This window comes from Phyllostomus hastatus, unplaced genomic scaffold (genome assembly GCF_019186645.2).
Source record: "Phyllostomus hastatus isolate PE091 unplaced genomic scaffold, TTU_PhHast_1.1 phas_contig_17, whole genome shotgun sequence".
Taxonomy (NCBI): domain Eukaryota; kingdom Metazoa; phylum Chordata; class Mammalia; order Chiroptera; family Phyllostomidae; genus Phyllostomus; species Phyllostomus hastatus.
Window position 1 is genome coordinate 22037690 of NW_025333664.1, and position 129085 is coordinate 22166774.

At 52.0% G+C, this 129085-nt stretch overlaps 2 protein-coding genes across 10 annotated transcripts; one reads left to right on the top strand and one right to left on the bottom strand.

Annotated features, from left to right (window-relative positions):
* Nucleotides 1-41194: 41194 nt before the first annotated feature.
* On the bottom strand, nt 41195-66293 carry SLC52A3 (solute carrier family 52 member 3). 4 transcript variants are annotated; one of them, XM_045833250.1, is made up of 6 exons: nt 66226-66293; nt 54875-55499; nt 48442-48944; nt 46626-46749; nt 45948-46192; nt 41195-44684 (listed from the first exon to the last, which is right to left on the bottom strand). In XM_045833250.1, the coding sequence occupies exons 2-5, from the start codon at nt 55439-55441 to the stop codon at nt 45980-45982; spliced, it is 1407 nt and encodes a 468-aa protein (XP_045689206.1). In that variant the 5' UTR covers nt 55442-55499; nt 66226-66293; the 3' UTR covers nt 41195-44684; nt 45948-45979. The 4 variants fall into 4 exon arrangements, with proteins under 4 accessions (XP_045689206.1, XP_045689203.1, XP_045689205.1 ...); XM_045833247.1 differs by lacking the exon at nt 41195-44684 and having other exon boundaries at nt 44837-46192; XM_045833249.1 differs by lacking the exons at nt 41195-44684; nt 66226-66293 and adding an exon at nt 56825-56951 and having other exon boundaries at nt 44837-46192.
* FAM110A (family with sequence similarity 110 member A) lies at nt 62948-98556 on the top strand. Of its 6 annotated transcripts, XM_045833254.1 has the most exons (3): nt 62948-63026; nt 63498-63624; nt 96993-98556. In XM_045833254.1, the coding sequence occupies exon 3, from the start codon at nt 97090-97092 to the stop codon at nt 97972-97974; it is 885 nt and encodes a 294-aa protein (XP_045689210.1). In that variant the 5' UTR covers nt 62948-63026; nt 63498-63624; nt 96993-97089; the 3' UTR covers nt 97975-98556. The 6 variants fall into 6 exon arrangements, with proteins under 6 accessions (XP_045689210.1, XP_045689209.1, XP_045689207.1 ...); XM_045833253.1 differs by lacking the exons at nt 62948-63026; nt 63498-63624 and adding an exon at nt 84726-84855; XM_045833251.1 differs by lacking the exons at nt 62948-63026; nt 63498-63624 and adding an exon at nt 86720-86956.
* Nucleotides 98557-129085: the final 30529 nt, after the last annotated feature.

Consider the following 129085-nt stretch of genomic DNA (forward strand, 5'->3'; position numbering starts at 1 on the left):
TGTGGAATACACTGTTTACTGGATCCCCTGTGGATGAACGTTTAGGTGTTCGACTTCTCACTATTATCAGCAATGCTGCCCAGAACACCCTGCAGCTGTTGTGGTCCACATCCGTGACGATTTCCTTTCGGTCAAGTCTTAAGACAGAAACTGCCTGTCCAATGAAAAGGTTCTGATACATTTTACCAAATTTGCAGGGGTCTAGTTTTTGATACCTTTCTGGGAAACCATAGCCTATTGTGTGAACTTGCCCTTCCCAAGCGTCTGGGATCAGCAAAGCAGACGGATGGCGTTGGGATGGGGTCCTGGAGACTGAGTTCCACGCAGGAGCAGCGGGCACCCGTGTGCGGTGACGGCCACCCTGCTGGATGAAAACTGTCCTCACTCTCTTCCCACCCATGCCCCCGCAGGTAAGATGCCTTTATTGGGTGGTGTTGAGAGGAAAGAGCCAGGAAATGCCCGTTGAGGCCAGTATGGGTGATGGTTCTCAGCTCATGCACTGTATTTTGAAGGGCGTAAGTGGCTGCCTCAGCCAGGCCCTCTGCGTTGCGGGCTGGAACTGGGACTACTGCTGGCCCTCGGGCTGGGTGCATAAGGTTCTCATGAAACGTTTGTCCAACGAACAAAAGAATTTTGAAAAGTCCCCCAGAGAGCTGTCAGGCTGAGAACTTGAAAAACTTGCTAGGGGTATCAGACTTTTAATCCTTAGGCATTTAGTTTAGCGAATATCAACATATATCCTTTTAAAAATAGTAATTGATAGTAATTTTAATTTATGGCAGTGGTACAAAGTTTCCCATTAGCATGAATTGGCTTTATTTTTTTTAATGAGGCAATTTAAAGAAAATATTAATTTTAATGAAATACCGACAGAATGCAAATGGGAATGGGAGGGGAGGCGGTAGGATTATGTAGAAACTTCGAGAAACCTTGCCTCTTGGAGACCTCCTCCTGGGAAGAAGCCTGAGACCAGCTGGGCTGGGTCAGGGCAAAGCGGGGCCTGGGGATCCTCGGTGGGGGCTCTGGGAGGCTCCTGAGGGTGGGCAGCCAGGAGAGGTGTACACAGCCCTCTGTGGTACTGAAATCATATTTAGGGACTAAAAAGTGTGTTTCCCTCTTTATGTTACTTGACACAGCAACTTTGAGAAGTTTCAGGCAATGAGGAGCACACCCCATCACTTTACAGAGGGAAACTGAGGCATAAAGAGAAGCAGCAATTTGCCGGTGGTCATGGGGTTAGTGAAGGGGTGCGGGGGTGGGGGGGAGGATGTAGTCCCGTGGTGGGTGTGGCATTTGTGGAGGGGTGTGTCCCAACTGGGACTCCTGGCACCAGGACACCCACAGCCCTTTCAGGGTGACAACAACAGCCGGACCCATTAGCGTTTACTGAGGGCTGACTGAGGCTGGCTGCCTGCTGGGCAAAGGTGGCTCCCGATCAGGGCTTCGCACTAACCCTATAGCGGGGCATCCGTTGTTACCTCCCGGAAGGTGTCCGGGGAGGGGTTATTGATTCATGGCCCCTGCCCTTGTAGAAACTGGAATTCCAATAAGGGAGAGGGGAGATGGAAAAGAACCACGGGAAGACATAAGTAAATGGGATAATTTCATATGGCAATAAATGCCATGAAGAGAACCAACAGGGTAACACGACAAGGTCTCTGGCAGTAGGGAAGGCACTGCCCCATGTGAGCGGGGGGAGCTTCTCTGAGGAGGTGCCATCAGGGCTGGAGCCAGGAATGTATTGGGCTCATACCTGCACCATTTGAGAGCTCTGCTCATGACCCCGAACCTGCCCCATCTCTGTCTTGTGTGGGTCCCAGAGTGCTCCTGCCAGAGATGCCTTGCTCCCTCGTTAAGAATCCTGGAGTCAAGACTGAAGGGTGGCCATGTCTGGGACTGAGGAGTGGAAGGATGAGTGAGACGTGTGAGTCAGAAGGATCTTACCCTCGGGGCTGCCCTGCCCACCTCCGGGGGCTCTGTGTTCTCGGCCTAAGCAGAAGACTGTGTGGCACTTGGAGGTCTCTCTAGGTGGTTCCCCTGGCCTGGAGAGGAGGCTGACCCTGCCAAGAGCTGTGGCTGACTGCTGTGCAAGTTGTGCTGGGTTCGGGGGTACCGGGCCGGGGGGTAAGAGGCTGCCTTGCATCCTCCTGGGGGGCCGCTTTGCTCCAGGAGGAAGGGGTGCTTATTTCTAATTCACACAAAGGAGTTCTCTGGTCCAGTGGCGGCCCTGAACCTGTTGGAGGACCGTAGTGGTAGAGATTAGCCCCCAGGTCACCTGCCCTTTCTCTAGCCTGCCTCCTGGCTTTGTCCCTGCCAGCCCGGGAAGGTAGGAGGGTGGAGTATCATCATTATATGAGGATTTTGGCCCTCTGTGATTGCAGCACGGGGGACTTTGCAGGCTGATGACAGGCCTTGTGGGGCAGCAGAGAGGAAGGGCTGGGACTCCCTGGGGCCTTTGTGGAGCTGACAGGCTGAGGGGTGGGCGGGGCCAAGGGTGGGGGTGGCTCAGAAACGCCTTATCTCCTCTGGGCCAGTGTCAGCTCAAGTCCCCAGCCTGCAGCACAGGCTGGAGCTGCCAGCCTGAGACTGGGGACTGCAGTGAATTTGCATTTATATTGGAGACTTCTGTTTCCAGGGCCTGCGGGGAGGAGGGCGGCCACCGTGGTCAGCTGAGCGCGGTGCAGGAGAGGAGGGGCCTGCAGCCCTGTCCTGCCAGGGGCACGGGAAGTGGCCGGTGGGCTGGGCCTGCCTGGCCGAGGAACAGTGGCACAGAAGGTTCTCTGGGCACCAGGCCGGCCCTGACAGCCTGCCTGTCCACCCTCCCAGCCGCTTGCCAACATCAGCTGAGAGTTGGCTCTGCCCCACTGGCCTAGGAGAAAGGTCAGAGGCCTGTGCCAGCAAAGGACTGGGCAAGGCAGAGGCCCTCCTGCGACTGAGTGCAACTGCGTGTCGTCGGTCTTAACCTTCCGCTCAATCCGGAAAGGTGTTTCAGCCAAGAAACCCAGGGCTCAGGGAGGCTTAGCCGTGAGTCCAAGGTGATCCGGCTCGTAATCCAGTGCCCCATGGAGCTGCCTCCCAGCCACACTGAGGAGATGCGTGTGCTCCGGGAAACACCTCGTCACTCTGGGCACGGAGGAGTTGACACCCCTGTGAGGTCTAAGAGTCAAAGGAACTCATCACAGACCCATGACATGGTTGGGCCTGGTTTCATGACGGCTTAGAGAGCATGTTTCATTTTATGAAGTCCATGGCCATGACCAGGTTTCTTCTGTGCTTGGGGAATGCAGCTTCTCTCTGTGAGACTTCATAATGGGGAAAGAATGGATGGAAGGCAGAAGGAAGGAGGGAAGGGATGGCAGGAAGGAGGAAAGGAAGGGAAAGGGAGTGGTGGAGAGTAACAGAAGAAAGATCAAGGGCAGAGGGTGCCAGGGAGAAATGCCATCCCAGCTCCTGCGAGTGAGCTTGCTGGTTCCCCTTTCGGACCTGGCGCTGTTGGGAGTTCCCTCCACGACCCTTCCTGGCTGTTCTACTGGATTGCTTCTCCTCGCTCTGTCCTGCTGCTCCTCCCCCTACAGCTGAGGCCTCCAGCTCGCTGGTAACAGGCTGCCAGCCCTGCTCCCAGTGGGGGAGCAGGGACCGCCTGGTGGGGGCTCCAAGGAGCAGAGGTCAGTCCCCTCTGTGATCCTGCAGCTCAGTTCAAGGTGACTGGTGACCAGACTTTGTCTCCATCCCTCAGTGCTTAGCTGCCTCTGGTGGGGGGCAGGGGGCTCAGCCTTGCTCTGTGGGTTCTCTCACTCCCTCCCTCCCCCATCCCACCAGACGGAGGGCTTGGCCCCATTCCCCCAGCCTGTGACTGTGGGCTTGCAGCTGACACACCTCCTGGTCCTGGCTCTCCATCCGGCACAAGCCCTCCCTGTCTGTCACCAAACAGTCAGGACGTCCTGTTCCACCTGGCAGCCTGGCTATTGCCCAGCTGAGTCTTAGGAAGCGAGGACCAGCTCTGAAACCCACAGCTTAGGTTCTAATCCTGGCTGTGCCTCTTCCTAGCTGTGTGGCCTAGGGCAAGATCCTTTGCCTCTCTGAGCCTCTGGCTCCTCGTCAATCAGTGGGAACAATGATAGGGCCTGCCTCTCGGATTACTATGTGGATTATATAAGATCCTGCATAGAAAGTGCTTGGCTTGGTGCCTGGCATCTAGTAAGCACTCAAGACATATTAGCTTTTGTTATCCAAACTCTACCTTTCAGTGCCTCTTAGAGGGCAGTGGGGACATCAGGTCGCAGAGACCAGCCCTCGTGCCTCCTCCATTAACCCCTTTATGGCCAGCGTCGCCTCACGTGTCTGTTTCAGCGGCTACAGGATTGAACCCGGTCACTATTACACTGTTGCTTCTTCTCCCAGCTACCGCTCCATGAGTGTTTGTGATGAACCAGGCAATGTTCAAGCTGTTTGCAAGTATGGCTCCCAATTCCTTGCCACTCCTCCCGTCACGAGGTGGTGTATGTCGCCTCCGGCGATTGCTTCCAGGAGTAAAATGGGGCAGAAGTGACATGGTGTGACTTCTGAGAATAGGTTAGAAGTGGCCAAGCCACCTGTGCTTGGGTCTCCGGGGCCACTCACTCTCGGAATCCGGCTGCCATGCTGTGAGGAAGCCCAGGCTCCAAGGGGAGGCCACAGATATGTGTTTTGGCTGGCAGGCTCAGCCAGATGCGTCTTGCCTGCCAGACGTGCAAGGGAAGACATCTCCAGATGACTCCACCCCCAGCGTTAACTTTTCAACTGAGGCCCCGGACAGTGTAGAATGGAAGGAAGCCATGGCCAACGTGTTCTGTCTGGATTCCTGGCCTGTAGGAATCTGCAAGCGTACAAGGCTCGTTAGTAGCGCTGTGTGTGGGGGTGGATTGTTATGTAGCAGTAAATAAGTGGAACCTCCACATGGGCTCCTTGAAGCTTCATGACAACAGTGAGCAGTTGTTACAGTCCTCTCCATTTCACAGATGGAGAAATGAAGGCCCCAAATGCTCCAGCGAGTTGCCCGAAGTCATGGAGCTCATAAGAGCTGGAATCGGCGCTCGTGGGTGTGCTCACAGCTGGGTACCAAAGAACCAGCCCGGCCCCACAGGACCTGGTGGGCCGGGGAGGGGACTGGGTGTCCGTTCAAGGGCCCTGGGGGGCTGCAGAAGGGCACTGGCATGGGATCTGTGAGATCAGCAGCTCTCTTGGGTGCCACATGCAGGGTGGGTGAGGAGGGACTGAGGCGGCCCACGAGAATGGACAGTGCCACCCTACCATTGTCCACCACCCTCTCTGCTCTGCCTCTCCGAGCTGCAAAGGCAGCAGCAGGAGCCCTGGTCTCAGGCCCCCGTGTGCTTTGCACCTGTCACAGCTTGGCCCAGCCAGGGATGCCAGCCAATTGGACCAACCTGGGCTGTGCCCTCATTGGGCAGAGCTGGGTGGTGGAAGCCAGCAGCTTCAGAGCCAGTGTGAGCAGGAGGAAGTCCCAGGAGAGTCCTCTGCCCACACACCTCAAGGTGGGCCACAGAGCCCCAGGATCATCTATGCCAACTGCATCTCTTTGTTCTGGAGTTGGCTGTGAGTGGCAGTGAGCCCAAAAGAAGAACGACTTAAATGAGACAAATACTGATTTTTCTTTGTTATAATCAGTCTGGAGGCAGGCAGTCCTAGGCCAGTAAGGCAGCTCCTTGATCCCCAGGGTCCCAGCCTGCTTCTGTCTTGAGGTTCCATCCTCTTCAATACCTCATGGTCCAGAATGGCTGCTCACCCTCCAGCCATCATGTCCACATTCCAACCAGAGGGAAAGGGGAAGTGGCAAAAAATGTCCCCTCTCTTTAAGGGCTTCTCCTAGAAACTGCACTCTACTTAACCTCTTGGCCAGAATGGAGACACGTGGCCACACAACTTGGAGAGGCCAGAGAACATGGTTTCTGTTCTGAGTGTCCATGTGCTCAGCTGCATCTGGGTCTTCTGATACTGAGGGGTAGGGAGATAATGGACATGGGGAACTTCCAGCAATGCCAGCCATACCTGGCAACTTGGCAGCCAGATTATTTTGAAACTCAGATTGGATCATTTTACTTCCCTGCTTAAAACCATTTTGTAGCTCCCATTGCTCTCCCCATAAAAGGCTGCATCCTCATCCTGCCCTGGGGGCTGCCTGACCTCACCAGGCCCGCCTCTTGAGCCACACCCTCCCCAGCCCACCTTGACATTGAACTCAAACCATGCCCACCCTCACCCTGGGTCTCGGCTGTGCTCTGATTATTTGGAAAACCCATCATTAGTTAGGATCAGCCACAGAAGCAGTTAACGACTATTTACTCCTGTGGTCATAAAGCCTCTACTATGTGTCAGGTACATATACACAACAGTCCCTCAAGGCCCATGTGGTCGGGAGCCCCTTTCGCAGAAACACAGAATGTGCTGCACTGTGACTGCCTTGCTGCACTGCTTTGCTGACGAGAACGACACCTAATGGATCTGGTGTGTCACATCTGTACAACATTGTCCCTTCGAGTGTCTCCTGTAGTCCTCACAGCTTCTGTGGCCCTTTTGCAAATGAAGAAAGGGAGAGTCAGAGAGGAACAGAGTAGTAGCTACCTCCTGACTGGAGCCCAGGCTTGCCTGCTCTTTGCCCCCTGGCGGCTGCCCCATTTGCCTCCCCCGGGGAATGAGTGAGGATGGGCCACCCTGGGACTCCATGGTCCACGTGAAGGTGCCAGCAATCCCGAACTCCGGTTTTCATATGCGGAAGCTGAAGTTCCTTCCCTCCGGGAACTTGCCCAGGGTCCTATCTATACACCAGCAGGGACACTGCTGGGAAGCGACCCCTGTCTCCTGACTCCCAGTGCAGAGATCTTGCACACTTGGCTCCTTTATGCAACAAATATTTATTGAGTACCTACTGTGTGCCAGGCCCTGTGCTAGCCTCTGGGATCACAGTGGTGAATGTGGAGCTGCTGTTTCAGGGCTGAGGAGGGGAGGGGAGAGACAGACATTAGGCAAAGAAATCATCCATAGGTGTTGTCTTCCTTTGTTTCTTCCCTCCAGGAAGTATTTATTGAGAACCTTATTTCTGTAAGACAGACACGGTCCTGACTCCAGTGTGGGAGACAGGCACTGAATGAGGAGACACATAAATAAACAAGATACATTCAGAGGGAGAGGGAAGGGGGGTTACCTTTAGACAGGGTGGTCAGGGAGGGCCTCTCGGAGGAGGTGACTCGAACTGAGGCCTGAAGAGTGTGAAGGGGCCAAGCAGGATGTTCCCAGTGGAGGGAACAGCAAATGCAAAGGCACGGAGGCAGGCCTGAGTCTGGGACGTGGAAGGAGCTGAGAGAAGGCCACAGTGGCTGGAGCGGGGTGAGAGGGAGCAGTTCAGTGGGGAAGGTTGGCAGGAGGGAGGGGCCTTGGGAAAGGCTGGGGTGCCATTGAGGGGCACTGAATAGAGAGGAGAGATGACAAGCTGCTCCCCCCGCCACCATTGGGCACCCCTCTGGGAGGCCAGTCATCCCTGCATCTGGGGGTTTCCCAGCCAGACCCCCGAGGGGCTGGGGCCGAGCACCTGCTGGCCTGGCACTGCCTGCCTCGGTGGAGATAAAGGCCCCCAGCCCCCCTGCAGCGGAGCCCCCTCGGCAGTGCCTCCACCTGCACAGCGGCGCAGGGCTTTGTGTGCTGGCTCTGACCCGCACACCTGGTGTTCACGCCAGCCTGCTGGCTGTCCTGATTTAGGAGGTTGTTCTGGCTGGTTCTGGGGCCTGTTTCCTGAAGTCCACCAGCTGGGACTAGGCCGGCTGAGAAGGAGGAAGCAGGCCGTGGTGGTGGCCAGGGAAGAAGGCATCCTTCGCCCTGGCAAGCCCAGACCTCCCTTCTGTAGCCCTCCTTCCCCAGGTGACAAGGAGCATGGTGCTTGGGTAGAGAGCAAAGTTCAAGTGCCAGATTAGTTGCTGTGCTTAGCATCTCTCCCTCTGGGGGGTCTCAGTTTCCTTATGTGTAGCAGGGGTTTGACCTGACTAAACTCACGGTATGGACTCAAGAGCCAGACCATCTGAACCTTCATTCTGCCGTGTAGTGGCTGTTTGAGCCCAGCTGAGTTGCTTCCAGTGCCTCTGTTTACCATTTATAATATGGGAAGTGTAATAATAGCACCTATTTCAAGGGTTGTGTGAAGACTGAGTACATGTATCTGGTGCTTAGAACAGTGCCCGTCCCATTGTAACTGCGGTGATTTAACTCTGATTGTTACTATCTTTAGAGAACTGTACTACAAAGACAGTGGGGGTAACTGGGTCCATTTGTTTGCAGACTTTTTGGCCTTTGTTTTTAACAGAGAAGCTTTGCATTGCTCAAGAGAAATTTTACTCAGAATCCCAGCTGTTAGGAGGGGATGGAAGGGGGGCGCCTGCCCCACCTGCTCTCCTGTCTCCATGTCAGTAGCCCCAAGGGGCCTACTGGGGCATAATATGAAAACTCCTGTTCAGTTTGTCTCTTTTGGCTCACAGTCAGGGAAACTGAGACTCAGAGAAGGGCAGGGAACAGGCCCCATAAGGAGTGAGTAGCTCAGCCTAGCCTAGAACCTAGATCTCCTGGTTTTCTCAACCCAAGACAGTGGGCAGGGCTGGGAGAAAAGCAAGGACCAGAAGCCGCTTAGGGGACTGGGTGCATTGTGGTGTCAAGTCATTAGCATGCAAATGAAATGCAAACGAATGCAAAACAGCATGTTTTATGCTAATTTGCAGAGTCGAGAGCGACGACATTTTTGGTAATAGGGCAGCAGTCCTGGTCCCTGGGCATTGCCGAACACGCGTCCCTTTTTTCTCTCTTTCTTTCATTATTATGATTGGGCCCATAAATCTTGGTTTGGCTGTGATCCCACCCCTTCTCGCAAGCCTGGCTCTTGTCACCTTCAAGTTCCTGGTCTTCTCTGGGCCCTGGGACAGACCTGGGCAGTCGGTTAGAGAACCAGGACTCAGGAGCCACTAGTCAGTGCCAGGGGGTGAGCCTGTCCTGGAAGCTGCTTCTTGGGAAATGGGCCTTGGCCCGAGTCCGATGGGGCTGGGGACCAGGGCAGGTGCTACTCTGTGTCAGCAGGCCCGTGGGCATCTGGGACATGACTGCAGGCCTCCCAAAAGCCGTCCCTCACCCCAGGCTTGTCTTCCTCTGAGCTCCCAGGGCCACTGACGGTTCTGTGCCATTGTCTTTTTGGGGCTGCCTTGCTTCTCGGGATGAGCTGCTCAGGGAGGGCAGACCCATGCCTTTCCCTGTCAGGACACCCAGTGCCTGGGACGCCGGTTTGGGATGTGTTTGGTGTTGGAAGACTGAATGAGCACGTGGAGATCCGGCAATGTACCTGCAGGTGGGTGCACAGTCTCTGAAGCCATGCGGCTTGAATTCAGATCCTGACCAAGTTACTTTCCAGGGTCCGAAATTCTCATAGCGGACGTGAACTGAGCACCCACCGCGCTCCACATGCCTTCTCTCACCAACAACAGTGCCCTGTAAGGCATTGTGATGGCTTCCACTTCAGGGATGGGAAATGACTTGCCCAAGGTAACACCCTCAGGGGGATGACTGAGCAGCATTTACATTTACTGAGGGCGAGCGAGCTCCTCACTGGACAGTGACTGTAAGCTACTCAGTAAAGCCGCTGGTTCAGGGTACTCGGGCCTCTACCTGGGCTATCAGCTGACCTGTCCACAATGTTTACCTTGATCTGACCCCAGGGCTCCTGGGAAAACAGCTCCGGTGAAGAAATTCCCCAGCCTTTTGTTTTCTGGAATGTCTTCAGGGAAATGGCTGACCCCAAGCATCCACCTTCCCATGTGACTTAGACACTGTCTGTCTTTCTCATGACTCCCATGTAAGTCTCGGGATGACTCCCTGGTTTGCCTGTGACCTTTCTCCTTCTGCCTGAACCTGCTGATGAGACCAGACAAACCCTCCCTCTTCCTATACTTGGTCACGTGGTTGATGGGCTGAGATTAGAACTGTGTGTCCCACCTGAAACAAGGCGCTGAGGATAAACATTTCCTGTTCCCCTGACTGATGAGACCTTCCCTGATTGCAAGACGATGAATTCCCCCACTTTAACCTTGACCTGTCTGCACCTCCCTGTGAAAGTCTAAGGCAGATCTGCTCCCCCCCCCCACACACACATCTGGGGATCCAGGGCACTGCCCATATTGCAAAAGTTTGAATAAAATCATCTTGCCCATTGTCCGAGGTGTTCTGTCTTTGATACCGTTTTCCACTTGAGGCCCCGCGGCCGCGTGAGGTCCTGTGTGTGACCTTGGAGCACTTCCTGAGCACCTCTATTCCTCCGGTATCTCCTTTGCAAAGCGAGATGCTCACTGGCCCTACCTCCTTAGGTTGCGACCAAAGGAGATCACGCCAGAAAACGCTTGGCTCAGAGCCCGACCCAGAGTGAGCGCTCCAGAAATGTCAACCATTGTGCGTGCAGGAGAGGAGTGGAGAGGAACCTGGATGGGACCCGCGGGGGAACTCCGCGGCGGGGAGTTGGGGGGTGCATGTACGTCTGGAGACCTCCGCCCCCTCCGGTGTTTGGGGGTGCCCCGTGTCCCCACATCCCCAACCTGGGATCGCTAGCTGGGGCAGGGGACACACTCCCTACTCTTCCCCTCCCCGCCGCCTGCCTTTGATTGTGGCGAGCAGCGAGTCGCGGAGTAAATTAACTTTTTGCACACTTCATTATGCGCCGCCCCGCGTCCCCCGGGGCCGCGGCCCCGCCCCCGCCCCGCGCCGACAACTTGATTGGGCAATTAATCTTCGCGCCCCCCACACCCCCCGCCCGGCCCGGGGCTTTTGTGCGCCCGATCGCGGGCCGCGGGCGCTCGCCGGGCCGAGCGGTCTGCTAACGCTGATAAGGCGCCCAGCGCCGCCCGGCCCCCGCCTTTGTCAGGGCGCCGCGAGGCCGGGCCGCCGCGCTGCCGTCTCGCACCCATCAGCGCGCCCCCGCCCCTCCGGCTCGGTCCATCTGTTTGAGCTCACAATCCTCCAGCGGCTGGGCTGGGGGAGGGGGCTCTCTGTTGGGCAGGGAGCCAGCACCCCCTCCAACCCCGCGCCCCATGTGTGAGGAGTGCACCCCCCTCCGACACACACGTGTGCGCGCGCCGGTTGCCCAATTAAACAGCGCGGTAGTAATTAAGAAGGGTGGGAGCGCGAAGCACTGCAGCAGCAGTCTGAGGAATGGGGAGGGGGGTGCCCCGCAGTGTCCAAAAATGGGGGGACCCGGCCACCCATCCTGTGCCCCAGGTGTGTAGTGCCTGGTTCCTGGGTTGGGGGCCTACGGGTTCCAATGGCTGCGGTGCTGTGATGGAGAGTGGGGCGGGCAGGACGGAGGGAGAATCCCTGGGAATTGGCCTGATAATTCGAGCCTCTTTGTGCATGTTTCTGGGGTTTTTACCAGCAGTTGACCCAGCCTCAAAAAGGCAGCCTGTGATTCCAGTGAGGTTGAGGATCTGGGTCCTAGATGGAGGGTCAGTCTGGGGCTATGGCAGAGACCGATGGCAGGGTGTTGGAAAGAGGCTCAGAAAGTGCCCCCCACTCGCCGTGCGAGGGGGTGTGTCAGCTGACAGGCCTGTGCCTGGCGCGGTGGAGGGGTGGGCTGAGACCATTCTGCTGCTGCACTGGGATGTGCACATGAGTGTTGGTTTCGGTGTTTTCTGTGGTTTCCCCAGCACGGGGCCGGGGATAAAAGCTGATGGGTTAACGATGGTGCTGGGAACAGGCCAGGGGCAGAGTGGTGCCTGGGCAAGAGCTGAAAACTTGTGGTCGCTGCAGAGCTTGGGGCTGGTAGTGTGTGTGTGTGTGTGTGTGTGTGTGTGTGTGTTTGTGTGTGTCTGTGTGTGGTCCTTGGGACCTGTCTGCACCAGTGTTGAGGGGTGTGAGTTTTGGATAGAAAACTGACAGTCTGCACTCGTTCTGGCGGGAGGGTGTGCCCCAGCGCGCACAGCATCTCTGTGCACAGGGCAGCAGAAGCCCCCCCCCCCCCCGCACCGGAGCGGTCCGCCCGCAGCACTGACTGAACGCTGACTGAAGGGGTGTCTCCGCCGAAGTCCGGTTCTCCCGACAGCGTGCGCACAGTGGAAGCCGCTGGCTGCCCTCGCAGACTCGCACTCTGGTTTGGAAAATGGATGAGAAGATCAACATAGAAGACAGGAGGTTCAGTGGGTGATAAGGGTTGTAGATAAAAACAAAGCAGGACAACTGATTAGGTGTGTGTGACCCACTTGCTGGACACCCCGCCCGCACCAGGAGGCCGCATTGCCAGAGTGGTGAAGGTTAGTTACATCCACTCCTGGTCTCACGCAGCGCATCTCCCCACTCCCTGGCACCCAGCCTCCCCAGCCCGCTCTGCGGCCATGGGGTCTCAGGGATGATGGGCAGGCCTCAGGCTGCTGCGGCTTCTCCCCCTTATTTCCGTGGAGGTGGTGGTGGCTCCTTCTGCTAATGACAACTTCCAGTCTTGCATGACGGAAAGGCCTTCTGGGCCCACAGTCCAGAAGGGGCCCTGTCAGCAGGAGCTGAATTAAAATGGAGAAATACAGCTTCCTTTCCCCCTCCCCCTCTCCTCACTTCCCTCATTCCCACAGCCCCTGAGGCCGTGGGTGAGTCGCTCCTCTGTCCCTTTGCCTTGCTGAGCTGAGTTAGCGAGCTGTGCATGCGGTGTGTGCCTCCCTGTGGACACTAAAGTTGGGGACACCCAGGACCAGCAGGTGGGATAGAAAAAAGTGCAGTTTGACCCTGACGCCCCTCCCTGCCAAGTACCCCCCAGGTTCAGATCCCTCATCAGCTCTGGTCCTTGATTCTAATGTTCCGGCTTTAAAGAGCCCAGAATTCAACATTGTAGGCTTCTGACTTTCTGGAATATGAACATCCTATCCATCTTACACAAGCATTCTAGATTGCTCTGATTTCTGCCCTTACGTTCTAGAATTCTGAGTCTCCCATGTCGACCTCACTGGGGTCTAGCTCTTGAAATGACAACAGAGAGAAAGACTCCATACAGAGGCACATAATACGCGTCGTAATAACAGCGATGAACAGTTTTTCAATCATGTTTTTAAGCATTTTTTTAGAGTCTTCTAAGTACCAGACACTGTTCTAGGCATTATACAAATAAATTAATGAAAATAAATGAACATTTTGTTACAAGGTATTGCGTGCCCATGGGAAGGGCAGGGAGTGAGGGGGTGTGGTTAAAAATGAAGGTCAAGGCAGGATGCATTAAGAAGGTGACATTTGATTTCCTGTCCTTTCAATTGCTGAGATTTAAAGTCTCAGTCTATAATTGTAGATTTATTTCTTCTTGCAGATCTATCAGTTTTTGCTTCGTGTATTTAGAATACCTGCCATTAGGGGAATAAGCATTTTAAATTGTTACGGGCTCTGTTATTTGACTCCATGATTCTTTGTTCTGAGATGAACTTTGTCTGATATTAAACTAGCCACTCCCATGTTCTTTTGATTAGTGTTAGTGTGATCTCTTTTTCTATCCTTATATTTTTTTTAGATTTTATTTATTAGAGAGAGAAGAAGGGAGGGAGAAGACAGGGAGAGAGAGAGAGGCAGAGAAACAGATTGGTTGCCTCTTGCATGCCCCCAGCTGGGGACCTGGCCCACAACCCAGGCATGTGCCCTGACTGGGAATTGAACCGGCGACCTTCCGGTTTGCAGGCTGGTGCTCAATCCACTGAGCCACACCAGTCAGGGCTCTATTCTTGTGCTCTTAACTTGTGTCTTTATATTTAAAGTATGCTTTTTTTGTAGGTGGCACATATTTGGTTCTTTAAAAAAAATCTAGTCTAACAATCTCTGCTTTTTAATTGGGGGTGTTTAGAGCATTTACGTGTAATGTGATCAGTGCTACGGTTAGGATCTAATACATCGCCTTGCTGTTTGCTTTGTCTTTGTCCCACCTGTTCTTTGTTTCCTGTTTCTGCCCATTTTTAATTAATTGAGTATTTTTTATTGTTCCATTTTACTTCCTTTGTTGGTTTGTCAGTTATAATTCTTCATTTTGTTATTTCGTGGTTGCATCAGGATTTGTAGCATGTATCTCTGACTTACCACAGTCTATTGTCAAGTGATATTGAATCACTTCATGTGCAGTGTAAGAACCATATGCTAGTATACTTCTGTTGCTCTCCTGACCGTGATGCTGTTGTGGCCATACTTATGTGAATGTTAATCTCGACAGAATATTATTATTTGTGTTTAAACAGTATCTGTTAATGACATTTAAATGACAAGAAGAAATCTTATGTATTTACTCAGGCAGTTGATAGTTTGGGTGCTCTTTACCCTGTGTGTAGGTCCAGATTTCCATCTGCCGTTGTTTCCCTTCCACCTGGAGGGTTTTACTGATCATTTCTTACAGTGCAGATCTGTTGCCGAGTAATTCTTTCAGTTTTTGTATGTCTAAAAACATCTTTATTTCAACTTCATTTTTTGAAAGACATTTTAACTGGGTATAGAATTCTATGTTGATACATTTTTTTTTATTTCGGTAAGTTAAAAGATGATGCTCAACGATTTTTCTCCAAATATTTTTGTTCCTCTGTACTTAACAAGCCTTTTAAAAATATTTTCCTCTTTGTCACCAGTTTTGAGCAATTTGATCATAATGGGTAATTTTCTTTCTGTGTCTTGTGCTTGGGGTTTGTGAAGCTTCTGGGATCTGTGAGTTTATAGTTTACATCAGTTTTGGAACTTTTCAGCCTTTTCCCCCAAATATTTTATTTCCTTTGGGGACTTCAGTTACATATATATTACTAGGCTGCTTGAAGTTGTTCCACAGCTTCTGATACTCTTCTTGCTTTTTCTAAAATTATTTTTTCCTCTGTGTGTTCCATTTTTGGATAGTTTCTGTTTGCTGTGCCTTCAGATTCATTAATCTTTTTTTTCTGCTATGTTTAGTCAGACATTAATCCCAGCATATTTTTCATTTCAGGCATTGTTGTCTTCATTTCTAGAAGTTCATTTTGATTTACATATGTCTTCCATGTGTCTCTTTGCCTTTTGAACATATAGAATAGTTTTGATAATTGTTTTATTGCTCTCACCCAAGACTTCTGTGTCAGTTCTTGGTCAGTTTCAGTGGATTCCCCCTTTTCTTCATTATGGGCCTCATTTCCTTGCTTCTTCATGTAGCTGGTAATCTTCTTTATAAAATATGTTTTTAATCTCCACCAGAGAATGTATATATATTTTTTTTTATTTGAGAGAGGGAGAGAGAAACATTGATGTGGGAGAGAAACACCACTTAGTTTCCTCCTGTATGCATCCCAACTGGGGGTTGAACTCGCAGCCTAGGTGTGTGCCCTGACCAGGGGCCAACCCACACCCATTTTTGGTGCACAGGATGACACCCCAACCAGCGGGCCTATCTGGTCAGGACAGTGGCTGGTAATCTTTATTGGGATGCCAGACATTGTGAATTTTACCTGTTTTGGATGCTGTATATTTTTATGCTTCTATAAATCTTTTTGAGTTTTGCTCTGAGATTCAGTTGGGTTGCTTGGAAACCATCTGATCCTTTCCTGTCTTGCTTGTGTGATGTGTTGGGTGGGCACAGAGCAGGGTTCTGCCGAGAGCTCGTTCTTTGCCGGTGGTGAGGAAGGAACGCCCTTCCTGGGTACAGCAGTCCGCCCTTATCCATAGTTTTGCTTTCCACAGTGTCCGTTACCAGTGATCAACCCTGGTGTGAAATAGTAAATGGAAAACTCCAGAAAGAAACAATGTATAAGGTTGAAATGGTGTGCTGTTCTGAGCCGTGTGAGGAAATCTCAAGCTGCCCTGCTCTGTTCTTCCTGGGACGTGAGCCACCCCGTTGTCCAGCGTCTCTGTGCGGAACACGCTCCCCTGTCTCACGCTCCCCCATCTGGTAGTCACTCCGCAGCCGTCTGGGGTGTCAGATCGACTGTCACGGATTCACAGAGCTTGTGTTCAAGTCACCTTATTTTACTTAACAATGGCCCCAAAGTGCAAGAGTAGCGATGCTGGCAATTCAGATATGCCGAAGAGAAGCCATGAAGTGCTTTCTTTAAGTGAAAAGGTAGGTACATATATGAAAAAACATGGCGTATATATAGGGTTCAGCTACTAGTCGCAGTTTCAGGCACCCACTGGAGGTCTTGGAATGGATCCTCCATGGATAAGGGGGCGGTGGCTGCTGTACTCTAACCAGCGTGCCATGAATTAATGACACTTTTTTTTCCTATTTGGCACTGTTTTGGTCTTCTCTGAGTGCTGGGCACTGTTTTCTAGTCTTTCCCCTTGGTTTTTCCTAGCACAGAATAATTTTGTCACACAACAGTGCCAGTGAGAGGTTAGTCTGATACTCCAGGGGGATATGCTTTGGATCTCTGGAACTCTCTCTCTGGGCAGCTCTCTTCTTTCCGATGGTCTGTCCCGCAAACTCTGTCCTCCTCGGTTTCCCTGGACCCTCGGCTGCATTTCCTGAGCTCAGGGACTCTGCTGGACTCCACCTGGGCTCCTCTTCCCGCGCTAGGGTCTGGAAGCTCTTTTCAGGTTGTCAACTGGGGCAATCGTAGGGCTCACCTCAAAAATCACTATCCTTCATTGACTGATGCCCAGCATCTCAAAAACTGTCATTTCATATGTATTTTTGCCCGGTTTTTGTTTCTTGGTTGTTTGAAGAGGGAAAGTACATCCAGGACCCATTACTCCATCTTGGGTGGGACCAGACGTCAGAAGGGAAAACTGGAACACAGACTTGAAGGAGGTGATGGAGTGAACCGTGAGGACATGGGGGTGAGGAGGGGAAGAGGACTTCAGGTGACAGGAACGGCAGGTACCGCGGCCCTGTGCCAGCGTGTCTGAGAGTGAGGGGCTGAAGGGAGCCAGTGCGGCTGGAGTAGGGCCACTGCGGAGAGAGGACGGGGAGGGGGGGATGAGGTGCCTGGTTGTGTAGGACTTCGCAAGTCATGGCGAGAACTTTGGCTTTTATGCCAAATGAAACGGGAGCTGTGGGTTTCAGGCAGAGGAGGGACATCCTGTACTTACATTTCAGGGGTCTCTCAGTTGACTGAATTAACTGAAAAGGAGCAAGGGTGAAAGCTCGAGACAGCTGGGAACCCGCTCCCTAAACCAGGTGAGAGACGGTGGTGACTCAGACACATAAGAGGACGTATCGCTAAGGGGGTTCTTCACTAGGAGGGTGTTCGAGGGAGGCTGGGGAGCTGTCGGCGTTCTGCGCCTTGCTCTGGGTGGAGGTTACGTCGTGTGCTCACTGCGTGCAGGCTCACTCAGCTGGGTTTACACATGCAGTTGTGTTCTCACCCACATGAATGCAATGCCTCAAACTAAAAAATAAGATACGAACTGGAGAGCATTATACTAAGTGAAATAAGCCAGGAGGTGAGGGACAAATACCACATGATATCACCTTTAACTGGAACATAACCAACAAAAGAAAAAAGCAAGCAAAATATAACCAGAGACATTGAAATTAAAGACAATCTAACAGTAGCCAGAGGGGAGGGGAGAGGGACTAATGAGGGGAAGAGCTTTCAGAAACTACTCTAAAGGACACATGGACGAAACCAATGGGGGTGGAAGCAAGGGGGGAGGTGGGTTTGGCTGGGGTGTGGTGGGGGGAGTGGTTGGGAAAAAATGCAGATAACTGTAATTGAACAACAATAAAATAATTATTAAAAATAAATAAATAAATAAATAAATAAATAAATAAATAAAAATATGGCCCTGGCTGGTGTGGCTCAGTGGATTGAGCATCAGCCTATGAACCGAAGGGTCGAAGTTCGATTTCTGGTTGGGGCATATGCCTAGGTTGTGGGCGGGGTCCCCAGCTGGGGTGTGCTCTCGTGTTGTTTCTTTTGCTCGCTGATGTTTCTCTCCCTCTCTCCCTCCCTTCCCCTCACTTTAATAATAAACAAAATTAAAAAAATAAAATACAAAGATGAGGATGACTTGGACCAGGCCGCTGTCAGTGGAGGTGAGGAGAAGTGTGCAGATTCCAGATCTCTTTTATAGGTAAATTCCACAAGATTTGAGGATAGAGCTAATGTTTGATGTGAGGGAAAGAAAACAGTCGAGGATAATGGCCTGGGAGGGTTTGAGAATCATTCTTGCCTTCAGGAGTGTGGTTTGTGTGATGGATCCTGGAGCTACTGGTGGCCACTTTTGCCTCTATGAGGTTAAAGAGCCTCCTTGAGAGTGAAATCAATGGCAAAGAAATCAGAGCACCTGGATCCAGCCACACCTGAAGAACCTGGGTCTTCTCAGTGATATAAAACAATAACTCCCCTTTTCCCCTATCTTTCACTTGTAACTGGAAAGTCCCCACTGATACAATTTTCTCGCATGCTTTCCTCTGTCTACACCATCCCTAGGACCCTCTATTGCAGCCGTATCCTCTCCTTATCATTTTCAACACCTGCCCTGAGCTTTCCTCTGGACTTAGTTCTCCTGCAGGTCCCTCTTTCCAGAATGCCCTTCCTTCCCTTGCCTTCTCTCTTACATTAACACTGTCCCCCTGTTCAAATCCATTCTGACTCGACCAGTTGAAAGTTGCCAGGGCCCTGCCCTTAGACACCAACCCTCCACCCCCTCCCATTCTACAGATCGGAGTACTGAGGTCACTCTGTGTGTTGGGGGGAGATTTGTGGCCAGGACTCCAGTGTCCTGACTCCCTCAGGGGCCTTTCATGATCCTCCCTGTTCAGCTTTTTCTGTCTCCACCTCCACTCAGGGCTGAACAGAACTCTTCACAACAATTTACATTCTCTGTCATGCTGCCGGCCTTTACACAAGTTGTTTCCTCCGTTAGGGACACCCTGCTCCACCCTGTTCTCCTGGAAAAGTTCTGACTTGAACTTAGAGACTGGACTCGAGGGTCAGACTGCCAGAGCCTCCCCTCGTTTTCAGGGTGGGGCAGCGGCCGTCCGGGCGGTCCCACAATGCCTCTGGCCACGTTGTCCCTCTGTATCGCAGCCGCCTCCTTCCTGTCTAACTCGCCTTTTGGGCAGGGAAGCTGTGGAGGCGGTTCTGGCGCAGAGGGTTCCCAGTCAGTGTTCGCTAATCACGGAGTGAAGGTGTTGGGGAGGGGAACCAGCACTGGCCTTGGAGGCCACAGGTCTGAGCTGCGTGGCCTTTGCCACCGTCACCACCCTCCCGCCCCCGCACCCTTCAGCCGTGTGGCCTTTGGTAAGTCATGTCCCTGGACTTTTCAACTATAAAAGTTACAAGTTGAAAAGCCTGAGGCTCAGGCTTTGGTTGGAGCAGTTGGTTGGTGCGGTGTCTGGCGCAGTGCCCCTTAACCGAAAGGTTGCAGGTTTGATTTCTGGTCAGGGCACATACCTAGGTTCTGGGTTCAATCCCCGGTCTGGGCTTGTACAGTGGGGTAACCAACTGATGCCTCTCTCTTGCATCAATGTTTCTCTCCCTCACTCCCTCCCTCTCTCTAAAAGCAATGAGAAAAATGTCCTCCAGTGAGGGGGAAAAACAGGGGAGGGGGGAGACCACTATAGTGCTTAAAACCTCAGGCAGCCTGAACTGGAATCCTGGCTGTAAAATCTTGGGCGGGTTACTTAAGCTCTCTGTACCTCAGTTTCCCGAGTGGGGATAATAAATGTATTTGCCTTGTATTTGTGAGCATGAAAAGGGGTAACATTTTTAAAGCCTTTAGGGACATATTGGCACATCAGATAAACACCCCAAACTGATAACTGTTGAAAGAAACCCTTGCCTTCCCGAGAGGAGAGCTTGACAAATGGTAACGTGCTGTGTGAGTGAGCTATGCTTGCGCTCCTCGCTCCTCGTGAGCTGCCTAGGACAGCTGACTCTGACGCTGCCCAGTCGTGTGTCTTTGAGGAAGTCACGCCTCCTCTCTGGGCCTCAACTGTGTAGATAAAGGGGTTGGCCTAGGGCAGTCAGAATGAAGGCACTTGGCCTCTCTGAGTCTCGTGCCCCTCGCTGCGGAGTGGGGCCAATAGCTGTGTGTCTGCCACGGGCTCCTGGAGAGGACGACAGGGGACAGTGTCTGCGGAGCGTGTACCCGCTGTGCCTGTCCCGGAGGGAGTGCTCAGTCCCTGTGCCTGTCGTTACTGTCACCTATTCTGGCCTGACGTCCCAGGGTTCCCTGAGGTGGGGCTGGACTGGGGCGAGCTGGGCACCCCTAAGGAAAGGTGCTGATGTCCACCCCACTGCCAGTTTAGAACAGCAGAGGCGGCCATGTGACCCTGGGCTAGTGTCCGCCTGTGTCCGAGCTCAACCTGACGGGCTGCAGCATCAGCATGAAGGACGAGGATCGCACACACTGGAGGAAGACGGACGCGGCACCACCGTGCCGCAGGGGTGGGCCGTGGCTGCTTTAGTGAGTCCTCGAAGGCCTCGGATCTTCCCAGGCCCACCGTGTCCCTGCCACATGTCACTGCCTCAAAACTGACACCGGCCACCTGCCGGGGCCGGGGACTGGGTGGCTGAGGTGGGAAGAGAGAGCCAGGTCCAAATCCTGGCTGCTCCGTCCTCTTGCTGTGTGACCTCAGGCAAGCCTCTGCACCTCTCTGTCCCCGGTTTCTCACTAGTCGATGGTGAGGCTTTGAGCGCCTTGGGTGGCAGAGTAAGCACTTGATGGGGAGGGGCCATTGTTGGGCCCCAGGCTGGGGCAGGGAGTGGAGCCGGTGGCCTGGCCTGTTCTCCTGGACCTTTCCCTGGAGCGAGAAGCAGTTGGGAGCATACAGGCCTCTCTCCCCATCCTAAAGGTGGAGCACAGACTGGCTGGTGGAGGCAGGGGCTCACCTTGAGATGGAGGCAGATTGGCAGACAAAGGGGAGCCCGGTGGGTGTGGCCAGGGTGCCCCTGCAGAGGGAGGGTGGGGGGAGGACCCGGGAGTGGGAGGGAGGAAGGCCGGGCTGTCTGTGTGCAGCCTCCTAAACCCAGGCCTGTGGAGTCTCCAGTTAGAGGTTGGGAGTGGACCCTTCGCCTTATTGGGTTACCCTCCTGTATTATTGGAATAAATGAAGGAGGGACTCGAGGGGTGGGGAATTGCTGAGACTGTGATAAAACATTCTCCCCTTACTGCAAAACCCACCCCCAGCCACATGGCAGCTCTCTCGTAGGACGGCCATTCTAAAAGTTGAGTGGGATGGCTGGGCCCCTGTCCCAGGTCCGGGCGGGGCCTGTGAATGAGCACGTCTTACAGGTGCCCAGGCGGTGCTGGTGCTGCTGGTTCTGGGGACACTCAGGGGGACCACGGCTCTGCCGAGCTCTCGGTTGGTATGGGTCCCCTTGGTGCAGACACTGAGATGGGGCCAGGAGAGTAAGGGGCATGCGGCCCAGGAAAGGCAGCGGCGGGGAGAGCAGATGGGCCAGTGAGAGATTCAGACCACAGTGCAGGTCTGGCAGCGTCACCCCGACGGCTGGGAACCCTGGACAGGAGTTTGCCCGTCGTCGTAGGAGCCCCAGGTGGGCAGAAGGGCCCTGGTTGCCCTGCTGGCTCTGTCCCCGGTGGATGGGCCAGGAAGAGCGTGGCCTCTGCGTAAAGGTGGAGGTGGCTCCGGAAGGCGCCACAGCTGGAGCCAGTCAGCTCACTGCTCTCCTCTCAGCCGAAGGTCAGGTTCTTTCTCGAAAGGGAGGCCACTGCCCCCTGCCATGGCGTCATCGCTGGCTGCTCTGCGGGCTCTGGGTGGAGCATTTACTCAGCAAAATGCAGTCTCAGACTCAGAGCAACCTGACCACGCCAACATGGTTGTTTCCATTTCACAGACGGGGAAACTGAGGTGCTGAGGGATTTAGTCATCTGCCCGGTGGTGGAGCCGGGATTGGGACCCTTGTACTGTAGCACTCACTCCTCTCAGTGTCCCTGGGAGGTGAGGAACATTAGTCCCTTCTAGAGCTGGGGAGTCTGAGGTGTGGAGAGGCCAATGGCTTGCCTGACCTTGTAAATGGAGCCAGTGGAGGTTCTGAGATTTGAACCCTGCGCTGACCCAACTCTTCTACTTTCCAGGTGTCGTCTCCTGAATGCTTCTGGGGAGTGTAACAGCAGAATCCCAGGGCAGGAAGAGGCCTCCCTGGAATTTGGCTGGTGGGGACACTGAGGCCAGGGAGGTAATCAGCCATGTCCGAGGGCTTCTCTGTGTCCCACAGGGGGTCCCGTTGTGTGGGGTGTTACGCATCCCTCATTCATGCATTCGGCACCCAGTGCCGGGACGCTGTGAGTCAGCCCTCCAACCCAGGACGCTCGAGGTGCACTGGGGAGGCAGACAAGGGTACAGGCAGATGAGTGGGCACGTTCAAGAGGAAGAGGGTGAGAGCCCACTTGGCTGTGTCCAGGCCGACTTCTGCCGCCAGTTCTGCCTGCGGCTGGCGCCCACACTCGCTGAGGGCCTCGCCTCCTCCGGGACAAAGGCTGGGGAGTCTGCAGGCTGAGAAGGAAGCCTCTGAGCCAGACTGCGGCTGGACCCTGCCCCAGCTTACCAGCCACGTGGCCTGGGGGGCTTCCTTCACCTTTCTGACCTGGGCTTCTTCAACTGTGAGCTGGAGAGAAGTGCCCCCAGAGGGGTGGCAGTGGAGCAGGAAGCAGCCCTCCAGGCAGAGCACACGGCAGGTGCTTGGCGCATGGCCAGCCCTCCTGCTCTTTGGCCTCGACCTCCCCTCTCTGGCTCCGGGCAGCTGCTGGCCCACCAGCCCCTCTCCCGGAAGCCAGTGTCCCAAGCACCATCCTCCCCTGGTGTGACATCAGGGCTGTTCCAGGAGCCAGGAGCGGTGCAGGTGGGGGAGGGGAGGAGGCTGGGCAGAGGGCAGCTCTCCTCCCCCGGGCTCCCCGCAGGTGGGCCTCCTGCTTCCCTCCTGAATGTCCACTTCTCCCTCCTCAACTCTCTCCATGGCTCTCTTCGTCCTCCTCCTCTCCTCTTTCCTCTCTTCTTCCACGTTTACCCTTTCTTTCCTTTCTCTTTTTTTTTGGTCCCCTTTTCTCTTCCTCTCCACCTTTCTTTTGTCTGGTCTTTTTTCTCCCTCCCTCCTCCTTTCCCTCCTTCTCACCTCCATGATGATTATGAACATGGACTGTGGCTCCCTTGGGTTTGAATCCCAGCTGTGCTACATCGTGGCTGTGTGACCTTGGGCGAGTTACTTAATCTCTCTGTGCTTTGGTCTCCTAAGCTGTAAAATGGGACATGAACAGTCTCTCTCCTGAAGGTGGTGAGGAGGAGTAACTTAGACAGGAGCTCAGCTGCACAGGTGGCTAGGGGAGTCTTGGCTGCCCACTGTTCATGTTCTTCCCTCCCCTCCTCTTCTCGCTGTGTGGTCTCCCTCCCTCCACCCCAACTCTCTCCAGGCTCAGTGTTCCTGCTCTCACCCCTCTCTGCCAGGCAGCGTGGGCCTCCCTGCTGCCCGCCGTCCCCACTGCCCCCTCCTTCCGCCGCACACAGAGCAGGGCAGCCCAGGCTTGAGGCCAGGCCGCCCCGTGAGCAGTTGCAGAGCCAGGTGGTTGGAGCCCTTCCCTGGGCCCCACCCACGGCGAGCGCCTTTGTGCCACCGGGTGACAGCCTCTCTTGGCGCCTCATTTGGCAGCATGTGCATCTGGCCCGGGTACAGCTGAAATGCTCAGCCCGGGAGGCAGTGGTCTCGGAGAACAGGGTGCTCTGGGTGCCCTTGTCATCCACCTACGTGACCCCTGATACAGGGCATTCCCAGCCCCCAGCTGGACTGCCAGCTCCACGGGGACCCCCATGTCCAGCCTGGTGCCCAGCATGGTGCCCAGCACACAGCAGGAGTTCACTCAGTGGGTGGCTGTGGAGAGTAACATCGGCGAAGCTTCCTGATTCCTTGGTGCGTGCCAGTCACTGCTTCGTGCAAATTCTCTTTATCTTCACAGAAACTCTCCACTGTGGGGACTGTCCTTACCCCCGTCTTAGAGATGAGCTCTCTGAGCCACAGAAAAGGGGAGGGAATTGCCCGAGGTTGGATGAGTGAATGAAATGACAGCCTTAGGGGGAGGGAAACAAGACAAGTGCATGGCCCCTGGCCCCACAGGTAACAGGGAGAGAAAGATCAGGACCTGAATGGGGACTCCAGCACTGCCTCTGCCCTGTCTGTAACCGCTGCCAGGACAGTGTGGGTGGCACTTGGACACCCCCCCTTGATACACTGGGCCTGGGCCGGGAGAGCCGCTGACTGGTGCTGTCTCAGCACTCTCCTCCGTTCTCGGGGGCACTGTTCCTGTTCTCCAGGTGAGGAGCCTGAGGCCCAGAGGAGGCAAGCAACATGCCCAAGGTCACACAGCCAGTAGGTGTGACTCCAAAGTCCCACTTTCTTCCAGAGGGGAGGCCTGGGGTGGGAGGGTAAAGGAAGAGGGTCACAGCCCTCCACTCCATTTCTGCCCTCGAGGCTGGATCCTGGCGCCCCTGTGCCCACCGTCTGCAGAGAGACCTGGGCCTGGCCTCCTCCCTTGTCCCTGGAAGCCAGGCTGGGAGGGGTCCCTGTGGGCCTCTTGCCGCCCTTCCCTCCCTCCCTTCTTTCCTTCCTTCTTATTTTCTTTCCACCTTTTTATTAAGATATAAAATGCACACAATGAAGAACCTAGAGCACACACATCTGAAGTGTGCCATTCAATACAGCTTCACATACACGCCCGTGTCACTTCCATCCGGGTCAGGCTGCAGAGCATTTCCACTCCCAGCAAGCTCCCTCCTGCCCAGTCCCCAGGGAGCCACTGTTCTGATTTTTATCACCATGGTTTTGGCCTGTTCTGAAAGTTTATGTGGGTACACTAATGTCCACTGTGCCACTGGACAGATGAGGGACATGTCGCCAAGGGGCTGGCTCAGTGGCAGCTCAGAGTGCAGCACTCGTGAGCCCAGCTCGGAGTAGACGGACGCGGGTGTGGGCACGCTTGTGCTTTATTTGTCTCGTAAGAGGAAGTGCAACTCCTCGCTCCCTGAGGATAGGACGGACAGACGCCTCCTGGTATTGCCCATCCCGAGTGTCTCACAGGGATCCTGGGGACTTTGCAGTCCTTTGCAGGATGCCGTCTGCACTGGGTTGAATAACATCCCCATCTCTGCCGTCCCAAAATCACGTCCACCGAAACCTCCAAATGCGCCCTTATTTGGAAACGGGGTCTTTGCAGATGTCATCAGCGAAGATGGCTAGTAGCCTCACGGGAAGATGCGGCTTTGGACACTGGCACAAGAACGGGGAACACGCTGTCTTGATGGGGGCGGAGGTTGGAGTGATGTGTCCATGAGCCAAGGAGCACGAAGGGCTGTGGGCGACCTCCAGGACTTGGGAGGGAGGCATGGAAGATTCTCCCTCAGATCCCCAGGGGGAGCGGGGCCCTGCTGGCACCTCCGTTTCAGACTTCTAGCCTCCAGAACTGCGAGACAATATACTTCAGTGGTTTTCAGCCACTCAGTTTGCAGTGCAATACCTGGTTGTCCCAGCCCCAGAAAACGAATACACTGTCCAAGCCCGAGGTTTTGGAAGCTGTCACCTTGACCCCAATTCTGTGCAGGGTCCATCCCAGGTAAGAAAACCACAGACACACAAAGAGGCTGCCAAGGACACGCCAGCAAGAGCCTGGAGCTCAGGGCACGAGCTCGGCTTGCTGGGGATAGAAGGAAGAAAAATGCTTTTTCCTGGTGCCAGGTCTAAAAGCAAAAATCAAAACGGTATCTCTCAACAGCTGCCCCTGACGAGTGACACGTGTACATTCGGGCTTTGACACAACCACAGGACTCACAGTTTGTTGCTGTCACAACAGCTGACCCTCTGCCAGGCAGTCTGCCGTCACCTGCTATTCCCATTTTACAGGTGCAGAAATGGAGGCTCCAAGGCACTAACACACAGGTGGCAAACACAAGGCCTGCGGGCTGAATCCTGCCCTTCACCTTGTTTTATCCGGCCCGGCACCTTGTTTCTACCCGGTGGCAGCGCCGAGCTCTCGCTTAACTGTTAAGGAGTAGTTACATTTACATAGTCCAGAAATTACATTCGGCCCTTTGAAGGCAACCGTGAGGTTGATGTGGCCCCCGGTGAAAATGAGTGTGGCACCCCTGCACTAAGTGATCCAGGCAGCAGGAGTGACAGGCAGCTCAGGCTTTGGGACTCTGGGACTCTGGGCCCGTTACTCCCCCACCCTGAGCGTTCTGCTGCTGAACCCCAGGCAACAAGATGCCCCGCTGATGCAGCTGCCTCCTCAACTGTCATTGCACTACATCCCCGCACACAGGCCTGGGAGAACGCTCTCACCACCCTGACGCTGGGGGCGGGAAGGGAGGCACAGAGGGACATGTGTGAGGGACACGCCCAAACCTGGGAAAATGTAAGCACAAACCTCATCTTACAGCATTGCTGGGCAGTTGGATTTGCGTAGGAGCTTAGAATGTGAATGGGCCTGGTACGCAGTTGGTGCTTAATAAAGCCAGGTGACTCAGGCAGGCTGTCGGGACAGCGCCTTAACAGGGCGTGGAGAGGACACAGACTTCCTTTTGTCTTATTTTCAAGTTTTGCTTATTTTTATCTTTACAGATGCTGCTGCTTTTATAATTACTCGAGGTCTCGCCGCTGGTGAGTGGCAGACGGGAACTCACACCCAGAACTGTCTGGGCCGGAGCCCGCCCCCCGGGCCGCCTCCGCCGCGGGAGGCTGTGTGCGGACCAGGCCTGGCACAGACTGAGCCTTCGAGAAACGTGCGCTGGGCCGAAGTATTTTCAGCAAGCTGAAAACACGAGCCTCGGACAAATATGTAGTGACCACGCGCCAGAGGTGTATTTAACCCCTTCGTGAAGGGACCAGCGGGATGGAAGGAAAGGCTGGTCGGGCGCAGAACAGACGGCCAAGTCCGGGCGGAACTGGCCAGTGCCTGGCAGGACGGCAGACCCGCACGCCTCAGCGGCGTTTCCGCCGCAGGAAAGAAATCGTGGGCAACTGTGCGTCTTCCACGCGTTAGCGCGGAACTTCGCTGCGTTCGGACTCTGGTCAATAGTAAACGGCAAAGGCCAACAAAGGTGCGGGGCTAGGGCGTCAGGTGGCGCCGGCAGGCTGATCAGGCAGAGCCCTCACACGGCATTGAAAGGACACACGGACTTCCTTTTGTCTTATTTCCAAGTTTTGGATATTTTTGTCTTTACAATTGCTGCTGCTGCTGCTGTTATCAATATTATCATCCACTTCCCTCTGCTGAAAGGCCGCTCACCAACCCCAAGGGGTCCCAGGAGCCCAGGCACGCACAGACTCTGCCCTGCCCCCACTCACCGGGACACAAGGGCAGAGCCTTCGCCCCCAGTGACGGGAGTCTGGCCGCGCACAGGCCAGACGGCAGGTCGCACCCAGGCCGGAGGGGGTCGCAGGGGCCCGGGGCCACAGGAGGGGCCCGGGGCCACAGGAGGGGCCCGAGGCAGTGTTTTGTACACACCCCTGCCGTGAACAGATCTCCGCACAGTGCTTGTCAGAGAAAAGAAAGCGACCCATAGACAATAGGTAGCGGTGATTCCATTTAGGCTAACACGTGTGTGCGAGCAGACACACTTGTGAGTGTGCACCCAGAGAAAGCTCTCCGGAGAAAGACCCCCAAACTGAGTCTTGTGTGTGGGGTCGAGGGGTGGTGGTGGGGGGAGCGATCCTGTAAAACCCGGAGCATTGTTTGAACAGGGCACCTCCAACTTGACTCGTATCCTCTTTAAAACATGGCCATATATGTACAGATACATGGTAGATGATTTCTGGAAGGTTTTCTCGGGGAAGTAGGAGTGGGGGTTGGGGTTTTCACCGTTTCCCTTCTGCACTCTTCGGCTTCTCACATTGTTATCATTTCTGGCATGAACGCACCTCCACCCCTCCACCCGCCGTCTCTGGGGACAGGCCCCAGGCTTGCTCGCCGGGATCCTGGCCGCCTGCTTCCGTGGGGTCCCGCGGGGCGGGGGGGAGGAAGAGAGGTGCGGGCTTCGCAGGGAGCTCGGCGGGCTGGGCCGGGTCCGCAGCTGACCGTGCGGGTGGGGATGGGGAGCAGATGGACGAGGCGCCGGACGGCTCGGGGTCCCCCGGTCCCGTCCAGGTGGCTCGAGCCGATTTCGGGCCAGCTGCGGGGGCCGGGAGGGGCGGGCAGCCGGGGTGGGGAGGGGACCCCGTTTTCCATGACAATGCCTAGGCGGCTCGTACAAAGGCGCCGCAATCAGCGTTTTATTGGTTCGAGTTAATTATCTGCGGTGGGGAGGGGGCGGGCGGGGCCGGGCGATTCCCCCGTGGGGCCCTGGGCGGGGCGGGGGGGGGCACCCGCAGAGGAGGGGGCGGCGGGAGCGCGGCTCTGCCCAGTCTCGCCTGTCCCGGGCTCCGTGGCAAAGCGCCGTCGCCCCCTAGTGGGCACCTCATTCATTCACCCATTCATTCGTTCACTCACTCAGCCGTTCAGTATTGCTGTGCGAAGCACTGCGCGAGTTACAGTAGTCAGTGTTAAGAGCTGAGAACAGGACCCAGCAAGTGGTTCACAAGTTTAGAATGCCTCGTCCTGGGCTGGGCGCCTTGGTTCCCATCCTCACCAGCAAAGGCTGTCAGCCTAGTGCCGCAGGACGACTTAGAAACAATTACCGTGCAGCCTGGCAAATCTGGAGTAAGGGCAGCCGCAAGGCTTGGGGGGCCCCCCGAGGGGGACCCTCGGGAGAGGAGGGAGTGCGAGAGGGCTTCCTGGAGGAGGCCCGGTCTGTGAGATAAGACCTGAGAGACAGGTGGAAATTAGCCAGGGGCATGGGAGCTCCAGAAGAGGGCTAAGCATGTGGGAAGGGGTTGCAGTAAGAGCCAGTAAGATGCATTCTGGGAAGAGCCCTACGCCCTCGTTGGTGGGGGAGCCTGAGCCTGGAACTTGCTGTGCAAGGGAACGGAGGTGAGCAATGAGGTGGACAGGTGGGCTGGGGCCAGATGAAAATGAGGGCTGTGGGTGGGGTAGGGCGGGAACACCCCTCAGATCATTTCCAGTGTAACATTCTCTTCTTTAGGTCTGGACAGTATTTGGCCCACCTCTGCTGAAGTTGCTCCCCTGTGGGTCCAGACCTCATCACCTCCCCCCTGACCACTGACCTTTCGTTCCCCTGGCTTCCTTTGTCTTTCACTTCAATCTGCCTGCACTTTATCTGCCCCCCCCATGACCTTTCTACAAGCAAAGCTATGTGGCACTGCTTTTCAAAAGTACAAATGCACACGATCTATAACCCAGTGGCCGTGGCTGCATGTGGCAGAAAGCACATAGCAATAGTGGTTTAAGTAGAGCCACTTCTCTCTCAGGTAAATAAAGGCTGAATGAAGGCAGGCAGGCAGGCTAGGGCTTGCATGGGGCTCCATAGTTCAGGGAACTGGACTCCTACCTTATTACTCCCTCACCCTCAGTGTATGTCTTCCACTTCATGGCCCAAAATAACTGATCAGACACCAGCCATCACACCTACATCCCAATTGGAGAGCCTTTCTGTCATTAGAAAGGAAAAGGGAGTCAAGAAGGAAGGGAAGTCTCTTTAATGACCCTTTCTGGAAGTCACATGTAATTCTATACTTATATTCCATTGGCCAGAACTTGATGACATGGACACATGAAGCTACAAGAAAGGCTGAGAAATACGGTGTGTATTTCAGGTGAAAATTGGAGTTCTGTTTCAAAGGAAGAAGTGGAGCCTGGACATCGGAGGACAACCATCACTCAGGAGTTCCCCCTTTAGGAGTGTGTCTTACAGGTACATTCAACCTGTGACATGTGGCATATCTACAAGGTTATTCATGGCAGCACTGTGACAGCAACAGCCTGGAAACAACTTCAACAGAGGACTGGCTAAACAAATGACTGGACATGCGTATGTGGAGGACCATGTGGCCATCAGCACAAACGAGGAAGCTCACTATGCATTGATACGAAGTGGCGTTTCAGGTACCCCATTCTGGAAAACCCCACTCTGGCATTTCTTATAAAGTTAACCGTATCCCTACCCTACAATCCAGCAACTGCACCCCCAGGATTTTGCCCAAAATAAGTAAAAATATATGTCCCTACAAGGACTTTACACGAATGTTGATGGCAGTTTAATTTGTGATAGACAACAACAGGAAACAGCTCAATGTCCACCAACTGACCAGTGAATGTAGGACAAATGGGTGGGTCCCTATCACGGAACACCACGCTGCAGTGTAAATGAGTGAACCAGTGATACATACAGCACAACACCGTGGAAGAATCTCAAAACATGCTGAGGAAGAGCGAGCTGGACACAGAAACTAACTTTGTATCAATGATGCCATTGATACAAAATTTTAGAGCAGGCGAGATGGATCAATCTATGGTGCTAGAAGTGAGATCAGTGGCTTCCTCTGGGGTGGTGGGGGGGGGGTTGATTGGCGGGGGGCATGAAAAAACTCCTTTGGGTGCTGGAAACGTTTTGTTTCATGACTGGGAGTTGGTTACATAGATGCATTTCACTGTATGCAAATGATACCTCAATCTCCTTAAAAGTCAAGGTGCAGAACAGGGTGTAAATTAATGCTATCCTGTGTGTTTGAAAAGAAAAGAAAAGAAAGATGCTTGTATCTACTAGATTCTCTGGAAGTCTCCCTGGAAGCCGGTGACAGGGGCTGCCTGGGGGGGCGGGGGGAGAGAAGGTCTTTTTGCCCTGTCCTCTCACACCTGCTGACTCTTAAAGACAGAAGTGAATGCATTGCCTAAATAAAAACTTAAAATGAAGGGATCAGTAACACCCAAATTCAAATCAACACACTCCTGCTTTAATTTTTTAAAAATATTTTATTTATTTATTTTTTTAGAGAGGTGAAGGGAGGGAGACAGAGAAGGAGGGAAGCATCAATGTGTGGTTGACTCTCGCGCCCCCTACTGGGGAGCTGGCCTACAACCCAGGCACATGCCCTGACTGGGAAGGAACCCACAGCCCTTTGATTTGCAGGCCGGCAGGGCACTCAGCCACTGAGCCACACCAGCCAGGGCACTGCTGTAAATTTTTTTGGTGGCTCCCCATCACCATCAGGGCAAGTTCAGACTCTGAGCTGTTTCTGCCTTATCTGAGCTGTCCCCTCCAGGCAGCATCCTCTCTGGCTACTTGTCACCTACTTGCAGACAGCTCAGCACCCAGGCTCTCTCCGTAGTGACTATGCTGTTCCCGCAGCCACTGCTTTCCCGTAAGGCTTAGCTGCTGGGTGAAGCCCTCACCAGTCCCGAGTCCAACTTGGTTTCCCATGCCCACCCCCGCTTTCATTGTCCCCCTGCAATGTGCCCTCTCCTCTTCCTCATCTGTCCAGGCCACCATGTTTTCTGATGCTCCTGTGAGCTGGACTCCAGGGACCCTGGAGGCGGATGGGAGCCATCCTCAGGGATGAACTTGCTCCCATTTCTGCTCCTGGCCCTGTGTGATGTGTCCAAGTCCGGACCCCCGGTACCTGGGAATGTGACCTGCTTTGGAAACAGGGTCTTTGCCCATGGAATCCAGTCTGAAGTCATCCCAGGTTAGGGAGGGCCCTGACCCAGTGACTGGCGGCAAGAAGAGGGAAATTTGGACACAGTCCCAGGCACAAGAAGGAAGAACGCCACGCAACGACAGAGCTGGACTGGAGTGATGTGCCTGCAGGCCCAGGAGCCCAAGGACGGCAGGCAACCCCTGGAAGCCAGGAAGAGGCAAGGAAACATCCTCTCCCACAGTCTCTAAAGAGAGTGTGGCCTGTGGACACCTCGGTGTTGGACTTCTGGCCTCCAGATTGTGAGTCCAGTTTCCATTGCCTTAAACCACCCAGTCTGCGGTGCTTTGCTACTTCAGCCCTGGGAAACCAACACACACACTAACCCAGCCAGCCCCCTCGGACAGTTCTAGGTAGTGACAAGTGCTTTGAAAAGTAAAGCAAAGCATGAAAACAGGGCATGTGATAGATGGAGAATGACTGGGAACCTCTTCCCATTAGCCAGGGTGGTCAGGGGAGGCCTCTTGGAGGAGGTGACGTTTCAGTGGAGACCTGCAGAATGAGGAACCTGCTACATGAGCATAAGGCAGAGGTGCTGGGGGGAAGGGGGATGGATGGGCTTGTCAGTTTCAAAAGCTACCGTGTGCAGCTCTGACAATGGGGGACACTAGCTGGCATCTTTGGGGAAGTCGCCAGGAGTGAACCAGGGAGGGACTATTCTCTCTTTGCCTCTGTTAACTCTCAGAACCTGCTGCATGTCTGATGATGCTGGTCGCCCCTCAGTCTGGGCCGGCTGGCAGCCGATGGCGGAGGCCAGCTTCCCAGCTGACACTCTGAGCTGTAATTGTGATTAACTACCTGGTCCTCTTCCTTGCTCGGGCCTGAGGCCGCGGGTGTGACAGCTGCAGAGTGAAGCAACCAGGCCAGGAAGGGGTTAATGGGCTGCCCCTCCATCTGAGCCCTTCAGACAATGAGAGGAGGTGCAGAGGCCTCTGGTGGGGGAGTGTGGCATCAGCTGGGTGAATGAATGGAGGGGACAGAGGCCTGATCCCCAGGGACTGGGCGTGAGTGCTCTACGGGGAGAGGGGTCAGAACCCTCCCCCCTGCCATTATTTTCATCCACCCCCATCAGCTTCTGCCTCCCCACCCCCACCCCCACCCCCCGCCCAGCCAGAACACCCCGGACGACTGCCCTCTTGGCTCTGAAGTGGGCAGCATCTTCAGCCTCACGGAATTCTGAAGCAGAGTCTGAACGGCAAGGAAGTGCGGAATCGTGAAATGTCACAGCTTTGGGGAAGCTCATCTATTCCTGTCAGTTTCAAACTTTTTTGCTTCATTATTAGCAGTGGAAACCAGAAGCCCCTCCCCCACCTCATTTTCTCCTCAAATAATAAATAGTGCATGGATTACCCCGCGAACAGACCGGGAGCCTGTCTGCCTCATTCACCCCCAGTTCTGCCCCTTAAAGCCAGGGCACCTTGGGGGACTCGTGACAAATGCATGAGCTATGTAGCCACCACTACCACTGATATGTAGAATATTCCCAGCCCCCCCACCAACAACTCCTCCGTGCCCCTCCTAGTCAGTATCCAACCTCCTAACCTCTGGGGCAGTGGACTGAATAATGGTCCCCCGAATACATCAAGTTCTAATCTCCGAATTCTGTAAATGCGATTTTATTTGGACAAAGGATTTTTGTAGCTGTGATTAAATTAAAGACCTTGAGATGAAGATTACTGGCTTATCCAGGTGCACCCTAAATGCCATCACAAGTGTCCTTGTAAGTGAGAGGCACATATGCAGAGGAAGAGGCCATGTTGCCCTGGCGGCGGAGATTGGAGTGGTGTGGCCGCAAGCCGAGGAAGGCCCGGGGCCCCCAGGAGCTGGAAGGGGCAAGCAGCAGCTGCTATGCTGGGGCCTTCGGAGGGAGTGTGGTCCTGCAGACAGCTTCCTTCCAGACTTCTGGCTTTGGAACTGTAACAGAGTAAATTTTGGTTGTTTTAAGCTACCCAGCTTGAGGTGCTTGGTTAGAGTAGCTCTAGGAAATGGATACACCTGGCAGCCACGACCCCTTGTCTGTCTGTGTAGTTTTGTCTTTGCACAATGTTGGGTAAATGGAACCCGACACTTCGTAGCCTTTTGAGCCTGGCTTCTTTCACCCAGCATTTGGGGTTCATTTGAGATTCGTCTACGTCGTTCTGTTGATCAGAAGTCTCTTCCTTTTTATTGCTGAGTAGTATTCCAGTGTCTGGAGTATTTATCAGTTGAAAGGTATTTGGGTCATTTCCATTTTCCGGCAATTATATAACTAATGCTGCTGTGAACACGTTTGTTCAGGTCTTGGTGGGGACACAGTTGCATTTTTCTAGGGTAGGTACCTAGGAGTGCATTTACTGGGTCTTGCTGTAGCTGTTTTTATAATTCTGTAAGAAACTGACAACCCATTTTCCAATGTGGCTGTACCATTTTGCATTCCCACCAGCACTGAGTATTGTCAGTTTTTTAAAAATGTAGTCTTTTTACTACGTAAGTAGTGGGGTCATAGGGTCCTGGGGTTTTATTGGGAGGATTAAACAAATACATTGCTGAGAATAATGCCTAGTGCATTAGCATGTGGTCCCTGCCTTGGAAGTGTCAGCTCCCCCTTTCGTTGTCACTAAGGGAGGCCAGGACATAACCAGCGGTGGGAAACACAAATTTCAGGTGGACAGGGTGGGCTGGGCAGGAGCCTGGGGAGCCGGCAAGCACTTGCGTTTCTTGAAGGTCATGGTCCCTGGGAAGCAGACCACAAGGTGGAGATCTGGGTGCAGGTGGTTTTCCGGGGAATGCTCTTGATGTCTGGGGGTTAGGGGGTGGTGGTGAGGAAAGCAGGGTCAGACAGTTGCCACAGAGGCCTCGGGCAGTCCTACCAGCGGCTCTGGAGCTGGGACAGCCTTCGGAGATGTCAGCGTCTGAGGCAGGCAGGCGGGCCTCTGCACTGCTCACTGGTCTGTCTTTGGAATGACTGCCCTGGGAGAGACGCAATCTTGGGTAAAGCAGCCCATCACGTGAGCCGTCAGCAGCCAGTACTGAAGGCACTTGGGTGCTGGGGACTGACCCGGATGACACCCACCAGTGAGAAAGTGGGCCCTAGTGCTGGGAGCTTTCATTGTTTAAGAGCAGCTGGGAAGCTTTGTTTTGATGTCTTCCGCCAATTTTTTTAAATGCTGGGAACAGCCCCGACTGGTGTGGCTCTGTGGGTTGGGTATCACCTTGCAAAGTGAAAGGTTGTCAGTTCGATTCCCGGTCAGGGCACATGCCTCAGTTGTGGGTTGGGTCCCTGTTGGGGTGTGTACAAGAAGCAACTGATCGATGTTTCTCATCTTCTCTTTCTCCCTCCCTTCCCCTCTTTCTAAAAAAAAAAAAGATATTAAAATATAAAATGCTGGGAACTCTTTTAGACTTTTAGACCACGTTGTGAGGGGCTTATATACCAGACCCCAGGGCCGGCTGGGGCCTGGGGCTGCCCGTCGATGTCCCTGGTAGAAAAGCTGCTCTGTCACCACCTGGCACCGCGTTGGTGTCTGACTGTGGAGTAAGCTCTGTGGGGCAGCGGCCTTTGGGTTTTGCCCTCCTAGGGACCCTCAGAACACAGGGCAGGGCTTGGCATGGACTGAGGGTGAGTGAAAGAAGGCAGAACAGCAAAACCCAAACAACCCGTGGATAAAAGGGCAAAGAACTTGAATAGATGTTTCTCTGAGGAAGATGTGCAAATGGCCAGTGAACACATGAAAAGATGCCTGGCACTACTAGTCATCAGGAAAGTGTAAACCAAAATCACAATCCCTAAGATACCACTGCACACCCATTAGGATGGTTATTATTAAAAAAAAAACAAGCAGGAAAGAACGTGTTGGCAAGGGCGTGGAGAGACTGGAACCCTTGTGCGCTGGCGGTGGGAATGCAAAGCGGTGCAGCTGCTGTGGAAGGCAGTGCAGTGGCCCCTCGAAAACGAAACATCAATTCACCATATGACTCAGCAATCACACTTCCGGGTGTGTAACTAAAAGAACTGAAAGCAGGATCTCGAACAGATGGAATCAACCCAAGTGCCCATCAGCAGATGAATGGATAAACAAAATGTGGTGAACACACACAATGGAATGTCATTCAGCCTTAGAAAGGAAAGAATTTCTGAAGCACACTACGACACAGATGAACGTTGAAGACGCTATGCTAAGGGAAATAAATCACACAGAAGGACAAATATTGTGAGATTTTATCGATGTGCGGTTCCTTTAGTAATCAAATTCATAGAGACAGAAAGCAGAACGGTGGTCCCCAGGAGCTGGCGGGGGAGATGGGGGCTACTGTTTGGCAGGTACAGAATCTCCGTTTTGCAGGATGAGGAAGTTCCGGAGGTGGATGGTGGTGGTGGCTGCACAGCAGTATGAGCATACTTACTGCCGCAGAGCTGTACAGTTAAAAATCATTAAAATGGTGACTTTTATGCTATGTGTATTTTACCACAATGAAAAAATAAGAAAAAAAAGGAAGGGGAAAATGTTCCCCTATGTGGCAGAGCTCCATCCAGGACGGCCTCAGTGCCCGTGCCCCTTGCCATCCGCGCCCTGAGGAGTCCCCTCTGTCCCCGAACAGGGCTTCCTCCTGGGACCAGCAAGATAGTGTAGAAATGAGACAATGTGGCTCCCAAGGCTGGGTCATAAAAGGCACTGCAGCTTCAGTCTCGCCCAGTCTCAAGGTCAGGCAGCCACCAGGCCGTGCGGACACTCCAGTGGCCCACAGAGAGGAACTGAGGCCCTTTGATAGTGACCGGCCCGGGAGGTGAGCCCTCCAGCCCCACCCGGGTTGGACATCACAAAACATTCAGGCCAGAGCCACCCAGCCACACCACTCCTGAATTCCTGACCCACAGACATGGTTTGAGACATAAATGCTTATAGTTGTCCTCTTAGGCCACTGTTTTGAGTTCATTTGTTATGCAGCACTTGATAACTAATAATCGTATTACAGAATTATGTAATAATTCACACCTCCCTATCCACAGAGGACTGGTTCCCAAACCCACAGATGCTCAGGTCTCCCGTGTAAAATGACATAGAACGATGCATAGAGCTGGTCTTCTGCGTTCACAGATTCCCAAACGCGGATTGGAAAAACTGCGGATACAGAGGGCCAACTGTATTTCTTGAAAAAAATTCCATGTATAAGTGGACCCACGCAGTTTCAACCTGTGCTGTTCTAGGGTCAACCGTATATTTTATTACATAGAACGATCTCTCTCACACCCACATCAAATTCATCAAATTCTGTTAGCTTCTCTGGCCACGGCAGAGGGGGCACCCAGAGGCTTTCAGGGGGAGGCTCCGTTGGGGAAACGGGGCTGTTTAGCAGGGGACTTCTGAAGGGAGGTCCCCTCACCCCAGAGGAGTGGCTCCTGAGGTGGCCAGACAGACAGGGTGGTGTCAGGGCTGGATGAGGAGTGTGCTGTGACCCTGTTCACTTCATAGCACCCAGGGGACCTCACACCGAATAGTTTGGAGCTGCCCTGGCTGAGCATGTGCGTGTGGTTTAGAGCAGAGACTCAGGAGTTAAAACCCCGGCTCTTGCGCTCTGGCTGTGTGGCCCTGGGCGAGTTGCCCGAACTTGCAGTGCCTCCATTTGCTCTTCTGTAACGTGAGACTGCGATTGTTAATACCTGCCTCCTAGCACTGTCCCGAGGATTTAAAGAGTTAATGTGTGCAGAAGGCCTGGGGACAATATTAGCACACGCAGGAATTACAGAAGGGTTGGCTGTTGACGTTATTATGGACATAGATCAAATCCATGCTCTGCTATGGTGCAGTCACTTTGCCCCTTTGGGCTCAGTTTCCTCACCTGTAAAATGGGATTGGCACAATCCACAGGGCAGTATGAGGATTCAAGGAGGTTGTGTAGGGGAAGGGCTTGTTCTGGTTCAAGGTTAGCCCTTGGTTAGGCGAGCCTCTGGGTGTGTCTACATACGTAGGCATGGGAGGCACTCCTATGGCCTGATTTCCACCTTCCCTCTGATTGCTGCCCCACCTCCCTTGCTGGGTCCCAGCTGAACAACCTTCCAGGCACACCCCTTTCTCGGCCTCCTTTTCCTGCTTCTCGGGCCGCAGCGCCACCTGCTGGCCCAAAGCTATATGGCACCCAAAGCCACCTGCATAACTAGGTTAGAGGGAAGGGAATATACACTTGAGGGCCTGTGGGAGATGATTATATATATATGTGAGTTCAAGTTCTGGGTTGAACCTGCCCTTCCCTCTACTCAGAGAGGAGCCAGGAGCTGAGGTCAGGTGTCCTGGGGAGAATGTCAGGATTGTCCCCTGGGGCCCAGATTGCAGAAGAAAGAGCGCTGGACTGGGAGTCCCCAGACTGGGGTCCCCCTCTGGCCCACCCAACCACCATCTGAACAACTTTTGGAAAATGCTTACCCATTTATTCTAGCATTTATCGCTCGCAAATACAGACACTGTGGGGAGAGCATTTAATGTGGGTATTGGGCTCTACTATGAGGAGAAATTATGAAAAGAAACATTTTTTTAAAAACTCCCCAAATCTTTTCACTTGCCCATAAAGTATGGCACAGGCGGTTTTCCGCACATCACCCCTGGCAGTCGTGAGCGCACTGACATGAAGAGGGCGGGTGTGGCAGTGGTTGCATGGGTTGTCGACCTGTAAGCCTAGGTTCGGCTCTCACTCAGATGTGTGGCGTTGCCAATGTGGGTCCAGGCCCCTACTCCCTGCATCTCGCTCATAGTTGGCTCGCGTCTCAGCACCGCCAACTATACGCCCTTACCGTATATTGTTCCCACCTCTCTCTCTCTCTCTCTCTCTCTCTCTCTCTCTTCCTGGGCATGCGCAGCTGCCTTTCTGAAGTTACGTAATAGAAACAGCTACTATTCCTTGAGCACCCACCGTGCACCAGGCACTGTTCTGAGCCCTCTCAAGTTGCATTAATTTGTATCATCCTCCTAACAGTGCTATGAGGCAGGTACTATTACCGCAGGTGAGGAGACTGAGGCTCTGAGAGGTTAAGCAACTAACCCAAGGTCACACAGCCAGTAAATGGTAGAGTCTGGGCTTGACACTGGAAAGTCTGAAACCAGAACCCACACTTTTACCAAAATGCTATCCACTGGAACGGAGGCCGGGGGGGGGGCGTTTGTGTTTGTCTCTGTACTTGTTGTCAGCCCACAAGCTCCATTAGGCAGGCTGGACCCTGGTCTGGGTCACATTTGCATCCCAAATACTGGTCCTTCCCATCCAGAGCCCACCCAGGGTGTGCGCTCAGTAACCGTGTGCTGAAACACCGTATCAGGCTTTCCGAGCCCCAGCTCCTCCATCTGAAACACAGGAATGATCGTCAGCACTGCAGATCGCCCCAGTCGGCGTTTCGGTGGGAAAGGTCTCGTTAAAGGCCCTTTGTCCGTCCTGGCCCGCCTCCTGTTCACCTTTCCTTGGGCTTTCAGTCCACCCGGTTTAGTGGCTGTGCCAGCCCGGGAGAGCTGACTGTGCACATCTCTTCCCAACTTTGCACTCAGTACCATCGTATTTGTAGCTTGAAATCAGCAACAGTGAGAGTGTTTACACCATGGAAATTGGCAACAGAAACAGGAGCTTTTTTTCCCCCTTGGGGATGTTAAACATTTACCACTGCCAGGAGAAAATGGGTTCTCTAACGATCACCTTCAGGCAGCAGCACAGTGCAGGTATCATGCCAGTTGGCTCTGGAGCCAGACTTCCGGGTTCAAGCTCCACCTTTGTCACTTAGGGGCTGCGTGACCTGGTTCAGTTACTTACCTCTCTGAGCCTCATTAGACTCATTCATGAGATAATTACCTCCTGAAACCTGTATCATTTTGTTAACCAGTGTCACTCTATAAATTCAATAAAAAGGAAAAAAGGGTTGATTACCTATTTCATTAGGGATTCAATGCAATTATTCATATAAATGCTCTCTCAATACTTATTAGTATATATCAGGCTAGAGTATGGGGGAGGGCCTTTCTTGTTTCACATGCTAGGAAAGGGGGTGATGGGAGGCGACTTTCAATGTCAAAGAGGAACCTCAAGAAGAACAGTGTGTAACTCGAGGCCAAGGCCCTACTGAAGGACGTCTAGAGCACTGCAGGCCAGATCTTATGAGTCAGGGCCGGAGTGGCCATGACGGCTGGGAGTAAGGCCCCTGCTGTTAGTTGGCTCTAGAGCCCAGAACAGGGTTTGGAGGAAGCAGGCGATCTAACCGGTGGTGCCTGCTGCCCTCCCCTCCCCTCCCCTCCTTCTCTCAGCGAGCACTCCTGGAGGAGAGTTGTGGGGTTTGTGATGTGAGCTGCGACCCTCATCGCAGGAACCGTACAAATAGAGAGAACAAATAGAACTCTATAGGAGTGGCACTTCTAATCTCACTGTAATTAAGTCAGTATAAATCTGAAGTAGATTCTGATCAGTGAAGATGTATATGGTACATGTAGAGCATTCATTTTAAAAACTGAAAAAAAACTATTAAATAATTAAAATGTTACACTAGAAAATATTCATTTAATGTGAAAGAAATCTGTAAAGGGAAAATAAAGGAACAAAAAAGACACAAGATTTGTAGAAAACATAGAGTACAATGGCAGGCGTAAATCCTGCTCTATCAGTAATAGCATTAAGTGTGAATGGAACCGATAGAAAGGCAGAGCTTTTCTGAACTAATTAAAAATCAAGCTTCCTCTGCTGCCTGCTAGACTCAAAGACACCAATAGGTTGAGAGCTAAAGGATGGGGAGAAATATTTTATACAAACAGTGATCATAAGAAAACAGGATTGGCCACATTAATATCAGAAAAAGTAGACTTTAACACAAAATATCTTACAAGATATAAAGGAGGACACTTTCTAATGTTAAAAGGGTCAGCCCATCGGGATGATATAAAAGTCATAAACATATATGCACCTAACAACAGAGCCCCAAAGCATTTGAAGCAAAAATGGACAGAACTGAAAGGAGACACAGACAATTCAGTAACAGGTGGACACATTAGTGCCCTGCTTTCAGTAACGGGTAGAACCACCAGGCAGAAGATCGTGGAGGAAATAGAAGGCTTGAACAACACTATAATCAACTGAACCTAAAAGGCAAACCCAGAGTACACCCCACCCAACACCAGCAGAATCCGCATTCTTCTCAATGCACATGGAAAATTCTCTACGGCACACCGTGCGTTAGGCCACAGGATGAATCTCAATTAAATTTTAAAAGACTGAAATCGAAGAAGTATCTTCTCCAACCACCACGTCTAAGAAGTCTGTGGAAGGGCTCCATGTGAAGATTTAGCCAGAGGATTTCACGCTGGTAGTCTGATAGCTGGAAGCTTCTAGAAAACCTTCAGGATATCTGCCATCCTGTTGGGAGCATTAACTTAGTTAACTCATGGGCAGCACTTAGAAAAGTACCTGGCATGCAGTAAGCACATGGTGAATTTTATTTGTAGTTATCCTCACAATAACCTCATGGGGCAAATTTCACTATTCTCTCCATTTTATAGGCGAGGAGGCAGAGACTCAGAGATGCACAGTCAAGTCGAGGCCACATGGATTAAAACTCAGTTTTGTTAGACTTCAAAGCCTTGGACAAGTGCAGAGAGGCAGGTCCGAGCACTTTCATTACTGCATTTTTTTTTGGTACTTAAGATCGGAAACAGTATAGATTTTCATCAGTAGGGACCGTTCAGTAAAGCCCATCCAGAAAGTGCTTTGTGCTGGTTACAAGAAACAAGGTCAGCCTATCCACAGGGGCATGGAACCATCCTCAAGACATTTTGTTCAGTAAAAAGAACACCTAAAAAAGTTCTATAACCCACAGAAAACAAAGCCAAATATTCCATGAGATCTAAGTGTATGTGTGTGATCTTTGGAGGCTTGTATGAAGCAAATGAAGGTGATTTAAACAATAGGATCTATTTATAGGAATCTTGCTTTCTTTAGACTTTCTTTTATTGAGTTTTGAAATAACATACATTCAGAGAAAAAAGTCAGAGTACAGCCAAATGTCAAGAAGGAAAAAAACCCCCACAGAAATCCCTTCCTCCAGATTAACTAGGCTAACATTTTGATATATATCTTTCCAGGCCTCCTTCTGTATGATTGTGAATATGTGTGTGAGTTGTGTGTGCATTTATATATACACAGAGAGAGAAATGTATACTTATTAATATGAGAATTCTGCTGTTATGTTAAAAAGTCCCCACACTATAGAAACTTAACCCAGAAGTTTATTGCTCTATCATGTGAAATCTGGGTCCCACTAGGAATGGTAGCTCCACAGTCATTACGATTTCAAGCACCTTCTATATTTTTCCCGCATTATTCTCAGCCTCTGGCTTCCTCCACATGGTCTAAGACAGTGGCTCCAGATCCAGCCATCACGTCTGCATTTCCACCAGCAGGAAGGGGTGAATGGAAAGTGGAGTCCTGCCTCTGCCTTTTGAGTACACGACTCCAAAATTGTACACATTGTTCTTGGTAACGTTTGTCTGAATGTGATCACATGGCCGTGTGTTAGCCTCAAGGAAGCCTGGGAAATGGGTGCTTTTCTCTGGGCTACCGTGAATGTGCCCAGGTAAAAGTCAGGGGTTCCGTGACTATGAAAGAAACAGGAGAATGGACATTGTAGCAACTAGTAGTGCTGTTTGCTGCTTATCTTCATTTTCTCAATAATATCTTTCCTCCCCCAGGGAGATAGTGCTCTATCTTATCTTACACTCTAACCATTGAACCCCATGAGTGGCCATCCACCTAGGCCAAATTACAGGTTGCAATAGAGCAACGTTCTGAAGGCACACCCAGAAGCCAGCTGCTCAACCAGCAATTTCCAAATGGAAGGCAGAGTCTTGGCAACACCAGTATTTGCCGTGGCACTTCCCCCAGATTTGACCTCTATAAATAGCACTGAGGCTCCGAAAAGGCCATCCCATTGCAAAACCAGACTTGCAACATAGGGCGTGTGAAGAACCTTCTCTGGCAAGTTTCGGCCCCTCTGCTAGTCACTCTTAAAGGGATACCATTGGACAACGTGTGGAATCTCATCCCGCCTACAAAAGCGCTCATCTCTCCTTCCTTCTTTTCACTTCCAGAGGAATTTGAGCATGTGTGTGAGCATGTGTGTGAGTGTGTGTGATGGAGTGGAGCCCATGGAACTGGACTGAAGTTGTCTATTTCTATTTGAAACCAGAAGACACTGAGCGGGGGGGCGGGGGCACTTCATCTCCGTCTGAAGCCAAGGTTTTCTTGACGGTTTCACATGCTCTGAGACTCATGTCTCTGACACAGACATAGCATGTAAGATAGAGCCTGGGTGGCCTGGTTCTGCCGCTTGCTGGCTGCGTGATCTCAGCCAAGATGCTTAACCCCTCTGTGCCTCAGCTTGTTCTTTCACAAAATAGAACTGATAATAATAGGAAGTTTCTACAGGGTTTCTGTGAGAAGTAAATCAGTCGAGTCTCAGGAAGACTCCAGGGCATCGGGTGACAGTCTGCAGAGGGCCGCAGGCATCTGGTCGACCGGGAAGGGTGGCAGCGGGAAGGCTCTTTAGAGCTATAAAGCTGATGGTCACCGTGGTGGACATTTGTGAGGATGAACAGGGTAGATGCTCCCTGTTTAAGCATCCCAGTGCTGGCCAACCCCAAGGAAGCATGTGGTGTAACCCCTATCAATTCTCTTCCAGAGGACTTTGTGGGCCTTACGTTAAGTCCTGGCCTGATTTTACACTTCCAGGTTCCTGGGGCCACCTTCCTTCAGAATAAATGTGGAGTGTGGAACCTTGCTTTTTATGCCAACAGCCCATTAGAAAGAACCCTGGATTCAGAGCTAGGGTCTGTGTTCTGACTTTGCGGCCCATTTTTTGGGGTGGGGGTGGCTCTGGCTGAATCATTCCCTGTGCGGACCACCGCCAGCACCACTATAGGGCCCGGGGCACACGCGGAGGCTCCTGCCACACATCTGGAGCGTTGGAGGGTGTTCACTCAAAAAAGAACAGGCCTTGCAAAGTGGGGGAGGTGCTTCTATCATCCCATTGTACAGAGGAGGAGGCTGAGGAGCGCTGACTCACAGGTGCCAACTTAAAGGTTGCCAATGGCATCAAGACCTCCAGGGATGGCGAGCGAGAGCAAAGCCAGGGAGAAGGGCACGGATGAAGGTGCCTTTTCTGAACACCAAGTCACTCTCCCTCTCCCCTCGTCCTTGGCGGGATATACAAGGGTGGCCAGCTCCGTGCTGTACACGCTCTTCTGCGTCTCCTGTCCGTGCGTGTAATTAATCTTGGAGCATCTTCCTGCGTCAGCAAAGATCTTCTTGCTCATTATTGACTCCAGCATTCTTTCTGAGAGGGAATGCCCGGAAGCCACCCACCTGCCCTTGGGGAGGCAGATACAAATAGAAAGAATTTCTCCTTGTGTCAAGAAGGGAGACATCCCCTCTCCTTCTCCTTATAGTGTTTACTTTAGAGAACTTGTAGGCTCCTCTGCTCCTTTCAGATGTTTGTCTTTTAAAAGCTGAACGGGCCTCTGGCCAGCTTTATCACCCAGGAGTGCTTTCCTCAAGGACCCAGAGCCATCTCTTCTTAATGTGAATATCAACAAAACTGGCGCCCATAGGCCAGTCTCGGGGGGGAGGGTAGGCACCGACCGTCAGGGCTATGCTCCAAGCTGCAAAGCAGCCTCCTCTCACAAAGGTAGAAGTTTCTTTTCCCTGTGGATAAGGACAGTTGGCTAACACAGATAGCCACCCCAACGTCAAGGTGAGGGCAGGATGAACCACTTGACAAGTGGTGTGTCTGGTCCTCCCACCAGAGGACCCGCTAACCTTTGAGAGCACAGATGTAATCGGTTGTATCTGCTTGTGCACAGAAGGGCGGGGGTTCTCTCTGCTTCCACATCTCGTCAGTGGATTGCCTGCGATGTGCCCCATGCCCTGGTTTAACGCCTACTCAGTAATACAACTGTTTTCCTTCTTGTCTACTTTTGGGGAGAGGCTTTCTGGCTCTGTGGGAGATTTTGTTTTTGTCTCCAGCACCGTCAAACGTCCTTGTGCAGAGGGCTGGTTAAAGGCATTTGGTACTTCCACTCGGTGGAATACTATGCAGTCTTGACAAAGACCAAGAATGCTCCCTTCATTTGCATTGTTGAGTCAAAATGCAAGGTCCACCGTAGTTCATATCTTTTTCTGTAAAAAGATTATATTTGTATTTTCTTAGACTAGCTCAATCTATGGAAGAATAATAAGGGGCTCATAAAAAATGCTCAAGTGTGTTAAGAGGAACTGGGTAGAAGGGGGAGAGAAGAGGGAGGGAATTTTTTTGCTGAAACCATTTCATATTTTCTGATTTTTGAAACATGGTGACTATATTATCTATTCAAAAGCAATTAAAAAGAAGGGGTAGTAGCAAGTGGAAAAAAAGACCACTAAAGAAAAGAAATCCCAGGTCCAGACATTCTCTAAGCACTTGACTCTGTTTCATTTCTGAGCTCAGTCTTGACCTTGGAGCCAACTGAAAACTAATTATAGTGATACATTTTGGGGGTTCATGATTGATTTTTTTCTTGGAAGGTTGATCAATGTCTTTACGTAAAAAGAAACAACAAAAAGTAAAACAAAAAAATCAGGCAAAACAAAAACAATCGGGTAACTAAGACACTCCTCCCCCATCCTCCCCCCATCCTCCTCCCCCTTCCGGTCCCCCTGCTCCTCAGGGTCATCTGTGTCCAGTTTTCAGCCTTAGTGAGTTTGGCGGCGGGGGGAGGGGGGTGAGTCGTTTTCAGGGGCTCTGTGGAGCCCTTCCTGCATCATCTCTCTCTGCCTCCCAGGAGCTCAGGAGGGGTGGTGGGAAGGGGTGTCCCTCCATACTGAGGATCAGGGATCCAGCATGCCCAAAATCCCCCCCTCAGCCATCTGTCTTCTAGAAGGGCCTCTGTGAGGAGAGTGGGGGAAAGCATACAGGGCAGGGGTCACCTCTCAAGCCCGCTGGCCACTTTCGTCTGTGTTGATTGTTACTCGTTATTACTCTGGGGGAAGTGGCCCAGGCGGTCTTGCCACATGCTGGGTGTGTCTCCCTTGTATCCCTGTGTCAAGTCTATGAGGTAGGTGCTATTTATTATAACCCCCTTTTTATGGATGAGGAGACATAAGCACAGAGAAATCAAGGGACTTCACCAAGGTCACACAGCTTCTAAGAGCCGGCTCGCTCTCACAGCCATTTCCCTTCCGACACCCTCAGCCTGCCTCCAGCTGGATGCTCTGTAGTCAGCTGTCTCTCAAACGTGTATTGCAAGCACTAGGGCTCAGAGTTGGGATAGGGCTGTGCTTGCATTTCCAGGACCCGTGGGTGGCATTACCCACTTTACAGAGGGGAGTTTGTGTTGATGGTTCAAGTCCTCAGGCTGTGCCTCTGAGACCCCCAACACTTGCTCGGTGACCTTGGGCCCTTGCCTTGTCTCTCTGGGTCCCAGTTTTCAGTCTGCTTAGGTGGAACACTGAAGGTTGCAGGAATCCGCGGATTTGAAGACTTGCCACACGTTGACCAGCGGGAATATCAGCAGAGCTCCAAGCAGTGAACCCAGCTGCACTGCCGCCCCGCACCACACGAGGGCGCTGCGGCTATGGTCGCGCAAGATCACGCCCAGCATCACCTTGACATAGCTCAGACAGCCGGTGAAAAGCACCCACGAGGCCACCTGCGGGGATAGGGTGGGAGAGATGCAGAGTGCAGGGGGCTCCGGGGTGGCTCCTAGGAGCTAAGGGAGTGGGATGGCCTCACAGGGCTAAGGGAACCCCATGAGTTGACCCCTCCCCAAGGGCAAAGGAGAGCCTAGTGGCGTTTCCATCCCGCATGATCAAGCCAAGGGCCTTGGGAAGAAGGCCACAGCTGCGGTAGACACAGTGGGAAGAGTGTGGCTTTCCATGGACAGGCTGTACCATCACCTTGGTCCAGCCACCTCACCTTTCTAAGCCTCCATTCCCAAATGGCAAGCAACCCCGCCCTTACCCCCGCCACATGGGGCTTCCTGAGGGAGTCACCACATAGACTTAGTCCACGAAAAGGGCTCTACCCCAGGGCTCCCCAGGCCTCGGCGGGGTGGGGGAGCACCTGTGGGAGCAGATACTCACGATGAGGACTTCTCCACTCCAGTGCCCCTGCAGGAGGGGGCAGGGGCTCATCACCGCCATGGCCAGGTTATAGGTACCAAAGCCGGTCCCAAACACTGTGAGGACCCCCAGGAACAGCAGAGACCTAGGGCAGAGTGGAGGAGATGGATGGGGTTGGGGAGAAGCTGACCCCTGCCTTCCCCACTCTGGGAACCAGGTGGGATGGTCAGCATCTCCAGGGTCAGATGTTAGAACCATGTGGAAACTTCCAGGCCATCAGGCACAAGTGGGTCAGTGAGGCTCCCGAGCAGTAGCGGCAGGGCTCAGCATCCCAGCAGGAGAACCAGAATGACTCTGGGGCTGCACAGACCTGGCTCAAGTCCCTGTTCCAGCATGTAAGCCTCCAGACTGGTCCCCGCACCTCAGTTTCTTCACCTGTGAAATGAGGCTTGCAGGACTGTGGGGGCAGGGGCTGTGGGAGCAAAGTGTGCAGGGTCTGGCCCTGGCCATGGACCCTACCTGGTATCTCACCTGCTGCCATTACCTCTGGCAACATGCCCAGGCTCGATGGGAAGCCAGGCTGGAGAGAAGGTGGCTCTGATTACAGACCGGCACTGTAGTGCGTGGTGTGCGATCTCCGGGGGCCCCTCCCTTCTGGCCTCAGCTACCCCTGTCTACAGCATGAGGTTTGCATGGTCTGGGGGCCCTGGGGGCCAGCTTGGAGGTGCTCTACTGGTGGCCTGCCATGTAGAATCCACGTCTGACGACTGAGGACACTGTCCTTCATTTGAAGTCTCTGCCCCTGGGGTTCTCCTATCCTGTCTTCAGATCACCAAGGCTGGCCTGCGTGCTGGCTGGGCAAGGGCAGAGGGCCTGCCCCTGCCTCTAAGGACTCATTCTGCCCCAAGATTCTTGGAGTCCTTGACTCTCAGATTCTGTATTTCTAACAGGTCCCACAGGTCTGGGGTCTCTGGTCCTGCTTCCCTGGTAATCTCCAGCCTCCATCCACAGTTTTTAAGTCCCAAGGGAGAAAGTTCAGCTTTCTGGCAAATTGACATTTCCTGTCTAACTCTCCAGGACTCATTCTTCCTCCTCCTGGGGATGGGAGAGGTGGGGGGGCGGGGCTGGGGGAGGTGTGTGCAGGTAGGAGAGGCCAGAGGGGGCACGTGGGGCAGGGAGGTAGAAGGGGGGTTGTGGGACTAAAGTTTCAAGACCCCAAGGTGAACTTTCTCCCATGGGGGTCTGAAGCCCTTGAGTCAGAATGACGGAAGTTACTTATTAAGACTTGAAATCCCAGGTCCCAGTCTAGGCTGGCTCAGTCTGCATTTTATCCATTTGCCCAGCCATTGTTTAGAACTGCAGCTGTCAGGGAGCCAGCCTGGGTTGGGGGCAGGAGGGCAGGGCTGGAGTCCTGGAAACTAGATCAGGGCCCTCCCTTTCTCTGAACCTCAGAGTTTCAGGAACCCAGTTCCTGCCTGGGTGCTACTCCTCATGGGCCAACAGCTGTGAAGGCAGACACTTGGGACCTGCCATGCCCCAGGCACTGCTCTGAAAGCTTCCCCAAGTTAGCCCCTCTAATGCTCCCAGCCACCTGACGGGTGGCTGATTGTCCCCAGTTTTCAGATAGGCATCCCTGAGGCACAGAGAGGTGGAGTGACTTGTCCGATGTTATAGAGCTAGCAAGTGGCAGAGCTGGGATTTGAACCCAGGCAGTCCAGCCCCAGAAAACCATCTTTTTAACTATTAAACATACAGCCTGATGGTGGGGTTTGGAATTCTGGCTTTTGAAATGAAGTGCACCCCCACCAGAGGTCCCCAGGGGCAGCTGGAGGCACACCTGTTAGACAGGAACATGGAGAGGAAGCAGGCCAGAGGGTTGGCCATGGAGCTGAGGGTGGCGGACAGGTGGTAGGCCACAGGCCCGTAGGACAGGCAGGAGTAGGTCTGCACGGAGGGCAGCACGCCGTTGGTGAGGGCGTTCACGAAGGCCACCAGGATGTAGATGAAGAGCAGGAGGGCTGGGTGGTAGTGGGGCGTTTCCTCCTCCAGATGCCCTTGGCCCTTACTGCTGTACCCCAGGCTTGGGAGACCGGGGTCCTCTTCCAGTGGCCGGATGGAGTAGAGGGTGACCTGGGAGGCGAGGAGGTCTTTTGTGGAGGTTTTCCAGGGCTCAGGGTAACGCTGGAGGAAAAAGAAGGCAACGAGGCAGCAGGCCATCATGAAGGAGAGCAGCAGGAAGAAGACCAAGGGCGAGAAGTTGGCAGGCAGGGAGTTGCTTTCCAGATGGCCCATAGAGGGCGCTGTCCCAGTGAGGCCAGGCACCAGAGTGCTGTTATTTCCCTGGGGAAAGACAAAACAAGGGTCATCAGATCCCTGGGCGATGTTGGACATGGGCAACAACAGTAATAATGTACAGTTAATATGATGCATTATCATGAGTAAGTGTGTGGTGGATAATACACGCACACCTACTGAGGTAATGATAATAAATGCTCATGTTGGCTGACTGCTCACTGGGCAGCAGCACCGTGTGCGCATTGGCTTGCGCCTCCTGACGCCTCCCGACAGCCCCGCGAAGTAGGGACCGTTCTCGCGGTTTTAGAGGGAACAGAGGTGTCAGAACTGTTTGTCACACTTGAGGATTGTGGGGAGCATGAGGCAAACCCAGTCCACTTGGTTCTTTATTTTTTAAAAGATTATTTATTTATTTTCAGAGAGTAGGGGAGGGAGAAAGAGGGAGAGAAACACTGATGTGTGGTTGCCTCTCAAGTGCCCCCTACTGGGGACCTGGCCCACAACCCAGGCATGTGCCCGGGCGGGGAATCCAACCAGAGACCGTTTGGTTCACAGGCTGGCACTCAATCCACTGAGTCACAGCAGCCAGGGCCCACTTGGTTTTTTTTGAGTCAGCTCTACCTCTTCCCATGCTCCTGCCCTCCAGGGCTGGCAACCACACGTGTTCAGAGGAGGGCCTGCCTGGGGAGCAGCCAGTGGGAGGTCAGCCCCGCCCCAGCTCGCCCTGTGTGTTGGCGTGGCCTGGTGTGGCCAGATCTCTTTTCAAGACATACACTACATCTAGATTTATGAATGTGAAACTGCAAACATTTAAATGCCATCAAATAAGTCAAACACTGAACGCCTGCAGGCTACAGCGGCCTGGGCCACCGGTTTGCGGCTGCACCTGCGGTACTGCTGTGGTTAATACCAGACCTGCGGTAACTGTCCAATACCCAGTGGGAGAAAGTCTGACGCGTGGACCAAAAGGGGGTTCTGCGAAAAGCTACCTCCCAGGTGATCTGATCGCAAATTCTTAACTGGGCTGGTCGTGGCGGGTATGTAACTTCTTTAGGAAAAGGCTTACCTTTGCCTAAGTAAGCCGCCCCCCCGCCATTGTTTCTGTAGATTAAGGTTAATGCACCTTTGAAATGCCCCCTTTCAGACCCTTCAAGAGAGCACAGAATCTTAAGCGTTTTGTAATTCAACTCCTATCTTGCTTTTCACACATTCATGGATTCTTCCTTGTGTCCTCACTTAATTTCAAATGAGTAAAAGAAACTGCAAAAGCACTATTTTCCAAAGCCTTCGAGATCTTGGTTCCCGGCCATTGTTGTCAGTTTTGGCTCCAAGAAACTCTTACTAACATTTTCTATGGGTTTGTGTGTTTCTCATGCTGACATTTACATGGCGCAGGGGGCAGGGCCCTGAAGAAGCCCACGCAGGGCCAGCTGTGCGCCCGGACACCTGCTCACTGTGCTCCTCGGCTCCTTGCTTCCCGTCGGGCAGCTCGAGTGAGTTTTCTCCTGGAACCCTGGGTCTCCCTGCTTTAAGGAGAGCAGGCCATGACTTTATCTGCACTCTTCCTAGAAAGTCCTTCAGGTGGAGAAGGGTTGAGATAACCCAGGGAAAGAAAAAAGTGGGTTGCTGCTTTTTATTTTAACTTCTTAACTGGATTGCCTACTGAGAGTCTGAACCAAATCTTTGCTGGGTAAATGAGATACGGAACACTCTTTGGCTCCAAGAGAAAGGATACTTGCTTCTCCAACCAGGACAGCCAACAGACTGCAGACCCCGAGTCCTGAGTGGCGGAGATCGGACCAGGGGCTGTCCAGGGTGGTGGGGCAGCTGATTCCGGAGAAGCTGGCAGGAGCCCCAGGGAGGAGGGCAGGGCGCCTTAGGATGGGTTCACATGGAGAGAGAGGGGCCTGTAGTTTGGACAGGGTCACAGCTCTGGTGGCGTCTGGTAAGCTTTTGCTGGCCCTTGCTCAAGAGTCTTCGTGGGGTTGTCGGAAGAAAAAAGTTCCCTCCAGGGGTATGGGGATATCCCAGAGGACTGTCCACTACCTTTGGCTTGTGTGGGAATGTGCACATAAAGGCTGGGTTTTCCTAAAAGTTTGTTCAGACTCCACAGGTCTAAAAAAAAAAAAACAACAACGGAAGTTAACGAGGGTGGTCGTGCCTCCAAGGCCAGCACGCCCCACCATGGTCAGCACCCCAGCGCTGCTGAGACGGCTGAGATGAGGGTCCTCTGGTGCTTCTGAATGAAACTTCTGTGCGCTCGACTGGAAAAAGCTGGCTATAAAACTAGGCAGAATGAATGGGAAACATATTTAAATGGTCTCTTGAAGCTTCGAAAAGAGGATTTAGATAAATGGATCCACCTGTGACGCCGGTTAGGCGTCAACCCAATTCTCTGAGGTGCTAAAAGCGGCTGCCTTTATTTTAGAAAGGAGGGAGGTCATTCGGAACTTGACTTCTCAAGGGCAGAAACAAACTGTAAATGCCTCCAGAGCAGAATTTGGATTTAACTGTTCTTTTACAAACGAATGTGTCTGTATATGTATGTTGTAAATGTGAGATAATTTTCCATATACAGATGGTATTATTAAAACCGATTTAAAGGCAAGCACTTGTGAGGATTGGGGATTCTAAAATTCTCAGAAATATGAACACTAATTCAAATGTTTGTGAAGTTTACATGATCTAAGATGAATCTTTAGTTAATAAAAGTTTAAGTTTGTTGGTTTGAGTAGAACACATATCTTTTGAGTTATTGATATTAAATAGAATATTTATATTTCACCTGGGTTCACAAAAATAAGTTTGTGTTAATAATTGACTTCGAAGTCTATGGAATATGTTTCTAGTGGCAATAAAGTGTCTTCATAAATTTGCCAAGCTAAGGACTGCTGATTGCTTACTTCTCAGTTTTCATTAGAAATTGAGGTTTTAAGGGTTAAAATGTTAATATATGTAGGAGTAACTTCGTGGTGTTCCAGAAGGGTCACTGAAACACCTCGAGGGTTTTGTTTTTATGTTAAACTGCATGGGAAGTATTGCAAAATAAATGATGAAAAAAGTTTTACTGTGTGGCAAAGCAATGCGTGTAAATGAAACAAATACGGTTATGGGAAATCCAAGAGAGCTACTTGATTCTTTGCGGCTCCCTGGCAAACCCCACTTTTTAAGTTTTTGCATTCCTCATGCATCGCAGTGAATTTAAGCTGGACCTAAATTAGATCAAGGAATTTACGAGCTGACATTATTAAAAGGATACATCTTACACTATTGCCAAGGTTCGACAGAGTCACTTCAAGGAAATGCCAGATAGGTAACTGCGTGCTTTCACAGTGAGCTCCCAGGAGACACGACTTTAAGATCGTTGACTGTGACCCGGAGATTTTGTTGTTTGGAAAGGACATCAGTTAAAAGACACTCTCCCGCCTTGTTGGAAGGGACCTTATCAGGCGCCTAACTGTGAATGGCTACCTAGCCTCTGTCTGTGGACATCAAAGACGAGAAGCCACCGACCTCAGAGGTAGACAGCTGTCCCAAAACGTGGACAAGGCCTGTGTCCCTGCAAATTGATGTTTAGCTCAGAAACCAATAGTTTGGTTGTTTTTTCCTGTCTGCTAATGGTATCAGTCATAATAATAGTTATACTTGTTCTTCAGGTTTTTCTATGTAGTCCAGCTGCTTATGACTACTGAAGCTATGTGACAACTTTTAATGCCCTTTCTGTGGCTTATGTGAATGTTATACGAGACACCAGACACAGAAAGTGAGACGGAAGGCGAACACGCGGGGCATGATAGTTCACAGGATAGAAGTGACCCGGAGTGTTTTTGTTGCCATCAAGTCTGTAAGATGGGACTGCCTTCCATTTACCTGGTCTTCCTTTCGGGGGAACACTGGGCCTCGACTCACACCCCATGTGTATGGTATTGTCCCATCACCAGTGGCCCACCATGTCTACAACACCACGTAGGTACTGAGACTTCCAGGAACGAGCCTTCCTAGTGCTGCGAGGCCACACTATCCAACCAAAAGGTTGGTCATCAACGCATCCTATGGATTGATTTAGGACAAAAGAGGGAATTGTGGCCCAAAAGGGGGTTTTTATGGAAAGTAACCTCACAGGGTGGTCTGATCACACAGCCCTAACTGGACAGATCACAGTGGGTTGTCACGCTCCAGGCATGTAACCTGTTTAGTAAAACACTTGTCTTTGCCCTGGTTGGAGTGTCGTCCTGTGCATCAAAAGGTTGCAGGTTCGACTCCCAGTCAGGACACTTACCTTGGCTGTGGGTTTGATCCCCAGCCTGAAACATGTTTGTCACTCTCCCTTCCTGTCTCTCTCTAAGATTAGTAAACACATCCTTGGGTGAGGGTTAAACAAAAACAAGGCTTCTCTGCCTTAAGCAAGCCCTGTCCATAGTTTCCGGGTGTCTAGGTTAGCGCACCTTTGACCTGCCAGAACCCCCCTTGAAAGCACAATCGCCATCGGAAGAGCACATGTTCTTAACTATCCTGTAATCTAATACCATCTCGCTTTCTCCCACTTCACACAATCTTCCTTAAATTCCCTCCTTAACTGCAAATGCTTAAAAGGAACTGCAAAATCCGTTATTCTACAAAGCATCTGAGATCTTGCTTTCTGACAACTGTTATACTGTTATGAGTTTTGAGTCAAATAGACTTTTATGACATGTCGCTACCAGGCCCTGACTGATGTGGCTCAGCTGGCTGGGCGTCGTCCCGCACAGCCAGAAGTCACCAGTTTGGTCCCTGGTCAGGGCACAGGCCTGGGTTGTGGGCCACGTCCCACGTCAGGGCTCATATGAGAAGCAGCCAATCGACGTTTCTCTCCCTCTCTTTTTCCCTCCCTTCCCCTCTCTCTAAAAACAAATGAGTAAAATCTTTAAAAGAACAAACAAACAAACAATGCCTCTACTGGGTTGGGTGTTTCTCACGTCGACAGATGTGTCCACACGATGTACCTGTGGACGCAACGACTGGAGTCTGCGGCTCCGGCTCTGGCTGTACATTAGCATCGCGGGGGGACTGCGAGTGAGCACCAGTTCGCGGTCTGCATTTTGGAATTGTGAGATCCAGAGCGCTCAGAATCTGTGACTCAGCTGGCAGCAGCGTCCGAAGGGGTATGAGGCCACTTACAGCCCTCGTCTGCCCCCGGGGCATGAGTGTCTCCAGGCCGTGGGCAGCAGTGTCACCGTGCTGCACTGCTGTGTCACAGGTGGGACGGGTGTGAGAGCGGAAACTCCCGGCCCGGCCCGGTGGCTTAGTGGGTAGGTGTGTCATCCTGTACACCAAAAGCTTGCAGGTTCGATCCCTGGTCAAGGCATGTACTGTATTTTTCCAACTATATGATGCATTTTTTTACCACATTTTTTGTTCAAAAAATTTTTTGCTATTTTCCTCACCTAAAACCTAGGTGCATCTTATGGTGCAGACCTAGGTTTTAGAGGAGGAAAATAGGAAGAAAATTTTTGAACAAAAAATGTGGTTAAAAAAAAAGTGCGTCTTATATTCTGAAAAATACAGTACCTAGGTTGTATGTCCAATTCCTGGTCGGGGCCCATATGAGAGGCAATTGACCCATATTTCTCTCTCACATCAATGTTTGCCTCTCTCTCCCTTCCTCTCTCTCTAAAATCAGTAAAAACATATCCTCTGGTGAGGATTAAAAAATAATAGTAAATAAAAATAAAAGCTGAAAGTCTAGATTTCAGAACACACCCGACTGACTTCAATTGAGGGTTCTGGGGAAGCCCCATGCCCAGAGCCTTATTTGATTGGTCTGGCTGAGGGGGTCCCCACTGGGGTGTTTCCGCAGCTCACCCAGGCGATCTAAAGTACAGCCAGGTCAAGGGCACGCACGGGTCTACCCAACATTTCAGAAACACAAGCCCTCCACATGATCTTGCGGTGACGAGGCATGGAGCGTGGCCCCGGCCCCGGGCGGCGCTGGGTACCTGTGGGGTGTCGGTCTTCCCGGTGGTGTTGGGGCTGGAGGTGATATAAGATGTCCCAGTGACGTTGACGCAGGTGGTAAGACCCGAGCCCTGGGCGAGAGCCACCAGGGCCGGCAGCAGACCGCTGAGCCCTTCGCCCACAAAGAAGGTGGTGAGGTAGTGGGTGGACAGCCGGCTCATGAAAGGCAGGAAAGTGACGGAGGAGGTGCAGTCCACCAGGGCCAGGAAGAAGGTGAGGACCATGAAAGTGATGCTGTGGTGGCTGCCCTGTACCCAGGAGGTGACATTCCAGAGGAAGGCAAAGAGGGTGCAGGCGACGGTGCCCACAACCAGCACGGCGAAGATGACGGGCACCTCGGGAAGGCAGCCGGGCCGGAAGTGATGGAGCAGGGTGATGAGGAGAGGGCTGACGTTGGCCAGCTGGATGATCACTGTCAGGTAGGAGGGCAGGTACCAGCCCTCGGGCAGCTGTGTCACCAACAGCGGCAGCTCCACCCAGAGCCCGTTGATGGCCACCCAGGAGCCCATCCCGAAGGTGCAGACCAGCAGGTGCGTCAGCAGCGCCATGGTGCCGCCTGCAGCGGGCTGGAAACTGCTGCCTCCCCAGATCAGCCGGCAGAAGGGCCTGCGGAGAAAAATACCAGCTGAGCAATGTCAGGTTCACTGTCCAGCAAAAGACCGGGCTTTGGGGCCCAGAGTTTTCTGTTGTCCTTCCTCTCTTCGTGAACAAGTTGGCCTTTTATTAGCAGAAAACACGAACAAATTCCTATAACTAACCTTTCGGTAGGAAAGGCTTTCCACCCATGACTTGTAAAGCCGAGACCCCCGAAGAAAAGTTAGATGCATTCAACTGCAGAAATATCAAAACACAGCAGCAAACAAACAAAAAAAATCAACAAAATACTTTCTGCAAAAAAAGGCGCAAAAAAAAGTGCCAATGATAAGATAAAAAAGGCAGATGATAATCTGGGGGGAAATATTTGCAGCGTAAACCACAGACAAAGGGCTCATCTTCTGAACACATACAGAGTTCTTAGAAATTAAGAACCAAAAGACCCAACAGAGAGGTGGGCAAAGGATATAAACAGTTTGGAGAAAAAAGTACAAAGAAGCCTTAAACATACGAAAGGATTATCACCTTCGTTCCTCGTGGGAAATGTCAATTTCCAAGGTGCCATTTCTCACTACGAGATTATCCCAGAGTTGCCTGCCCTGGACCGAATCATGAGTGTAGGAGGTTATTCTTTCTTGTGGCCTTGTGGGTAATAGCAAAATACAGGAGACCACCCAAGTGCCTGTGAGTAAAGGAAGGGCTAAACAAAGGTGTGTCTGTGAGTTGGGGCGCCACACACCTGTTGAAGGGGATGAGGAATGTGGGAGGGCTCCCCGGCTGACAGGGCCGGGCCTTGTTGATAAGGGAGCAAAATCGAGGGAGACAGACGGGGCACTGCCTTGTAGACACAGGGACGAGGAGGAAGAACATGTTCTCTTTGCTTGTGTTTGCACAGGGCAGTCCTTGAAGCGCACAGGAGCTGCTGGGGGTTTGCTGCATCTCCACCAGACGGTCTGCAGACCTTTTTATATAGTTCTGACTCGTGAACCATGTAAACACACTGCCTATTACAAAAATAAGGTCGCTTGACATAAAATCCCAATGTGGCACTTTTCTCCTGGAATTATAGAGCTCCATAGCTGGATGAGCCCTTGGAGACCACTTAACTCTAGCCCCCACCCCTGGAAGCTTTCTGCCACCTGCGTGCCGCCTCCCCAGTGACCTGTCACACCACCTGTGCCCTTACTCTCTTTGCTCTCCCCTCAGCGCAAGCGAAAATATCGGAGAGGCCAGAAGGAGGCTCTGGAGCCAGCTGCCTGGGCTTGAGCCCCGCTCTGCCACTTTGTAGGGCGGCCTTGGGGAGGTGGCTTTGCCTCCCTGGGCCTCACACCCCTCACCTGTAAATAAAGGACAATGAGGTGCAAAGGTGCTGCCGAGTTTCTGCTGTCTCCGGGTGCACCAGCCACACAGTAAGCACTCACTCAGGGTCAGCTAGCTCTTCTCTTTATGCTGGAATGCCAGGTTTGGTGACATGGTTATTTTTCTTCTAGTTCGTGTGGAAATGAACACACAATTCAAATGGAAAAGGGGAGAAGATTTGCCGTGAGGAGCCACATGCAGCACAATCACCCATGGTCTATGCACCGTGTGGGAGAAGTGTCCTCGAGGGTTGAAGGTCCACTGATGGCCAGTTGCCTCCTTTTACAGATGGGAACCGGGTGCGGCCCTGAAGCGGGGAGGTGGGATCTGGAGCCGGTGTCCTGGGGCTCTCCGCTCCCTGCACCCTCCCATGACCCTGTGGTGACGCCCCATCCCTCAGTTCTACTAAGCTCACGCTGTCTGTATTTAATGCCTTGTTTTTGTTCTTCTAGAACAGCAGGGGTGTGTCTTGTGGCCCTGCCTGACCCAGGAAAGTCTTGACACCACAGCAACTGATTCTCAAGTATCCCACTCCCTCCCTCCTTCCTCCTGGGCTGGGGTGCGGTGGGAGGGCGGGGAGGGGAAGAGCCCAGTCCACCCACTCCCAGCATCACCTCTCTTCCGCTCTGGGAAGCCTGGAGTAGAATGCAGCCTGAGCTGCTTTCCGTCCTGCTCCACCGCCCCTGTCTGGGGCCTTAGCTAAGCCACTGAGGCTCTGTCCTGTCACCGGGGAAGCCGGTCTGACTGACAGCCAAGGACAGCCTGGCTCTGGTGCACCTAGAGGTCCCATTGGAGAAGAGCAGCCCCCCTGGCAATTGTCATTTGTCTGGCTGCTCCCCACTTTGCTTGTGCTCTGTTCTGAGCCTGGAGCACCCACCCCTGACCCCAGCCCCACCACACCTCCAGCCCAGCTTTCTTCAGGACACTGTCTCCAGAAAACCTCCTCTGGCTGGTAACCACTTGGCCCAGGCTCCTTTATATAGAGTGTTCTGGTGGGGACACAGGCAGGCACATTTCTGGGGAGACTGAAGCTCTTACAGGGCAGAGGGCTGCCTCGGATCCTGGCGTGTTGAAGGCAGGAGACAGACAGCCCGGCTTAGGATCTGCAAACTGGTGACTCCTTGGCCCCGGCCGGGCAGCAGAGGGGCCGCTCTGGTCTGCCGTGTGTCACACACAGTCAGTTACTGAAATCCGCACACGGGGGCGGGGGGGTCGGGCACACGACACTAGATGTCTGGTTTCTTGGAATGTTATGTCAAATCTCACAATAAAAATTTGGGGAGATGTGTATTTTATATTTTGAGTTAAATATTTTTCAGCCCTGGCTGGTGTGGCTCAGTGGATTGAGCACTGGCCTGTGAACCAAAGGGTTGTTGGTTCGATTCCCAGTCAGCATGTGCCTGGGTTGCAGGCCTAGTTGCCCATAGAGGGTGCGTGAGAGGCAACCACACAATGATGTTTCTTTCCCTCTCTTTCTCCTTCCCTCCCCCTGTCTAAAAACAAATAAAATCTTTTAAAAAATTAAAACAAAATTTCATTTCTCTAGTAATTCATTTTTACTGTAAAAGTAAAAATGTAAGAGTTTGTAACAGATTGGAAGTAAAGACTGGAGCTAGCCCGTGGGGTGGGAGGCGGGAAGATTTCTGGTCCCTTGAGAATATTCTGGAATACCACACCAGGCCTTCATGCCCACATGGCAACCATCACTCTTGGCCCTCTTTAGCTTAGGGTGCCTGCCTGGGGCCCACCTGGCCCTGTAGGCACTGCAACTCCTTATTTTTTAGTGTGGCCTGACCAGGATCCCTCACTAGCCAGGGGCAAAGTGGGGGCTGCAATCCAGCACTGGGCCTCTCTCAGCCCATGGTGGGCTGCAGGCACGGCCTCCAGCCACCTTACCACTCTCTCCTGTGGTAAAATTTGGAGCCAGACCCCTAGGTTCAAATGCCAGCTTCAATCCTTCCAACCTGAGCAAGTGACCTAAACGTCCTGTACCTGATGCATCTGCTGTACAAGGAGGAGGCTCCCGGTGCCAACACCAGGAACTCGCAAAACGCCAGAACGGTGCCTGATGTGCCTGACGATGGCAAGTGATTGCTCTTCCAGCAAATGCACGCAGTTACCCTGAACACACTTTTGGACATCCCTGATGGTGAAATTTTGGTAATTCCTGATGGTGAAATTTTGTCATCATTTCCTCTTAGTCACCCAGCAGGGATTATTGAGCACCTGCTTTGTGCCCAGAGCTCTGAGGGATGAAAGAAAAGCCACAGGGACTGTCCCTGGAGAAAAGTAGGAGGAAGAGGTGCGTGGGTGGCAGAGCTCAAGCGCAACCATGGGTTAAGGCGGAGGTGAGGCGGAGAGGAGGGGCTGCTGGGACTAGACGGGGAGGCGGAGTTTCTCATCCTGCCTTGGCCAAAGCAGGTAACTCCGTGGCCACAAAATGGGAGCAGGTCTTCCTGGCGGGTCAGTGGAGTGGGGAAGGGAGAGGATCTCTTTCCAAGTCCAGGAGCTCCAGTGCCACTTCCCGGTTCCTACTGTACTGTCCAAGAAGACCCAGAGGCTGGTGGTGGCTGCCCGCCCCACCTGAGACCAGAAGCTGGCGACAAGCAGGCAGAATCCCACTTTTAAAAAGCTGCCCTGGTCAAGGTGGATAAAAGACTTAACTATAAGAGACACCATAAAGTCGCAGAGGAGAACACAGGTGGGAGAATCTCAGATATCCCATGCAGAAATGTTTGCACCTAGATGTCCCCTAGGGCGAGGAACATAAAGGAAAGGATAAACAAATGGGACTACATCAAAATGAAAGGAACCAACTGTATGGGAAAACATATTTGCCAATGATATCTCGGACAAAGGTTTGATCTCCAACATATACAGAGAACTCACATGACTCTGCACCAGGAAGACAAACAATCTAATTAAAAAATGGGCAAAGGACCTGAACAGACACTTCTCCAAGGAGAACATACAGAGGGCCCAGAGACATATGAAAGGATACTCAGCATCACTAGCCATCAGAGATGCAAATTAAAACCACAGTGAGATACCATGTCACACTAGTCAGAATGGCCAACATAAACAAATCAACAAACAAGTGCTGGTGAGGTTGTGGAGAAAGGGGAACCCTAGTGCACTGTTGGTGGGACTGCAGACTGGTACAACCACTGTGGAAAACAGTATGGAATTTCCTCAGAAAACTAAAAATGGAACTGCCTTTTGACCCAGCAATTCCACTTCTGGGACTATATCCTAAGGACCCTGAAACACCAATCCAAAAGAACCTATGCACCCTAACGTTCATAGCAGCACAATTTACAATAGGCAAGTGCTGGAAGCAACCTAAGTGCCCATCAGCAACCTAAGTGCCCATCAGCTAAATGAGTGGATCAAGAAACTGTGGTACATTTACACAATGGAATTCTATGTAGCAGAAACAAAGAGGAAACTCCTGCCCTTCCCAACAGTATGGATGGAACTGCAGAGCATTAAGTGAAATAAACCAGGCGGAGAAAGACAAATACCATATGATCTCACCTATAAGTGGAACCTAATTAAAAAAAAAAAGAAAAACAAAGAAATGAGCAAGATAGAACCAGAGACATTAAATACAGAACAAACTAACAGGGACCAGAGGGGAGGGCCAAGGGGCATAATGGGAGACAGATGGGGAAGGGGCAAGTCAAGGAACATGAGCAGAGGACTTTCGGGCATGGACGGTGGCAGGGATTGACAGTGGGGGGCAGGGCAGGGGAAAGCAACAGGGAAAATGGTGGGACAACTGTAATTGAACAACAATAAAAAAACCCCCAATGTATCCGGGAGAGGGCAACCAGCAGAATGAAGGGTCCATAAAAAATTTTTTTGAAGTATATAAAAAAAATTGCCCTGTGCCAACGCAGGCAGAGTTCTGACAATGGACAGGTTGGTGAAACAATATGGAAGGCGAGAACAGGTGGAGAGCGTGGTGTGGTATTCCAGGGCTGAGGCTGCCCAGTGCTCCCTGGGCAGGGGAGAAGAAGGGAAAGAATTCTTTCCTTCTTCCTTAGGTGTCACAGAGGCCAGATTTTCGGTTGGTAAATGGCCACCAAACTAACAGATTACATTCTGAGTCTTTCTTGTGACTGGGCATGGCCCTTGGATCAAGCCCAGGACAATGGGATTGGAAAGGACTTGAGAAATCTCCTTAGAGATAAGGGGGTGTTCGATTCTTCTCTTCCTCCACCCTGCTGTCTGGAACTCAGGTATGATGGTGAGAGCTCCAGCAGCCATTTTGCACTATGGAGGATGGCGTGGGGTCTAGATGGAGACTAAACTTCCTGTGAACTTCGTGGCACAGAGTTGCCATCCCAGTCCTGTTCTGCATGCAACTGAACCATGATGTTTAAGTTGTATATAAGCTATTTTGTTCAAGACTTTTATACACAGCAAAACACTGCCTAAGTATAAAGACATATATATTCAAGGATATATTTTGACCAATTAGAGTAACCCCAAACTAATGAATAGTGCATTTATCTCCTTTACCATGAATGCTCTGACTCAGAGACGCAGGTCCCACCCCAAGCAAGATTTGATCAAAAACCAAAACCAAACAAAATTATTTGTTGAGAGACATCTTAAAGAGACACCAGCAGGTTAGGAATGAACTTGGGGGCAAAGGTCTGCTCTGGGCCTTGACAGTAGAAGATGGTAGATATAGAGGAGGTGATAAATGACATATCTAATAAATGGGAATAAGTAAATAATTAAAGATTGGAGGCAAATTCAGAGGAGCCGATTACCTTTATCATCTGAAAAGCTAGCCAGCTAATGAGAGGGTTCAGCAAGGAGGCCAGTTACACATTTACAAATACGCAGTTTTCCTGCATAGGACCAGTCAGAAAACGAGACTTGCTATTGACTTGCCATTTGGGGAAAGCAAATGAAGCTGGGTCTCTCTCTTACTTCGAACCCCCTATCCCACCCTCCCTTAAAATCAATTCCAGCTGGATTAAATGTTTTTGTCTTAAAAACGGCACATTCATGCACCACATAACAATGTTTTGTCAGCGCTGGACCACACACGCAGGAGTCCCACTAAAATATGATGGAGCCGAAACATTCCTGTTGCCTAGTGACGTGTGGCAGACACACTCCTCACGGGTCTGAGGTGCCGCTGACGCAGACGCACCCACCGTGCTGCGGGTCCTGGCTGACCGGAACACACAGAAGCACGAGCAGTACACAATGCCTGACAGTGACGATCAATGACTCTGTCACTGGTTTATATACTATACTCACTATTACAGAGTGCACTTAAGAAAAAAGATTTTATTTACTTATTTTTGGAGAGATGGGAAGGGCAGGAACGAGGGAGAGAAACATTGATCAGTTGTCTCTCACACACTCCCAGCTGGGGACCTGGCCCACAACCCAGGCACGTGCCCTGACTGGGAATTGAACCAGTGACCCTGCTGGTTCACAGGGCGGTTCTCAGTCCACTGAGTCACATGAGCTTAGGGTTCCCTCTTTCTACTTACTAAAAAAAAAGTTTTCACCCTGGGTGGTGTGGCACAGTAGATTGAGCACTGGCCTGTGGACCAAAAGATCACTGGTTCAATTCCCAGTCAGGGCACATGCCTGGGTTTCAGCCAGGTCCCCAGTTGGGGGCACGCGAGAGGCAACCAGTTACTATATCTCTCGCACACTGATGTTTCTCTCCCTCTCTCCCTCCCTTCCTTCCCTTTTCTCTAAAAATAAATAAGTAAAATCTAAAAACTAAAATCATAAAACGTTTTCTGTAAGGCAGTGTGCCGTGTTACGTCGGCCGCAGCCTCATACATCTTGTGTTTACTGCATCTCTCGATTGGATCGTTTTCTCTTGAGTGGGATTTAATCTTGCGAGGTTTTGTACAGTAACACAATGTACAGGCTTGTAGCCTAGGAGCAGCAGTCTGTAACGCATACCCTCAGTGTGTAGGTTATACAGTCTAGGTACGTGTAAGTGCACACTGGGACGTTTGCACAACGACAAAATCACCCAAGGACACATTTCCCAGACCATCCCTGTGGTTAAGTAGCATGTGACTGTAATAAAAATACCAAAAGAGCAGGAACAGATTTTGCAAAGGTCCCAGGGCAGAAATGAGCCTGGGCCAGTCTGGCTGGAGTAGGGCACCTGATGGGAAGACAGAGCAGGTAAGGAGCCTGGATTTACTCATGCGCCTCTGCCCCCACGCACTGAGGGCCTGAGCCCCCAGGCCCCGCAGAGCTGAGTTCTCTGGCTCTGCTCTAGGCCCCGGAACAGCTGTGCAATTTGAGGGAAGGGGTTTGGCTCTTTGAGTCTCTGCTTCCTCATCTGGAAAACAGTCACAACAGTGCTACGGCCCAGCACAGCCCAGCACGACCCATCTCCCCGGCCCTGACCCACCCCCAGCCAGCCACACCAAATGCCAGGTGCTCCTGGACTTGGGGGTGGGGTGGAGCAGGGGGGCAGGGCACAGCCACCAATGACTATGAGTTGGGGGCCGTGCTGGGGGCGGGCACTGCATGTATAGAGGCCTAGGGGTTTTCCGACAACTTTCAGAGTGGCTCCCCGTGACTAATAATCAGTTATTCTTTAAACAAACATCTCTATTTACTATTTTTGTTTTTTTGGTGACCTTACAGGTTTTGTGTATTCAACCAATCTGTGTGGGGTATTTGCCGCATGCTGGATAACAATCTCTGCAGTCAAGGAAGTGTGAGAGGCAGCCCCGAAGCGAAATAACAGAAATGGCAAGCCAGTCAGCGGCTGGTAAGGGCTGTCAGGGAAGGAGAAGCTGAGGGGATCCGGCTGTCCTGGAGGGTGGCCGCGATCTTAAACGGGGTTGTTGGAGGCAGCATGAAGGGAGGGTGGGATTTTACTCACGTGCGATGGGGAGGCGTCGTCCGGGGGAGGGAACAGCATGTGTCAAGGCCCTGGGGCACAGCCTCACCTGCCAGGTGCCAGAAACAGACCCTGGCATTGGAAGAGCAGCCCAGAGGCCAATGTGGCTGCAGCAGTGTAAGCAGAGGTGGGCAGGTCCCACAGGGCCTTGTAGGCAAGAGTTGGGACGTTTCCTCTGAGCCAAAATCCTCACTGCGAGACACGGGTGGGACCAGCTCTAATTTAGTTTTTCGCAGAATCGTGCTGGCTGTTGTGAGGAGAATTGTGTGGGGCCAGGGTAGAAGCAGGAATGAAGCCTGTCAGAAAGCTGGCGCAGAGTACAATGCAGCAACAACAATAATAGAATGGATTATAGTACAACATGATAACAATAATGTTAGTAGTAACAACAACAATAGCCACCTTTCATTAACTGCCGCTCATTTGCCGGGCCCCTTGCTAAGCATTTTACACACAGTATCCATCAAACTCTCTCTACAATCCCGAGGTAGGCATTATGATTATCCCCATTTTATAGACGAGAAGACTGAGGCTCAGAGAAGGGAAGTAATTTAGCTGAGGTCACACAGCCGGTCATTTGGGAGCTGCAATTTAATCCCAGAATGTGGACTCAGCGCTCCGAACCAGCCTGGAGGTGAGGGCGTTATGGAGAAGCTGCAAGGGGCAAGCTGAGCAGGATCCTTTTCCGCTAGCCCCAGCACTTGGGCTGGGAAGGGGAGGCGTGGGGTACAGGCCCCAGAGAACCTAGGGGAGGCTCTGCGACATCCCTTCTTCCTGGGGCCCCTTCTGCCACTGTGGGAAACCAGAAGCCTATGGCTTTGCACGAGGCACCTAAGGCACTCATTCCCATAACAGGTGGGAACACAGAACCCAGGAGGGTCCAGGGCACAGGTGTCTCTTTGCCTTGTATCCTTGCATCAAAAGTTGGGGTCCCAGGTCCATGGGAATCAGGGAGTCGGGGAGGAGTTCCCACGCAGGGCCAGTGCATGGCCGGGCCACCTCCTCTGCCACCTGGCAGGAAGGGTCCTGTCTGACCTTGATCATTAGAGCCCAAACAACCTTCACCCTTGGCATTCTCTCCTGCTGTCTGCTTTATTCCTTCACAGTATAATGGTGCATCAGCTCTGTGGCCGGAGTATGTCTGTGTCTATTGGTGGAGTGATGGTCTCTCCCAGGTGGAATATCATCTCTGTGAGAGCAGGGCCCTGTCCTCTTTCTCAGTGGCCAGGTGGTCATCTGGTTTGCCGATGCCTGGGCCACTGGCCAAGCCCACGTTAGCCATGCCAGCTCAGCTGGCCAGGGTGGCCCTGGGCAGTGCCAGGGTCTGATGAGGTCTGGACAAAGGTCTGAGTCAGTGTTGTCCCAGGTTTGTTGTCTGGGCAGGAAAAGGATGTCATAGAGTCTCAACAGGACAGGGAGACCGAGAGGATTAAAACCAAAAACCTAGAGGGAAAAAGGAAGAAAGACAAAGATGGGGACCGAGACATGGAAAGGCAGGAAGAACCAAAAGCTAGAAGCAGAAATGGGCAGAAAGGACAGAGGGGCATAGGCTGGGCAAAAAGAGGAGGTAAGGTGAGGGGGAGACGGAGGCTGAGGGGCAGCAGGGTGTGCTGGATGCCTGGCCAGGTCGGCCACTCAGCTGCTCACAGCTCTCATCCTCAAGTGTCAAGAGGCCTTCTCCTCTTCCTGCCTCTGAGTTTCTCCCAGGACCTCATCCAACTCAATGTGCCCATTTCACAGATGTGGGGAAACCGAGGCCCAGAGACGAGGCAGTGCTTGCCTACATCCTATCCAGCCCCCAACCTTGTCTCCAGTCATCTAGCCCTGTGTTCACTGCTGTGTGTCCTCAGGCCAGCTGCGCACCCTCTCTGGGCTGAAGTTTCACCAAAGGCTGTGAGGATGCCCAGGCCTGTTGACCTTGGGTGTCAGGGAGGAAGCAAGGAGATAACAGGAGCCGAGGTCGGCTGGGACTGTGAGTTCCTGTCCTCCTTCTCCTCCCTCCTGGGGCCTAGAACAGCTTCAGTCCTCCCACGGGGCTGCCCTTGGCTGGCTTCCCCTCCCTTCAGTGCCTATCCCAACCCCCAACCCCAGCTCCCAGCCCCTGTGCCTGGCTGGTGAGGCTCCAGCCCCCACCTGGCAGAAGCAGGCATCTATAGTTCCCAACGGGGTGGACATGCAGCTGGCAGAGGTCATTGAGGGCCCAATGTTACGGACTAGGGAGGAGAGGTCTGGAGTCCACCCAGAAGGTTCAAGGTAGCTCACCTCCCAGAGAAGAAGGCCCTTCTCCCTTCCTCTCCTTCTAACCCAGAAGCCTGAAACTAGGGGAAAGGCCACGAGCCACCTTCTGTCCTCAAACAAGTGCCCCTCCTCCACCCTGTGCCAGGTGCTGCCCTTCCTGCCAGCAGCTGGCTCCTGGTACCTCAGGACTGTGCCCTCAGAGACCTGAGCCAGCCAGCTCTGCCCGCTTACCTGCTGGCTTAGTTCTCCAGCGGCTCTGCACGGGAGGGGCGCAAGGCAGCTTGGTTAGTATTAACCTGTCCCCGCCCAGTAGTGGGGGAGAGTGGGAGGGGCTCCCCACACCACCCAGGGCCTACTCCTGGGTGCCTGGAATCTGCCAGGCAGCCAATTAGTTGTCCAGGGATGGTGACAATAAAGGGCTGATCTTATCCAGTGCTCACGGCCATTCAGCTTTCCTGACGTTTGACCTCCAGAAGGCAAATGACCTGCCCAGGTGGATGGCTCTGGCCCCACCCTGTGGCTATTGTATTTCCTTTCATGCGGGAACCCGCTCCAGGGGCAGAAACTCTCGGTTCAAATATTGGCGTTTAAGCAAGTCCCTTGCAAAATGGCAGGAATAATAGCGCCTCCTTGTAAGGCAGAAATCATGGCAGCCAGTGTGTGTTGAGCCGAGTGCATCAGGCACAGCTTGACATGCACTTAGTCTTCACCACAGCCTTCTGGGGAGGTGCTGTAGCTCTCCTCATCTTACAGAGGAGTACGCAGAGGCCCGGAGGAGTCAAGAGCCCTGGCAGGGCTGATCTCTGACGTCTGCAGACAAATACTACGCTGACAGAGTTCCCTCCTGACTGAATTTCTCATTAGGCCTAGGCAGCAGGTAGGAGCCACTTTTGAGGCGGGGAAGTGAGGCTCAAAGTGGTCAAGTGACTTGCTGAACGTGCTAGAGCCAGCACAGAGTCAGGATTTGAACCCAGACTCAAACGGGCGCCCACGTGGCGTAAAATGAACCACACAGGGTTCGTTTGGCACTTAGTAAAGGCCCGCCGAGTGCTGACTTCTACCAATAAATCTGGCTCAATTTGCGTCATTTTCCAAGTCACGCATTTACTTACCCAGCAATCCCTCTCCAGGTGTGCGGTTGGGATGAGAGGTGAGCAGACCCTGGTCCCCTCTCTCAGCGGGCAGGGGCCCAGGAGGTGCTGGTAGCAAACACTTGGGTCACGAGAATCCGCTCCTGGGAAGCCTGAAGTACGTGGCCCTACCGGACCCGGGCAGCGAGGGCCCCAAGCCCCGCCTCCCGGGGTGCTCCCCTCCGACTCCAGCAGGAAGTTCTCCCTTAGGAGGTGGCCTCGCTCTGGCCATCTCACAGTTGCCTCTTATGTTACTTTTAATTTAAAAATGTATCTTTGTTATCCACTTTCAAAGACTCCTCTGTTGCTTACCAAATCAAGAAAAATGCCTAAGCCTTGCTTTTACGTCCTTTCTCAGCTGGGACGGATAGGCCTCCACAACGTTATCACTTTGTCTTTCTCGAGCGGGGCCTTTGCAGTCCGCGACCAGAACTGCTGACCGTTCTCGAGGTATTTATAGTACATCTCCGCTGCCACAATTTCCACGCCGACCCGTGCGTTAGAATATCCTTTCTGCCCCATCTCTTCCTGGCACAATCCTACTCATATTTCAAAGCCAATCTCAAATGTCACTTTCTCCAAAGAAGCCTTTATCCAACATGACCACTGTGTATCAGGAGTTTAATACATGCTGGTTGCATACACGCATGAATGAAACCCAACCAAAGTGTTCTCTTTTTCTTTGTCCTCTCCAGAAAGTTTCATAGCTTTTGTTGTTGTTTAATTAATAGACTTTAAAAAATAGCAGTTTTAGGTTTACAGGAAAGCATCCCACCCACATTCTTTACACAGTGGGGCGCACCGTCCACATTGATCTGAAGCTTCCCTTTTCAGTTAATATCGATTAGAGATCCTTCCATGTCCCCTGCCATGAATGAGACCATCCATTGACCAAACCTCTGTCACGTGTCAGCTGTGTGTCAGGCACTGTGACATAAAACTGAACAAAATTCACAAAGCCTTTCTTTGGAGAGCTGACATTCCCGTGGGGGAGAGGTGGGCAACACACATTATAAATAAGGACGTTATTTATTATGATAGAAGATGTGCTCCGTAGAAAGAAGAAAGAGGAGGGCGAGGGGGACCCGGAGTGGGAGAGGACCGACTCGGAGCAGATTGCAGAGTGGGGGGGGGCAGTGGGGGGAGCCAGTGGAGACGCTCCAAGGGGGACAGAGTCCCAGGCTCAGGAAGGGTTAGACCTAGACGTGTTCCATTATCCGAAAGCACCTGGATGAATGTAGCTGGCCTGATTGCTGGGTGCATATAATTTACCATTGAGAACAGTGCTGCAGCAAACACCCTGGCAATTTGCCTTTTTGTCCCTGTGGACTCAGGTCCTAGCAGCAAACTGCAGCACACTTGGAAGGGAGCACCCCGTTGTCCTCCCAAGGCTCTGCACCGGGACCATGAGTTTCCCACAAAGCGCTTCCCCCAGCGCTCTTAAACACGCAGATTCTTCTGGTTGGTCACGAGGGCACTCACATTCCACCAAGAGAGCTGCCAGGGCAGAGATGAGCTCATCTGCGGCTGCTGGGTCTCTGGCAGGCACAGGCAGATTTAAGCGTAGGTTAGTATTCCTGAATGCATTGATGGGCAAAAGGCTTAGAGGGCTGAAGTTACTCATAGACACCATCAGGGGGCGCAGGGAGCCCCAAACTCAGGACAGGAGCGTTTTCAAACCTCACAAAGGAGTTGGTTGTGTGGGGCCTAAGTGCAGGGGTGAAAAAAAAGTGGCAGATGGGAGGAAGAGGGGGGGGAGGAGATGCGAGAGAAGAGAGTTAGGGGGAGGGGCTCCACAGGGTGCCTCCAGGCCAATTAGGGACTAGTTTGCTTCCCAAAGTGGTTCACAGCCTGATGCAGCTCCCCATCAAAGTGAATACCATCTCACATCCGTGAACTGAACTCCAGAGTCCAGAACACAGTGGAGAAAAAAGTCGCGGGATAAAAACGGACAGTATGATTCTACTTTGTAGAAAAACAATCCTAAGAAGATGCTACATATTCTTCAGGGGTGTGTGTTTGTGTGTGACATATACATAAAAAAATCTGCAAGAATGAACTTCAAATCGACAACAGTGCTTCCCTTCGTTCAGGAGGTCCAGGAATGGGGTGGGGAATGGGGAGTGAACCAAGAGGACTTTAGCCTTAACTGAAATTTTCCTATTTCCTGGGGGTCTATAACCCTGCTACTTGTGTAATGTAAAATTAAAAATTACTTTAAAAAGAGGAACAAGAAGAGAAAGAAATAAAAGAAACATCCAGTGCCATCTTGTGTTGCATTAATGGAGGTCTTACATGCAGCTCGAGGGAGGTGACAACCCCTCTAGCCTGCTCAGAACGCACCTGAGACCTCCTTCCCTCTGCCTGGCTGAGTCCTGTGTAAAGAGCAATGACAGCTCAAGGCACCGCCACCGCTGAAGGTGGGAGGAGTCACGGTGCCCTCTGGTGGGGGGGGCGGGGGGCACACCTTACTCTAGCTGGAGGAACTGGGCTGGGAAGGGAGAAGATTCCAGGTGTGTGTGTGTGTGTGTGTGTGAGTGAGAGAGAGAGAGAGAGAGAGAGAGAGAAATGGATTCTTGCAGGTAGACCTCTGCTGGGTGCTCTGGGGCAGGATTCCAGGAGTGAAGGATGGTGGAGATGCCAACCCACAGGGGTTAAAGTTTTCCCGTCTAGCTAAGAAAGGAAAATATGGGCTGACTTGGGTGTTTTGGGAGTGCCTAGCCCTGGCATGTATGCAGGCCCAGGCTGTACGACACTTCTGCTTCGTAGGAATGTAGGAAGGCAATGAGTGGACTCCCAGCATCCCATTCAGAGGATGTGGGGGTTTCCCTGAAAAGTCCATTTAGTTCTGGAAAACAATAGCTGGGAGGCCAGAAGGGGCGGCTGCTGAGATGTAGATCAGACCTCAGTGCCTCAGTATCTTCATCTGTCTAGTGGGGGCATGGGGAGGGGGACGTGGTGGTGAAATGTGGTCTCTGATTCTACCCAGTTGGGAATCTTCCAGGGTCCATTATCCGTTCCTTACAGCTGTCAAGTGGGGGTTGTAGTTTAATAATTGGCCACCAGAGGTCGCCTTCTGACAAGGTTGAAAAAGGGGGAAAAAAAACCCACCCTGGAAAAAAACAACCACCCTCAAACCCAGTCTGGTCTGAAGGGAGAATCTGAGACTGGGATTCTCTTTCTTCCTGAATTTGCTCTTTCTCTTTCATTAACTATTAATTGAGGTCAACTGTCCTGTGCACTGGGGATACAGCAAGGAACCATGGTCTCTAAAGTGGAGCTGCTAGGTCCCTTCCCGACTCCTTTCTTTCCTCCCACACGGGACATCTGGTCCTGTAGCAGATCCAGGATTAGGCCGCTCTGTGCCAGTCCATCGCCGGCCACCACCTCCCTGCCCTTCATGTCTTGCCTGGACTGCTGCAGTAGTTTCTTCACTGGCCTTTCTGCTACTGCCCTTTGTCTCCTGCACTCCGTTTCCAGAGAAAGGGAAGCTGTTGTAACCTAAGTCTGAGCCTGTCCTGCTTCTGCTTAGACCTCTCCCAGCCGTTCTCAGTCCGTCCTCACCGGACCCCCCTTAGCCTGACCAGCCTCCCTGCCTCCTCCCCCTCACTCTCCACTCCAGCCACACTGCCCCCTCGCTGCTCTCTCAGAGGCAAACTCGCTCCCTGCCTCAGGGCCTTTGCACGTGTCATTTCCTCTGTCTAAGGCTCTCTTTCTCCAGGAAGCCCCCTGGCTCTGCTTGTTCTTCGTTCCCATCTTTGCTCCACCTCATCCCTCAGAGGTGACCCTCTCATTAAAATAGTCTCATTGCTGCCACTCTCTGACTCTTCATGCCCCTCTCATTTTCCTTCCCATGCCCTTGATGGTGTGTCAGATGTTCACTTAAGCATCTTGTTTGGTGTTTCCCACCAATGACAGCTCACCAAGGATGGGGCTGCGTCTGTTTCGCTCATGGCTGAGGCCTTGGTGCTGGTTTGTGCCTGAGGACAGAATGAGCTCAGGAAACATTTGCTGACAGACTGAATGGAAGGGGAGAGCTTGAGGAGGGGCACCTGAGTGGATTTGGGGCTGAGGGAGAAGGAGGAGCTACAGGGACTTCGAGGTTCCTGCTTGAGCAGCGGTTGGAGGGGGCACCTCTGCTCGAGCTGGGGACACTGGGGCTGCACTGAGGGAGGGGGCGTGACTAAGGAGGTGAGAGCCCTGTCCTGCTGGGTGGGCGTGCACTGTGCACCGACCCCCTCAACTCAGAGATCTCAGACTCCCGGCGTCCTGTCCCCTACCCTCTGCCTATGACCCTGACTCCTGGGAGCCAGAAGCCTGCTTCTGACCCTTCCTGTGCCCTGGGTCTTCCTTCCACCTCTTTCTTCTGTGAGATTGTGTGTCCTTAGTCCTTAGAAAGAGCGTTGGCCCTAGAAACAGGGGACCTGGGTCAGGCCCCGACCTCAGTTTCCTGTCTGTCCAATGAGGTAGACAGCGGGAGGACAGATGTCTAGGCCTGGGCCCAGGAATGGGCTGTGTCCCTCTGCGCCCTTCTCATTCCAGACACTGGTGGGAGTGGCCAGGCCTCTGAGGGTTGGGGACAGTTAACTATCTCCTGCCTGGCCCAAACCTGAGGGCAGATGCAAATGGATGGAGGAGGGGGGCTGGTCAGAGGTAAAGCCCATGGTGCCACATGTCAGCGCTAAGAGGAGAGTCAGGGTGTCTGGGGGTGGGGGGGGGAAGGGGCTGCAGACAGCAGACAGGGGTTCACAGGGCTCAGGAGCCTCGCAGATGCAGGACTGGATTTCCAATCCAGAAGGTTCTCCCTGCCCTGCACGGTCTTCCTCCATTCTTATTTCATGTCCACAGTTTTGGCCACTCCCAGGGCCCTCCACAATGACTGGCTCCCAATGTTTTTCTTTAAGTCAACTGACTTAGATTGAATGAGAATAATTTTAGATGCACAGAAAAATGGAATCACATTATGAATTCTATACCCAATACCCAGATTCATCATTAATGTTTTTCAGGTTTGCGTCATCTACTTCTTTCTGAAGTATTTTAATGTGCATTATAGATACCATGACTTTTCACCACCTCATTCCATTTCTATGTGTATCTGTTGGCCATTTGTATGTCTTTCTAGGAGAAATATCTAATCAGGGATTGTTTGGTGTTCTGCTATCGAGTTGTATAAATTTTTAAACATATTTTGGATATCAGTCCCTTCTCTGATACATGATTTGCAAATATTTTCTCCATTTCCTTTGCTGTGCAGAAGTTTTTAGTTTGATGTAGCCTCACTTGTTGATTTTTGCTTTTGGCGCCTCATCTGAAAAACCACTGCCAAGTTCGCTGTCAGGGAGCTGGCTTTCTTCTAGGAGTCGTGTGGTTTCAGGCCTTACCTTGGCTTCCAGTTCATTTTTGTGAGTGGCACAGGGATCCGAGTTCGTTCTTCTGCGTGTGGTTACCCAGTGTTTCCAACACCGTTTACTCTATCTTGAAAGTATACTCTAATTGAATGTATTGAGGCGACATTGACTAGCAGCATTATGTAAATTTCAGGCGTACCACGTTATGGTTTGACATCTGCATATCCTGTTGAAGGGACCACCCTTCCCCCCGGAGGGTGTCTCCAGGCCCCCCTGTTAAGTACCAGTTGGCCACGTATGCGTAGGTGTGTTTCTAGGCTGTTGATTCTGTTCCATGGGCCTTTGTGTGTTTTCATGTTGGGGCCATAGTGGGGTTTTTTTATCCCCATTCGAGGACATTTCCATTTGCTTTTTTAGAGAGAGAGGAAGGGAGAGAGAGAAATGTCAATGCGAGAGAGACGCATTGATCAATTGCCTCTGCACGCACCTAGACTGGAGATCTGTGCCTAGATGGGGTGAAGGGTGGGGCTGGGGTGTAAGGGAAGAGAGGGGTCGAGGGGAAGGGTTGCAAACATCCACATCCAGACCCCCACAGTCTAGATATGTGACCCGACCAGGAACTGACCCCATAAGTTTTCATTCACAGGATGACGTGCCAACCACTGAGCCACCCTGGCCAGGGCAAGGTCAGTACCATGCTGTTTTGATGACTATAGCTTTGTAACGCTGATTTCGGTTTTAAAAGTTCTGCTTGAGCTGGTGGGGGAGGATGGAGAGGGGGAGAGAGGGCAGAAGTGGCTCAAGGTCTGATACAGCGTCCAGGCAGAGAGGTGGGTCAGGTGAGGCCATTTCATGCCCCTGCCCTAGTGTAAGGGGTCTGAAGATCTGGGCCTCAGATGTGGGACCTGCAGGATGGACCCCAGCAGGAGAGAAAGGGAGACTGAGCTCCGAAGCAGCAAGACTCATTTGCATCTGGTTTGCATGTGAAGTGGAGGGGTCAAGTTGAAAGCTAGAAAGGCCTGCACCAGCCACTTGGGTGGAGGGTCTTAGCTGTCAAGTTTCCACAAAGATTCTGTCACCAGGCTGTGACCTTGTAGTTCAGGAGGTGCCCTATTTCCTTCACACCCCTCCAGCTTGGCCCTGCCATATGGGGTTGGAATGCCTGGAGGACAAAGGCCCCTCACTCCCAGGACCTTCTCCCTCTGCAAAGTCCCATCTGTCAGGCCCAGCTTCTGACCCTGGATGCAGAGTGGGGGAGGGGGAACCCTCCAACCCTAAGGGAGACCCCATCCTGTCCTCCCAGCCCCTGCCATCTGTTCTGGGCAGCTCAGGCTTCTGCCACCTGCTCCATGTGATCCAGGCCAGTCACCCCCGTTTCTGGGCCTTGGTTTCCCTGCTTGTCACATGCAGCGGTGGGACTGGGTGGCTTTTCCAATGATTTGTGTCCAACTTACGTGATGCCGTGTCCACGATCCACCTGTTCTATCAGTGACTTAGGGTTTTAAAGTGAATATACACTCCCTAAACAGATTTTAATTTAAAAAGAAATTTAATACTCTAAGTTGCAATTCATTATCATTTGCATAATTAGAAAAACATGGGAAAAATAATGGGATGGCAATAAAACAATGCTATTAAATTCTAGTCTAGCTTCAAGTGAAAGAAGCCAGACACATTTACACGACGTTCCAGGAAAGGCAAAACCAAGAAAACAGACCAGTGGTGGCCGGAGTGGGCGGGGCCCGGCTGCGGAAGGGCAGCGGGAGGCTTTCCAGGAGGAGGTGGGAGCGGTTTCCAGATTGTGCTGGTGATTACAGAATACAGACATCTTTCAACAATCATCCAAGTGTACACTTGAAGTTGGTGAATTTTACTGTATTTAAATTTCCCTCCACAGAGAGCATTTTAAAAAGGGACAAAAATTCCAGTTTAGCCCTGAGTCTGAGGCGCCCCCCACCCTTTGTTGAAATTAGCAAGTATAGGGAGCAGGCAACAGAGTTAACGCCCAACGAAGCCCTTTGCTGTGAGGTAAACAGAAATAGTGAAAGAAAATCGAAGAGGGCCCTGCCTGTGTGGCTCGGTGGATTAAGTGCCGGCCTGCCAGCTGGGGGCGTGGGGGGGGGCGGTCACTAGTTCAATTCCTGGTCGGGGCACGTGCCTCGGTTGCCAGCTGGGTTGCTGGTTGGGGGGTGTGTGCAAGGTGGCCACACGTTGATGTTTCTCTCCCTCTCTTTCTCCCTCCTTTTCCCTCTCTCTTAAAAGAAATAAATAAAATCTTAAAAAAAAATAGAAGAGGAAATAACTTTGACTCTAGAACTATACTATTGAATACAATAGCCACTAGCCTTGTGTGACCATTTTAATTTAAATTATTTAAAATTTGATAAAATTTATGTCAGTTTTTCAGTTGTACTAGTCACATTTCTTTTTTTCATAGTTTCTTTTTAAAATTTACTAATTTCAGGGTGTATGCATGTGCCCAAGAGAGAAATATTTGCTGTTCCACTTATTTATACATTTGCTGGTTGATTCTTGCATGTACCCTGACCGGGAATCGAACCTACGGCATTGGCATATTTGGTCGATGCTTTAGCCAGCTGAGCTACCCAGCCAGGGCCCTGGTCATATTCAAGATCTCAGTAGTCACTCACATGTGTATAGTGGCTGCTGTACCGGACAGTTACAGAACATTTCACTCTCACAGAAAGTTCTCGTGGACAGCACCGCCCTAGGGGCTTTATTCGGTGCATCTCATTGAAAATAGTCATCCCTCCGTTCTGCTACCGGGAAACTCTGGGTCTGAGGTTGGTCCCACTCTGCAGGGGCCGCCATCCCGTTGGCACTCTGACTTCCCCTGGAGTCAGTGATGACCTAGGTCCACTTCACTTCCTTTTTTAAAACATATTTTATTTATTTATTTTTAGAGAGAGGGGAAGGGAGGGAGAAGGAGAGGGAGAGAAACACTGATCGGTTGCCTCTTGCACACCCCAGCTGGGGACCTGGCTCACAACCCAGGCATGTGCCCTGTTCGCAGGCCGGCACTCAGTCCACTGAGCCACACCGGTCAGGCCACCACTTTCAACTCTGAGAGTCAAGCGTGGTGGGAGTCCAGGGTGTTTAGACTAATGGGATCCTAAAAATTTAAAGAACTCAGCATTAAAATACTCTAGGGTTTTCTTTCTTTCTTTCTTTTTCTTTCTTTCTTTCTTTCTTTCTTTCTTTCTTTCTTTCTTTCTTTCTTTCTTTCTTTCTTTCTTTCTTTTTTCTTCCTTTTAAAAAAGATTTTATTTATTTTTAGAGAGGGGAAGGGAGGGAGAAAGAGAGGGAGAGAAACATTAGTATGTGGTTGCCTCTTGCATGCCCCTTATTGGGGACCTGGCCTCCAACCCAGGCGTGTGCCTTGACTGGGAATGGAACCGGCGACCCTTTGGTTTGCAGGCGGGTGCTCAATCCCCTGAGCCACACCAGCCAGGGCATAGTCTAGGATTTTCTGATTCAAAACTTGTTTCTGTTCCTGGCACAGAAAGGCCTTGGGAGTGGAGAGCTTGCTCACAGGGCTCAGTGGGGCCACATCCAGCCTGTTCCTCAGGCTTGTCTGCTCCCGCCCTGTGTCCCTCAGCTGCCCTCCTGTCTGTCCCTCACCCACCTCCCCAGAGACCTGGAGCACAAGCGTGTGGGCTCTCTGCCAGGATCGGAGATCTATCAGGACCCCTCAAGGCTGTGCTGTATAATCTCTGATATTGTTGTTAGCCTAGGGCATGCTCATTAAGCCAGACCCTGGCCAGGTCCTGCGCTAAGGGTTTTGCTGACATTATCCTAGGGACTCAAGGCAATGCCTTACGATGTAGGTGAAACCGTTCTTTCTACTGAGGATGACAGAATGAGAGTCCATGGTTTAAGGAGCTTTGCCTAGTCAGACACCAGTGGGTGGTAGAGCTGGGATTGGAACCCTGACAGGCCAACCTCCGGATTCCAGATCTTGACCTTAAACTGCTGCTTTTTATGTTTAAAATCTACACTCCTCCCTGAGGCCTACAGACTCTCAGCAATTTAATGCCAGTCTATTCCTGTCTCTCTATTCCAGCCTCTGGCCTTTTGGCTCAAACACATCAAGCAAATTCTTGCCGCAGGACCTTTGCCCACGCTGCTCCTGCTCAGCCGTCCTCCAGGCTCCTGCATGCCTCACCCTCCGTGTCTCGGCCCAGAGGACAGGCCTCCCTCCCCAGGCCACATAGAGCAGCCCCTTTTCCATTTTGCTCATTTCTTTACACGGCTTTGTATTTGTTTATAGCTTTGCTCACTTCTTGATTCACTTCCTCGGCTACGGTTTTGTCTCCCCCACTAGACTGTCAGTCCCGGTGCTCCCATCTCTTTTCCGAGGCGTTGGCCCACTCCAGGGTAATATTTGTCAAACGAGTAAACACATTGGGAAACAAGCCAAGAGGAGGTGAAGGCGGGAGGTCTGCAGGGCAGACGGGCTCACCAGAGTCCTCTCTCCAAACTGTAGCCGCTGTCCCCTCACTGTCCAGACAGAGAGCAGAGGCGCAGAAAAACCCAGGGGCAGAGGGAGGCTCAGCCCCAGAGCAGCTCAGTGATAACAGCCCCACCCTGAGAGCCCCGTCTTTGTCCTTCCCAAGCCCTTCCTCCGATGGCTACCCGGGAGCACCCTGGGGGCTGGCTGGGGGCATCAACGTGTCCACTTCCCTGATGGCATGACTGGAGCCTGCGAGGTCAGGAGACCTGCCCCAACGGGGGGAACAGCCTGGGGCTGGGACGGGGGTGGGGGGGGTCCCAGGTCTCCCCCTCTGTGCAGGATTCTGGCTTCACTCTTAGCCCTCGCTGGGGCAGGAGGTTAAAAAAAGAATCTGGGCCCAGCACTCCCCAACAAGAGAAAAAGGGGGCCAGGACTGGTCTGGTCACACGTAGGGCTTTGTTCTGATGGCGCAGCCCAGGGTTCAAAGTAGGAGCTTCGTAGGGGGCCCGTGTGGGAGTTTCACCCTGAGCTATAATAATGGTGGTTCTAATATTTAGTAGCAGCGATAGTAATCAGGTTTCTCGATCACTTACCATGTGACACGCCCCATGCAGGAGGCTTGGTGACCATTATCTCATCTGATTCTAATAACATCGCGGGGAAGCGGTGTCGCCATTCCCAGAGTGCAGTGGAGGAGCCGTAGCTCAGGGAGGTGGGGCCTCTCTCCCAGGATCACGCACGCAGGATGGTGTGGAACCAGCATTTGAATGCACGTCCGTCAGGGATGCTGCCCTGCACCATGTCGGCGGCTGAAAGCCCCCTGGGAGGAGAGAAGCAGGGAGGATGGGGGCATACGGGAGGCAGTCTTCGAGCTTTGTCTCAGTTCTGTTCTCAGATGTCAACGAGTGCCTGCTCTGCACACCGGGTGCCGCGCTGTGGGAGATGGAGCAGGCCAACCCCTCCTCCACCTGACATGCTCAGTACCGCCTGTGTGTGTGTGTGGGGCGGGGGGGGGGAGTGGACCTGTACGTGGACATGTGCAACACAATTTGATACGATGGGAGAAACCCAGGAGACTGTGGGAACATGGGGAAGGGGTCCCCTGGCTCAGCTGGGGAGGGGACAGGTAAGGTTCTGGGGAAGCAACTTTCACAGGACACGGTGGAGGAGTCAGGAGGGAAAGGGCAGGAAGAGCGTTGCAGCAGCTGGTGCTGAGCGGGGCAGTGGGTGGTGGTGTGGAGGGGCAGCTCCAGGCAGCTGGGTGTTGCTGGGGTGGCTGCACAGGGCGGGGAGTTGGGGTGTGGAAGCTGTGAGGGCTGTTCCCACACTGGACCCAGAGAAGAGCCCCGAGACTGAAAATCTCCCTCCCTTAGCAGCGGGCAGGGAACAACCGAAGAAAGAGGCTGGCCACTCCAGCCTTGTAATTAAGAGTTTATTAAGGGAAACTTATGCATGAGACATGTCTTGAGTTGCAGGACAAATAGGATCCCTGCGTAAAGGAAAGAGGGGGAACAGTCACGGGCGCTACTACGTGAAGGCTACCCGGTTTGGAAATTACTTCCTATGCTCGACCAGGCCAGGACAACGACCTGTGCCAGGAACCAGCACACAGCAGGAGGCAGCGCAGGGGTGCTGAGCGATGTCAGAATGAGCACCAGTTACGACCAGACTGTCTTCAAGAGGGATTTGCAGGAAGCAGCCTCCATTCTGGCCCTGGGTCCAGCTTGTGGGACAGACCGTTGTCTCGTCAGTCTCTCCTCCACAGCCTGGGCTCTCAGGACCTTTCTCTTGAGCTGAGCTCTCCCCTGCTGTGTCTCCTGGCTGCACGCTTTTCCTGGAAATTAAGATGGGGGGAGTGGGCCACCTGAACTCTAGGTGATGGCGACTATATCTTGGGCCTCCTGGTTGTTCTGATCTTAGAATCAAAAACTTTCTAAGGATAGAAACCCAGAACCTCGCTTGGGTTGTATATTCAGGGCACCTTCCCAAGTCCCCCTAAAGTGAGTACGACTGCCTCCATTGCACAGATGGAGATACTGAGGCTCAGAGATAAGAGCCTCAGGGCATCATAGCCTCACCACTAGGGGGCAGAACTCATCGTGGCTGAGCTGGCAGCGTGTGTCCTTGGACCTGGAACACGACCACAGGCAGCCAGGCCTGACTGTTTGGCAGGTGAAGGCTGGCCGTCTGGAGGCCTCCAGGTGGTTTGAGAGGCAGGGTCTGTGGGGGCTGGAGAGCGAGGACAGGTCCTGAGTCTGGGCTCTGGTCCCAGGCTAGGCGCCCTGCACTTTTCAGGGGGCTCTAGCAGAGGAAGAAGTGTCCCTTGTCACGTCCTAGAGACCCACCCTCTGGAGACAGCATTCTCCCTGTTTCTGTGGGCTGTTTAGTAAGTGTTGTGAAGGCGCAGGACTTCAAGGTTGGCTATGTCTGGGAAATAGCAGAGTAAGCAACGAGAAATGTTCTGACCCAGTACTTCTCAGAGCCTTTACTACAGTGAGGGTAGGAAACATGGGTAGGAGAAGTAGGGGCCCGCCTTCTGGGAGCTCACAGTCACTGGAGGGGACAGACGAGATGCAAGCACAGGGACACACCAAGTGTCAGGAATGTGGATGATGAGGGGGGGCTGAGAGGTTTCTTGGGAGGACATTTGAGCAGAGACCTGAAGGAGGTAAGGATGGAGGTGAGGGGGTAGCTGTGTCTGGAAAAGAGACGCCTGGGCAGAAGGAACAGCATATGCAAAGGCCCTGAGGCCTGAGGGTGCCTGCTGTATTAGAGAAGCCACACGAGGGTCAGTGGCTACAGCAAGTGGGGCCAAGGGGGACAGTGGTAGTAGATGAAGTTGGGGGTGAGCTCCCAAAGGCTGCGGTATTCAGAGCTTGCTGGGGAGTCCTTGGAGGGTTTGGGCAGGGGACAGTTACGTGGGGACGTGTGCCCCCAACATGCTCACAGGGACAGCAGCAGGAGCAACTGCCACAGGGTGCTGAGGGTCTGTCAGGGCGCTGGGCCTCTCACAGGCCTGGGAGGCGGGCAGGTTAAATCCCACTTTATAGGTGAGGAAACTGAAACTCATGAAGATGTGCTTGTAGCTACATAGTAGGTCTCGAAATATTTCTGGAACAAATAATTGAACTGGGAGATACACTATCAAAAAATCTTTCCCTGTCTCTTACTATTCTTCAAAACCCATCATTTTTAATGGCTGTATGGCACAGGAGGCAAACACAAGGCCCTCGGGCAGAATCCGGCCCTCCGCCTTGTTTTATCCGGCCCTGCACCTTCTTTCTACCCAGCAATGGTGCCAAGCTCCTGGTTCCTAGTTAAGGAGTAGTTACATTTACACAGCCCTAAAATTACATTTGGCCCTTTGAAGGCAACCGCGAGGCTGATGCGGCCCCCAGTGAAAATGAGTTTGACACCCTCGCTATATGGTATTCCATTCCAGTTCCATACACCGTTCCCATCGCCCTGTAGTCAGGAAATTAGGTTGTGGTAGGTTATTTTATTTTATTTTATTTATTTTTTTGCTATTAATAACAATGCTGTAGTAAATACTCTTCTAAATCTTTCTGATTCTCCTTCATTATACAGTTAGGGTCAATTTCTAAAAGTACAGTTGCTAGATCAGGGTATATGCCTAATGATACAACATAAAATTTCTCCAAGTTGTTTGAGAAATGTGACTATGTTGCTACCCTAAAAGGACATCCCAATTGACCTCACCTGCTGTGTTTGGAACGACATATTTGGGCTGAGTTGTCTTTTTTTTTTTAGAGAGAGAGAAGGGAAGGGAGGGGGGGCCAATGTGGTCTCCACTGGGGACCTGGCCTGCAACCCAGGCATGCGCGCTGCCCGTGAATCAAACCAGTGACCCTTTGATTCACAGCCTGTGCTCAATCCACTGATCCACACCAACCATGGTGTCTTTTTTTTTAAAATCCTAACCTGAGGATATGTCTGTTGATGTTTAGAGAGAGAGGAAGGAGAGAGAAAGAAACATCGTTGTCAGAGAGAAACTTTGATCAGTTGCCTCCTGTACAACTGGGGATCAAACACGCAACTTAGGTATGGGTCCTGACCAGGAATCGAACCTGCAGTCTTTTGGTGTACAGGGTGACTCTCCAACCAACAGAGCCACACAGGCCAGGACTGGGCTGAGTTGTCTTTTAATTCACTGCCTTATTTTGCTGTCTTATAGAATATCCTTAATAGTGTCACTTATTTTTTTAAAATAGATAATACAATTATTTTTTTCCTTTTTTATTGATTATGCTATTACAGTTGTCCTGATTTTTCTCCTTTTGCCCCCCTCTACCCAGCACCCCCCACTCCCTCAGGCAATCCCCCCACCATTGTTCATGTCCATGCGTCATGCGTCTAACTTCATTGGCTTCTCCATTTCCTATACTGTACTTTACATCCCCATGGCTGTTCTGTGACTACCTATTTGTACTTTTTAACCCCCTTACCCCTTCACTAATTATACCACACACCCCTCCAATCTGACAACCATCAAAATGCTCTCTGTATCCAAGATTCTGTCTTTGTTCTTCTTGTTTGCTTGGTTTTTTTTTTTTAGGTTCAATTGTTGATAGGTATGCTGGGTGGAGCAATCTTGGCCGTAGGTCTCTGCTTTTCATGACTTTGAATATTTCTTGCCAATCCCTTCTAGCTTGCAAAGTTTGTTTTGAGAAATCTGCTGACAGTCTTATGACAACTCTCCTGGGGGTAACTAACTTTTCTTTTGCTGCTTTTAAGATTCTCTCTTTGTCTTTAACCTTTGGCATTTTAATTATGACGTGTCTTGGAGTGGGCCTCTTTGCATCCATCTTGTTTGGGACTCTGTGCTTCTTGGACTTGCATATCTGTTTCCTTCACCAAATTAGGGAAGTTTTCTTTCATTATTTTTTCAAATAGATTTCCAATTTCTTGCTCTTCCTCTCCTCCTGACACCCCCATTCATGCAAATGTTGGAATGCATGAAGTTGTCCCAGAGGCTGCTTATACCATCCTCATTTTTTTTTGGATTTGTTTTTCTTTTTGTTGTTTTGATTGGTTGTTTTTTGCTTCCTTATGTTCCAAATCATTGATTTGATTCTCGGCTTTATACACTCTCTTGTTGTTTCCCTATAAATCATTCTTTATTTCAATTAGTGTATCCTTCACTTCTGACTGGATCTTTTTTATGCTGTTGAGGTCCTCACTAAGTTCCTTGAGCATCCTTATAACCAGTGGTTTGAACTCTGCATCTGACAGATTGGTTATCTCCCTTTTGTTTAGCTATTTTTCTGGAGTTTTGACCTGTTCTTCCATTTGGGCCATGTTTCTTTGTCTCCTCATTTTGGCAGCCTCCCTGTGTTTGTTTCTATGTATTAGGTAGAGCTGCTTTGACTCTGTGCCATGGTAGTGTGGCCTAAGGTAGTAGGTGTCCTGTAGGGTCCAGTGGCTCAGCCTCCACTATCACCCAAGCTGGGTACTTGAAGTGTGGCCTTTGTGTGGGCTGAGTACACCCTCCTTTTGTAGTTGAGCCTTAGTTGCTGTTGGCAGATCAATGGGAGGGATTTACCCAGGCCAGTCAGCTGTAAGGACTGGCTGTGACTACTGACCACTAACCTGTATAAGAGGATCAGCTGTGCATGGTTAGGGTGGTGGTGCTCTGATGTGGCCTGTAGCTGTCCACTGGCTCTGGGGTTTCCTGAGTGGTGTAGGCCAAGGTCAGCTCCCACCTGTGTTTTGCCTGGGGCCACCCTGCCTGAGCGATAAAACAATCTGAGATGGCTGCTACTTGTGCTGGGCTTGGAAATTTTCAGGTGAAGCCAGGCTGTGAATCTAGGCTAGCTGCTGCTAATGCCGGGTCTGGGGCTCACAGAGTCCAGCTGCTGCTTGTTTGAGGTGATTTAGGACTTTGTGAAGAAGGAGCCAAGACCAGCCATTCATATGGAAAAGTAACTTAGGTGGGCCTGTAAGGTGGGTGGGGCAGAGTCTTTGGGAATCTCCAAGGTGGGTCAAACAGTGTTAGCCAGGTCAATGTAGTGTCAGATATGGCACTAGCTTGCTGGCTCTGTGGATCTATGGGGGGCGGATTTAGAAAAGGGACAATGGCCACTGCACGCCTTGATGCCAGACACTTCAGTTTCTCCCAGTATGCTGCTGGCACATTTCAAGCTGCTACTCTGGTGCTGGAGCTCAGAGGGAGTGAGTCTGAATAGGTGAGTCCATGTGTGGGTTTTTTAAGAGGAACTGCTTGGGGCTCTAGAAGTTTCTTCCAATGACTCAATCCCCACTGGTTTTTGCAGCCAGAAGTTGTGGGGATTTATCTTCCTGGCACTGGAACTGTAGGCTGGGGGAGGGGGCAGTTGGGGGCTGGGGGCGTGCTGGGACTCCTTACTCCCAAGATATCCCTCCCAAATTTTTATCTACCACACATGGGTCAGAGACTAGTCCATTCCACCTCTACGCCCCTCCTACCAGTCTGGATGGATGTGGTGTCTTTAATTCCATAGTTGTCAGACTTCCATTCAACTAATTTTCTGACAGTTCTGGGTGATGGTTGTTCTATGTTTTAGTTGTAGTTTTGATGTGCTTGTGTGAAGGGGCGAGCCATGTCCGCCTACACCACCATCTTTACCACAACAGGTAATACATTTATAAGGTACAGAATCAAAAAGGTATAAAAAGTATTTTCTAAAAAGCTTTTCTTCTTTCCTTGTTCCCTAGTCAGCCCAGTAGCCACCACTGGGACTAGTTTCTGGTGGGTCCTTCCAGAAAAGCTCAGATGCAAGCCAATACGTATAGAGGGAATGCCCTTTTACATCAAATGAAACAAAACAAAATACAGCCTTGGGGTGCACAGAAGATAGGGAACTGACATGTAAGACTGATTTCATCTTGGTTTCGAGCTGAGTGCTGAAAACACTGCCAAGGTCCGTGTGCTGGAGGAGGCGGGGAAACCGCTTCTGGCCTGTCTGCAGATGGGATGTTATTGTTGCTTGTGCGCTGGGTCAGGATAAGGTCATAAGGATCCTCCAGCTCCCTCTGGTCCGGGCACAGTAATGACAGCTTGTCCACCTTGTTTTTATGGGCTCTCCCTCCCCACCCCTCCATGGTCAGGGAATGAAAGGATTGGTATGCTTTCAATCTCTCTAATTCGGCACCAGGTACTTAACAAATCCTTGAAGATAGAGGGCATCACCAATACGCTGTTGGCGGGTGAAGAGGCTGAGAGATCTGGAGTCTGAACGTGCCCAGATGATCTCTCTTTGTGAGGCCTCACTTGGAGTCCCCGGGAGGTGCCTTCTGCCCTCTGTTTGCCTCACACTCTGACTTTCTGAGAATGTCAGAAATGAGGCTCAGCATTTTTATGTTGTTTTATTTGTTTTAAGCTCCAGGGCATGCAGGCCAGAGGCAAGCTTTGGAGATGACAGGGCCAGCAGACCTTTACCGAGGCATCTGAAGTATTTGCCCATCCCTGATGGCAGGGACGCCTTGGAGAGGAGTCTGACCACCACACCATTGTCATCATTCCCGACCTTAAAATGGGGAAGCTGAGGTCTGGGAGGCACCCTCGCAGTGTGTTCACATGGTCATATGCTTTTGTAAAATCTGCCAAATCGAGGCATTTTAACCTCATTCTGCTAAAACCAACGTCTCCTTTCACTCTTACTTCCCCTTGTGGCAGATGACATCGGAGGAGTGTTTGCATTTTGGGGATCTGGCTAAGAGGACCTCGACATTTTGTTTGGGTTTAGTGGTTTCATCTATGTTGTTTCCCATCACTTTTGGGAATAAATTGTTACCAACTGAGTTGGTATAGGAGCTGCTCCAAGGACTACCCCCACCCAGCATGCTGAGCTGACTCAGGTGGGCCTGTGACATGAAAGCCCAAGTCAGAGAGTTTATCTCCATACATGTGAGTGGTCTTCCTTGTCTGTGGAAAGTATTATGGAGGTAATCCATAAAAGTGATGCTATTTTTGTGGGTTTTGTAATGTTTGTAGAACTTATCATTTGTTGTGGTTTCTTTTATCTTTCTAACCAAATGATCACTTTATTACCTAATTTTACATTTGTAATTTTGTAGCTCTTTTATTAAACAAGTCTCCCTAAATTGTATTTGTCTCAGAAAGTACAAAGCTGGGATCTGTCCCTGCTGGGTTTTCTCTGTCGTTTAGGATTCCGAGCCCCTGCTCGCCTTTCCTCACGGCTCCTGCCAAATGGGTCTTGCAAACGCACATGGGGATATAACAAAGCAGCTGAGAGGGCTTCTGCTGGATGCAGACAAACCTCTGTTTTTCTCGTGTATAAAACAGAAAGAATAGAGTCTGTCTCCTTAGACGGAAATAACACCAAATGAGAAAATGTGAGTAAAGCACAATCCTGAGGAGGAGGGTGAAGTGCGTGCCAGGTCTGACATTTAGCTGGTCCTCACATGTATAGCCAGATCCCTGTTTCCGACAGGATCTGTTCTGATTGGGTAGGTGCCTGTGCTATGACGCCCAATCATTGTTAGCTACTGGCATAGACCTATTCATTTATTTTAAATGGACTTTATTGGGGTGACATTGGTTTGTAAAATTATATAGCTTTCAAATACAATTCTATATTACATCGTCAGTATATCTTTTTTCTTTTTTTTTTCTCAATCCCTCCACCCCTGCTCCAGTCCCTGCTCATCGGTATATTATTATTTCCCTCCCTTATCTACCCAAGGTTTGCACATGGTAAGTGCTCAGTCATTGGCAATCCAATCCAAGAACTTGAAAGACACTGGCTGGAATAGAAAACAGGCTGGTTCTAAATTGAGCAATGCCCTAGACTCAGTGACTCACAGCTATGAAATTTCCTCATCTCCAAGAGCCTTTGAGTTAACTTATTCTAATCCTCTTAAAAATGATTTTTCCTTAACATGCTTGGAAATGTTGGAAATTTGAAAAATCCATAAAAGCACAAGGAAAAAATTAGCTACTGTTATTATAAATGATTATGTGTCTATACCTGTGATGCTATGATTATGTATTTAATACATATTTATGTTGTGCAGAGTGCTTTGAAACATCCTTTTTAAAAACTAACTTTCTTAGCATTTCCCCCACATTTTAAATATCTTTTAACTACATCATTTTTAATTACTGCATAATATTCCTCATCACTCAGTGGGGATAATTAAAGGTACCCATCTAAAAGGTTATGCCATGAGCATTGGTGAGAGTCATGCCATGTAAAGCTATCAGGCATGTAAAAACTCAATAAACGCAGCTTTTCCACAGAGCAGATTTGTATAACCAATCCCCTGTGGTTGAGCACTGAGGTTGAGGTTATTTCCATTATTTTGCTATGATAAATAATGCTGGGCTATATTATTAATCTTTGCTCCTATCTTTGCTCATTTCCTCAGTAAATTTCAAGACTGCTGGGTTTGCACATGTTAAAATGAACTCACTCATTTGTTGTGCTGTTAGGAGAACAGAGAAAGGAACTTGCCCGAGCTCAAACAGCAAGTTAGCTGCAAAGTCGGGACTAGGAACCAGCCCCTGGACCCTAAATAGTGCCTCATCCAACTGGAGGCCCACAATGAGCAACTTGGGATTCGTGATAAGGCAGCCAGCGTGAAGGGGCGGGTTGGGTTTCTGAGCCTTGGCGCTCACCCTCGGAACCAAAGTTAAACGGTCGCCTGGCAACTAGGGCGGCGCGGTGTTCGAACGGAAGCAAAGAACCAATCAGGATGTCCGGGGCAAACCATTTCCGTGATGGGGGTAGTGGTGGGGGAAAGGCATGCTCACTTCCTTTTCCTCTGCGCACCGGGACTTGCCTTGCGGTGGGCACACTCTGGTCCTGCGGCTCAACTTGGGTGCGGAGGACAGCTCCGAAGAGGTCCCTGTGGGTCCTCAGGAACAGTTGCCCCCCCCCACCCCCATTGACGTTCGGCGTGGCCATTCCAGACCCGCGTTGGAGCTGTCAGCCTCACCTCGGCCCGAACTTCAAGTCCCGGGACTCACCTAGGGTGGGCTCCAGGTGAGGGCGCAGGTGGTCTGGGGCGCGAGCTCGGGTATGGGGGGCTCCATTCAACAAGAGCCTACGGTTTGTGTCTTCCCCGCGTCATAACTGTCGGGAGGCGGTGATACCCCATTTCACAGATGAGAATGCTGAAGCTCAGAGAGGCAAGTGTCATAACCCGGCGAGGTCTAGCACAGAATCCAGTTAAGGTCTTTCTGCCCCTAGCCGTCTCTAGCCTGGCTGCATCTAGATTTGCCTTGAGAGGGGCAACTGGTGGTCACTTTTCCAGCCTCTGAGCAGCAGGGACATGGCCCGTGGAGTTCTGGCAGATCCCTCCTGCCCCTTCCCACATCATCTCTGTGTGCCTCTTCTGGGCACCTGTCTTCTCCAGCACGCTAGGAGTTGGACTTGGTCCTTTCGCCCCCGGGCTCTGAATTACAGTGCTGTTCCTCTAAGCAGGCCGCTCTAGGGGTATCGGGTGGAACTGTCATTTCTGGGCTAGATGCTGGGTGGGCAACATGTGCTCAGACCCTGGAGTCACTGTTGGGCTCTTGGGAATCGGGCCGGGATTGGGGGAAAGGATAGAGGCTGTCCCTCAACGGAAGCCACTAGTCACTAGAGCTTCCAGAGACTTTAGAGTTGGGAGTCACTAGAGCTTCCAGAGACTTTAGAGCCAGGACTCTTCCTGGTGAACTAGCTTCTGACCTAGACTATGTTTTGCCTCTTGGCAAACCACAGCCTCCCCGCCCCTGCCTCCCGCCCTCAGGTTGCTATTGTTGGTTCCTTTTTGCAGTTGGAGAAATGGAGGTTCTAACAAGATAAGCCCCTTGCCCAAAGTCACACAGTCACACTCTGCACCGCTGGGGTTGGCTCCCAGTCTTTCTGCCTTCAGTCTTAGAATCCTAGACACTCAGAATCGAGGCATCTGAGAGTCTTAAATTTCTCCAAGGGGAGTTATCTTCCCTCCTCCCAGCTCTCCTCCTGGCTCTGGGGAGAGGAGCTCTGGGAACTCAGAAGAAAACAAGTCTTTCATTCATGCTTTCAACAAATATTTATTGACTTCATGTGCCCTGCCCCCCGCCTTGTCTATTTTTTTTTTCAGTAGTGTTTGCCCCATCTGATGTCCTGTATGTTTCACTTTTTAGTGAGTTTATTATCTTCCTCATCTGGAATGTGATGAGAGGACGGGGTTAGGAGGGGGTGAGTGAGGTACTCGCCTCCAGTGCACAATTGAGGGGTGTCCAAAACCTCTGCGACCCAAGTAATTAAAGCCGACATTTCTGGACCATTTGTGGTGTGTTCTGCTGGCGAAGATAGCTCATATGGCCTCTGCGGAGCACAGTCGCTCCACGTCTGTCACAATTACAAGTTCACCCCTCAATCCAGCGCCCCCACTGCCAGGCAAGGCGAGGTAGGTGCAGTTTTGCTGCACGGGGGTGTGTAACAGGGAGGGACTGGACACAGTTAAGTGGTGTCAGTAGGGGCTGATGGGCTCTATATGCACTGAGGTGACACAACATATGTTAGTCAACAACGTAAATTATTAAGCACATTAACAACATTATAATTAATAATATATCAATAACATATATAATTAAGAACAACATACAATATGGAATAAAAAAAACAAGGTGAAAACAGTACACACAGTGTGTTGCCCTTAACGTAAAAAAAAAAAGAAAGACTGTATGCCCGTTACTGTTTGTATCTGCCTCAAATTTCCCAGGAAGGACACCACTGTCTGGTTATACTTGGGTGGCTGGGGACAGGAGTGGGAGGGAGTTTATTTTTACTACATTCCCTTTTAGAACTCTTGAATTGAGCCTTGTGCATATATGACCTGGTTGAAAAGTTACATGTCTATATGTTAGATTATATATTTAATCAAAAGACCAGTAGCCTGTACATGATCTGTCACTGGCTTGTGGTGTGACTTCGGGCAAATTTCTTCACATCTCTGATCCAAGATAAGAAGCCATGATGGATGAACTTGGGCCTGGGCAGAGGGCAATTCAGGACAGAATGTGGGCTTGGCTGTGGGTCTGCTGTGATCCCCACCTTCCCCAGCCTGTGTGCCAGGCCCTTCCCTAAGGCTTTTTGCTTGTGGCATCTCTCATGTTGTCTCCACCGCAAAGCCCCTTTGTCCCCATTTTGCAACCTCAGATGCACGTGGAGGCACAGAGAATTGAGGTGGTGGAGGTGAGCCTTCAGCGGCCACATAGAAGGTCCCTGCCTTAGGGGACTGCCCCCATATCTTGCTCAAGGCCTGCTCACCTCCGCCTTCCTAAGGTTTGTGCAAGGCTGACGCCAGGCAGGCCAGGGCACGAGCGTCTAGGGAGACTGCAGAAATAGCGCGAGGCCTGGTGTGGCCCTGGGGGATGCCCAGCTCTCTGGGTATTTCTGACCCTGACAGCTGGGCTGAAATTGAGCTGGAGCTCTGCTCCTGTCCAGCCCCCTCCCTGCTTGGAGCCTTCCTGATCCTCCTCTGGGGCAAGTGAGGGCCTCTCTGCCTCCACCCAAGTCTGGGTTGGGCTTCTACGGAAGAGAAGGAGATAAGCAGGTGGAAGGAAAGGATGGAGGTGGGGTTCCAGAATGTCATGGGAATTGTAAACATCACAAATCTTACTTCCTGCCCCTTCAGCCAAGAATGAAAATCACTAACACCTCCTGAGCGCTCACCGTGTGCTAAGTACTTTAAAAATATGAACTCATTTGATTTCCTCAATACTACGGTGTAAGAGAGTTCCCACTGTTATTACTCCCACCTCACAAAGTGAAACAGCACAAGAGGGGCTTGGTGACTTGCACAGGTCACCTGGAGCTGGAATTCAAATCGGCGAAGCCTGGCTCCAGACTCCGCACTCTCTTTTCCTTCTTGTAAAATATTTTAAGATAAAATCGACCATGTTAACCATTTTTAAGTGCACAGTTCAGTGGCATTAAGCACCTTCACATCGTTGTGCAACTATCACCGCCGTCCGTCTCCAGAACTGTTTCATCTTCCCAAATGGAAATTGTATGCTCGCTGAATACTAGCTCCTCCTTCTCCTCCCTTCTCGCCCCTGGCAACCACCATCCTACCGTGTGTCTTTATGAATTTGACTACTCTAAGTGCTCATATGATTGGAATCACATGATATTTGTCTCTTTGTGCCTGCTTATTGCACCTGGCATAATGTCTTTAAGGTTCATGTATGTTATAGCCTGTGTCAGGATTTCCTTCCTTTTTAAGGCTGAATAATGTTCCATTGCATGTGTATATAACATTTTGTTTAATCCAGTAATAGTCCCTTGGTTGCTTCCACCTGGTGGCTGTTGTGCCGATGCTACCCCAAACACGGGCGTGTGTGTATCGGTTCCATTCTCTGCTTTCAGTTCTTTTGCGTGTGCCCCGAGAAGTAGAATGGTTGGATCCTTTGGTAATTCCACTTAAAAATTTTGCCTAGCTGCCACACCTTCCACAGTGGCTGCATCATTTATGTTCCCTACAGTGCACAAGGGTTCTCATTTCTCCACATCCTCACCAGTTATTTATTTTGTGGGGGGAGGGTTATTTGTTTTTTTGTTGTTGTTATTTTTGTTTTTGGATAATAGCCATCTGAATGAATGTGACATGGTTTCTCATTGTGGTTTTGATTTACATTTTCCTAATGATTAGTGATGTCCAGCATCTTTTCATGGGCTTATTGTCTGTTTGTATACCTTCATTGGAGAAATGTCTATTCACGTGACTGCGGCCTTAGATTTACAACCTCTGACAGAACTGGGTTAACATTCTGAGCTGACGAAAGCCTCAAGCGGGAGCTGGGCACTGGAGCATCTGGTTGGTTTAATAGTTACCACAGCTCACACTTTGGTGGCATTTGTCATGCACAGGCCTCATGCTGGGAGGGAGACACTGTTAAGAGTGCTGTTTTACATTTGAGGACACCGAGGCATGGGGAAGTTGCATAGCTGATCACCGGTGGAGCTGGGATTTGAACCCAGGCAGGCTGGTCCCAGAGTCCGTGCTACAGAGGTGGCTAGGGAGATGGAGTGGAAAAGGGCACTGCAGGCAGCAGACCCAGCGTGTGCAGAGGTTTGGACGTGGTGTCTGGAGAACAGAGCAGGGCTCAGCTAGAAGTGGCCAGACCCCACCTCGGATGGGGGTTACGTGAGGCCGGAGGAGGACTGGGGCAGGTGGGGGAAGGCCTGGGGCAGGGGCAGGGGTTGGGAGGAGGCTTGATGCTGAGCAGCCTTGGCCTTTGAGGTAGACTGGTTCCAGTCTTGCCACTTGGTCAGTGGTGTTTCCTCCGGTGTTTGGTCCATGGAGGAAGACAGTACAGAAGAGTGTGATGGAGCTCCCGGCCCAGTGCAGGAAATGGGACACAGATAAGTGACAGTTAAACGAGCGTCTAAACTAACCAGGTGCAGTGAATGCTTGGGAGGGAAAAGACCAGGTGAGAGAGTCTGTGGGAGCCTCAGAGTGGTCAGGAAGTTCTCTCTGAGGAGGGGACATTCGAATGGGACCTTGAGGAGATGAGGGAAGAGGTTCCAGGCAGGGAGTAGGTGGAACAAAGGCCCGGAGGCAGGAAAGACCGCGGTGAGTTCTGGAACAGCTGGGAGGGCCGTAGGACTGGAGCAGAAAGGGCTGGCTGTGAGGTGGGGAAGGAGGGCGAGGACTGGATCTGGGAGGGCTGAGGGCTGAGTGGATAGTCTGGATTTTCTTCTGAGGTGATGGGGAGCCACAGGGAGGTTTAAGCAGAGCAGTGATGAGATCTGATTTCTGTTGGGAAAACATTTCTATTATTGCTCCTATTTGTTAGCTAAGGAAACTGAGACCCAGAACCATAGCCTAAGACAGCTTCTCTTTCTGGGTTCCCTTGATAAGTGGCCAAAGCCCAATACTGGAGACCTGTTATCTCTCTTTCCCCCGAAGACCCACACGTGGGTTCAAATCCTGGCTCTGCCATTTATCAGCTTTGTGATTTCTGGCAAGTGGCCCCACCTCTCTGTCTGTGCCTCAGTTTTCTCAACTGTAAAATAGGCATACTAGCAGTACCTATTCCACAGGCGGGCATGATGCTTAAGTGAGTAAACATATACAAGGAGCTTAGAAGAGTGGCAGGTACAGAGAAAGCACTTAAAAAATTCTCACTTTATTATGAAAATCGTTATTGTTGATTTGCTTTTACTACTATCTGTGCCTAACTGAACCCTCCCCCACCCCATTGCTGCCTCAGTGGAGGGCCAGGCAGGGACTCTGCAGGCCGCTGTGTGGGACAGTGGTCTTGTTGCCTCTCTCAGCCCTCTAAAGCCAGGCCCCAGGGTCTGGGGCTGGGTGGGGGTGGGGGCTCAGGGTTGACTCACTCCCAAGGGTAGAAAGCTGTTCTCTGTGTCACTTCCTGTCCCCTCATGCCCCACACCCCAGTTCTGTCAGAGTGCTCTCCAGGCACAGACATGGAACTGTCCCCTCTTCAGCCTCCTTGGGTCTGAGACTGGGGACCCTTTTCTCTTTGGGCCCCAGGATCCTGGTGGAAAGTGACCTAATCAAATGTGCCACCTAAAGTGACATACCAGGGCTTAGGCTGGCAGGGGAGACAGTCACCTTCCTCCTTCCTTCTAGCAGGGCTACTGTCTGTCTTCTTGGAAAGTGGGATTAAATAGTTCCTCCTTGGAAAGGGGTGGGGGGGTGTGTGGTTATCCAGAGATTTAAATAAGTACAATGCCTGGCACTCAAATATTGTAGTTATTGTTATTCCTATTATTGCTGTTGTTTGATGTTTACAGCTTGCTCAGAGCTGCTGTAGGCGTGCCCAGGCCCTAAGAACTCATGCTGACCTGGCCTGGAAGGTGGGACTCTCCACTCCTCAGTTGTCACAGTGGAGGGCCAGAGGGGTCCAGCAGCCTGCTCAGGGACACAGCTAGAAACAGGTGGCATCAGGGTTTGGTCTGGAGGAAAAGTGCCCAGGTTGGACTCCTCAGGGTGACTTCGGGCAACTGAGTCAGCCTGTCCCAGCCATTGTATTCCATTAGTCAAGGGGGATAATGCTAGAGCTCACCTCGTAGATGTGGGGAAGATTAAAATGGGTTCATTGCTACCAGGAAAAGCACTTTCTCATGCCTGACACAGTGAGCATAACCGGGCCAGCATTGTGGCTTTGGGGAGGAGGACACAGTGTTTCTACCCCACGGTGGGAACGCTGGCGGGAGTGGGCCACGGGGACTCCATAGGCCAGGCCTGAATTTGAGTCCAGGCCTGAGTTTGGGGCCAGTGCCGCCGTGAAGTGGGCGTGCCGGCTCGCGGAAGAACTTCCTGCAGTGCGCGCTGGGCGGCTGGGACCAGGTCCGGGCGCCGAGCCCACTGCCGAGCGGTCTGGGCTCGGGTTCTGGCCGCTGCCGGGCTTCCGTTCACTCTTTTCGGGTAACACCTGGGTCGGCGGGTTCACCTACCTACTGCCGGTCACCGGAAGTTGCGCAAACGCGTGTTACCTGAACCCCAGGTGGGCTGGGCCGGAGGAGCCCAGCGTAGCGGCGCGGGCGCAGCCAGGTATGTGCGGATCTGGGCTGGAGAAGGAGGGTCGGGGCAGGGGGCGGTCCAGCAGCCCTCGGGGAAGTCGGGACTGGGCAGGGGGTCACCTTCCGTCCTGAATGGAAACCGTACGGTCAGCCCCCTCATTTAAGAGCCAGGCCAACCCGGGCTCAGAGAGGGGCAACCAGCGCGGCCAGAGTCAGCGCGCAGCACGGCTCGCGGTTATTCTCCATCGCTGGGAGTTCCCAAGATTGCCCTGACGTAGGGAAGGGTAGAAGCCAGACCGGAATCCTAGCTGCTCCTACTCCCTCTCTCCTGAGGCTGCCTTCAGGGAAGCAAGTTGGGGATGTATGCCCCGCAGATGCCAGCAAGAAGGGGCTGGGCTGGCGCGTTTGGGGCCATTTGTGCGTAGCATTTGGAATCCGTGAAATCCATGGGCGATGAGAGGAGACTCAGAGAGGATGAGTCCCACCCGGGGACTGGGACCCCTGGCTTCAACTAGAAGGAGCCACCGCGCTTCCGTTTGCCCACCTGTGAAATGGGGCTTGTTTAGATCAGCTGGTGGATTAGCCTCTAACCTGTGCCTCCCTCGTCCGCGGCCCTTCCGGACCCGGCTTAGAGACCCCTGTGAGGAGTCTCACAGGGGAGGGGGGAGGGGATGGTCTGTGGAGTTGGGTCAAAGTCCTAAGAAAAACAAGGAGTCTTGTTCGTGGAGAGCCAGCTTTTTTGGCCAGATGCTGAAGAATGTCCTTTACCTGTTTTCTCTCTCCATCCTCACAATGACCTGGAGGCTCAGAGAGGTCTATTTTTAACTGCATTTGGCAGATAAGGAAATGGAGTCTGTAAGAGGCCCGGCTGCTTGCCCAAAGCTCACAACCAGTGGGCGGCCAGTGGGTGGCCAAACCCCAGGCAGGCGAGCCAGTGGCTCCAAGGAACATGGTTCTTCGCATCTGTTCCTGGGAGACCCTGGGGCCAGCAGGTCTGGCCAGAGCGGGTAGGGGCCCCAGTGGCGATGTGCAAAGCGTCTGCCCTTGCCTATCTGACCTCCTCCTTCCCTGTTTCCCCGATAGTGGGGTAGTGCTGGGGAATCCACCGTTGCGGACGGGTTGAACTGGTTTGGGAAGTGGCCACTGGGAGGTGGGGCAGAATCTAGCTACTTCCACCCAGCTCAGCAAGGCTGCCTTTCCTATCAGACCCTTCCCTCTTGAGGTCTCCTGGAGTCTGCCTTGAGTGGGTCAGCCTTCCTTTTCCACTTACTCCATCCCTTCTCCTTGGGAGCAGCTCTGGCTCTGGGCCAACAGGCCCCAAGGTTCTTTTCTCAACTTTCCATGGTGGCAAAGGCCTCAAACTGGGGCTAGGGGCCAGATGGAAGGGCATTTGCAAACCTGCTTTGTTTGTTCTGCACATGCAATGTTTTAAAAACAATAATGATAATAATAGTTATTATTATTATTAATGAATATGCTAACATGTAAGAATCTAGAGTTTCCCCGCACTTCTGAATTTCCAGCTTCCTAAAATACCCTACACTTGCCACCTTGGACCCATCACCTGAAGCAGACTGGGTGTGCCCCTCTTAGTTTATACCTGGTCCGCCCAGTCACGTTTGGCTCCCACAGGCATTTCATGTCGATAAGACTGTTTACAATACCTATTAGGTCAAGATCAATATCTTGAAACTTAGACGTAGTGAACAGAGCAGGTACCCCCATGCCCTCATGGAGTTGATATTTTGGAGGCATGGGAATGACAGAGTAAAACTACCGTAACCATACAAGAAAAAGGAATTCTGCTTCATGTGAATTGGGTCTCATTTATCTGCTCTGGGACCTAGGTGGGTCACTTCTCTGAGTCTCAGTTTCTTCATCTATAAAATGAGGTGACAAGGACCCATCTCACTGGCTTGTTGGAGGATGAAAGGCGAGAACGGTGTCGAGCATTTGGCACACAGTAGAAACCCCTGCCTCCCCAGCTCAATCTAGACTCTCCCTGCTGGAGCTCTGGCTGTCTACGTGGGGCTGGTCGACACAGCTTTCTGCTAAGGATGGAAGTGCTCCATTCTGTGCTGTCCATTATCGTGACCACTAGACACAGTGGGTCTTGAGCCCTTGAGATGTGGCTAGTGTGATTCAGGAACTGAATTGTAAGTATTTAATTTAAATTTGCCCTAGCTGGTGTTGCTCGGAGGATTGAGCATTGGCCTGGGAACTGAGGGGTCACCGGTCCGACCCCTGGTCTTGGGCACATGCCTGTGTTGCAGGCTGGGTCCCCTGTTGCGGGTGTGCGGGAGGCAGCCGATTGATGTGTCTCTCACACATCAGTGTTTCTCTCCCTGTCTTCCTCTCTCCCTTCCCCTCTCTCTAAAAACAAATAAATAAAAATTTAAAAAGATAAATGTAAAGCTACAGTTGTGGCTAGTGGCTATTGAATAGACAACACAGCCCTAGATGGCTTGAACTACAAGTCCTCTTGGCTGTCACACAGACAGAGTCCCCCCACCCCCATTAGTGGATGAGAAAGTTCAGGACTTGGTCTACAGGTTTTCTTCTGGCCCATCTCCAGGGAGGCTTCGGGGTCACTTTGTGGCCCCAGCCCTTCTTTGGAAGAAGGGTAGGGACGGCCTGATGACCGGCACACCAAGTTCTAATGCCTGGGTGATTATGTGGACACTCGTGCCTGCAGGTGTGGGCACTCCTGCCTGTGGGTGCCCATGCTGTGGCTGCTGGCAGATGGAGGGCTGTGTGATCTTCGGCATTTCCAGCCCCTCTTGGAGCAACATAGCTTGGGGCTGACGTTTCCCTGTGGTGGGCATTCATGGATCACCCCAGGGCTGGCACTGGAGTCCTGTACTGGAAGTGGGTGATGTCTGCCCTCTGCTGGGGTGGGGGTGGCATTTTCTCCACTCCTCCCCCACCAGCTCTCCTACTGTGCCTGGGGCCTGGCATGTCTAGGTGGGTGAATGGCACAGGGCAGCTTCCTGCCTAGGTGGGTGAGGGTTGCAGGAGTTACCAGGCTCCCTGTGGGCAGTCCAGATTGAGTTGGAGCCCTTTCTCTTGGTCATCTAATCCCAAAACTCTTGTGGCAGCGCCTCCTTGCTTGGAGGCAAGGAGTAGAGCCACCAACTTGATGAATTAGCTTAATCACATTGGTTACCTCCCTGGGCTTCCCTTTCCCCATCTGCAAAATGGAGTTAAGAGCACCCGCTGAGGTTGAGCTGGCTGGTTCCCAGCACACGGCTTAGAGCCCACTTTGCTTCTTTTAAAGTGTGCCTTGTTCTGTCTTTTCTGCTTAGACTGCTCCTGTCTTTTTCTTTGGCACCTTTTCTCCCTCAGCCTCAGCTGGGCCGCCTGGCCCTCGGAGAGGGGCGGGGGTGTGGGTGGAGCCACAAAAACCCCAGCTGCGGATTTCTGCCTTCTTATTGGCTCCCTGTGAATAAGGGGCGTGGCCTTCACTTTAAATGGGAAGCGTCTGTAGTCTCTTCCAGTCTTTGCGAAGCCTTTGTCTGAACGTGCTCAGCCTTTCTTTTTCTTTCCTCTCCTGCAGTCGTTGCCGGCGTCCAGCTGCCAACTTTCTGCCTGGATCGCTGTCTCCTAATTTCTTCGGTCTCCTCATACAGAAGGCCTTGGAATATGTAGCAGCCATGCCTGTGGACAAGCTGTCTGCTGGAGCCCGCGACACCACTGCTCTGCCTTTCCGTCTGCGGACCAAGGTCCCCGGCTACCTGCTACGGAGGCCAGTGGATGGTGGAGCCCGGAAACCTAGTGCTGTGGAGCGCCTGGAGGCTGACAAGGCCAAGTACGTCAAGAGCCTGCATGTGGCCAATACCCGCCAGGAACCTGTGCAGCCCCTGCTGTCCAAGCAGCCGCTTTTCAGCCCAGGGACTCGCCGCACTGTGCTCACTTCTAGCCGCCGAGCCTTGCCTGGCCCCGGCCGCCGGCCCCAACTGGACCTGGACATCCTTAGCAACCTCATTGACTTGTGTGATAGCCCCGTGTCCCCTGCCGAGGCTAGCCTTACTCCCGGACGAGCAGAGGGAGCCCGCCAGGACCCTCCAGCTACGCCCCCACGCCCGCCACCCAGTACTACTGCAGTCCGCCGAGTAGATGTCCGTCCCCTGCCGACCTCACCTGCCCAGCCTTGCCCATCACCAGGCACTGCTGCTTCCAGTCCAGCTCGGCCCCCAGGTTTGCAACGCTCCAAGTCAGACCTGAGTGAGTGCTTCTCACGGGCAGCAGCTGACCTGGAGCGATTTTTTAACTTCTGCGGCCTGGATCCAGAGGAGGCACGGGGGTTGGGTGTGGCCCACCTGGCGAGGGCCAACTCAGACATAGTGTCTCTGGCTGGGCCCAGTGCTGGGCCAGGCAGCTCCGAGGGGGGCTGCTCCCACCGCAGCTCTGCCACTGTTGAGGAGCGGGCGGTGGAGCGCGTCCCCTATGGCGTGTCGGTGGTTGAGCGCAATGCCCGGGTGATCAAGTGGCTGTACGGGTTGCGGCAAGCGCGGGAGACTCCAGCGGCGGAGGGATAGGCCTCTACTGGACTTGGCATTCGGCACCGGACAGATCTTAGGCAAGTGGCCCCTTGCCCTCTCCTGCCCCCTTTCTCTGGCTTGGGGTAGACCAGAGACTGCTGCCTTTTGTGAACTTGGTCTAGAGGCAAAGGCTCAGAGGCTGGGCCAGCATCCATCGAGCAAGGACTGACCCTGGAGAGAGGTGCTTCTTGACCTGGGACCACCCCTCATTCCTCACATGCAGGGGTTTTGACACTACTGTATCGCTTCTTGGTTCCTCTCCTGGGTTTGGGGCACTTGGCCCTCCTCGCTGAGAGTGAGGACTGAGCATCTCCACCAGGCCCGTGTACCCAGTGGCTCTGTTTCGTTCTTCCTTCCTTGGCCTCTATCCTTTGCTGACTTCCTCTTCCTTACTCCGTGGGTCCCCGTTCCCTGGGAACTCACCCTGGGGTGGGGGCAGGGAAGAGTGGTCTAGCCACTGTTCCCTCCAGGCCTGGGCCGCCTGGTCGAGATGGGTAGACTACAGGAGGAACTGGTAGGAGTCCGCACTGCTCTGGCTTCCCTTCCTTTGGTTAATAAACACAAATGTTTGTTTTTCAAGGGCTGGGTCATCAGATTCTTCTGTGTTCACAAGGGGTAGGGGTGGGAGAAGTCTTGGGGTAGGGCCTTCCAAACCTGGTAATTGTTTTCCCCAGGATCTGGTGGGCTGTGAGGTCAGCGGTTGGCCTGGCTCGAGGGATCCTCAGGGAGGCTGGTGCACTTCCTTCGTAAAAGAAGAAACGGTCCGGGCACTGAGCGAGTTGGGTTACAGCTGGGACTGGGACTGGGACTGGGGCCTGTTCCCTGGACCAGGAAGGGGAACTACAGGGGAAAGGCTGACATGGTCATGGACCCTCCCGGCTATGAGTGTTCGGGCTTTCCCCGCCCCCTGCCCAGTTTCAAAGGGACAGGAAGCTCAGAGAGGGCAAACCCTAAACTTGAGGTTCCACAGGCCATAGAATTGGGGGTTGGAAGTGGGAGTTCTTGGAGGAAGAGGGATCTGGGGTGGACAGCACAGGATGAGTGGACTTGCCTCCACCTCTGGGTGACCCTGGTCACACAGTCTCCCTCTCTGGGCTTCAGCGGGAGAGGCTGACAGCACAGCCTGCTTGGAGTTGGGGGGAGGGGGAGAGACTGGCTGGCACTAGGCTCTCAGCTCCTTGCTCTCTCCCCCCAGGTTAGTTACCTGTTAGGAGACCTCACCTTGGCTGGTGGAACGGCCAGTGCTAGGGCCCGGGACACAAAGGACGAAAGCCTGGGTGGCCTCTGCCCTCCCTTGGGTGGGAGAGGGGAGGGGCTGCGTGGTGCTTCCTTTTGCACTGGCTGCCTTGGCTGCAGCACTCAGAAACAGGAAGCTCTAATGGGGGCCCTGTGACAGATTTGATGTAGGTTTTATTTTAAGCATAAAGAGGAGATTTCCGTTGGGCTGTTGACAAACATCCAGGTCAGCCCAGCTGTCTGTCTATCTGTCTGTCTGTCTCTGAGATTCTACAGCCAGGTCCCGGGGGATTGGGCTAGGCCTGGTAGTTCAGGGAAACACGGGGAAATTGGGCTGTCGAAGAGGAGTCTGTCCGAGCCCTTGAGAATGGAGCCCACCCCTCGTGATACAGAGGAAGAGACTGAGGCACAGGGAGGGCGGTGACCTGCCCACAGGTACCCAGCAGGTTTGATAACGTAGCAGCTGGGCCTCCTGGTTCCTACGTCAAAGGAGTGATAAGGGCAGGTGGATAGTCTGGGCAGGCTCTGCAGAGGTGCTATCTTTTGATATGTCAAAGCCCCGCCCCTCTGGGCAGCCTGGCCAGAATTTTGTGCTAAGTGTTGCCCCTTGCTGTGACCTGCCAGCCCCCAGACACACGAGAAGGTGGGCTGCATTTGACACATGAAGAAATTGTGGCCAGGGGCCCCTTGTACCTGGAGGAGGCTTAAGTGCTGGACTCGGACCCTTTTACATTTATCCTGCCATCGAATCCTCAAGGTGACCTTTCGAGGGTCACCTTAGAAGGTCATCTCTTGTCTTAGAGCAGAAGGGGTAGTAGCTTGTGGGCTGTGTGTGGACACCCCACAGTCAGTGGCACTCTGGCCCCCTGATTCTTTACATGTGCCTCCCTCCTCACCATCCTGGCAGCTTTTCTTCCTGGTCGCTTTACTGAGCACCTACTGGGTCCCCAGCAGTGGGTAAGACAGACCCGGGCCCTGCCGTAGTCTTGGAGTCGGGAGGGGACAGGCAGCTAAGCAATAAGCACATAGTCATATAATATGGAGCACGTATGGTTAGAAACTTCTGCCTGAAGACCAGTTCTGTTCCCATGAGCTGGGCCCCGGGGTAGCTGAGAAGGGCATTGGGAGGGTCTTTTGGAAAGAGAGCAGAGAGGGATTCTTAAAAGTGGGGAACGTGCCAGTCTGAGCCTTGGCTTCTCCAACAGAGGTTTCCTGGCTCTGGAGGACTTCCCCTCTGCCAGGAGTTTGGAGCCTATCACCTTCCCATGTGGGGATCTGTGGAGGGAGCAGCTGGGGCTCCCCCCACTCCCCCCTACTAGCCCGCCAGCCTCCACAGCTTCACCTGCCTCTGCCTTGGGGATCTATGGAAACAGCTTTTCTATTGTTCCCCCTCCAGTTGGAGTGTGAAGGGCAACGAGCGGCAGCCACTGCCTTTCAGCCCCTCTGAGGGTCTGCAGCTGCTGCCCATTCCCCGGGGGCTTCCTGGCTCCCAGAGCAGCTCCCCCAGGCCAGACTGGCCCCAGCTGCCTAGCCCCTAATTAGGCAGAGATGAGATCTGCCCCCTGATCTATTTCCCACCAGCTAATTATATACACGTGGGCTTGGGAGACCGACAACCTGGCTGTTCACTTCTGTCATGAAAGTGTGATGGGCCCCTGGGAAAGGCACCTGACCCCACTTGCCAGACTTCAGTTTTCCCTCTTGGCAGAGGATGGGGTGTAGCTAGAGGGCCCTGGTGCTGTCCCTGGTACAATAACAGGCTTCTGGTTCTGCTACTGAGGCATTCAAAGGGACCAAGGGCAGGAGACCCCCCACCCTCAATGACATCCAGAGGGAGCATGGAGGGACTGAAGAGTTAGGCTATAGGTCCCTGCCTCTAGGATCCCAGGGTAAAGTGGGGGCATGGGTGAGGTCGTGGTGACAGTTGTCCTGCCAGCTTGACATGCACCTGGGAGGGCTTAGAGTAGTGTGGGTCCCTCCAGGCCCAAGGCAGAACACCCCATTTGGGTTTTTAAACATTTAATATTGTTTTTTAGATAATATAGTCATATATTTCCTTTAACACTTTGTCAAGAAAAATGTCAAACTTAAAGAAAATTTGGAAGAATTATACAGTGAACACATATGCCTACCTACTAAATGAACAAGTCTTAATATTTTGCTAGATTTGCCTTGTAAGGCGTCTGTTCATCCATCCATCTATCCATCAATTAAGACAGCGTATCTTTGTGAAGGAGCAAACATTTGTACACTTCCCCTTAAAGGCACTTTAACATGGATATCGTTAGCTGTAGTTCAGTAGTATTTGTTTACAGTTCTTTTATGTTTTAGGGGGAAGGTAAAGTTTACAAACAGTAAGATGTGCTTAATGCTTCCTGAGTTCAGACAAGTGCATTCTATACCTCAAACCCCAATCACAGGACGGGACTGACACTGTCAATGTGGAAAGTTCCTCGTGTTCCTTCTGTGCCTTCCTGTCCCCATCTCATGCGTATGCATCTATACAAATTAGATACCAACACAAAACATTCTCTGGCCCTCTCCTGCTCACTCCCAGCCCAGCTCCCCCAAGCAATGGCATTCAACTCTTTTAACAATCTCTTCTGGTACTTTTCTCCATATTTCTAAGTAACATGCTTTTCCTGCTTTTTTTAAAAATTAATTTTAGGCAAATATTTACCTGTTTTCTGGTCTGATGTCACTGGCCTCTGCAGCCTGACCTCCTGGGTTTGGATCCCCAGCCCTTCCCCTGACTGACCCTGTGACCTTGGGCCAGTGACTTACCCTTCTTGTGCCTCAGTTTCCTCACATGTGATGTGAGAGTACTATGGATATTTGTGTTGCTGGATAGTTGTGAGGATTCAACATGTAAAGTGCCTAGAACAATGTACTTTATCCAGTGAGTGATCAAAACTGTTTCTTTTTATTGTTTTTATTATCAAGGAAGATTTAACTGTGCTTACCTTTCTCTGCTTTCAATCTACGTTTATCACAATTTCCCATTACAGGAATTTTAAGTGTTATTTATATTATAACTGTATAAGAATTGTTTCCTGCCAAGCCAAATCACAAGTCATGGTTACATTTCCTTTCTTGTGAAGCTCTTTGTTTCTTTCCTGGAGTTACTGCCTACCTGCTTTGCTTTTCATTGCCTTAGTTTTTTCTTAACCCTCCCTTCATTCTCAGACATCCTCAGTTTCCCCATAGTTACACATAGAAGATAATTTATTGGTTCTAATTGCTTTCCTGTAACCCTTTAGTGCTTTGTAACAACCTCTACTTTTTAATAAAAGCAGAGGAACCAGTTTTAAAAATAGAATCTCGAGCACAAGGATAATTAGTGAGGTGAACATTTGGGAGTACCACTGAACATCCCTGCCTGCGTGTGTCTCGAAGAGGGGTGGACACTGAAGCGGGGCCCCGCTGCCAGGCCGAGCCACTTACCCAGGGGAACCCCTCAGCACCGCCTGCCGTCCTGCACCTGTTCTTTGCCCTTTGCTTTATTTGTGCATTCAACAAGAGTCTTCTGGGTCCCTCAGCGTGCTGTGCACTGTGCTGGCCAGTGCCAGGGACAGAGAGCTGGGGCCGTGTCAGCCCGCCCACGTCCAGGTTGGCATTTACATGGACATGTGAGCAGCCAGGAGAATCACTGGAACAGAGATGTGCGTGGGGTTGGGTGGTGGCTGGTGCGTGTGTGTGTGACCTGGAAGAGGCGTGGGTGTGTGTGTGTGTGGGAGCTGACCGATTTTCAATGGAAGGCCATCAGTGTGCATTTTATGCATATGTGCGTGGGTGTGGTCTGCACAGTGCGTACTCAAAGGTATGTGTATCACTTAATCTTTCCTGCTCAACAAACCACCCGAAACCCAGGGGCCTAAGACATGATTGATTATTCCAAGACTCGGCAATCTGGGCTCAGCTGGGCAGTCCTGGTCTCACCTAGGCTCACTCGTGTTGCTGCAGTCAGTGGGGGGCTGGGCGGCCTCGGAGACTCTCCCTTGCATGTCTGGCAGTTGGCAGGCTGTTTGCCGGGGTGCCTCAGTTCGCCCAGCTTGGGGACATTCACATGGTAATTTCAGAGTTCCATGTCCGGCAGGAAAGTATAAGCTCCTATGCCTCTGGTTATGGTTACAAATGCCCCAAACAATGTGACCTGGCCAAGTCAGCTTCAGGGGATGGAGAAACAGTTTCTGTCTCTTAGTCACGTTGCAAAGGGCAGGAGTACAGGCATGGAGGGGCGTTGTGGCAGCCAGTTTCCAGCTGACAGCAGCCCATGTGGGCCAGTAACAGTGTTGGGGAAAACTCCCAGCTTGTGCATCAGAAAAACCTGGGCTTCCTGGTGCTCCCACTCACTCATTGTCTGACTGTGGTCAAGCTGCCTCACCACTCTGAGCTTTGTAAACTGGGCAAAATGGAATCGAGTGAGATCTTTATAAAGGGCCTGTCATAGTCAGTTGTCATTAATGCAACAGAGTTATTAGGGCCTCCCATGAGGCCCTGCACCCTGAGGATATGGCAGTGAATGAAAAGAGCCAAAACATCTGCCCCCGGGAGGTTCTGTCTAGGTTTCAGACAGACATTAGTTGATCACCCCAATAATTCTGTGGTCGCTAAGATTAGGTACTGGAGGAAGGAAAGGCTTCTGACCTTGCCGGGGAGGCCTGAGATATTTGAGCTGAGATGGGAAGGAGAGGAAGGAGGCAGCCAGGAGAAGAGAGGACAGGAGTGGGAAAAGATACCAGGTGGAAGGGAGAGCGTGTGCGAAGTCCCTACGGTGGGAGGAGACGATTCTAGGAGCCCAGAGGAGATGGGTGGGGCCAGACCCGGAGCTTTAAGAGCCAGACTGTGTGGGGCTATGAGAGTCTCTGAAGAATGTGAAGGTTTGTCTTTCCAGGCAGCCCAAAATAAAACCCAAAGGTCTGGCTGCTCCATGGGGCCCTCCAGACCTGGGTTCCTGTTACTCCTCTCACTCTCCCTTTACCTACGCCGCCTCCTTGACGTTCCAGAAATATACCGGACACATTGCTACCTCAAGCCCTTTGCTTTTGCTGTTTTCATTGCCAGTATCTGCCCTGCCCTGCTCATTCACATGGTTCATGCTCCCACTACTTCATTCAGTTCTCTGCCTGCCTGTCACCTCCTTAGTGAGAGCATCTCTGACCCACTACTTACTGCCCTCCCCAGCTAGCCCGACAGCATCCAGCAGTCACTGGTTCCCTACGCTGGTTTGTTTGTTTGTTTGTTTGTTCATTCTAGAAAAATACACATCACTCTCTAACTTCCACATCGTCTGTTTCCTGTCTCTGACTCTAACCAGAAATGCGGCTCCAGGAGGCAGGGACTTTCTTTGCTTTAGGCTGAGTCCCTATTCCCCCGGGGAACAGTAGATGTCCCGTAACATTTGCGGGATGAAGGAATGAGTGAAAACAGGTGAGGGAGAGGCGTGCTGGAAGGAGCCGGCTCCTGCGGATGAGGAGGTCTGGGTTTCAGCCCTTCAGTCACCTAGATGAACTGTTCGCCTTTCCGTTCCTTGGTTCCCCAGCTGCGCTGTGGGGCCTCTGTAGTCTTTGGTGGGTTCCGGGTTTGGGAAGGAAGTCTCTGGGCAGAGGGACAGGACCTGTGGGGGAGGAAGGGAGATGGGGCCCTGTCCCAGGCCCTCCTGGGGATGAAAATAGCCCAGCCCAGGCCCTGGGCTGGCCCCGTACCCTCGCTGTGGCATCCAGCTGGAGCCAGGGGGCTCTGTCTGGAGCCTGCCAGCCTGGCGCTGGGCCGGGATCAAGGCCGCCTGACAGCTGGGCCCTGCAGCCCTGGGAGGTTCTTAAGGGCAAAGTGGGCCTCTTGGAGGTCCCCAACCTCCCTCCCCACCTATCCCTCCTCCCTCAGTGTCCCAAGGCCATACAATCCCTTAATCCCCTACAGGCCTGCAGCCTCTGCAGCTTGCAAAACTCTTTCTCAGCCCGTGTCTAATTTCACCCTGCATGGTGGCTGCCTCACCGGTGGGGACACTGAGGCTCAGAGACAGCTGCCTCATTGGAGTTCACACGGCTAGGACGTGGTGCAGCTACTATCGGCACGTAGGTCTGACCCTGCCCATCCTGCCAGTGTGTGTGTGTGTGTGTGTGTGTGTGTGTGTGTGTGTGCGTGTGCGTGTAGGGTGGCATGACCGAAGCTGAGCCTCACTACCCATGCCCTCCCCTCACCACTGGCCCCTGGGTGTCTGGTCCCAGACAGGGTGTGACAGTGAACAGCACCTAGAGCCAGGCTGCCTGGGTACCAATCCCAACTTGGCTGCTTTGGGTGGACTGCTGGGTCTCCATCGACCTTCTACCTTAGGGTCTGCCCATGGGACAAATCCCTTAAGGGCAAAATCTCTGGACATTATCAGAACTAACCTTAGCCTGAACTGGGTTTTAAAAATTTAATTAGTCGCCCACTGTGTGCCCAGCACAGAGCAAAGTGCCCCCAGGGGAGCTCCTTCCTTGGAGGAGTGGGCACCACTGTGGAGTGGGCACCACTGTGGAGTGGCATGAAGGTGAGGCCCCGTGCCCAAGGTCACACCACCAGAGAGAGCAGAGGCAGAGAGGGAGGTAAGTTTGGAGGTGGCTGAGACCCAGCACTGGCCCTCTGGGCTCCTTGAGACCCTGTGGTGTTTATTCAGGCAGATGCTTTACCCCCACCTGGGTCTGCCTGTTCCTCCTGGCAAAACAGGGTGCGGCAGTCAGTGGCCAATGCAGGGGGCCTGCCTGCTCGAGGGGCGAGGTGGCCCTGTCCCAGCCAGCCGCCACCCTCGAGGAGTGTGGGCTCCGTGGGGCCAGAGCTCCAAGTTCTCATGAGAATCAAGATCTCAACAACGTTTAGTAGATTATTCTCACTGTTTAAGTGTAGGAAAGTAACTGTTTAAATGTAAAATGCTCCCATTCAAAGAATATAATGTGATTTATCACACCATTGTTTGTCATAGCAAATAGTTATAAACGTCCATCCACGAGAAGTGGCTACAGTAGCTCTGGCCCGGCCATGCAGTGGGACTCCGCACAGCCATTGGAAAGACGCCCTGCATGCGTTTGATGTGGAGTGGCGAGACACCTGGCTCCGTGAACAAAGCAGGGTGTGGAATGACGTGCACGGTGCGCTGTGCTTGTGGAAGCTGGAACGTGTGTCCACACACTCTTGCACCGGCACTAAGTCTCCTTGGAGAGTTGCACCGGGAACCTCATGCACTGGCTGCCTGTGGGGAGACCAGCTGGCTGGAGCCGGGGCGGGGGGGGGGAGGGGTTTCACTTCTTACTTGATGTACCTTTTGAATTTTGAATCATGTGAGTGCATCAGCTATGCAGAAAAAATGTAAAACGAAGTGAAATAAAGCAGACAACAAGAAACCTGAAACAGACAGACAGACAGACAGACGGCAGGCCCAGTCAGCTCCCTCCCTTCCCCCACCCTGGGGCAGCCACAGACAACATTCTAGGCTCTGCCCTGCTTGGTTTTGTGGCTCCACCCTACGGTAATATTTTGGTTTCCACACACACAGCACCCACGGGAACCCCCAGCCAATGTGCGTCAGGTTCCGGGCTGGGCCTTTTGCCAAAGTTGGTGGTGGGCAGGACACAGCGCAGGTACGGCGTCGTCCGAATGCCTGAGCGATGACACAGCCCCGGGGGCAGGGTTACACGTCCCACAGTCTCCCAGGCCCTGCTGCTCTGGTGCTTGCCTCGCAGCCTCCGGGTGGGCGAATGGACACCTCGAAACAGCCATCTGGTTGACTCGCTCGGAACCTTCGGGGGCTGAATCCATCCAGCCATCCACCCATATTCATTAAGCACCTGCGACACTCCAAACACTCTCCTAGGCACTGCCGATACAGCAGATAGCAAACAAAACCTCCCGTTCTGGTGGGACTGACGCTCAAGGGCTGAGGTAGGCAGTGCCTGCGGAGAGCAGAAATGCCGTGCGGAGAGCTGAAGCAGGGAAGGGAGACGGGGCTCTGGGCTTTTCCCCTTTTTAATGAGGTGTGATTGGTGACACAACCGACCCAGCTTAGATATGTAATTCAATGAGTTTTGACAGTTGTAGACATCTGTGTAGCCTCCACTTCAGACGAGTTATAGACTGTTTCTTTCAACCTGTGAAGCTCCTTCGACCCCCTTGCAGACAGTCCCTGCCCCCCACCCACTTCCTCCTAGAAACTGCTGGTCGGTTTTCCTGCACTGTCAATTGAATTTATCTGTTTCTGAGGTCGAGACAAATGGAACGTGGCTTCTTTCTCTCTGCATAATACATTATGATTCATCCACGCCGCTGTGTGTGTGCATGTTTATTGCTGACTAATATTCTGTGGGTGAGATGTCTCGTTCCTGTTTACTCATCAGCCTCTCGGTGGGCATCGAGCTGTGTCCACTGTGTGGTCATCACACATAAAGCTACTGTGACGTTCGTGGACAACTCCTTGTGGGCACATGTTTTCATTGCTCTTGGGTAAATGCCCAGGAGTGGAGTGGCTGGGCCCAGTGCCAAGTGTATGTTTACCTTAACCAGAAGTGGGGATCGTGCTTTTAAATAGGGGGTCAGGGCAGCTCTCACCGGTCAGGTGACATTTCAGCAGAGGCTGGAAGGAGGTGGGGGGGTGCTGGGGGAGCTTCTGTCTGCAGGGTGAACTGAGGTGAGGGGCGGCACCTGGTGTGTTTGAGAAGCAGCATGGAGATGAGTAGATTGAGTGAGGGGGAGGGGGCTGGGGGAGGGGTGGGTGTATAACAGGGCTGGACAGTGTAGGTAGGGCATGGTAAGGCCATTGGCTTTTACTCTGAGGACCCATGGGAGGGTCTGAACAGATAGATGTGGGATAGGAGCAGACTTGTATTTTAATACCCACCCCAGCCTCTACCCCGGGCTGCCAGGTGGAGAGTGAGCTGCAGGGCAGCAGGGGGAAGGAGGGAGGTCGGCGAGGAGGCTACTGCACCAGTCCTGGTGGGAGAGGAAAGGCTGGACCAGGGTGGACTGGGTGGAGGGTGAGGAGTGTCAGCTTCTGGATCTACTCTGAAGGTGGAGCTGACAGGGGAAGTATTGAGGAGGGAGGTGGGGCAAATAGGGACCTGAGGTGGCTTCTAGGAGTTGAGCGTGACCTCCGGCCAGCAGCTACCAGGAACTGAACTTTGCTGACCACCTGAATGACCCTAAGTCTCCACAGAAGAACGCAGCCCAGGCCACAGCTTGATCCCAGCCCGATAGACCCGAGCGGAGAGCCCAGCAATGCGGTGCACAGACTTCTGATCTACAGACATGGTAAGATTGTTGTCTTTAGGCACCAAATTTGTGGTGAAGTTTTACTCAGCGGTAGATGACTAATACAGGCGTCCTAGAACCCTACAATATCAGAGCTAAGAGGGTCCTTAGCAACCATTGAGTCCAACCTCCTCACATACAAATGGGGGACCTAGAGCTCAGAGAACAGGTGGGGCTTGAACCCTGGTTGCTGAAGGGAGGGGAGGTCAGGCAGAAGCTGCCCCAGCTCTGGAGGCTCTGCCAGGCCCAGCCTCTCCTCTCCTCAGAGGCTGCAGTGCCAGCCCCTCTGCTAACCCCTCCTCTGTGGGGGCACTGGCCCCCCAGAGAGCAAGTTCCCAGCCACCCACTGAATACCCTCATCTCCTGGGGGAGCAAGCTCAGGCAGGCTCCCCGCAGGCTCCCCACCTGGCTGTCCAGGTGGCCAGCAGGTAGAGTCCTTGCCCCTGCAGCACAGCATGGCCCAAGGGTGCAGGAGCCAGACCTGACTGAGTCTGGGTACTCAAGGTGGAGGGACAAAGCCCAGGTGTAGGTCAGAGGGACTCTGGTGGCATCCCAGCCCTGCCCCTCCTCAGCTGTGGGACCCTGGCCCAGGAGCTTCCTGTGGCTGAACTGCAGCACCCACCTCTGGCAAGCAGGGTGGTGCTTCCCTTCAGGCAGTGGGTGAGCTAAGGCACGTAACACTCCGGGCAGCAGCCCTGTTGACGCGCAAATGCGTGCCCCCAACCTTTTCCTTCTTTTGGGCCTTGTTTTCCCCACCTGTTCAATGATTTTGTACCCTGTTTTGGGGGCCCTAACCACTGACCATTCTGGGGTTGGTCAATTTCCTAGCTCCGTTTCCTGTGTGACCTGCGATAAATCACTTGAGCTCTCTGAGCCCCAGTTTTCTCACCTGCAAAACAGGGCTACTAATGATACCTACCATTCCATGAGAGATGCAGGTCAGATACCTGGCTGAGTGCCTCTGAAAATGTCAGCTAGCTTTCTCATCGTCGTTATCGTCATTCCGAGAGGGTGAGTTAGGTAATGCCTGCTGGAAAGGGCAGCAGGGCAGAGCCTCCCGCGGTGAAGGAGGTTTGGTTTCCTTGGAGACAGATGTTTGTGGGCTGGGAACATTTTTGTCCCTGCATACATTTCTGGGAAAACAAAGTTAGTTCTTTTCCCTCAGCTCTCTGTCCCGGCACCCATCTACACCCCTGCCCCAAGGATCACGGTCCTTGTAAGCAAAAATATGCGTTAAAACAAAAACATGCATCTATTTCTACTCCCAGATCTTGGAACCATGCCTGTTTTTCTCTACAGGGATGGCAGTTGCTTGTGCAAATGGCCAGAGGTGACATGTGTGTCAGACACACATTGGGCATGCATCACTACAATGTCCCCACTGGCCGTGTTTGATTGATGCACCCCGTCCTCTGACCACAGCGGATTCCCTGGTGTTAACAGACACCTGACTGCAGGCTGGGCCGGTAAGAGTTTCTCCTGGGAATTGGAAGCTTGAATGGCGGGTACACAGGCAGGGGGTGGTTGGGGGAGCATCCTCCCTGGCCACTGATGGGCTCCTTGGTCAGTAACTTTCTGGTGTCGGCTGCCCAACTCCCTTTGGTCGATGTGATGATTGGGAGGACAGAGCGTTGTTGGGGGTTGAGGACAGAGTATAGTTCTACGTGGGACTCACTCATGGAGGCTGGAGCCCCAGCAGCCACCTTGGATCAAGAAGTGACCTTGACAATGAAGCCACATGGTAAAAATGAAGCAAGACAAAGCTAGAAGAAGCTGAAGACATGGATGACCCCGTGGCCATTGTATCAGCTCTGGCCTGGACTGATCTTTCCAGATTTTTTTTTAAACAAACTTTTAGTTTTGAAACAGTTTTAGATTTACAGAATTATTGCTAAAGTAGTACAGAGAGTTCCTGTATACCCCATACCCAGTTCCTCATATTAACATCCTATGTGAGTGTGGCACAGTTATCAAAATTAACAAACCAGGATTGCTATGTTGTTATTAACTAAAAAGTCCACACTTGCCTCAGATTTTCTTGAATGTCACTTTTCTGTTCTGGAATCCCGCCCAGGACACCACATTACAGTTAGTGGTCCTGTCTCCTCAGGCTCCTCTGGGCTGTGACAGTTTCTCAGACTTTCCTTGTTTCGATGACCTTGTTGGGGATTTTGTAAAATGTCCTTCAGCTGGGCTTTGATGATTTTCTTCAGATTGTACCAGGATTCTGTGTTTTGGGGAGAAAATGACCAAGGTGAAATGAAACATGTTTCCCATTCCACAGAGGGCAGATACACTCTCGACATAACCTGCCAGTTGGATGTGAACTCGGATTACTGTATGTTTCTCCACCTCGAGTTCCTCCGTTTCTCTCCCTTTCCATGCTCTGCTCTCTGGAACAGGTTGCCACGCACAGCCCACACGTAAGGAGCAGGGAGCTCCGTTCCCTCCTTAAGGATGGTGTGTCTATGTAAATGGTTTGGAGTTCCTTCATATGGGAGAGTCATCTTTTGTATTTATTTATTCATTCATTTATTTATATCAGTATGGACTCATAGATATTTATTCCATTCTCTGGGTTATAATCCAGTACAACTTAATGTTTTTTTTTCTTACTCCAATTGTTTCACCTTTGGTCACTGGGAGCTCCTTCAGTTGGCTCCCCAGACTTCTTAACACAAGAGAAAAACACCCCGAAGTAGATACTTTGCAACTATGATCTTAAATGCCGCCCATTCATGCACGCTCACCCCTTTGTAACGTGACTTTGCAGCTTCTCCCATCAAGACCCGGATCTCTTTCCCCGTTCCTGGAATCTGGGCCGGGCCATTGATCTGGACCTGCTTTGATCAATGGGAAAAGGGCCAAAGCTTGAAAGGGCTGGTGCGTGGGGCTTGCTGCCCCTGGGGCCCTGGGACCGCCATAGGAGGCAGCGCAGACTGGCCTGCCGGTGGAGGTGAGCATGTGGCCCCGTTACCTCCACTGCCCTTGCCTGCAGCCAGACAACAGCCGCATGTGTGAGGCCCTCGACCACAGCCGACTGCAGGCAGATGAGGGGCCCAGAGATGAGCCATCCCCACTGGGCCCAGTCCAGGTCCTCACCCACAGAGTCAGAGCAAATCAAGGGTTAGGTTAAGCCGCTAAGTTGTGAGGTAGTTTGTTATGTAGCAAAAGCTAACTGCTATGTAAGCCACTGTCTTTTTCCAAGTCTGTTATTTGATTTTTCTCTTAAATGAAGTCAGACCTAAACCTTCATGGGCAAAGGTTTATTTCACAGGGAGGTCCTGAGACATGAGTGAGTGAAGCAGGGACATTACATGTAACAGTGCCTCCTGGTGTGATAACAACAACAACAACAACAACATGTTGTAGCGTGTGAGTGTTAGTATTTGATTTGTAATTTTGTTTCAGATTTTAGTTGTTTGGGAGTGAATAAGCTTAAGGAGCTGAGACCTCATTTTATGAGTGTATACAAATAAGTAATTTTCTGTTCATGCCTTCCAGCCTCAGACTACCAGGAGCACACCTGCAGTCAGGCAGGCTGGGTTTATCCTCTTTGTGGTGGCAGAATGCGTGCCCTGGGGGCCCTGGGCGTCTCAGTAAGAGGGCGTTAGAAAGGGCTTCTCACAGGATTGGGGGCTTGCATTAGGAGATTTTGAGTTCACAGACGTGGGGTTTCCTCTGGATTGGATGCTGTCAGGCAGTGGGAGTAATTAATTATATCACTGGGATCTGGACAAATCTGCTCTGTAGAAAAGGCAGAGCTAGGCTAAGCTGTTCAGTGGTAAAGAGGCCGCAGTTGCTGGGGGAGCCAGAACAGGGGAGCTGGGTTATTTCTGTGGCTTGGAAATGTTCACGTTTTCCGCTCACATATCATTACGGAGTGGTCTTGTTTTTCTCTTGGTTCGTGAGTCACAGAACAGCCTGTCTGGCATCGGCATTCCGTAAAATTGTTTATGGTCGACAGGACGTCAGCTACTACCTGCATCAGACAACTCGTAGCGGCACCCGGGCCGGGCTGGTCACCCCCCGGGCCAGCTCCCGCCTGGTAGGGCTGCTGTCCTTCCTCAGTCTAAGTCAGCACCAGCGGGTCCGGGTCCAGGAGGACTCCTCCCCCGTTTAAAGATCCCCAGTAGTACTCAAGTTGGGTCGATAAGCTCAGTCTGGCTCCAGTTGGACAGGTATCTTTAGGTATTTTTTTCTCCCAGAAGTTTTCATTTGTTATTTATATATTATATTTAAAATATCTTAACCATATAGTTATAGTTTTAATTATATATATAGATTCTATCACTAATAAGATATATTAATCATAACATTTATCAAGCACTTGCTATGGACCATGTGGTATTCTAAGCATTTTATATTACTTTTTAAAAAGATTTTATTTATTTATTTTTAGAGAGGGGAAGGTAGGGAGAAAGACAGGGAGAGAAACATCAATGTGTGGTTGCCTCTCTTGTGCCCCCTACTGGGGACCTGACCCCTAGTCCAGGCATGTGCCCTGACTGGGAATCCAACCAGCAACCCTTTGGTTTGCAGGCTGGCACTCAGTCTACTGAGCCACATCAGCCAGGGCAGTATTTTAAGGATTTTATATGTATTCAAGGATTCTTAACCTGGGATCTTATTGGTCCATGGATGAACTCTGTCCTCACTCAGCATTAAGTAAATCCAGCGCCTCCTTTAATTACGAATGTGGGACACAAACCACGTGGTACCAGTTGTGGCTGGGACTTTATCACCATCAGAAAACATGGCCACTCTCATAGTCTATCAGTGGCTATGGGCACCTCAAAATGGTAGCATCCATCGTGACTTTGAAATAATAGTCCTTATGAGATCTGCCACCTGATCTTTTTTAAGTGTTATTAAAGAAGCATGTAGGCACTATATTACAGTTGCTTTCTTTAAAAATATTGTGATGACCATGTCTGTAACATAATTTGTTTCCTTCATAATACAATACATGTTACTTCAACACCTGAAAACATCAGTCTGCGAAGGGCTCCGTGGCTTCACCAGGTGCCAAAGGGACCCACGTCTGACTCAGGTTCAGTCCTCCAGTGGTCCGTGGGCAGCTCGTAATCCCGGCTCTCACGGAAGGAGGCACGAGGCACAGAGCGGGTGTGTGGTTGGCTTCGGGCCGCACAGACACTGAGTGGTTGTGCATTATCAGCTCTGCCAGCTGCCTGTACAGCCTCCCGGCTGCAGGGGGCTCCTCGCTGTGTTCGGTACTCACATGTGAACATCCCGAGGTGGGCGGCAGGCACGTGGGTGTGCGGATCTGTTCCTGGATGGGGTTTGTGCAGAGCACGCTGTAGAAGGGGGAACCACAAACCTTGTCCTCTCTGGGCCCCCATCCCACTTCTGGGATCACTTTAATTAGCTGCATCCTCACATCCCTTGGGCCCTGGGCTTGAAGGGCTGGGCTGGGGAGGCCTGAGGGGCCAGGCAGGGCTGAGGGGGCAGCAGGCTAAGAGGGGTGGTGGGAGGGTAGGCCCAGCCCCAGGGCTGGGCTTCTGGCCTGAGTCTAGAGGGGTCGCCAGGGACAGCTTGAAGGAGAAAAGGAATCTGGAGGACAGAGGATCCAGTTCCCAGGGTGAGTCCTCCCTGGGACTTGTGACTGAAGAATCTGGGAGAGCAGAGTCCCTGAGTATGTATGTGGGAGGCAGGGGGGGATGCTGCAGGCTGTGAAGGAAAGCCACACCTCTGGGGCTCCTCTGTTCTCCACACGCCTCCACAGAGCTGTGCCCGTCACTTCTGATGCCAGGCGTGTGGGCTTGCCACACACCCAGCCATTCTGTGACATTGGCTGGGTGTCCTGTAATTGCACTCAATACTGACACTATTTGACTGGAGTTAGCATCAGATCCCATAAGACTGCCCTCCCTCCACCTCAGACACCAGTCTCACGTCCACGTTGTCACCTGTGCTTCTGACAACTGGTTATAAATGGGAGCCCCCCTCCTTGGGTTCAGTGTAGTTGCTGGAGTTGCTCACAGACTCAGAGCAGTGTACTTACTAGATCGTGGGCTTATGGAAAAAGGAAACGACATGGAACAGCCAGGTGGGAGAGATGCGTCGGGCAGGGTGTGTGGAAGTTCCCAGCCTCTCACCGGGTGCACCGCTGTCCCCAAACCTCCACATGTTCACCAACCCAGGGGCTCTTGGAACCTCGTCGTCTTGGGTTCTTACGGAGGCTTCATCCCATAGTCATGGATGATTAACGCGTTAGCCATTGGTGATCGGTTCAGCCTTCAGTCTGTCTCCTCTGGGGGGCTGGAGGTTCCAAAGATTACCATTCTTTGTGCTGTGTACCATTCAGTGCTGTTTACCATTCTTTGGGGCTTCCCAAAAGTCACCTCACTGATACAAATTCAGGTGACAGAACAAAACATTCCTTTCGTCTTTATGGCTCTGGAGCGATTTCAGGAACCAATGACGAAAGACCAAGTATAACAAAAGATGCTTGCATCACTTAGAAAACCCCAAGGGTTTTTGGGAGCTCTGAGCCAGAAATGGGGGTGAAGACTGTCAAGGTAAGAAATATTCAAAAAATTCTGTAGAGAATTTTTATGAGTTTGTTTGAGCCAAACTGATGACAGCTGTCGGGGAACGAAATCTCAGCAGCCTGAGAATGTTCCAGGGAACAGCCGTTTAGCCCCCTAGTTTGTGCATCACAGTCGAAGGAGGAGACATAGGGGGTTACATGAAATTCGCCGGTGATAGACGAGGGAGGCGGGAGAAAGACCAGTGGGGAGATCTCTGGGATTGGGTAGAAAGTAAAATGTAACACACATAATTCTTTTACATTGGTGGGTCCACCACCGTTAACAACGAACACCCACACACAGAGAGGGTATGCAGGAGAACAAGATCACAATGAGGGGCTCCAGGGTCTTGGCTCTGGTGGGAGATTGAGCCCAGAGGGCCCCGGGGAAAGGAAACAATCTTGGCATTCCAGAGGTTCTTTATCTTATATGCAAAAAGACAACAGACAGGCCCGGTTGAGGTATAGACTGACCTTTGCTAGGGAAAGATGCCGGCCTGGACGTGACTACTGCCGCGAACTGCCTCTGACTGGATGGTTAGAAATTTTCATTTCAGACCATCCTTTGTGGTCACTTCAGGTCTCCGACTTTTGCAGGGCTGCCACACAGGCCTCCCCCGAGCTTGTTGGGGTTTTCACGTGGCCCCTTTCCTTCCACGAGACCAAACCTGCATATTTCTTACTACAAATCACAACTATTGCAGGAGCTTAGAAATGCCGGCCCTTGCCCACATGGGGCCGGGGGCCCTAGCCTGAGGGGAGTGAGTCTTTAGAGGGGTCTTTGGGTGTGGGCCACCCACAGAGCTAAAGGCTCTTCCCACCATGCGGCCGCTGGGGCAGGAGCCCCCCAGAAGGGCCCCTGTGAGAGCAACTCCCCTCTCTCTGAATAGCCACGCCTCCCTTCCCCCAGGTGTGCTTCTTAATGCAGCCTTCAGAATGCCAACAAGCATGGTCAATTGTTGTTTTCTTCTGCAAAGATAAGTGACGTCACTGAAGAACACAAACCCATCACATGAGTTATTCGTGGTCATCGTTTGCTGGCGCTGACACCTGCGCCACCCTGGGCCATCATCACAGTTGTGGGATGTGCTCTCCGAGGAGCGGGGGCCGGATGGGAAACTCACGGCTGGTTGCCTCGTCTCAGTGGCTCGTTTAGAGAACAGGGGCCATTACTTGCTGAGTTGTGAGGATTAAATAAAATATTGTATGTCCTCAGTTCTCAATGGTAGGCATGTCCAGAAAGTACCCAGCCATGTCCTGTGAAAAACAGAGGCATTTACTGAAGAAGATGTTGTTACAGAGCAGCAGGGGGGCCAAGAGGGGCCAAAGGGCAATATACTATTACTGAAAAAAAAACCCAGGTCCGTTATGTCCACCACCTATAAGAAAGACGTCTCTCAATGCCAGAGATTCGTGAAAAGGAAAGGAAGTGTTTATTTAATGCTATACAAACTTAAGGTAGTGACCTAATGTCTTCATCAAAATCCCAAAGTCCCTTAAAACACCCACAAACACACACAGTCCATCCTTCCCCCTTTGCCCAGTCTGGGGTACCGTATCTCAGGAAAGGAAGTAGAAGTCCGTGGCTCAGGCAGCCCCTGATTCTTCCCAGTAATCCGTATTGGCTGGGAGACCTCCCTCAGTTCCCTGCGCCCTCAGCTGTGTTGCTGTGCAGGCAGGATCTCTAATTAATCCAGAGCCGTGTGGCACCTTCTCATGGCCAGCTGGTAAGAGTTCTTTACCCTTCCTCCAGGCAAAGTCTCTCCTGCTTCCCAGGCCGTGAGGCCAAAAGGAACACCCCAAAGCCACGTGGTCCTCTCCCACCAGAGCTGCAGGGGTCTGCACTCTGGGGAAACCGCGTGAATCTCTCCACAGAGCTGCGGGGAGGGGGGCTTGCCACTCTGCCAAAGCCACGTGGCTCTCCCTCCTCAATGGCTGTGAGGAGGGGCGTCTCTGCTAAATCCGCATGGTGATTCTCTCTCACAGGACTGAGGGAGTCTCCACTCTGCCAAAGCCGCATGGTTCTCCCTCTAATGGCTGCCGCATCTGGGTTCTTAAATCCCTGTGCCAGTCTTCCTCTGCAGCCCCATTTCCGACTCCTCCCACACTCGGCTACACTTGCCATTAGTCTCACATCCTTCCAGCTTTACTGGACTGCCATCATGAGTCTGGGCAGGAGTGGCCCCATGTCACGGAGCCAATCATCTCCAAGCTCCCACTCAGGCACTGTAACTCGGGGGACCTGCCCCCCCAGTTACGTCTTGGCGGGGGGCAGGGGGGGGAGTCCCTTTCCATCCCCCTGGCCCAGAGCATGGCCACAGCTATTTAACATATCTAAGCGACCAGTCAAATGTTATAGATATATATGTTAAATTACCACGCCAGAGGCTAGCTGCAAGGCTGTTGCCATACAAAACAGCCCTGCATGTTCTTGCTCCGTGTGTCCCTTCCCCCAACTCACACCTGTGTGTGTGGAGGGGTGAGGACATCCTAAAATCTCCTGGACACCTTGAGTTCTGGACCCCATTCCAAATGCCTATTTGGGTTCCCCCCTCTTGGCTGCACCCTGTAACAATATAAGATACAAGAAACATTGTACACGGGACAATGATGCCTCAGTCCCCTTCAAGCAGGCACCCACGATTCATCTCCGGTTATGAACTTCTTGAGGAAATCTGGTTTATTAGTGGCAGTTTTCAAGTCACTAGCAACTGTAGTGTGATGTTCCTTCTGCTCTGGTAGCAGAAGCCACGGAGCAGATTTTGCCAGGACACGTTTCATGCCAAGATCCTGTGTCAGAATCTTGGACATGGTAGTTTTGGCATCCCCGGATCAGCTTCTGGTTCTCGCACTGTCGGTTGCTGATCTTCGCCAATTGCAGCCTGTGCATGTTCAGCATTCTCAGGGGTTCTGCTCAGTGCAGACCTTCCAGGACGTGGATCACGTTCAACAGATTCTTGACCACCTTTGAGGCATTTGTACTACACTTTTCTTTGTGCCACACTCATTGTATCGTCCCTGAAAACCTTCTGAATAATCCCAATAGTTTCCTTGGAGGAATGTTCAGATGCAGATTTGTTGCTCTACTCGTTCAGTCCTTTTGAACACAGTGCACGTGCTCACTCAGCGGCACCCACCTCCCGCACTCAGCACAGCAAAGCGGTCACTGTACACACACGCGCAGCACATTCTGGTCCAGTCTCCTGGCTGCCAGGTTACATCGACGTCGAGCAAACCATTCTCATTATACTAATAGTGGCTGGATTTTCTCCAGACAAACCTTGCGTGCCCAGTTGATGCTATGTCTGAGGGAATTCGGGCACAAGAAGAACATAACGACTTGTCTTTTATCTAATGTCTAATTTAGTCACTTTCGGAAAACAGCTTTATTAAGGTAAAATTGACACTTGACAAATTGCACATATTTAAAGTGAACCACTTGATAAACATGTGTATACCCCCCTGAAGTATCACCACAGTCAGGACAGTGGACATATTCACTACCCATGAACATTTCCACCTGTGTTGTTTAGAGGACGTCATTGTCTCCAAACTGGGGCTCTGGGAACTCCCGCTTGTCTGTGATTTTCAGAAAAGATGAGAATAGCCCTGGCCTGTGTGGCTCAGTTTGTGGAACATCATCCCCACAGAGCAAAGAGTCCCCAGTTCAATTCCCGGTCAGGGCACACGCCTGGGTTGCGGGCTGGGTCCCCAGTTGGGGTGCATGTGAGATGCAACCCATTGATCTATCTCTCTCACATTAATGTTTCTCTCCCTCCCTTTCTCCCTTCCTTCCCTCTCTCTAAAAATAAATAAATAAAATATTTTTTTAAAAGCTGAGCAGAATTGATTGGTACATATCACCACATCAAGGCCACTTGCTAAGCTGAAGAAGGACCACACCAGACACCTGTGCATCCTCTGCTGACTTCTGAAACCCCTGAGCCACAGCCTGGTGCCATTTGGGCTTCTTTAAGCTGCAGGTGACAAAATCCCAACTCCAAGTTGCTTGAGCAAAACAGAATTTTTATTATTGGTTCAAGCAGCTGAGAAGTCCTCAGCGAATCTGGTCAAGGGCAGCTGGACTTGGGACTCCAGACTTCACCACTAGGCCCTGCTATTCTTCTGTCCTCCCCCTGGGTAGGCTCTCTGCAGGAAAGCAGAGGGCGGCAGCCTGTGAGGTGCGGCTGGAAAGGGTGGGAGGGGCCAGGCCCTGGGGCTTAGTTCTTTACTCTGGAGTCAAGTGGCAGTGGGCAGCCTTGCAAGGCATTTTTAGCATGAGGCTGATTAGATTTGAATTCTGAGAAGATCACACCAGCTGTGGTGCACAGCCAGAACAGCAGAGTAATTAAAAAAACAAATCTGGCTTGAAAAATCCTTTCTTTTAAAAGAATCACAATAGAGTTAGCACCAGGCAGCATTTTGGGTTCCTTCTGTGGGATCTCATGTCTTCCCACAAAATGTGTATCAGGTAAGGTTTTAAGTTCCAAGCAACAGTGGCTTAAATAAGATGAAAGTTTGTTTCTTTCTCATGTAAGGTGGTCCAGGGCTGGTGTAGCAGCTGCAAGATTAAGAGAAATCCAAGCTTCTTCCCTTGCCCTTCGCTGCTCCCCCGAGCTCAGCCTGCAGCTTCAGTCCTCTGGTCCCAGCTGGGTGCTCAGACCATCACGCCTGCACCTCGGATGAAAGGAGAGGGGGAGGGGAGGGGGCCACCTCTGCACTGGGCCGGCTTTCCCATTTTCCTGATGTGACATTTCTTACATATCATCGTCCAGAACCTGGTCACACGCCATGCCTTAATATCAAGGGAGTCTGGGAAATAGGATCTTTAATTGTGCACATTACCACCAAAAATGGTGTGTGTGTATGTGGTCTTATTGTTTTCTTTTTTTTTTAAGGTTGTATGTTCTTTGATACTCTTTCCTGCCGAGAGGTGGGGTCTATGACCACACCCCCCCTGAACCTGGGCCATGGGCTCTGTGCCATTGGGACCAGTGGAAAAGGGTGGAAATGACACTTCCGTACTGTGAGTTTCTGCGCTGGGTCATAAAAGGCCACGCAGCTTCTGTCTGTTTGGCTTGGAACCAGGACCTGCTTCCTGGGTGTGCGGCCTAGTTAGTTGGACTTGGCCCTGTGCCAGAAGGCTTATTCACTCTTTTTAATGCTCAGCTATCGTCTTGACATTTTTAATGATTTTTATCTTTGAACTTGTGTTTTGTAAGAGGGGTGTGGGGACGATGAAGCATGTGCCCACAGAGGAGTGTGTAAGAGGATACGTGTACACTAGCTCCTCGCCACCCTTCAGGGCTACTGAGCAGCCCTGGGCCCGTCCACGTGGCGCCTTGGTGTACAACCCAACAATTAACGCTGGAAGGAGCAGGGCTTTCTTTACAATACTCCAACCTTGGGGGAGCTCAGAGCACCTCAGCTCGGGGCCCAGTTTTCCCACGAGACCCAGCACTTCCCATGCTCCCTACCAGGCAACTAGCCAAAAAGTCCCCCAAAGTTTCCCTTGTTCTTATCTGGTCTTAATCTGGCAGTGCAAACAGTTCTCCAGTCCCTCCGGAAGGCACCGAAGTTGCCATCCTCACACAGCAGCTTTCTCCTTCAGGATCTGGGGTACGTGGCCATCAGCCTCCATATAAATAGTCCAGAAAAGGCACAAATCCTGAGAGTCCAGGTCAAATCCAGGTGTAGCAAGGCAGCATCTTGCAGGGAAGTCCTTTGCAGCTCCGGAGTCGGCTCAAGCAGGCATGGCCACAGCAGCAGCACCTCCTTTCTCATTTGTCCGGCCGCACGGCCTCCTTCCTCACTGTAAACTGCATGGCTGCTCGCTTACTTCTCCTGTCCAAGTCGCACGGCAAAGGTCCGTTACTCCAGACGGTTTGCCTTCTCCCTCACTACCACTCCCCACGTGGTCAAGAGAGGAGAGCGAACGTCTGCCGCGCCCAGTTTAAATCCTGCTGGATCTCCTGGCGAGACCGTGACCGCATTTCCGACTCCTCCCACGATGAGTTACACCTGCCCGTTCTCTGTACCTTCTGCCTTTCTCTGGCTGCCCCTGTTAGTCCCGGCAGGCGTGGCCCCGTGATGGTGACGCAGAGCCGCCTTCCTGCTCTTGCGCAGGTGCGGCAAGCCCCGGGCCACATCTCCGGCCACATCAGTAACGCCCATCTCCCTGGCAGCACAGATTTTTAGCATAATTATGAAGCTAGCCAAGTTGCCATAGTTATGCAAAATCTCCCAATTGCTGTGCTCCACTTTCCCATCCCCCAAGCCAAGGCTGTGGAGGCTTTTTTCTGAACCATGCTCTATACCCCATATCATTAGTATGTGCATTTTTGATGCCTGCTTCATGGCTTCCATTAACACACTTACCTTGTATGTACGGCCCCATGCGCAGAAGCACTCCTCTCTTAATGTTCTGCTGTCACCATCTTGAAATTCTTAACTTTATCCTTGAACTTGTGTATTGGAAGTGAAGTCTGATGGGGCAATGGATTGTGCATATGGGCGGAAGAGATACGCACGTTGTGGGTGTCCATTCACATACGGTGCTCACAGTGCCCATGAGCATAGAACTGGGGAGCCCACAGTGCACGGACATCCAGAGAGACCCTCGGTGAGCACCAGGGAAGCCTGTGAAGCCTGTGGCTCAGCTGGGACACAGTGCAAGGAAGCCATGATTTTTGTTCAAACCAGAAGTTCCTTTGGTCACAGAATAAAGCAGTGGCATTCTAAGAGACGCAGACGACCAAGGGAATTTATCATATATCCTTTGTTATTCATGTTGCTTTCCTGTGTTAGCCAACCACTACAAATGATGACACAGAGAAAGGGAAACGTGGGGCGTCCCATTGTTGCCTTGCCCTCCAGTCCCCCTTACTCATCGGTAGGTAGGAAGTGGGGAGTGTTAGTAGATGCATGCATATCGGGAAGGGAAATAGACACAATTCAGTGAGTCTGCTGCAGCATTTCCACTGTCTGGTAAGAATGAAATGCACACACAAGCATGAGTCATGAAATACCAGTTTCGAAATTTCAGTGATTCTACATATCAATTAAATGCTGTTCCATCTGCATTAAAACCATCATTGCATAATGTAAAAATGAATGGTAAAACTCATGCATCTAATTTGAATTAATTTTTTTACATTTAGAACGACATTTAGTAGGAAATAAATAACACCATGACGGGCTGAAAGAGAGAGAGACCAGAAGAAGGGGAAAAGCTTTGTATTTCATAACACCACTGGCATTTTTTCCCTACTTTTCGAACAAGGGGCTCACATCTTCATTTTTTTTAAAGATTTTATTTATTTATTTATTTTTAGAGATGGAATGGAGGGAGAAAGAGAGAGAGAAACATCAATGTGCAGTTGCTAGGGGTCATGGCCTGCAACCCCGGCATGTACCCTGACTGGGAATCGAACCTGCGACACTTTGATTCGAAGTCTGCGCTCAATCCACTGAGCTACGCCAGCCAGAACTCACATCTTCATTTTGCAGTGAGCCCTGCACACGATGTTGTTGGCCGCTGGGAATGCTCGCAGTCAGCAGTCAGAATGCTTCCTTGCAGCCCCCAGTCATCACGTTGTGAGCAAGCCCGAGCACGTGGGGAGATGCCCCCGTCAGCAGTGCTACCCAAGCCCAGCCCGGCCCAGTCACCCCGGCCCAGGTGACAGAAATAAAGTCTCCAGATGATGCCACTCGCACCTCTCCCAGCCCTTCCCAACCCTGCCCCAACTCCCAGACACCCCCATCCCTCTGGGTCTCCCAGCCGAGGCCCAGCCCTTACGAAGTAGAGACACGCCACCCCTCAGTGCCCTGTCTGAGTTCCCGACCTACAGAACCCACGAGCGAAATAAAACACGTTGTTTTTTCACCACTAAGATGGGGAAGTTCGAAATGCAGAAATAAAGGTACCTGGTTTATTCATTTGGGTTGGTCCCCATCGTTTGTTAACACAAATGAAGTTGCAACAAATAACTCTGTGCATACGTTATACATACTCAAGGCGGATTCCTAGAAATGAGGATTACTGTGCCAAAGGGTAAATGCATATGTAATTTCTTTGGCTGTTAACAAATTCCTCTCTAAACCTTATTTTTCTCCAAATAGTTTTCTTTGTGTTTGCAGTCTGTGTATACTTGTATAACCCCCTCTCCCCAATGTGCCCACAGAGAAACACACGTAGAGAAAAGTGCACAGTTAAAAAGGTACAGCTTGATGAAGTCTTGCAAACTGAACACATGTGCGCACCCTCAGTGTGTCAAGAAACAAACATTCCTAGCACCCCAAAAGCTGCCCGATCCCCCTTCCCAGGGAGGACTCACTTCCGTGGTATGAACGTATCATTGTTTACCCATTTTCCTCCTAACGCCCCCAGCGAGGGGCTGGTGTGCGCCGTACTCCTCGCCTGCGGTACAGCCCTCAGAGCCCCTTGCACGGATGTCAGCCTTGTTAGCTCCTCCCTCACCTTTCATTCTTAAACTGGGTTCCCGTGGAAGCCTGGAGTCCTTTCCCAAACAACAGAAATGAACAAATGCATGGCTTGGCCTCTCTCAGTTTAAAATTTTCCCTAAAAACTTTGAGGTCCACTCCCAGCTGTCTGCTACCCAGTTTCAGCAACCACAAATATTCAAGCAACAGGCAATAATGGGCAAACCGAGAAACACTGCAGCCTGCACTGAAAATAACAGTGGTCATCATTTATAAAGATGTCTTCCGTGGATAGATTTTCTCTAAACCCTTGGCAAAACAGGTATCGTGCTTCCCATGTAACTGGGGGAGAAAACCCAGGTTCCGAGAGGGGAGTAACTTGCTCCGGTTCACACACTCATATTGGAGGACGAGGAAGCCTGCAGGCTCTGAGCTACCCCAGACGCTGGCTTCCTGATGTTTGGGCCACAGGTTCCGGTGTCCTCTTCTCGATCTGACGCCCAAGGCTGCGCCCACCCCGGGCCCTGCCCACCCCACCCCCGTCCAAACCTCTGGCCTCTTTTGCCTGAAGCTTTCCCCTAGGCCAGCACTGGAATCATCTTTTTCCTGTTCACCTAATTCCTTCTCATCCTACAAGAGCGCCTTTCCCCATGAAGTTCACGTCCTTGCTCCAAGAGCGCTGTATATTTATTTCCCCGTCACATTTATTGTACTTTTTTGTTGTTTGGTTACTTTCTATTGAATTTTTGTTTCCTTCCACCCGCTCCTGGCTACATTCCCAGGGCCTAGCATGGTGGCTGGCACATGGGAGGTGCCCTATACATATTGGTCAAGGGGGGGAACCATCTTATTTGAATCTCACGCCAACCCTGTGAAACAAGCAGCCCTGGGCTGCTCACTCCCATTTTATGGAGGAGGTGGGTGAGGCCCTGAGAGGGAAGGGGCTGGTCTAGCCTTCTGATTCGTGGACACAGCCAGACCCGGGTGACTATGGTCCCGACACCTCTCCCAGACACCAGAGGACAGCTGAAGGCTACGGGAAGGGGCCTCAGCCAGCCAGGGGCTTGCAGCCCTCCCAGATGAGAATCAGTAAGTGTGGCCTGTCCCTCCTGTGCCCAGGGCACAGGGGGAAGGCCAAGGAGGTGGACAAGGAAGAGAACTAAGTCCCACTCAGAAATGAGCCAGCGGCGCTGGGCCTGTGGCTGTGTGCTCTGAAGCCAGAGCAGCAAGAAAGGTCCTGTCCCTGCCCCAGGAGGGTCCAGTGGGGACAGTGGGTCTTCGTCTTCTCCTGTGAGTTTCAAGCATTGGCTGGCCAGCTTGAACTTGGCAATTGCTTATGTATTTATTTATTCCTTTAACCTTGGTCATAGGGAACATAAGATCGAGGTGAAGCATGCTCTGGAGTAGGTGATTTGGGTCCAAAGCCACCTCTGTAACCTCTCCTTTTTGTGACTTTGGACAAATGACTTCACTTCTCTGGGCCTCAGTTTCCCCATCTATAAAAGGGGGAGATGATAATAGCTATCCCATTGGGTTGTTTTGGGGCTTCGATGGCTATTCTAAGGGAAGTCCTTCATGAGGTGCTGGGCATAGAGAAATATCCGGAGATAATATCCCCGAGAGCTTGCTACACACAGGCCCTGTGCTGGGAGCCTTACAGTTTACTAAGCCCTGATGGGATTTGGGAGGCTCTAGTGTTAATCTTGTAAGGGGCACTAGTGGGATTTGGACCCAGATTTCTGTAGAACCAGGGGGCGGAACCAATAAAAGTGTTACTTATAGAGAACAGTTCCTGCGTGCTGGGCCCTGCGTTCTGTGCCATCGGAACATAAAGGTCAAGTGCAAATGGGCAGTTCTTCCAGGACAACTGGCAGCTATTTGGGACCCTTTCTTCAGAAGGAGTGCTTGAGGCCTGAGCCTCTTAAGTCCAGTTCCAGGCCTCCTGGAACAGAGGCGGAGCTGGGGAAGGACCAAGCTAGGTGGTGAAGAGCCCTGATCGTGAGCTGCATGTTAGAGTTATTCTCAGGGTACTGGGGAGCCACTGAAGGCTCCAGGCAGGGGGAAGGGATCTGACTCTAGGCCAGGAGAGAAGAAACCTGTAGGCGGGCCTCTTGTGAGGTTGCTGGGACCTTCTAGGCAAAAGGAGAGGCCAAGGTGGGAGGTGGGTTCTGGTGGGGGAGCAGTGCTGGGTGCCCGTGTCTTTTCATGTCGGATGGGAAATGGTGCCTCTGGGGGCAGCTGCTCTGGCCTCAGAGGGGGAAGCTGCAGTGGAGGATGGCAGAGCCACCCACCAGCCATGGACAACTCAGCTCTAGTGACAATTGTCAGTTCTTCTGGGACAAGTGATGGACATCTGGGATACTTTCTTCAGAAGGCATGCTTCAGGCCCAGAGCCTCTGAACTCCCGTTTGAGAACTTACATGGCAGAGAAATAGTTAGCCCACTGCATTTTGGGGTCTTTTAGCTACAGCAGCTTAGCTGTATCCTAAGTCACTGTGTGACATTAGGCAAGGCACTTGACTCCTCAGAGCCTCAGTTTCCACATCTGTAAAATGGGATAATGATAGAACCTACCAGGATTCAGAGATGCTGCCTGTAGAACTAGCTTGGAGAAGGCTTATAATCAATGCCCAGTATCTCTGCCCATATGCCCCTGGCGGACCCTGTGCAGGAGACACTCTGAACTCCCCATTCGCTTCCTGCTTCTGATTCCCCCAGTGGCACTCAGCTCGGGCCTGTGGGCACAAAAAGGCCCTGGCCCCAGGTGTACACAAAAAACAGGGGCTGGGTGACTTTCCGGAAGCTCTCTCCTACATTGTACGGGGCGAACACTGAGGCCTACACGGGGGTGGGGGTTTGCTCCAGCTCCACTGTGATGTGGGCAGAGTGGTGGCTGGATCCGGTCCTTGGCAGGTTTTGGGGGGTGTGTGTGTGGGGGGGCAATCTCTGATGTAGGTGTTTGGGGAGCACATTCTTCCCCCACTTTCCCCCTTGCTCACTCTGCTCCAGCCACACTGGCCTCCCAGTAGCTCCTCGTGACCACCCCAGGGCCTTTGCACTTGCTGTTCCTCCAGTGGGCCTACTCTTCCCACCGATGTTCTCCTGGCTGCCTCTTCCTCACCTTATTTGTCCTCAGTTTAAGAATCACCTCTTCAGAGAGGCTGTTTCTGATTACCCTAAGTTGGGCCCTTTGTAATCTTTTATTACTGCCTTCTAATTATTTTCCTCAATTGCAATATATTCATTTTTTAATTTTTTTGAAATACTTGGTTTTGGCCAGTGTCTCCCTCTACACTGTCAAGCTCTATGAGTACAGAGCTGTGGGTGTGTTCCTTGTCCGCTGCTCCCTTCCCATCACTTCTCCCGGCCTTGACCCAGGCGGGTCCACCAGACACAGTCGCCGTGTGAATAGACGAATGTGTGCGTGAACGAGTGTGCCAGGCCTGCACGATCTTGCATGACCTCCCTGTGCAAGATCCCAGTCTCCTCAGTGTGCAGAGGTGGAAAGGGAGGCTCAGAGCGGTCTCACTGGGTAGGGCAGGGATGGGTTGGATGCTAAAGACCTTTCCACTTCTGCCCTCAGGCCACATGAGGTCAGCAGCTGTGCGTTCCCACATTAGTCCAACTCAAGAAAGTAGCACATTTATGCTGGATGTGGCCTGGACTCCAGGAGTCGGTTTCCATTCTCTGAAGGGTTGCTCCATCAAACAGTGCAGCTGCCGGTGTTGCCAAGGCAATGCTGATTGCTTCCTGAAGCATTTTTAAATGGCCGAGGTGAAGGCTCACACAGACATTGAGGGGTGCAAAATCTGGACAAAGGGGTCAAGTGCCCCAGCCACCGAGATAATCCATCCTGATGCTGGCTCCTCCCCTACTCCCTGGAAGGGCCACCTTCTACCTGGCCCGTGGCTGTTGTCCCTGGGGTAGCACAGTCAACTCTCTCCCCCAGCGTGGAAACCGCCTTGGCTGGGAGCATGCGGAGATCTCCCTTCTGTCCGTCTGGCTCCACCAGGACCTACTAGGTTCCAGTGGGAAAGACAGGGCTTGGAGAGCTTTCCAGAAAGTTTCTTCAGCCTTTGGTATTGGTGGAGGGGACTACACTCCAGCATTTTTGTGGTCAGTGTCAAGATGCCTCCAGAGAACTCTGGACAAGGAGGCAGCTTATGGATGCATGTGCACTGGGGGTGGTGGTTGGCTGTGCCACCTTAGATGAAGCCCTTTCTTTCTCTGAGCTCGAATTTCTTCACTAAAATGGGGAGAACACTGGTCTGCTGTGGGGACAGGTGACAGAGTTTGCATAGGAACCTGCAGATGCAGGTGTCCCAGAAGCCAGTTCCTATGAGCAGTGGCCCCCCAGGAGACACACCAGCCATGCACCAGCCCCCTGCCACCAGGGCACTGTGCTGCCCGGGGTCCTTCAGCTGGTCTCCTCCCAGGGCTTTCAGAGGTCTGCAGGGGTCCCATCCGTACTGCACAGGTGGAAAACAGAGGCTCACCCAGGGCTGAGGGGCTCTGTTCCGGGGACAGAGCCAGTACTATGAGCCAGGATCTGACATTTCCTGGGCAGGACCCAGCTGTGACCTTGACAGTCTGGGGCCACCTGGGGATGAGCTGGAGCCAGGGGCCAGGCTTTGGGGCTCAGGGAGGCTGGGAGAGGAGATGGAGATGGAGAGAAAAGAGATGGGAGTCACAGAGACGGAGGGAGGAAAAGCAAGCGATCACCGGTTCCAGCCTTCCCACGTGGCTGCTTCCTGAGACAGGGCCTGTTTCCCCCCTGCTCATCCACGTGACTTGGGTGGGACTGAGCTTGCTTCCGCCCCCCCCCCCCGTCCTGGACTTAATCATGCGGCCCAGGTCTGGCCAATGAGATCACGGTGACAAGTGCAGGGGCAGGCACAGGACCCGGCCTGGCTGGAGGGAATCACACCTTTGCTGGAACGGGTGAGCTCTCTCTCAGGGATGCTGAGCTGTGGGGTCACGGGCCCAGGACTGGTGGGGCCATCTTGTCAGGAGAGAACATGACTGGGAATGAAGTCAACATGGCAGATGGCAGAACCAAGAATGAAGAGGGAATCGTTTGAGTCCCCTGCATCTAACTGCACCTGAATCCATTTCTAAACTTCGTGTTTTGTGAGCCAATCCATTCTTTAGGACAGGGTTTGGATGCTCTGAGCTGGAGAGTCCTGGCTGGGAGGAGGAAGGAAGGTGAGAGGGAAGGGTGACTATCTAAGAACAGGTGTCTGAGAACGACCCAAATGAGCCTCTTGGCCTTTTTAGGGAACTGCCGTGCAGACAGGGATTGGGGCCTTTGCCCCATCCAGAGGAGGCTGCCCCCAAGCTCACAGCTTCGCCCTCCTCTTCTCTCTAGCACACGGCAGGGTGAAAATAAATGCCATGGATACAGCAATAAATGCTCACCTTGGCTGGGTCCAGGAGAGGGGATGCCATGCACTAGGGGCCGATTCCCACCCCCCATCGCCTCTTTGGGAACCAGTATTTGTCAGGCACCCGCTTCGTGCCAGGCTGTGTTCCGAAGCTGACACACACGGTCTCATCTCCTCCTTGCCTCGGCCCGGAGAGGAGTGGGTGTCGTCCTCT

Coding starts and splice junctions, on each gene's coding strand:
- SLC52A3 (XM_045833250.1), bottom strand. CDS start 55,441: ATGGCGCTGCTGACGCACCTGCTGGTCTGCACCTTCGGGATGGGCTCC. Junction 48,945..54,874: donor GGAAGACCGACACCCCACAG/GTACCCAGCGCC, acceptor GTCTTTCCCCAG/GGAAATAACAGCACTCTGGT. Junction 46,193..46,625: donor GGAGTGGAGAAGTCCTCATC/GTGAGTATCTGC, acceptor CTATCCCCGCAG/GTGGCCTCGTGGGTGCTTTT.
- FAM110A (XM_045833254.1), top strand. CDS start 97,090: ATGCCTGTGGACAAGCTGTCTGCTGGAGCCCGCGACACCACTGCTCTG.